A 144,179-nucleotide genomic window follows, 5' to 3' on the forward strand; every position below is an offset into this window, starting at 1 on the left:
GCAGTTCATAAACTGTTTCACTGTCAGTTCCTGCCCTCATCTTCAATGTTATAACAGAGCTCTGCCACCTCCTTGTTCTGATAATATAGCTAATTTTATATCTATGGGCTTCATCTGGAGATGTCCACTCAGGGCTTTTTTTCTCATAGAACGCTCAGAACGGAGTTCCGGCACCTTTTTTGGATGGAACCTTGTAGGGTAGGCAAGGCGGATTGTATGACATGTGTGAGTTCCGGCACCTTTTTCTTTTACAAAAAAAGCACTGTGTCCACTTATATAGGCATTGTTTTGGTTGTTTGAAGGCAGTGTCAGTAGTGAAGGAACCATTGGATTGGCAGCGATTCTTCTGCTACATTTCTCTTTCCCAGGCCAAACACTCCAGCTTTGTTTTCCTTTTTTACTATTTCCAAATTTGCCTTTCTAATCCAAGCTCAAGCGGCACCTCTTGCTTTCATGTTTTGTTGATTTTAGATTAAACTTGACCATGAAATTCACCAGCCTCCTCTTCTTTACCATCCTATTAAAGACTTGTTTACAAAGTTGAATTGATATTATTCACTCACTGACTGCATTGTAATCAAGTACTGCATCTGTTCTGAATGCTACATTCCTTCATCTTTCATGTCATGAGCAATAAACAATACCATATAAACCCCTGATTAAAAGTGTCCAATTCTAATCCATTTCAATTTGCTAATGTCTAAGATGTCACTGTAGAGGAGATTCACTTTATCTTCCACTGCGTTGAGTTTCCTCATGTTCATGCTTCTTATGTTCCATGCTGTCACTGCAATTATATCTTTGCAATTTCCCATTTAATTTTCCCGAAACATCAGCAACTAGATCTCCTAAAGGCTTTCATTTAGCCACATAATAAACAGTACTTTGAAATATCCTTAACTCTTCCTCATTAGCATACTGAGTAGCATCAGACCTGAAGGGCCCAGTAACTTTATAATGTCTATCGGTGTACAGTATGCCACTCCTTCAGCTTCAGCATTTGCCTTTGCCACTGATTCAACTTCAGCATCTTCCTGTATTATTGCTGCCCAATAAATGTTCCTGCTGGAGCAATGTAAAAGAATTTAGAGCTGACCTTGGGGAAATAATGAGCAAGCTGTTAAGGAGGGACCTGGAGAAGAGATTAGGCAATCTAGAGGCAGAAAGAAATTCAAACACACCTTGATTTTGTTTAGTATAAGTTGAAACAAACTTGGAGAAGCTCTCAAGATTCAATTAATACATACTACAGCAACAAGGCAGCTTTTTTATGGAATAGATGTAGTACCCCCAGGGGGAGAGCCTTCTCTGTGGGAGCGCCAGCCCTGTGGAACCAGCTCCCCCCTGAGCTTCGGATGGCCCAAGATCTCCAGTCCTTTCGCCGCGGCCTCAAAACACTCCTTTTCCACCTGGCTGACCTGGACTGACAGGCATTTTAATTAAGTTTACAATTTTTAATTTATTTTTAATTTTTAATTTTAATTTATTGCACAGAGGACTTTAATTTTAATTTTATCTTAATTTCTGTATTTACTGTAAGTTATTGTTGTTAGCCGCCCTGAGTCCTTCTGGAGATAGGGCGGGATATAAGTCCCATAAATAAATAAATAAATAAATCTTATTATATATTTGTTACTTTCTGAAGAAAATCAGGAGCCATTCTTTTTCTATTTCTTTCTTCTTGCTTTTTAGCTTTCTCCCCTTTGATCCTCTCTGGGGAGGGAGCTCATGGGCTATAGCAGATCTTCAAGCTATAAGCTGCCAATAGCTAGAGCATATACAGCCAATGTAATTCTAAGACTTCTTTGGTTATTTTTTTTTAATTGCCAGATGTATTCCTGTTTTAAAGGTAGGGATTGAACACTGCGATATGCTCAAGTATCTGATAGTAGGGTAGTACAATGAATATCAAGCAGTAACTTTAACTAGATGGAAAGTACTGTAAGAGGCATTCAAGATTGGTATGGTATTAGTAATCACCCTAACTCTTTGGTCTTGTTTTTTTGCACAAAATATTCCTTAATTGAAATAAGCGTGGCATTCTCGGAATATTGGATTCACCTTGGGACAGTGATTTTTCCATTTTAAAAGAGAATTAGTTGAAGGAGGCAAATGTATAGCTAATTACTTGCAAGTGTATGTATCCATATGTAAACAGATTTTTTTGATTTTATTTAATAGTATTTACAGTGTTATAACATAATATTTTGCTGTTATAAAGATATCATTAAATAATTGCAGTTAAGCTATTTTATTGATGCAGTATTAATTGGGGAAAAAATATACTTTTCAGTTGACAATTACAAAACTTAAATTATCCATGGCAAATATCAGTAACTGTGAGATTTCAAGTAGAATATTGTCACAGTGGAATAATGAGGAAAGTAGAATTTAAAACTTGTAGTGGTTGGAAACAATTATTTATCAATAAAATCCTATATTATGCAACTTAGATTAAGCAAGGGTAGCCTCATTTCCTATCAACAGGTCCTTGTGGTACTTGGAAGCTGTTTTGTTAAACTAGTGAGACAGAACAATATGGTCCAGCCCAAAAAATGTTCAGGACCTTCAAATCATTATAGTTCCTAGTGTCTGGGAGAGAGGTTGAGGAAAAACAAATGAGCAATTAATGAGGAGGAGGAGGAGGAGGAGGAGGAGGAGGAGGAGGAGGAGGAGGAGGAGGAGGAGGAGAAGGAGAAGGAGAACAACAACAACAACAACAACAACAACCAGGGTTGATAAAACATGGGAGGGTGTGAATAAACAATTTAAGTTAAAACTGGAAACAATTAACAGAGGACAATGAGATCCAATTATTAGATGACCTTCATGTCTTAAAATCTCTCTCTCTGGCAATACAGCCTTGTACTTGGAAGCAATTAGGCTTCTGTCATTGATTGGCAGAACAGCTGCATGTTATTAGCTAGGATGGCTACTATTCCTCTTTTTTTTGTCAAACTAAGTACTGCCTACAATAAATGGATCCTAAACTGAATGACAACTCTCAGAAAATTATTGAAAATGGAGGAAAATATTTAGCTAGAAAACCATACAGAACAATAACAGCAACATAAAGCTAAATAAACTAATCATCTAACACAGTCCAAACTTGGCGACTTTAAGATCTGTGGATTTCAACTCCCAGAAGACTTCTGGGTGTTGAAGTCCACAAGTCTTAAAGTTGACCAGGTTGGACATCCCTGATCTAACACAATCCAAAACAATCCAAACCAGTAGTTGTTCTTAGCCAAAAAGAAACATGCAACTTGCCATGCTGCTTTGGTTCATTAGGTCATTCCATTATTCCTTGATAGACAAGTCTAGATATAAACAACAGGGGGGGAAACCCTTAAGTGGTAGTTAAATGTCATTGTTTTTTAATAACTGCAAGTATAAAAATCCCCCAAAATGCTGAAGTTGATTCCCCATTGCAATTAAACCATGAATAATGTAACAAGAACCCATAATGATTCATATTTTGCTCCTGACCAAATCAACCAATCCTTTGCTTCCTACTGAATAAAGCACATCACTTTTTTCCAGGTGACCCCATGTAATTATCGAGGGTTACAGTTTTGCTTCATTTTTTTAAGGAGACTCCTTTCTAAAGAACTGCCTTCAATATCCGTTCCTCTCTTGTTCTCAACCTCTTCTGAGGCTCCTTTGTAGAACTTATTCAGGTTTTAAGGAAATCACATTTGGGGGAATACCGATGAATACGACAGTTCTTCTCTCATGCTTCTTTGACAATGCATAGAAGGCAAGAAATCTTAGCAGAGAACTTCCTCCAGCTATAGAAGCTCTCAGTACAATTGGGCATTTGATTTTTTTATTGTACTGAGTTCTATGAAGAATTTCCATAAATAAGAGAGGCCTTCCCTTCTAGTGATAATGGGCTCTTTGCAAGGCAAGAAATAGGACTAGTGAACTCGTTTCCTCTTTCCATGTAAGCTGTCACCAGATTTTCCTAATGCCTGAATATAACTTCTCTGACCTTTGATTTAAAGCAGCTGAAAAGGGCTGTGTTCTATGCTGTACAGGGTGATAGCACTGGGCTATAACAATTTTTTCCTTGTCAAATTCTATCAAAGATGAATTTTCTAAATATGTGTTAATGGAATTTAATGAAAAAAACAGAACTCTACTTATCACATCACATCCACTGACCTAGCACAAAGATTGTTGAATTTTCCCTTCCAAAACATTTGTTGACAAATAGCAATGCATACGGAGGTGATAGTTTACCTTAATCCTGCACATTTTGTTCCATACCCTATTGAGAATAGCTTACCTTTTTCTTATCTTTAGACGTATTACTATTCCAAGGCCAATATTGACCTTGACATACAGCTGTAATCATATAGTGTGTTTTCAATGTTGGAGAACAGAGAAGATTCTCTTCTCCTCATGTTTCTTCCTCTTTTAACAAAGTAATTAACTATGCTCTCTTATGGTGGTAAAAACATATGCAGTCATTTTCCCCTCAAAGCCACCAATGCAGGTATCCTATGCTAGTGCATCTTGCTACTTCCCATCAAGACCATTTTAGAAGAACCACCACTAGACTGGAGCAGAAATCTTCACTGAAAATAGAGAATAAATAAATTTGTTAAATAAGTGGAATGGGATAGAAGAAGCTTAGAAACATGTATGGGAATAAAGTATATGTTAGATTACTTACTAATTAGCCCATAGCAAAAAAAACACACCCAAAAACAACAAAGGTGCTTACTGCTTGATTGGACTTTGAAGTAACAGGACAGAAAATAGGATAAATTGTAGAGAAAGAAGACTGATACTTTTGAACTTTGATATTGGAGAATACTGTTGACAGCAAAAAAAAACAACACCAAACAAATGAATTATCAATGCAGAGTTCTCACTTTTGAGGCAGATGACCAGGCGCAAATTATCCTGTTTCAGATATATTATGTGGAGTCCTAATTCTCTGAAGAAGACTCTAGTCCTGGGAAAGGTGGAAGAAAAGGAGAAGAGGATGAACAGCAGGAAGATAGATGGACTCAGTTACAGTGGCAATGAGTGTACCATTGTGACCAGGTGAGGAACAGATCACCATAGTTAAAGTGTGTGTGTGTGTGTGTGTGTATACATATATACATATGTATGTATGTATGTATGTATGTATGTATATGTATGTATACATATGTGTGTGTGTGTGTAAATTACTAACAAAGAATTTAGGGAGGCTGATATGCATTTCGGACTCATTAGTCTTCATCAGTCAGTCATACCCTTCTGAGATTCGAACCTGGGCTGCTTGCACGTTAGGCAGTGTTTTTACTTCTTGAGCCACAGGTTCTCTCTCGCTTTGTTAGCTTTTTGCAAGGGGAGAAATATGTGTCATATGTTAACTCTTAGATTACCTTGCTAGGCCCCAAACATGGGGCAAATCTTTATTTCCTGCTTTCAGGAAATCTAGTAAGGTAATCTAAGAGTTAACATATGACACATATATATGTGTGTGTGTGTGTGTGTGTGTGTGTGTGTGTGTGTGTGAGATCAAGGTCAACAAAAACTTGATGGCACGTATTCAATCAAACACTAATATAATATTTTTATCCATACTGCTACAGATCATGATACCTCCTACCTAAAAACAAATATTCTCAAATCTCTAATACTGGCTCCCTAGTAGAAAATTCTTTAGCTTTCCCAGAAAATGAAAAAAATATAGCACCTTGAAAATTATTAATATAAGTGACATTACAAACTCTTATCAAAGATCTATAGAACTATAGGAAGTCCTTATTTATTTATTTATTTATTTATTTTATTGCATTTATATACCGCCCTTTCCCTGAGGACTCAGGGCGGTTTACAGGGAGTTAAAAATCAACCATACAAAAGTTAAAAAACCAATTTAAAAAAGATTAAACCAACCCTGTACAATTAAAAACCCCAATTAAAATAAATTTCTCCTCAGCCTGGGCCCGAGAGCTCAAAGACTTTCAACAGTTTGTTTAGCGACCGTTTGAAATTACAACAGCACTGAAGAAAGTGACATATGACTGTTTTTCACATTTATGACCATTACAGCATCCCCATGGTCATGTGATGCTTGGCAACTGGCTCATATTTATGACAGTTGCAGTCTCCTGGGGTCATGTGATCATCTCTTGTGACTTTTTGACAAGCCAAGTAAATGGAGAAACCAGTTTCATTTAACAACTGTGTTACCAACTCCAATGATTCACTTAACAACTGTGGCTATAAAGGTCATAAAATGGGCAAAATTCACTTAACAAAATTCACTTAACAAAATTCACTTGCTTAGAAACAGAAATTAAAATCTGGTCTTCTTATCTGGGACCTTAGATTAAAACGGGGGTGTCAGGCCCCTTGGAGAAATTTTATTTAAAAGAATTTCTACTTTGCTCCTCCTGGATACATGTTATATGATTTTTCTGGGGATTTTTTCCTATCTCTAATCTGATTTTATTGGTGTATGACATCCAAAGTGAGATGGTTTTACAAACTTGATAACTGAATAAACTTATGATGAAGATGTAGATAATGGGTGTTGTATAGAATGTGCTTTTCTGACATGATGAAATCTGTAAGGAATCATGTGATCTGAGCACTCCATGTTACCGGCCCTGGATATATTATCCCTATTGAGCTAGTTTCAGACATGAAGCATTTCAGTCTGGTGATTTAGGATTCATCAGAGACCAAATGTTGAAAATCCATATTCACCCAATTCTCTAAAACAGCATCTATGATCCTGATGCCATTTTAAAGATCCAGTGATAAAGGTTCAAAATATGAAATCGCTGAGAATCATGCCTCAGATTATTGCCTGATCCCGACTAAACTGGAGCTATTTGCAGCAAGGCAGCACAGCATGGCAACGAAAGGTTTGTATAGATGAGTGCTTAATGCATGAAAGCTAGCTCATTTTATAAAGCAATATTCTTGATTTATAATCCATCAAGTTATTATTAGGCATGAGATGAAACATAAAGCTGCAGCTAATCAAAAATGTGAACCAGCCCTCTGCCATTGATTACAGTAACAGCAAACAGCTTTCCAAAGAGGATAAGACTTAACAGAGTAATTCCCTTCTCTTCCAGCCATACTGTTAACTGATTTTGCACACTCCAGCCTCTCATTAGGGCTTGCCCATATGTTTAAGATGAGTATGCCGGGGACTTTGTGTGAGCATAAGTACAATTGGGATGTAGTGAATAGGTCACTCTATAATGGAGTACAGATTAGACTGTAGGAAGCCTCCCATTATAAATGTCATATACTTAGAAATCAGGATTCAAGGTGAAATGTTTGTCTGAATAAATTGAAATATGATCATTCACCATTCCATTCTCCAAAATTTTTGTATTTCAAAATTGAAAGGAAATAGAGCTTCACCAATTTTTTTGACATGTTTAGGGTATTAAGAAGAGAACATTGCTGTATCTATATTCACACAAGTCTGCTGTTAGCCAGGAATGAACAGCCATTGCAACTCAGCCTTCCTGATCATGGATGAGCATGAAGATAGCTAATCAATGCTCATCTGCCATCTGGCAAGGTGATCTCCATCCCATCTACTCAATTTTGCACTGAAAATAAAACAAAACCTTCATTGTCTAATGCTTGTCATTCTAGGAAAATGCTACTGCTTCTGCAGTGATATTTTTACTTACAAATAGGAATTCTCCATTATATATATATATCTATAACATTGCAAAAGAAGGAAGCCAGGACTAGCATGTTTGATTACTAGAATGGTGGGAGCTGTCAGATTGTTCCATCACTAGATTTGCATCCTTGTCTGGCAAAAAGGTCCAAGGTTGATCTGGAAGTATTTAAATCCCAGTCAAGAATTACCATAATGGACTGAAAGAGAGGTCAAGCAATGCTCTCCCTTCAGGATTTTACAACAGTGGGACTATCAAAACTAAAAGTGAGTCTCATTTGCAAGACTACAGAATGATGTTGCCTGTTTTTCCTATTTCTCTGGCTCATCTCATCCTACTTTTCTCTATACCTCTGGACTATTCTAATTATGAACACTGAATCATGTGAAACTATGCTCCCAGTGGGATATAAAATACCGGTCAAGTCTAAAATGTTCCTTAATCAGTGCTGTAATTCAGTTTCCTAGGTATTCCTTATTTCATTGAATGGTTCCCCATTAACATTAGATTACTTCATTAACATTGACTTATTTAATAAAGAGCTGCTAATTGAAATAAAGATCAGAACTGATGAGCATAGCTGAACTACAAATTAAAAAAAAACACAATTGGGAGTTTGTAATACTTGTTTCAATGACAGCACAACTAGAAGTATTGGTCATCACCTTAATCTTATTTTTCAAGGAAAAATAATGGCCTGACATCAAAGAAAATGATCTGTGATCATTCATGATAGCAGAATCAGATTAAATGATACCTACAATTATCAGATGGAAGCAGGTAATATTTTTATTAAAAATCATTTTTGGATTAAAAATAGATTCCTAGGGGAAAGCAAAGTAAAAGTAGTTATATTTCATTCTGCTTGAAGTGTAGTCAAAAGTGCTTTTATAAAAATGTTTAAGCACATTAATGGTATGTTATAAATAATAATGTTCAGTTTATTTGCTAAAGATCAGTGAGCAAAAAAAAACCATTTGGAAATTAGAAACTAGAAAAAATATCACACAACAGCAAAAAAATGTGGCACCATAATGTAAATATTGTTTTGGCATAACCTTTTCTGAACTGAATGTCTATATCAACATATGCTGTTGAAACATATTTGCAAGGAGTACTTTTAGAATGAGGATGGGCAAATGGAGGATAGGAGTGCAAGATAATGGGTCCTTAGTTCTCTCTGCGCTTGGTTGTTTTCTTGCAGCGTACTGATGTTGTTACCTAGTTTGGGTAATGAAACATCTGCAAGAAAACAACCAAGCTCAGAGAGCACCAAGGACTCATCATTTCAATCCTGAGCTATAAACATTCTCCTTTATCGGTGTACAAAATGACATATAAAATAGAATGCCAATTGCATTCTTGAAAATGATCATTCATAAAATAAATTACTGTGAAAACAGTGAATTTTAATTGAGGATGTGGTGTCTGTTTTTCTGAACCATTAGGTAAATCAGATAGTATATCATCTGCTCTGATATCATTACACAAATGGTGCAAAGTACACTATTTGCATCCATTTACATCACCGGTGTCAAACTCACCATGTCATGTGTCGTGTTGCGACATATCGTAACTTCTTTTGCATTGCCGGAGCTGGGGTGGGCACAGCCTCCATATGATGCAACTGACATGCAGGCCGGCGGTTTGACACCCCTGATTTATATCCTCTTCATAATGACATTAGTAGACAAATCATGTAAAGTACGTCATTAATGTCATTTTATGCCATTGTCCTGATGGTGTAATTTCACAAATGATGCCAGTTGATTCAAATATTGCAAAATGACATAAATAGAATTAGAATTTCTTCTACTGCACCCAAAGTCTATTGCGGTGAAGGATTGTAAATCAAAATTTCAGCGTGTTTGATGCAATACAAGAATAATTATAGTGCATGTCTTTTTTGATGATTACTTATCTGTTTGTTTAATCAGTGATGACATCAAAGTAAACAAATCCCACGTCAATATCCTAACTGGAAGTGATGTGCATAACTCCCCCTTCCCCCAGATATGATGTCCATAACTCTCCTTCCCCACATGATCCTGGACTCATAACGTCATCACCCAAACCAGATATAAAGTGTTGAACCTAACCCCATTAAGAAAAGGGTGGCAGTCAGCCCTGGGGTACATGATTTGCTTGCTTAACCCTAATCTTATTGCTAAGTAAAATGAATAATTAATAGAAGCCTGGGCTTCACTGACTTTGGCAAACTAACCTTATGTTGTGCATTGTGAGATAAATAATAGCCTAATGATATTTTTAATTTGGGGGGATTTTTAAAAACCAGCTCCTTGAATGCTGAGAAAGGGGTCCCTAAAATGTAGTTACTTGCTTGCATTGCCTCCACTCCTTCCTAAGGGGACTCTAGTTCCTACAGTCTTTGCAGTCTGCTTGCTGTAGGACTGGAAGGAACAGACATATATTCTGAAATATCTTTTTTTTCCCCAGTTATGTCTGTTCTAAGAAATGTATTTGCTTCCAGCTCTTCCCTGGCAGTTGCTGGCAATTTCCCAGCTCTCAGTAATCCTGTTCCTGCTTACTATTGAAATACTCATAACAAGCTATGTGTAGATGACTAGGTACAAACAGAGGAAGGGGTCAAATGCATCATCAGTTTCGAGTCTCTTCACACCCACAAGAGATCTAAATCCAGCCCCGCTTGAATTCCATGACCCTTGTCTACCACCAATTTGCTTTGACAGTTAGTAGTTCAGATTCTTGTAGAATGTGTTAGCATACAATAAACTTATATCCACTTGAACTGCTTGGACTCCTGATTTCTTGCACTTGACACTTTGTTTATTTTTGTTTATTTCTTAAATTTATATGCCAGTCATTTCACAATCAAGTGACTCTAATTTTCCTGGCAGCATGATCTACTTGCAGTCCCCTACCTATAAGCTCTTCTTCCTAAATCTGCTCCATGGTTTTGAAAGGGGAAACTGGGTTGTTCTCTAATTGCTTCTGTCTCATGTGTCCTTGTGCCTTGCAGTTTGTTGCTGCAGACTTAATTAGTATGGTGCAGTTTCATTTGTTCTCTGAATTAAGCAGACAAATTACTCCACAACCTGATACGATAAAATCTCTTTTAATTTCCTCCTTACACCCCTATGAATCAATTTCTCCAAAACTTGGCCAACCAAAAGTTCTGTTTTCAGGGGCAATGTACTATAAGTAAACTCAGATACTGATGGCAGTATATATTATGAAAATGAAACGGGCCTTTGGAACAGCTTAAAGCCCTTGGGAACTAAAGCAGAGGCCTCCAACATTTTTGGCTTGGTGGACTGGCAGAGGCAGCAGCGGTGGTGGCGGGGTGGAGTAGGAGAGGGGATGGTTGTGCACGTGTGTCAGTTTCACAAATACAGCTTTCCATGTGTGTGCACATGCACCTATTACTTCCGCGGCCCAGTTCTGAACAGGCTGCAGCCCGGAACTGGGTCACATCCTGGGATAGGCTGGGACAGGCAACCAGCTGCCAAAGATGTGCAACTGAGAGAGATGTAGAAAGTAAGGAAGATGTGTTACCAACAAAACAAGATGTTAAAACATGGCTTATTCTTTTTGTCCAAATAAGAAGTTATGTTCACACAGTTCGAGCAGACACCTCCCTATTTCGTATGAGTATAAGATGGCTGTGTGTGTTGTCAATAATAGTCAATATTAATGAAAGAAGTTTGGGTTTTTTCTGGAGTTGATTTCTTGGTTTGGTCTTAATGAGACTGACACCTCAGGTAAGATAACCTGCTCAGATTGGTTTCCTCAATCAGGTAAACATTGCAAACTATACTGCCTAAAGGTATCTAAAACGTCATATAAAGGGGTATATATGCATCCCTAGTGGATGTTTATTTCAAAGTCAAAACAGAACTTAGTAAACTCTAACCATAGCTTCAAAGTTTCTTATAATGAAGAAGTTCCTTTGTGTATATAATTGCACAAGACCAGGCCGTCTCTTTTAAAAAATATTTTTCAAGAGTTTATTCATGAAAATGCACATGGATTTTTACTTTAAAAAACAATTAAAAGGCAATGTGGAAACTACATTGGGTGTAATAGAATATTTATAACAACATGACAAAAAACAAGCCACATTTAATCCTCTTAGGTGCAAAGAAAGCTTTTGATATTTTGAGCTGGCCTTTTTTGTTTAAGGTTCTGGACTTTGGCATGAATTTTACTCAATAAATTAAATCTCTACATCTTAGAAGGCTCTAATTAATGATCTAGCTAAACCACATGACAAAGACAAAGCTATCCTTTGTCCCTCTTGTTGCTTATTTTGGTTCCTTAAGTGTCGAATAGAGACATCAGACAAAATGATAAGATAATAGAACCAACAATTAAAAAAAAGACTTACGAGCTGAGATGATTTGACTTTGATTTTATAACACATAGGGACAGAGTTTTTGATGAAAAAATTGAAGGACTTTGGCACACTAGCAGGTTTTAAGATTAATAAACAAAAAACAAAGTTGTTGGTAAAAACATAAATACAGAAGATCATGAAAATCTGATGAAAACTAGCTGATGAAAAAGACCAAGATGAAGACTTTTCTGATTCAGAAAAGAGTTAAACATTTGTGTGTTATCTTGACTAATAGAAATTGTATGTTGTTTAATAATAGCCATGGAATGAAGTTAATAAAAATTCAATTGCCTTTATTAGGAAGTCTGTAATCAAGACAAAATTTTACCTAGAATGCTATTTCTATTTCAAATATCCCAAATTGCTTAATACACCATTTAAGCAATGGCAAAAAGATATCTTCAAAGCAGGTAAAAAAAACCCAAGAATTAAATATAAATTGCTGCAGGATGCCAAAGAGAGAAAGGTTAGGATTACCAGATTTGAAATTGCATTTTGCAGCTGGTTGCTTAGTATGGATGAAAAGAGTGGATGACTTTGAGAAACAGGAGGTTATTAGAACTAGAAGAACATGATTTAAGATAAGGGTAGTGTGGGTAAAGTTAAAGTTAATGCAGATTTTAAAAATCATTTTATTAGATGTACCATATTGAGGATTTGGGAAAAGCTATCTCATAAAATCCCTTTATGTTGTTACTCCAAGAAAGTTTTTTGGTTTTTTTAGAAGAGGAAAGATAAACAAAAATGGCTAAATTATTATAACATACTGGTTTTTTCCCCCTCAAGGAGAACTTCAGTTTAAAACAAGAGAAGATTTGGAATTGGAAGGACACACCAACAATTGGCTTCCCTATGTTCGGCTAATGGGAAGATTTAAATTTAAATCTGACAAGAATAATGAAATGATACAAATTTAATGAGGAATTGTGTATAAATGATGATCATATTATTGTTGAGATGTATGAACCTTTACTGAAAATGAGGATGAACAAGCTAAAGTCTTGAGAGAAAGTGAGCAAAAATTAGATATAATATACAGTTGGATCAATGGGAGAATATGTGGAACAAAGGGTTGAATTTTACACTGCATTAAAACCTTAAAGAGAATATTTATAAAATGATGTACTGCTGACATTTAACACTGGATAAACTGTCAAATATGTGTACAGGATTTTATAAAAATATTTGCTGGAAATGTAATCTGAGGGTACAATTTTTGTAACCTGTGGTGGTTATGTAAAAAAGCTAAAACATATAGGGATCAAATATATATTTTGATTCAGTAGAATTTAAAAGAAAATTTACAATTGAAGTCAGATATGTTCCTTTTGGGGTTAAAAATATTGAAATATTTTATGGAACTTTATATATGATAACAGTGGTGATACTTTTATTTGCACAAAGGTGAAAGGGTTTACAGACACCTACAATGGAAGGTGAATTGACTGAATTTGCAGATGGCAAAATTAACAGCTTTGATTTTTTTTTAAAAAAATGACCAATTTTATTCCACTATAATTAAACAAGTCAATCTGTTCTTTCTCCAACACAAGGAAATGTGCCTATATATCAGTGCTGTTGTTGATCACAGCACACAATATGACATATTTTCATGAGATGGTTATAGGAATGAGCATTTGCCACACCACTAAGGCGGTATTATTGGATTACACAATATTGTGTGTGATGGAAGAATAATCTGATCTGGCACCAAGTAAATTTGTTATTTACTTTTTGTTTCACAAACCAGGAAGTCACATTGCAATGTGCCATGAATTTCAGGAGTAATTTAGCATGTTTCATTTCTTATCTGAACAACAGTCACCAGAGTCTGGCAACCATCTGCTGAGGCATTTCACTTCACCATCTATAACCTCAGAAATGTCTTTTTGGAAAGTGCAAAAAGGGAGTCTTTGAGCCTCTGATTAGTAATTTCAAGGAACAGATCCAGGAGATCACCTCAGCAAATAAATTGTGCGGACCTTAAAAAAAAAAAACAGGTTTGTGAAACCACACGTGCTTCCTGTCACCTAAGTAGGAGGGTAAAATAAGCTCAGTACTGATTTGTAGGTCTGTTATGATTTAGCCTGCCTATGGTATTTGTGAAAATAAGATGACAAAATGTACATTACATGGACCGTTTTCTGTGCATCCCTACATTTCATTCAGTAGGTGAATTTTCTCCCCTCTTGTCTTCTCACTCTCTTGCCTCCTCCTCCTCTTTCAATTTGTTGAGATGCTGAAATCTGCTTTGTGTGATTTATGAAGGAACTTGAAGCGATTAGTTTCACAGTGCATGAAAATTCCTAGGTTCAGAGGGATGTCCAATCTGTTACACTATGAGCTGTTGACTAGATGAGAACTTGAGCAGCACAGAGCCATAAGGAGATTGTGTTGGGTTATTAAACACTTGCGGTAAAGCTGCTTATTCTTAATTCCCCAGTGTCCTGCCAAAGTGGTTGGATAAGATCAGATCAGATTAGATCAAAAAGCCTGGGAACTGGTCTTTTGAACAGATTCATTTAAGAGAGAGAGAGAGAGAGAGAGGGAGAGAGAGAGAGAGAGAGGGAGAGAACACCACAGTGGTACCAGGATCACAAGAGATTATGAAAAAATAAGAAGAAAGAGCAGGGTTTTTTTTCTCTTCTGTTCTTAAAAAAAAGAATTCTTAATACCAAGGAATGGAGTTATTTTTCTCTCTTTCTTTTCCTTTTTCTCCTTCCATTTCTATAAATGTATCAGCATAACAGTGGTATCTTTAAAGCTTCATTATTGGGCAGACAAATGTTAATGCCAAACATTTCCTAATACAGTAATACTTAATAAGTCAATAGGTTGTGAAAGTACCATAAAGGCAATTGATGCTCTAAAATACCTACTGTGAAAAATGTATCAAGGAGCAGTTTTTGTTTTAACTATTCCACAATGATTATCATGATGATGAGGATCATGAAGATGGTTTGGGGCTAGGTTAATAAGAATTCATAAAAAATATGATTTTTTTTTTACATTGCAGGAGGACAAAGATGAGGAAATTAAATAGCTAACTTGTTTTCCTTATGCTTATTCAGAACCTGATGCCATAGAGCTTTAGAAATAGAAATGTATGTACTCTGGAGTACATTTCAAGATACATAAATTAATCAAAACTACATATACAATTTATTAATAAATCATATTTCTGTTTCCCATTGGATTATGAATCATACAGCATGTAGTTAAACAAAAATGGTAACGTATGGCACCTCTACATGCTCATCATATATTACAGCAATTTTACAAGCAGTTTTAAAACCAATAAATGCAACAGTTATATTAATAAAACTGGAAAATATTGAGAAATTCCAGAAGTAACTATTCTTCCTGGCAATGGTAGGCAAATTCTCTTTGATGCACGGTGAAATTGGACTCCAAATGAATTAGCAGTACAGGTGCCTCGAGAAAAATGATCGGTCTTAATAGTATAATAAAAATTAAGCCTGCTTTAACAGAATACGATTTACATTCAGAATTAAATACGGATATGTATTTATAAATCCATTCTATAAAACTTAATTTTCCATCCAGATATGCTGATTATTTCAGGCCTTCCATACCTTCACCAATAGTTAATTACTTTGGAACGCTTTAACTCTATTTTCTAAATCAGCATGCATGCATAAAATGACTGCAATCTAATTTGACGTATTATTAGTGATGATTATTGTCATAGATAAATTAGATTGAACAGAAAATAACCTTCATCCTTAGCATGTTTTAGCTCTCAGAATTAATGTGATTTGGTGAATACACATAAATAAAAGTCTGATGAGTCCCTGCTGACTATGGAGCCTGCTGGTGCTGAAGTGTATCAATTTCATGCAGATGATGAATTCCTTAAGCATTCAGTGATAATCATGCTTGATTTGACAAGCCTTTCTCATGCTATTTTAGGGCCTTAATTTTCTGTGAAGTTCTGTCAAGTGCTCATCAAGCACTCACTTATCTCCCTATCTTAACCTGGCAGCCAATCACAAGGTTGCCTAACACTGCCGCTACCAAGTGCCGAGCTATTAATATGCTGGTCATGTGACTGTCCAAGGAGAGAAGCCAATCAATGACTGATTAACATTCAGGTCATGTGACTCCCAAGGAGAATAAATGAGTTACACAGTAAGACATCAAACAAATTTTCATCTTGAAAGAGTGATTGCTTTTCTGCTGCTGTGATGTTTGTCAAATTCACTCTAGCCTTGTCCAATTAAGCTCCATGAGATGAATTAATAATGAAGAGGTGTAAGCACTCTGCCAGCATGGTATCTACAAGTAGAACCACAGAATGGAAGCTGGTGGAAAGGGAAACTGGTTGGAAAATGCCTAATTGAGGTGCTGAGGAAAAAAAATGCTTCCCAAAAATTGCAGTTGTTTTGTCATATTTTGTTTGCACCGGCATCCAATTTAAAGGAAATATTTGGGGAACCTTCAGACAGTTGCTTCCTTGTTTATAAAATTTATTGGTCACCCTTCTTACTATAAGGTTACTCTGGGTGGCTTACAATTATATATACAGTTAAAACATAAAAAGACGTTAAAACCAAGGAGGGCTGGGTGGAGGGAGGGCACTGGGGCCCCAAGCCGACTGACACAGCCATGTCTTTAGGCCCTTATGAAAAGATAGGGTTGGTCCAACTTCCCTTTGGGGTGGGCAAATTGTTCCAGAGGGCAGGAGCAACAGCAAAGAAGGCCTTCCTCCCGGACCCTGCCAGCTGGAATTGTTGTGATTCAGTGTCAGCCTGTGGGTTCAGTGGAGCAGTGGGCAGTGGGCTAATGCCTCCTTAAGTAACACCAGCTGCCTGCAATTAGTGCAGGTTCGCATCCCACCAGGCTCAAGGTTGACTCAGCCTTCCATCCTTCCGGGGTAGGTAAAATGAGGACCCAGATTGTTGGGGGCAATAAGCTGACTTTGTAATAATGCCGCTTGGGGTGTGTGTGAAAGCCCTAACAAGCAGGCATATACATAGAATGAAGGCTACTGCTAAGCTTGTAAGCCGCCCTGAGTCTTCAGAGAAGGGTGGGATATAAATGTAATAAAAAATAAAAAAAAATAAAATCGGACAATTCGGAGGAGGAGGAGCGGATTGGAGAGCCTGCAGAGGAAAGTTCTGAGGCATCGCAGAGCTCTCAGCCAGGCCCATCTTGTTCCTCCTCAGACCCAGCTGTGTGAGCCTGAAAGCTTGGACGAAGATGATTCACAGCTGGCTTTGTTCAAGGATGCTCGAAGCAGGAGGCAGACAAGCAGGAGTGAACAAAGGAGGGCAATGAGGCACCTTGGGAGGAGGCAAAGAGAAGCCACGCCTTGAAACTGTGTTTAAAAGGGTAATGTGTGGGAGGTGCTGGTTGCTGAAGGCAACCGTTTGAACAGCTTCTGATTTAGTCGTGGTTAGTATTTGTTTTGCTCTGTTTTGGATCTGTTTCATTTCATTTGTGTAAATAAATTTGGTTGGCTTACTTTCAGCCTATTGACTTTTGAAAAGGGGTTGTCCCTGACATTTCTGCAGGGCCGGTAGTAGGCTGGAACAGAACAGGAATAATCGGGGTAATGGGACTTGCAGCATGCCTCTTCTGCTGGCACAAGTGGGAATGGCCAATCCCAGCTGAGTGGGATGGTCTCTCAAGTAATCTAAACCTGTTGCTTTTGCCAAGCATGTTGGTGTTACTTTTGCAGTCACCAAATGGTAGGAATTCAATGGGGCTAGGAAAAGGAAAAATAATGGCACTAGCACCAAAACACTTGAGTCTCCATATATATATATATATATATTAGGATATATATATATATATCCTAAAATAAACCTTTGTCACTCTGTGATACTTTATTGCTCACCCAAACTTGTTTTGTCATTGTGAAGCTCATGAAAGTAGGTTATGTGAGCTTACACTACAGATAACCCTCAATTAATGACCACAATTGGTTCCTCAATTTGATTTCCCTCATAAGTCAGTGTGATCATAAAGTGAGTCATCACTGACTGGACTTGATTTTATGGCCATTTTTACCAAGGTCATTAAGCAAATCACCATCCTCATTAATGAAATCATGTTGTTAAGAAATCATATGATTGTTAAGCAAATCCAGCTTCCCCCACTGACTTTCTTTGTTGGAAACCAGCTCTAAAGGTTGCAAATCATGATCATATGAATTACCATAGTATCATACAAATTTATGTGGTCACAAATGTGAGCTGGTTGCAAGTGCCCAAATTTTGATCCTATGGTGTGATGGTTCTAAGTGCAAGGACAGATCATAAATCACTGTTTTCAAGGCCATCATAACTTTAAAGTGTCATTAAATTAATATCATAAGTCAAGGACTACTTGCAGAGATTCTTTAATTCAACAGAAAGAAATCTGTTCTTCACAGAGGTTGGTTCTCAAAGAGTAATCACCATTTGATAATGTCATCAGGTGAATGATGAAGATTCATCACTATCAATGAATATGAAGAAGTTACAAAACTATATTTTTCATTGGGTGATATCATTGTATTTTGTCACTTGATCATTTCACACTTTTGTCACACACTGGTTCTGTGTGCATATTTGCAGCAATGGTAATGCTGTTCCTGAAATAGATTTTTTCCCCCATTATTATATAAAGAGAACAAATCTATATTATAGACTAAGCATCTTCTTGCACAAACACAGAACAAGCTTACATTAAATCTCCCACAAAGCTATCCACAAAATAGGTGCTCTTGGGGGCAATTTCAAAGACTATCTCTTGCTTCTTCAGCTGAAACCTGATAACTAAAAGGAAGTCTCAATCAACTTTAGAGGATACTAGACAGCATATTATCCACTGGGTTATTGTTTCAGAGATATTTCCTTACCAGATTCATCAATTCCTTCAACAAAGGCAGAGCTTCTAGTGTACTAGAAATGTTATTTTAAAATGCAGAGAGATATTAAGAGATGTATCTGCCTTGAAAGTAGCCTATGTTGAACTGTATAGTCTAGTCAAACTGAAGAAGTTGACCAGTGGAAATCTTTATGAAATTTTGTGTTATGTCATAAAATGCTTTATGATCATTTTTATGTTATAAAATGTTTTATAAAGTGCCACATTTCAGTTCCATGGGAGTCATGGGTCTCTGATTTTGGACATATTCTGTAAGTTAGCCCAATTGAAGTACCTTGGTTGGAAAAAAAAATGTCCTATGATACACCGTTTCACCCATTTAAAGATTACAGACATAAGAGCTTCAGTAGTATATACGTGATGGTCACAGTAAAACAAAGCCTAAGACATTTAAAGATTTTTAAACCAACCATAGCATTAAAGATTTATATCAAGAGCTACTTTAGCCAAACGTTGTTGTTGTTGTTGTTGTTGTTGTTGTTGTTGTTGTTAGCTGCGAATTCGTGTCCGACCCATCGCAACCCTATGGACAATGTTCCTCCAGGCCTTCCTGTCCTCTACCATCTTCTGGAGTCCATTTAAGCTCACGCCTACTGCTTCAGTGACTCCATCCAGCCACCTCATTCTCTGTTGTCCCCTTCTTCTATTGCCCTCAATCTTTCCCAGCATTAGGCTCTTCTCCAGTGAGTCCTTCCTTCTCATTAGGTGGCCAAAGTATTTGAGTTTTAGCTTCAGCATCTGACCTTCTAAAGAGCAGTCAGGGCTGATCTCCTCTAGGACTGACTGGTTTGATTGCCTTGCAGTCCAAGGGACTCACAGGAGTCTTCTCCAGCACCATAGTTCAAAGGCCTCAATTCTTTGGTGCTCAGCCTTTTTTATGGTCCAGCTTTCACTGCCATACATTGCAACTGGGAAGACCATAGCTTTGACTATACATTGACTGATAGCAATAGCACTTAGACCAGAAGTCCTCAAACTTGGCCACTTTAAGCCTTGTGGACTTCAACTGCCAGAATTCCCCAGCCAGCTGGGGAATTCTGGGAGTTGAAGTTCACAAGTCTTAAAGTGGCCAAGTTTGAGGACCCCTGACTTAGACTTTTATACCACTTCACAGTGCTTTAAAGCCCTCTTTATGCAATTTATAGAGTCAGCATATTGCCCCCAACAATCTGGCTCCTCATTTTCCCAACCTTGGAAGGATGGAAGGCTGAGTCAACCCTTAGCCGATCAGGATTGAACTCCTGGCTGAGGGCAAAGTTAGCCCTGCAATACTGTATTCTAACCACTGTGCCACCATGACTAAATATTTTTCTTAAAAGAAAAACTTGGATGCAAGGTTTCTTAAAATGGGATGCTAAAATCTATAATGCCGTTACTCAGTCAGTTACTCCATATACAATTATACAAAGAATATTGCACACATATACTTTCGTTTAATTAGGAAAGCTATAATAATAAACTTAATTTGTAACTATGTGCTATGTTCATTTTAAAAAGAGAGAAATTGCTTAAAATGGTCTATGAATCAACTGTAGAGTCACATAAGAAAAATGCCAAAGTGAGTCAGCAGTAACAATTTATTAATTGTACTTGTTGCATTTATTCTAATTAGCCCACTTCTTTTGGCTTGTCATTAAATGCCATTCATAGACAGAACCAGAAGTGTACAATTAAATACAATTAAAAGCCCATTTAGCACGGGTACGCTTAAAATGGATTTCCAACCTCTGAAAACATTCCTGCAATTTTTCTTCAGCTAGAAAATAAATTGTATTTCACTGCCGATCCTATGTAAAATTCTGATGACATGCTTAGCATAGAGACCCTATGACTAATAAAGCTTTCATCCGCTCACTGAAAAGAGTTAGTCAACTAATGGATTTCTAGTGATATGAGGGGGGAAAAATTGTTGGATCTTACTTATTAAGTTCTAGCATGAAATTAGATAAATTCCCAAGGCATCCCCAAGCAATATATTCTGGTCGGTTTAACAAGGGTGTTAGAGCATGCCAATTAGCTAGCAATCTGAAATAAACAGTAGTTACACACAGAGAGAGCTTATAACTGCAAAGTTAATAACATTCTTAATGGAACTTCTTGGTATGGTAGTTCAAGATGCTGTGAGGAAGCAAGATGTGGAACATACTATATTCAGAAGATCGTAAGTCAATTCCCAAAAGTAAAAGATTAAAACATTTTCAAATAGAGAAACAGAAGTTATTTTTCCTGGATGCTGATAGGCAAGAAGAAGGAGAGGGAGACAGCAGCGAATTAAGTCTTCTGGCATGGGGGAGAGAAGAGAGGAATTAAGGATATGTTTAAATATCAAGCAAGCCATAAAGAAATTCTCTTGTTGCAATCGTCTATCAACACAGCTTTAAACAGAGGCCCTGCTGTGACCTATAATGTGGAGCACTTAGAATATGCAGGCCAATGGTACTTAAGACTACTTTTTTTGCAGTATGACTCTGCAGAAGCAGAAACTGGTCTAAAATTAGTAGGCCTTTTCAGCTAAAGGTAATCAAGATTAACATGACCCAATGATTTCAATAGCTTCCAATAATAAGGAAACTTAGACCAACTTGGATTGTCCATTTAGCTCAGAATTCACTGGAGCTAGCAACAGGTCCTTCAAAGAAGACCTTCATATCATCAGTTCCTTGTTCTTAAACAAAAGATAATGAAAGTATAAAGAAATCCATTGAGCTATGCTCCATCCTAATGCACAATGTCAGTGGCAAGGATGTAAACGTAGGAGGTTTCTTAGCATATATTAGATGGGGGAAAAACTTGTTTATACTTGCCAAAGTTTGTATGCTGGGGCAGGATGCAGTGCAGAGCTTTCCTTACAAACTTTTGCAGGTGATATTAGCATTTCTCCACACTCTAATCTAGCTGTTCTCAGATTCCATGACTTTCCACCTTCTCTTTGGATGTATTTTATGTTTGCCAAATACTTAGAAGATCTGTTTTTTTCACAGCTGAGTAACTTGTAGAAATAATCACTGTGTTCCATTTATAGAATTTGGATTCCCCACTTGAGAAGAATTTAAATTGTTTGGGGCAACATTTTAAATCTCCGAGAAATGGGCTTTGCACTGCAAACATTTTATAGACAGGATCACAAATGAGGTTCATTTAGAGTTAAGCATACAAATGTTAATATTGTGTGTTAAATTTCCAAGATCATAATTCACTTTAACTTCTTATAACATACTTCAGATTTTAGCATTTTCTCCAAGTGAAAAACCACTTATTAAGCTGTGGTTTTACCTACTAGTAGTGTGACTGTGCCAAGCAGAACACGAGTGCTTAAAATGCTTAGCTGATTAAACATTAAGAAAACCAAACAGAAACACTCAATATTATTACAAGCATCACCAGGTAATGCAACTTTTAAATCCATAGCTGAAAACTGGTCTGCCTTGTGTTTGAAGCACTTAGGAAAAGAAAACGAGTTCTACCTTTTTAGGAGAGGGAATCCCCGACTTACAAAAGTTCATTTAGTAACTGTTCAAAGTTACAAAGGCACTGAAAAAAGTGACATGACCATTTTTCACAGTTACAACCAATATAGCATCCCCATGGTCACGTAATCAAAATTCAGACACTAGGCAATTGACTCATATTTATGACGCTTGCAGTGTCATGGGGTCATCTGATCACCTTTTGTGAACTTCGGACAAGCAAAGTCAAAGGAAAGCCAGACTCACTTAACAACCATGTCACTAACTTAACAACTGTCATGATTTACCTAATAACTGTGTCAAATTGTTTTTGTAAAATTGGGCAAAATTCACTTAACAAATGCATCACTTAGCAACAGAAATGTTAGGCCCAATTGTGGTCATAAATCCAGGACTACTTGTAGAAGTTTACATAATTAATATTTACTTTTTCTTTCCTATGCTATCTATTGTTCACAATACTTTCATTTTTTTTCCTTTTTTTATATCAACAGCCATTTCATGAATTGTGAAGTTCTTTGTACCTAAATCTTTGAGCTATGTTATTGAGAAGAAGAATGCTCTGCAGCAGCTAGCTGGAGAGGAAATGGGTCCCTGCCAAGCTGGGAAACAATCGTAAAGCTACTGGAGAAATAAGGCCTACTGTGGTAGTGGCTGTGTAGCTAATCCATCCGTCTTTTATAAGGAGCCCGCTCTGCACCCTGATGCCTAAATTGACCCAACAACCAATCAATGTCTTTATTTGCTGGATGTCTGTCCCTGAGAGGTTTTACTGCCGGATCCAACCAGTAATCAAAGCTTCCATCAGTATTAGGCTGCTGATGACTGAAATGGCCAAACTTTCAATGAGGTTGGCTTGATTCCAATCATACCATTTTGAAGATACAAAGAGACTGTGTTGTGCTGTGGAATTCATTTTCTTGTTTACTTCCTACCGAAACAAGAGCATAATCAGCACTCAGTGCATCGGATCAGACTGCTGAGTTGTTGACAGAAGCTTGGAGAGGCTTGCCAGCTTTCCACATGAAACACAGGCTTTCTTCTGATACACCCCCTATGGTCTGTCTGGCTGCCAATTGTAGCACATCAGAGCTGGCCATTGAGATAATGACCGTGAAGTCTCATGATACACTTTGATGAAGTGTAACATTTTTTTGAGGGATCTTTGTCTGTGCCAAAGTGATAGAGACAGCTGACTCAAAATCACCTCATCAAATTTGAGGCTGATGAAGACCAGGCACCTACACGTGCTTCTACAGAAAGGAAGGGGAACACCTGGCCATGAAAGATTTCCCGGCTGTGACTATTGTATCACCATTTTTTAAAAAATATTTTATATATACATACACACATCTTTTTATTTAATATATAAATATATAAAATATATTAATATTTAATATATAAAATATTAAATAAAAATAAAAAATAAAAATAGGGGATTAAGGGTGGGAAAAGGAAAGGGGAAGAGAAGGTATGAGGTACAAGGGAAAAGAAAAAAAAAGGTGTCGACTTCCGACTCCTTTTAGCACAGTACAAAGTAAAAACACTCAAACCTCAACTTTTTGTTTTTACACATTATTATATAACTAGCCATTTCTATAACAGCAAATCTATCTAATTGACAAAACAAAATTCAAAAATACATTTTTTTTTCATCACAAGCAAAAAATCCAGAAATGGTATCCAAATGAAAAACATACTTAAGTATATTCTCCTCTTTAAATGGGATGATTAATTTAACCGTTTCTACTTTACCTTGCTATGGAAATAGTATATGCTTCTATTTGCCCCCACTAATCTTTGTAAACTATCACCATTTCTATTAACAAAATTAACTGTATACTTTTTCAAATTCTTTGACCTCTTTTAACATTTTCTTAAGGAAAAAATATTTGCAGATTGAAAGGTATGCCTCATACTTGGTGATTCAGATTATACAATAAGGACCTCGTTCCTCATTAAAAATATTTCTTGGTGGACTATCTGCTCTTTAATGCACTAATTTATGTTTTGTTTTTAAATTTAGGATAGATACGCTTACAATTCATTGAATCCTGATGTTAGTCTATTTCAAATGGCATTTAGTAGGTAGAGGGTACAAAATAGAGATGGGCAAATCTGTCTTTATTTCATATTTCTTTTTTTTCCCATTGTTATTTTATTTATCCTGTTTCTATACTAACTTGAATTGTTTTTAATACCTAATATATGCATATTTCTAATGTACCCTTTTCAATATAATTAATATTTTGTTTATGTATTTATTAATAAAATTTATATAGCCACCATCCTTCTCATGAAAATATACAAGTTTTATATGCAGTTTTCCCATGCAAGTTTGTATACTATGTTTTATAATATATACATTTTTGTATAGAGTTTTCCCAGTATTCTTTTTAAAATTGCATTGTAAAATGTGGAGAAATGCAAATGAAGAAGGATGAAAACTGTTCAGTTTGCATACTGGAAAATAGGGCCACTCCCCAGCAAATTGAACAAATTTCTTCCCCCATCCAATGTGAAGAAAGAGACTACAATATGATCCAGTCTTCCTGTTCTAGAGTTGTGAATGTTAATCAAAGTCTTAAAGATACACCTGAGAGAGATGGAGGGTTGCACATAAATGCTTTATTTACATATTTAGCTGAATGCTGAATGGCTAGATGCAGAATATCCTTACTCTGGATAATCTGAAAGCCCATCTACTTATTTAGCTAGTGTTATCTGTTCACATAACATCTCATTAAATAAAAGGACAAAACTCTAAATCAGTCAATGAAAATGGGTTTAGAATCTAAGACCAAACACAATAAAAAATCAGCGTGCCATACAATAATATCAAAAGAAATTTTGAAATAGTGAGAAAATCCTAAAACAGCAGCTAAGACTTAATAGCGTGAGGAAAGATCCACATGGTTTCTAATAGCTATAGCAGCGTTCCATGCGCCTTTGGCGTCTAGTCATGCCAGCCACATAACCACAGAGACGTCCTCGGACAAGCGCTGGCTCTTAGCTTTGAAACGGAGATGAGCACCAGCCCCTACAGTCGGAAACGACTAGCACACATGTGCGGGGGAACCTTTACCTTTACCTTTTTTAAAGGATGCTTTGGAGGCCTTTACTAAGAGCTCTCTTGTTTGAAAAGATCAGCAGGTAGAAGCTTGAAGATTAAGAACTAAACATTTAAAGGATTTTACCTGTTTAATGAATTAGCTGCTAATTACCTATATAATTGGGTCCTTAAAACATTTCCTAGAGAATGCCAGTACTTTTGTTTTGGAGTAGTTTAGTTTAAGATGCTCTCTAGAACACTAAAGTGGTAGAGCTTTAAGGCACCTTTGGACTCATACTTGCATTATGTACATCATGGTTGAATCATTAGCATGAAGGAAAATGAAGATGAGGCAACTTTAACTTTACAAGTTCTTATGCTATTGCTGAAGGGAAAATGCTATAATGGGCATGCAATGCGTAACATTCTTATTATGAATACATTGGCAATTTTGTATAGTCACGATTTTAAACTACATAGTGGCATACTCTGTAGCCCAATAGAGAGATTACAAACAGAAGCAGAATTGTTCAATCTTTTCAAAACCCCATAAGCCAGCGTTTCACATTTAAGTTATTGAGAGTCATCTGGTAATAGCATAAACCATGGCTGCAAATATTTATTTATTTAAACAAAAAGCAATAGCAATGTTTGCTGGCAACTCTACTGTGAATTTTTCAGGATGGATTACAAGATCAAATTCAGTAACAGTTACAATTGTTGTTGTTGTTGGTTGTGAAGAGGTGTCCAACCCATCACGACCCCATGGACAACATTCCTCCAGACCTTCCTGTCCTCTACCATCTTCTGGAGTCCATTTAAGCTCATGCCTACTGCTTCAGTGACTCCATCCAGCCACTTCATTCTCAGTCATCCCCTTCTTCTATTGCCCTCAATCTTTCCCAGCATTAGGCAATAGTAGTAACAGTCAAAAGATTGTTAAAAAAAATATCTTCTCTATTCAAGTCGAACTTGCCAGAAGATTGTATTTGACAGAGACCATCATTAAGAAGAGGGCAGTGTTAGTGGTGGGATTCAGCTGGTTTGCACCTGTTCGGCAGAACTGGTAGCTAAATTTTGCTGAGTTCGGAGAACCAGCTGAATGTACCCTGCTTCCAGAAGTCTGTTTTAGGCCTCGGAGGCCTGGAGGAGGCCTCCCAGGCCTAGAACAGCCTGCCAGAAATGCATGGTTGCCACTTCCAGAAGTCCATTCTAGGCCTTGGAGGCCCAGGCCTGCATCTAATAAGAGAACCAATTGTTCAGGTATTTGAATCCCACCACTGGGCAGTGTCCTTTACTGTCACTGTTATACTTGTCTGGGCAAATACACTTGGAGAAGAACTTCTGAAAATCCTAACATCTGGAATGATCTTTGCAATGGTTTTATTTCAAGATTCCATAAAATCTTGAACTCAATCTATAAACAGACCCAGAGCCACCTCTCTTGGTATAACACAATCTCAAAGCAGTGTTCTCTTATCTTTGAATCCCCAATTAGCAGGTTAATAGCAAATTCTGCACTGACCAAAGTTACTTTTGGCAAAAGTTATTCTCAGCAAATAACCTGCAGGAGAAAAAAAACAAGCTTAATTGACTACTGTTAAGACCAGTGTTGATGTATTTCTTAGAGGCATTTGCATACACCAAATTCCAGAACTCTTAACTATTGTAAAATACTAATAAAAAGAAACAGCTGCACTTGCTAACACCACAAAGCACTTTTAATAACCCAGATGCCAAACTTGTCAACATTTTTGTAATAAAGAAAAGCCTTTGTCTAATGTATGTGTCTGACAACTACATGGACAACAAAGGTACTTACCTTTAAAGCGCTACATGGCTTAGGCCCGGCATATTTGCAGGACCGTCTGCTACCGGGGACGACTTCCCATCGCCCAGTGTGCTCACACAGAGAGGGCCTCCTCAGGGTGCCGTCGGCCAGACAATGTCGGCTGGCAACCCCCAGGGGAGGGCCTTCTCTGTGGGAGCACCAGCCCTTTGGAACTAACTTCCCCTTGAGCTTCGGATGGCCCCAGACCTCCGGTCCTTTCGCCGTGACCTCAAAACTTTTTTTCTTCCATCAGGCTGACCTGGATTGATGATGGGTTTTTAAATATGTTTTAATTCTTAACTGTGTAGTTAATTTATTTTGGGGCTGTTATTTAATTCTTTTTTAATTTTTGTATTGTTGTTTTTTATTGTTGTTAGCCGCCCTGAGTCCTTCGGGAGATAGGGCGGCATATAAGTCCCAAAAATAAATAAATAAATAAATAAATAAATAAATAAATAAATAAATAAATAAATAAATAAATAAATAAATAAATAAATAAATAAATAAAGGTGAAAGTCCTTTCTAACAAATTATTATGATGTCTTCTTCTACATTTTAGCCATCCTTAATAAATAAAGTGTTAAGGCATCTGGAGCCAGTTTGGTCTAGTGGTTAAGGCACCAGGATAGAAAGCAGGAAATCATGAGACCAAGGTCCACTTTAGCCATGAAAGCCAGTTGGATAATTTTGGAACAGTCACTCTCTCTCTCTCTCTCACCTCAACCCACCTCACAGGGTTGTTGTTGTGGGAAAAATAGGAGGAGGAAGAGGAAGATGTGTTGGATATGTTCATCACTTTGGTTTGTTTGTAAAAATAATAAAGGCGGGAAATAGATAAATAAATGAAACTATCTACGTGTTAAGTGGAGAAATTATGCATTTTTCCTCACCAATTCTTATCCAGTTTTATGGAAGTAAATTTACTTTTGAAAAGCTTTCAAATGAGGTATTCATATCCTTACAGCAGGGGTGTCAAACTGCCGGCCCGCGTGCTGAACACGTCACATGGAAGCCGCACCCACCCCATTGCCGGCAATGGCAAAACAGTCACGATACATTGTGCCATGTCACGTGACTTCATGTGTTTGACATGTCTGCCTTAGAGTAATTCTGCACTGCAATGTAGCTGCTTGGAGCTAGAGCTACTTTCAGAATACAATAAATTTCTAGAGCCAGGGGTCCCCACCCCCTGGGCTTCAGAACCAGCCCATGCAAACAGTGAGTGAGCGTGCAAAGCTTCATTTGCGCATGTGCAGGATTAGGGTGCACATGAGAAACCATTCCCTCCCCCCCCAACACCACCACCACTGCTGCTGGTGGTTCATGGAGCCAAAAGGGTTGGGGACCACTGTCCATTCTGAAGGACTTAGTAGAGCTCCAATTGGGGAGCCCAAGTTTTAAATCAAAACTGAGAAACTCTGGCAAGGAGGCATTTGTAAATAAGCTTCAATTGAGGAGGAGGAGGAGGAGGAGGAGGAGGAGGAGGAGGAGGAGGAAGAGGAGGAGGAGGAGGAGATGGAGGAGGAGAATGTTGTCCATTCCTCTACACAGGAAACAGGAAAAGACCTATGCTGGTGGTAGGCCAAATACAAAGTCTTTATCGTCCCTTAGTTATGAGATAGACAAGGTGTGTGTGTGAATATCCTGTCTTTCCACTCACTGGATATTGCAGACTTCAACATTCCTGGCTTCCCATTCCTGGGGAAGCTACTGTCACTAATAAAGGAGAAGCTTGTTCTTGAAAACTGTGCTTGAATATACGACATCCATAAGGAATGTAACAGTTGTATTTGTATCTGGAGCAGAGCACTTCTTATGTGCCATCTTAAGCTGTGAAGTTATTTTGAACAACAAAGAAGCCATAATGTTTTCTGAGAAGAGTATCAGATACCACTAATTCATTTGTGTTAATTATGTTAGTTATGTTCATAAATTAAACTGTGTGCTGCTTAGAAGTAATTGGGGCACAGCTATAAAAAAATCCTCAGATAGCTGAACACAGTGAAAACTGGCTAAAATGATCAAAATTTAAAAGTAACTAAAATGCTAAAGAAAACTGTGGGAAGAAAACACAATGCAGTGCAGTGTGTGTATATGCATACTTCAGCTTTCCTGTTGCTCATATTGTATTACTATTGCTTAAAACAAGCTGTCTATTATTGAATAAGTGTAAGCATCTTGTAATTTCCTTTCTACATTTATCCATTTGTAGCTTGAACTTGGATTTATGTACTAGAGAATACAAAATAAGCAATGTTTAAACACAGCTGAGGCCAAATAATTCAATATTTCCCTAGCTTAGTGGTTAATGAGGTAATAATTTCCAAATATTCAAGTTGATTTTAGTTAAGTAACTCCTTTAATTTCACTCAGGAACATGAAGCTATAAATTATTACCAGCAGAAATGCACATTTTAAAATGTCCCTAAGTTAGCAATGGGTGAAATAACTTTAAATCCCATGGTAGTCTTGCATATTTTTAATTTAATTTCCCTACTTAGGGAATTTCATGCACATGGAAAATAAATACAATAGAAAGTTGACTCAATCATTAATGTAATTATTGATTATTGCAATATTCTCTAAATGGGTCTGTCTATAATAAACACTTGAATTTAATTGGTAAATGGCTTGTTTTCTTGATGTTCAGTTCTTTCTTTTCAACCATCAGGTGCATATTTGTTGGGGCCCAATTTAAAATATTAACCAGTAATGCTATAAAAGATCTGGGACAGCCTTCCCCAAGTTTGTGGTACCCAGAGGTGTTTGTCTTTAACTCCAACTAGGAATTTTGGGAGCTCTAATCTAATCTACTGGGAGGCCTTCAGGTTGGGAAAAGTTACTCTCATTTATGATTACTTAAAATTAATCACCCCAATATAGATATGCCCAAGATAGAAAAGTCCTGCGCACTTTATTTTCATTTCAGACAATAAGCAAGCATGGCAATAAATAAGCACTTCTAAAGCAGTGGTCCTAGAAGACATATAGAGGTGCCCCAAGACCCTCTCAGTAGTCCAAAAAATCAAAAGTATTTGCCAGCTGATGTTGAAAAATAATACAATTTTAAAATCCCAGCAAACAATTGTGAGAAGTAGTAATGACAACTATTGTATTAATTTTAATTTTTAATATGGTAAATACCAATAACCCACACAAACAAAGTTCTTTTTGGGTCCTCCATAATTTTTAAAACTGAGAAATGTTCTTGAAAAACTAGTTTAAGAAACTGTGGGGTCCTTGGTGCTTCTGAGCTTGGTTACTTTCTTGCATCAATGCAGTGATGATGTTACCTAGTTTGGTAATGAAATGTCTGCAAGAAAACAACCAAGCTTAGAGAGCATCAAGGACCTCACAGTTCAACCCTGAGTTACAAATATTCTCTTCTAGAGGTTATTTACCTCTGATGTAGACTATAGGATGAAATACAGAAAATAGACTGCACAACAATAAAGGCTGCTTTATATATAACAGACCAGGAAGAAAGATTGGGAAATCTTCCTAAATCTGTGGAAAGCCCCTGCCAGTCACCACAGCTTCCTATATTTGTTTTTCCAGCACAGTTGCTTCTTACCAAGTTCTGCTCAGCCCTGACCCTGTGGATATATTTATAGGCAACATACAGCTATGGTGTTCTGATAACTATCTGCCACTGCCAAAATGATTCATTCAGTTCCATGAGGCAGGGGCTATCACCAGAACATTTATTATGGATGGTCTATGATCCATCAAGGCTAAACTGACACCCACAATTATGCCATCTCCCCTCCCTTCCTTCTCCTCTGGCAGCTGAGAAGAAAGAACATGATGTCATGATCTAGCAATAAGATTATGGTTAATACACATTATAAAGCTTATGAAATATTACTGTGAAGGAAATGTTAACTCCCTGGTGTTTGTAGCAATGATCTTTAAATGAAGTAGTAAAGATATACTTGTTTATTTCTTTCTCAGACAGTAAGTGCTTTAGGCATTGTCTGCTTTTTTATAATCAAGCAATATGTTTAAAAAAAATATCACCAGCTGCTGAAATATTCAGTTACTAACCATGATTTGTGTTTGAAATACATTAAAACATTAATGTAAAGTTTAAGATTTTTTTTTCATTCTAAAACTTTAAGTTAAAGAATACCATATTAGATAACAGAGGGATGGATGAATATGTTCTGTCAAATCCAAGCCTGATATTTCTTTTAGCTGTTACTTCTTCAACTACTCTAGAAATATTAGAAAGAGATATCCTAGTCTCAGGCCATTTTCATTTCAGAGAATTGAGTTAGGCCCAGATATTTTTTTATTATTATTTTGGCAGTGAAACAAATAAAATTTCTTTATTCGTTTCTTGATGTAGTTTAAATTTTCAAATTTTTAGACTTTGTAATTTTTATTTTCACATGTAAAAAATTCTTGTTTCTTTTGTTAAGCATCTAAAATGTTTTATTTTCTATTGGAAATTCTTCATTGTGGTACTTAAACAATTGTTTAACTATTGTTCTGCTTAAGTAAGATATTGTTGTGATTCAGGGTCAGCCTGTGGGTTCAGCAGTTGGGTCGGACGACTCAGAGGAGGAGGGGGGTGTTGAAGAGCTTGCTGATGAGAGCCCTCAGCCAGGCCCCTCCCACCTGGTCACGATGGAGACCCAGCTGTGTGAGCCTGACAGCGTGGATGAAGATGACCCACAGCTGGCCCTGTTCAAGGACGCCCGACGCAGGAGGCAGTCAATCAGGAGTAAACAGAGGAAGGCAATGGGGCACCTCAGAAGGAGGCAGAGAGAAGCCACGCCCTGAACTGTATAAAAGGGGAATGCGTGGGAGGGCTGGTTTGCTGAAGGCAACTGCTTGAATAGTTCCTGTTTCATAGCTCCTGTTCCATGGTTGGTGTCTTGTTTTGCTCTGTTTTATGTTAATAAATTTGGCAGGCTTAATTCCAGCCTCTTGCCATTTGTAAAGGGGTTGTCCCTGCCTTTTCTGCAGGGCCGGTAGCAGGCTGGTACAGAACAGATATGTGCTCAGCAGAGACATCTTAAAGGTAAATTGAGACCCTATAAATGATATCCCAAGATGTCTTCCTGTCTGAATCAGTGGATCTACTGTCCTACCCTTCAGTGGGTCGCTGCACAGAAGAAAACAATGTAGCCAAGATATTCCTCAAGAACATGACCAGGCCAGTAAAGCTCTTCCTTATAGTATTTCAGTGTCCTACTCTGAGCAAGTCATCAGCATAGGAGAGCCACCTCCCTGAAAGTTCCAAGAGTCAGAATATGTCTTTGGGACATCCGTCCACATTTTAATATTTGATAAGCATTTTAAAAAGCTACAAGGGACCCTTTCCTTTCTCCAATATTATTTCTTTGTGGGGGCGGGGAGCAATGGACCTGGCTGCAGTGGTGAGTGGATGCCAGACCTCTCTTCCAGTAATAAATGGAAATGACAAGTGTTCCAATCCTTCTCAACAATCATCTGAGGCAACAGTATTATTCTAAACATAGAAAGGTCACTCCTTTTTCATCCTCATCTGAGCAGGTAACGAGCATAATGTGCACCCTGAAGGAAAAACAGTTTTAGTATCTACTCCCTATTTCGGTTTTTGCCATTGCACTTTGGAAATAGCTATATAATGTAATAATAAATTATGGTTGTGAGTCATCAATTTGAGCATTCATTTGCTTCTAGACTGAGCTATCTCATTCAAATGATGAAAAGACAGAGATGGCTGCCAAACCAAAAATCCCTAGATACTTCTCTTTAATTCCCACTCAAGCATGTAGTCATACTTTTGCTATTTCTTCGGAAGGCCACTAAATACATGTGAGGTAAAATCAGCCCAACAGGATGGCTTGATTTTAATTTGTTAAAAGTTGTTATAAAAAAAAACCAGAATCTTTTATTTGGCCTACCCAGGAATGACTCAAGTTTGTTTTCATATTGGGAAGGGATTTCTCTTCACATTGAGAAAGCAGAGAAAAATGCCAGAAGTACCCATATTTTTTTATCCTGTGGATTGGAATACAGAAATACTAAGACTGCAGTCTTATATTTATTACTGGAAGTAAATTCCACTGAACACAGTGGGCTTTCTAATCAGTAGAGGACTGCACTGTTGTTGTTTTTTGACGTTTGCCAAAGATTTCCATTTTTTTTGCATTTGAAGAGCATCATTGCTTGTTTTCAATTTGTATTACCTTGTTGCTTTGAAATATGTCATTCGGGCTCTGACCAAACATTCAGATTTCACTTCTCTTCAAATATTGCCTCAAGAGGCACACAATTCATTCAAGGGAGGTTCTGAGCATTGGAAGAATTTTGTGGGAGATTTATTGGAAAAGATTAGGTGGCAGCCTGCATCTGTGAATAATGATTTAGCACACAGCAGTTCCTTATATACCACCAGGCTTTAAGTATTCCTGCTGCCATTTTAAATTTAGTGCATCAGTGGGAGATGCTTGAAGCAACTCTGCAAATGGAGTGGCTGTATTTTATCGCAAGGGATCTCATTCCAAATAATTCTTATGTGCTGTAAATGAAATTGTTATTCTGAGAATTCAATTAGACTTGACATAAGCCTGAAAAACTCAATACCTCTCAGCAAGTTTTCTTAAAGTCCAACTCCTTGAGAAAAAGTACAGGGTTCGTGTAAAACTCACACATGGCTTCAGAAAAGGAGTAAAGTTATTCAAAACCCAAAGCAAACCATTTATGTCAAGATTGAATTAATCACAGGCACTTTCAGATGTATTTTTGTTATTTTATTTGCTGCCACATCAGACTGTTCACAACAAACAAGCATTGCGTAAGAACCAACAAAACAAACTTTCTCTGATAAAAGTACTCATTGTTGAGATATACCACACTTAAACTTTTAAAAAGAAAAGTACACCGCAAGGAGGAAGAATTACAGAATGAAAACATTTAAAGCAGAAAACTCTAGATAGAATGACTGAACTTTGAAATAAATTTCTATTCTAAGTCAGAGATCTCCTAAATTAGAATATCTAACTCTTTTCTAAATCTAAAATCCCTTACCTTGAACTAGATTTTGATTGGATGTCAGAAGTGCATCAGCAGAGAATTGTCATTCTGTGGATAATTGGAACTAAACATCCATTGTACTCAGCCAACACAACTGTTGTAACATTGAAGTATTGGCATAAAACTATATGTTAGGAATGGACATGGGTGATATGTGGAATAAATACTATGACCAAGACAGCTTATTTGAAGTCACTGAGCTGCACCCATTAAATTAGAAAAGAGGTGACATGAAGCTATTTCATCATTATTAGAAGATATGAAAGTGTCTTTTGCAGCTGTTCCCTGAGCAGCCTGTTACAAGAAATTATGGGATTAGAAAAATGAGGAATGAAAATGGCTATTATATGTGAACTTGAGCCATATCTTTATCTCCCACAAAGCATCCACAATCTAGCTTTAAAGACACACAGTATAAGAGTCAGAAAGAAAAGAAGCAAACAAGGATTGCCTTAAAAAGGCAAGTAAATTTCCATTCTCTCTACATTTCATTTATTTCTATTTAGGCATAGAAAATTCTGGAGAAGATCTGGAGATAGCAAGGGCAAAAAAGCTGAAATTTAATCAAAAGAGCAGAACTAGAGGCAAGGAAATCTATCACATTTGTACTAGTAACCAAGAAAACGTGTTATCAGCTAAAGCCACTAGATTAGCTGTGACCTTACCTACAGAGGACGTGACCTTATTTGAGTGTGCTCTATTAGTGACATTCAAGTTGGATTACAATAATGTGCTAGACATGGTGGGGCGGCTTTTAAAATTGGTTCCAAGATTTTTATCAATAGAAAATATGGCCACCCCTCTAGAAAGAATTATTGATTGTTGTGACTGATTCTGGGCTCTTTATTTTAATGGATTTCTGGCAGCCCCCATTAAACAGGCCTTAATAACAGCTGTTTGCCTTGGTCTATAACTGAGTGAGCAGGGCCCTTGTGCATATATTTTTTGGGTTATCGTATTGATGCATACTCTTTGTGTTTTCATTGTTTATTTTATTGTTCTATTTTACTTCTGTTTTGTTTATACTCTTTTCGTTTCCTTCTTTTTTATTGTCGTAAGCTCTTAGAGTAACCTTGTAATGAGATAAGCAGCAAATAAATTGAACGAACAAAGGGCACAATATGGCTTTGACTATTCATTTTTATATTTTTTTTGTAATAATGGTTTTTATCACCTAATGTTTAACAGGCTCATGTAGGGCATTATGTACTGTAACTAAAAACAATTACATAGACAATAGGAAAAAAAACAAGTGAAAGGATTGCCATCCCCAAATAATGCCTATGTTAACACTGCTTCAAATTTGTACTTTAAATCTATGGGTGCAAAACCTCTGTTCTAAATGAGTGCCATATATAATACACATTACACAGCAAGGCAAACACAAACACGGAGAGTGTTTTAAAATTTATAGCAGCAAATACTGCAAATCAATTGGATGAAAAAAAGCTTTATTATGGGACACATATATTCGCCTTCATTTGTTTACCATTTCTTTTATCTTTTCTATGTTTAGCATTCATAAATAATAACAAAGTGGAGATTTTGCTATTTTCAAAAGTTCACATTTCTTTTATTTATTTCTTTTTTAAAAAATTTTACGGCAACTCAATGTACTCCATTTTGTATCCTTTATTACTGTGCTACTGAGCATTAATTGCACGACCTCAGTAATTATCTCTCCATCTATAGAAATTAGCATTTTCAGAAACATATTGCTGTTTTTAATAAAATAAAATTACAGGTAGTCTTTGACTTATGATCAGTTGCTTAGCAAACATTTGAAATTATAGTGGATCTAACTTGGGGTTGCTTATGACCCAGATTTGAAGTTTCAATGGTTGTTCCCCCTCCTCCTCCCAGTCACATGACCAAAATTCAGTCACTCAGCAACCAGGCTGCATTTACAGCCATTTGTAGCATCCCACTGTCATGTGATGGCATTTTATGACCTTTTTTTAAAAAAACACAGGTATTTTCTTCAGCAAATCCACACCTATAGCAAGCTATTGATTCACTTTACAACCCTGGCATTTGCTTAATGGCTTATTGCATTCTTGGACTTCAGTAAGGCATTTGGAAAAAGGAGATCACAACCTACTACTTGACAAGATAGAAAAATGTGGGTAAGACAGCATCACCACCACATGGATTCATAGCTGCCTGACCAGCCGTACTCAGTATATGGTCCTTAATGGAACTGCATCTACATGGAAGGAAGTGTGTAGTGGGGTGCCCCAGGGCTCTGTTCTGGGCCCAGTGCTCTTCAATATCTTCATCAATGATTTGGACGAGGGGATAGATGGGGAACTCAACAAATTTGCAGACGACACCAAGCTGGCAGGAATAGCCAACACTCCAGAAGAGAGGCTTAAGATATAGGAGGATCTTGGCAGACTTGAACATTGGGCGCTATCTAACAAAATGAAATTTAATGGTGAAAAAAGTGAGGTTCTACATTTAGGCATGAAAAACCAAATGCACAGGTATAGTATAGGTGGTTCCTTGCTCAATAGTAGTAACTGTGAGAGGGATCTCTGAGTCCTAGTGGACAATCACTTAAATATGAGCCAGCAGTGTGCTGCAGCTGCCAAAAAAGCCAACACAGTGCTAGGCTGCATTAACAGAGGGATAGAATCAAGATCACGTGAAGTCTTAATACCACTTTACAATGCCTTGGTAAGGCCACACTTGGAATACTGCATCCAGTTTTGGTCACCATGACGTAAAAAAGATGTTGAGACTCTAGAAAGAGTACAGAGAAGAGCAACAAAGATGATATGGGGACTGGAAGCTAAAACATATAAGGAAAGGTTGCTGGAATTGGGAATAGCTTTGTTCTCTAAAGCACCTGAAGGCAGGACAAGAAGCAGTGGATGGAAAATAACCAAATAGAGAAGCAACCTAGAACTAAGGAGAAATTTCCTGACAGTTAGAACAATTAATCAATGGAACAACCTGCCTGAATGCTCCAACACTGGAAGTTTTTAAAAAGCAACTGGACAGCCATTTGTATGAAATGGTATAGGGTTTCCTGCTTGAGCAGGGGGTTGAACTAGATGACCTCCAAGGTCCCTTCTAACATTATTTATTATTATTATTATTATTATTATTATTATTATTATTATTGTTGTTGTTGTTGTTGTTGTTGTTATTGTTATTGTTATTGTTATTGTTGTTATTATTTATTGCTGTGTTCACTTAACGACTGCCACAAAAAATTTGCAAAATCATGTTGGTCACAAGACTGATCCATTTTACCACTATCATGATTCCATTATGGTTGTAAGTCAAGGACTACTATAAAAGATGACTCCTGCCTTCCTGCAACAGCTATACAGTAATGTTTTAAATGTATTTAAATCTAGACGCAAATTCATTTTGCTAGACTATGCCACTGTTTTATAGGTGTCTGTTGTACTTCAAAGCTATGAAGTCATTTAGTTTCTTATAGGAGAAAAGAAATGCTCATTTCCTGACATTTTCACTTCCCTTCATTATTCTATTTTGCTGGATAAATTTCTTGCTCAACTTTATGAGATCATATTTCATCAAAGACATGCTGTTCTGTATGCCAGTATCAATAGCAACATATGAGGAGAAAGGAAGAATTAAACAAGTGAGAGGGCCCAAAGGAGTAATTTCTACCTAATTTATTTCTGCCCAGCACAATTATTTGGGAAGTAAATTTCTAATTTTTGCAGGAATCAGTTTGTTCCTTGGGCCACTAAAAATCAAGCTTTTTTTCTTTTACTAAACTCTCAGTATGGATAATGCGGACATATTTATAAAAGTTTGCATTTTGAACATTAAAGGATCAAATTGCCCTCAAAGAAGTTTAATAATTCCACAATGCACTGGGCAGAAATAAACTGGGTAACAATAAATCTTTGGGAGAATTGTTTTTTCTTGTTTGTTCTCACATATACTAAATCCAAGTACATACCGAGATAGTTGTAATGATAATTATAACATTGGAATGTAAGTCTACTCCTGAAATATCTATTATTCCATAATTCTGAAAACGTTTCTTATTTGCATCTTTTTCTCTCCTTCTCTTTCCCTTACTGCACATAGCTTTAAAATCTAAATACCACTTAAATATTTCAATATTATGAAGTTAGATTTCTGCTGGTCATTTGTGTAATAGGCATTAGCTCAGGGAAGTCATTATATCCCTGAGCAAAGCATATTTAAATGAAGAGAATTGCTCCATCTACAGTTCCATCCTGGACACAAAAGCCTACTTAATATACTTAATCGATTATACCAGATTTCGATCTTTCTTTAATGTGGTCTATGTATTAGCTTTGCTAATACATAGACCACAGGGATCAAAATACATAGAAATACAGGGATCAAAAAGAATGGAGAGTTTTCTGTTTTAATATTTATATGAATTAGAATCAGTAATAAAGACTGGGAAATAAATAAATACACACACATATATACATATACATATACATATACATACACACACACACACACACACACACACACATATATATATATATATATATATATATATATATATATGTGTTTTCTGAGGTTTTCGCGGGTGCTTGTATGTAGATCTTTGGTCATTCGGGTTTTTTCCCACGTAAAAATATATATATAAAGGTAAAGTTTCCCCCGCAGATGTGTGCTAGTCGTTTCCAACTTGAACTGTTAGGTGGGCAGAAGCTGGGACGAGTAACAGGCACTCACTCTGCTATGCGGCACTCGGGATTTGACCCGCCAAACTGCCGATCTTCTGATCGACAAGCTCAGCGTCCTAACCCACTGAGCCACCGCGTCCCTTATATATATAAGCCTGTTACTCATCCCAGCTTCTGCCAACCTAGCAGTTCAAAAGCACATAAAAATGCAAGTAGAAAATAGGGACCACTATGGTGGGAAGGTAACAGAGTTCCGTGTGCCTTTGGCATCTAGTCATGCTGGCCACATGACCACAGAGACATCCTCGGACAAGCGCTGGCTCTTCGGCTTTGAAACGGAGATAAGCACCGGCCCCTAGAGTCGGAAACGACTAGCACGCATGTGCAGGGGAACCTTTACCTTTACCCAGTGCTTTTTTTGTAAAAGAAAAAGGTGCCGGAACTCACACATGTCATACAAACCACCTTGCCTACCCTACAAGGTTCCATCCAAAAAAGGTGCCAGAACTCTGTTCTGAGCGTTCTATGATAAAAAAGCCCTGCCTTTACCTATACCAGGGGTCAGCAACCTGAAACAGTGAAAGAGCCACTCGGAACCGGTTCCCTCACAAAAGGAAAAACTGAGAGCCACAAAAATGTGTGCACATGCACGTACATGCGCGCAGGCACAGAACAGGGTTTGACTGAAGAGTGGAGCCAAGGCGAGATATGCACTTAGCCTGCATATTTGAATTGATTGTTTGAACTTTTTTTAGTCCCACTTTTTTTTTTCTTGGACTGCACATGGCAGAGGACTGGGAGCTGCAGGAGACGGCTGAAAGAGCCGCATGCGGCTCCGGAGCCGCGGGTTGCAGACCTGTGACCTATACATATACATATATGTTAAGTGAATCTGGCTTCCCCACTGACTTTGCTTGTCAGAAGGTCGTAAAAGGTGATCACATGACCCCGGGGCACTGCAACTGTCATAAATATGAGTCTGCTACGAAGCATCTGCATTTTGATCATGTGACCATGGGGATGCTGTAATGGTCGTAAGTGTGAAAATTGGTCATAAGTCACTTTTTCAGCATCATTGTAACAGTCACTAAATGAAGTGCTGTAAGTCAAGGACTACCTATAGTCTTAAATTACCCCCCGTAGATAGGGCTCGCAACTTGGGAGTCCTCCTAGATTCACGGCTCACCTTGGAAGATCACATAGTGGCTGTGACTAGGGGGGCTTTTGCCCAGGTTTGCCTGGTGCACCAGTTGCGGCCCTATCTAGGCCGGGATGATTTATGCACTGTCACTCACATGCTCGTGACCTCCCGTCTGGACTACTGCAACGCTCTCTACATGGGGCTGCCCTTGAGGACCACCCGGAGGCTCCAACTGGTACAGAATGCAGCCGTGAGAGTTGTGTTGGGAGTCTCCCGATACTCCCATGTTACACCTCTGCTCCGTTAGCTGCATTGGTTACCAGTTGTCTTCCGGGTGAGGTTCAAGGTACTAGTAATGGTGTTTAAAGCCCTACATGGCAGGGGTCCAGAGTACCTTAGGGAACACCTGCTGCCGGCATCAACATCCCTTTGCCCTGTGCATTCCCACAGAGAGGGCCTCCTCAGGGTGCCACCGATCAGAGAATGTCGATTGGTGGCCCCCAGGGGGAGGTCCTTCTCTGTGGGCGCCCCGGAGCTATGAAATCAGTTACCGGTTGAGCCCCGGATGGCGCCCGATCTTCGCTCCTTTCACCACGATCTAAAAACATACTTGTTCGAACAAGCCGGCCTGGCCTGATGGGGGATTGGTGGGGTTTTTTACTGTTGTTTTATTGGGGTTTTAATATTGTATTGATTGTTTTTAGTGGGCATGTATTTAATCCTTTTTTTAATTTTTATAATTCTGTATTTTTATTCTTGCCCTGTTCACCGCCCTGAGTCCTTCGGGAGAAGGGCGGTATAGAAATATTATTAAATAAATAAATAAATAGATCTTAGCCTGGCTTTACTATCCCATTGGATAATTCAAAAGCTTGAAGTTAAAAAAAGATTTTTAGAATGCATATTTGCATTGATTCCATTAACCTGCTAGCCCTGTATGTTTTTGATGGAATAAAATAGTACTTATAAGGGAGATGTTCCTTCTTAAAACTTTTGTTTAGCAGCAAATCCTTTTAGATATCTTGCAAAAACAGCTTATTTATATTTTGATAGAACACTAAGACAAGTCTCACAAAAGAGGGCATAAAATAGGTATAACCATGTAGAGTTGCATTTTTCATACTACAGTAATAAATAAAACATTTACAAAAATTACTTCGGCACTAAGAACCAAAGCATTTTCAGTTAAAATATTAGCATTGTCATCAGATATTTTGACTGTATCTTTTCTGAACCATTAATTAAAATTTTTAGAAACTGTTAGCCCTTGGCAAATTGTGATTCAATTGTGGGTCTTTACATACAAACACACACAGAGAGACACACACAATTTCTGATGTAGGAATGCCATTCCAGTACTCTATTATGAATAGAATTTCATATTAGTGATCATTAACTCACTATCTACACACCTCTTTTCTCATTTTACAGTGCAGTACACATCCCTTAAATGTTATATATACATATAGATGCTATATATAAAGTGTGTGTGTGTGTGTCTGTGTGTAAAACAGCTGGATAGTGTAATGGTTAGGGCAATGCCATTACTGGGGATCGAATCCCACCTGTGCCTACCTTTCCACTAGGGGGTCCTTGGACAAAGCCTCCCCCCCACCAATGCTTCACTTTCTTACCTTGGATATGAGAATGACTTGAACTAAGAGGCATGACCCAGATCAACAACATTCTCACCAAACATTGGGGAACCATCATATTAAAGCTGCGCTCACCAACTAGACCATACACATTACATCCCAGACTCAAGAAGGCCTGAAAAATATTCTATTATTTTTATTCCCTTTTTAAATGTTAAAATTACCATAGGTGGATTTAATCAAAGTGTATACCCACCTGCTTTGCATCTATGGTTTATTTTCCAGAATTTATTTATTTATTTATTTATTTATTTATTTATTAATTTAATTATTTAATTATTTATTTAATTAATTCAATTTATATACCGCCCTTTTCCTGAAGGACTTAGGGCGGTTTACAGGGCAAAATTAAAATAATACAATATAAAAATTAAAATAAAATTAAATCAATAGCCCCAAAATTTAAAATTAGAATTTAAAAACCTTAAAACCCCTCAGGCCAGGCCAGCTAACTCAAAAAGCCAGGTTTTTAGGTCCCGGCGAAGCGAACGAAGGTCGGGGGCGATCTGGAGTTCCACCGGCAATTGATTCCATAGGGCAGGCGCGCCCTGGGGATCACCCGCCGGCATTCCCTGACTGGTGGGACCATGAGGAGGCCCTCCATGTGGGAGTGCACAGGACAATGGGTTGATGCTGGCAGCAGGTGCTCCCTGAGATAATCTGGACCCATGCCATTTAGGGCTTTATAGGTCATCACCAGCACCTTGAATCTCATACGGAGGGCAACTGGAAGCCAATGCAGCTCGCGAAGAAGAGGTGTTACATGGGAGTATTGGGAGACTCCCATCACAACTCGCGCGGCTGCATTCTGCACCAGCTCAAGCCTCCGTGTGGTCCTCAAGGGCAGCCCCATTTAGAAAGTGTTGCAGTAGTCTATCCGGGAGGTCACGAGCACATGAGTGACTGTGCATAGGGCATCTCAGTCCAGATAGGGCCGCAACTGGTGCACCAGGTGAACCTGGGCAAAAGCCCCCCTGGCCACGGCTCCTATATGATCTTCCAAACTGAGCTGTGAGTCCAGGAGGACACCCAAGTTGCGTGCCCTATCAACGGGGGGTAACACCTCACCCCCCATAGTTAGCGATGGGAAAGACTGGTTAATCCGAGATGCTGGTATGCACAGCCACTCAGTCTTCGCGGGATTGAGTCAAAGCCTGTTTCTCCCCATCCAAACCCAGACCGCCTCCAGGCAACGGGACATCACGTCGAGGGCATCACTGGGTTGGTTTGGAGTGGAAAGAAAAAGCTGATGATACCCCACCCCGAAACCACAAATGAGCTTACCCAGTGGCTTTATATAGATGTTGAACAAGAGGGGAGAGAGGACCAACCCCTGAGGAACTCCACAAATGAGAGGCCTCAGGGCGGACCTCTGTGCTCACATCAACACCGACAGCGAGCGGCCCAGGATGTAGGAGGAGAACCACTGTAAAACAGTGCCACCCACTCCCAACCCCCTGAGATGTTGCAGTAGGATACCATGGTCGATGGTATCAAAAGGTCTAATAGGACTAGGACAGAGGAACGACCCCTGTCCTGAGCCCACCAGAGATCATTCACCAGCGCAACCAATGCCATCTCCATGCTGTACCCGGGCCTAAAGCCCGATTGGTACGGGTCAAGATAATCAGTTTCCTCCAGGAACAGAGGAAGCTGATGCGCCACCACGCTCTCAACAACCTTAGCAAGAAAGCGAAGTTTGGAGACCAGACGATAGTTGTTCAAAATAGCCGGGTCCAGGGCAGGCTTCTTGAGGGGGGCCCCTCACCACCACCTCCTTCAAGGTGGCAGGGAAGGTCTCCTCATGATCCTGTCCTCCTCATCCAGGTTCACAGGATCGAATTTACTCCAGATAACATTCTCAAGACCGCTCGATTCCCCCCTGTCAGTCTCTGTCCAGTCAGAATCCAAACCGGCCCGAATCTGAGTGATTTTGTCCGTCAGATGATGGCTATACTCCTCGGCCTGCCCCTGCAAGGGCTCCTCCCTCATCTCCTGATTAAGGAGGGAGTGAGTCACCCTAAACAGGGCAGCCGGGCGATGATCTGCAGACGTGATGAGGGCAGCAAAGTAGTTAGACTTTGCTGTCATCATCGCCGCGAGATAAGACCTTGTAGAGGTTCTTAACCGCAATCGGTCAGATTCAGACCAGCTGGATCTCCAACAGCTCTCTAGACCCTGCATCCTACACTTCATCTCTCAGAGCTCCACGGAAAACCATGGAGCCCACCAGGATCTGCACCGGGTCAGGGGTCACAAGGGTACAACATGGTCAAGTGCCTCGGTGGCAGCCCTTTCCCAGGCATCCACCAAGGCATCGGCTGGGCTGTGAGTGAAGGAGATAGGTATAGACCCAAGCGCTGTCTGGAACCATTCTGGATCCATTAGGCGCCTGGGGTGGAACCACCTAGTCGGTTCCGCAGCCCAGCGGTGAGGGGTGGCATAGCGGAAGACCAACCACAGGAGATAATGATCGGACCATGACAGGGGCACAATAGTTGGCGAGCCTCCTCCCAGATCATGCAACCACTGTCCAGATAAAAAAAACTAGGTTGAGAGTGTGACCCCCTCCATGAGTCAGACCCTGAATTACTTGGGTCAGGTCCATGGCCATCATGGAGGCCATGAACTCCCGAGCTAACTCTGATGACCCTCCCAGGGAAGGCAGGTTAAAGTCACCCAGAACTATAAGAATTAAGATCAATCAAAAATATACCAATACAAGTTTATGTTGCTACCCATTATGTTGCTACCCAAAAGCAACTCCTGGAGGTATGAAGCATATCAAACATAACAAACAAGCACAATCCTTGCTGTTGTTTTTTCTGCCTGGGGATGATAGGTGTGGAAGTCCAGCATGTCTAGGCAGCATCAAGTTGCCCAATCATTTTTCTATTCTAGAGCCATTCATACAGGCAGTCCTCGACTTACGATTGAGCCCATTTCTGTTTTAAGTGAGACATTTGTTAAGTGAATTTGCCCCACTTTACAACTTTTCTTGCCACAGTTGTTAGGTAAATCACTGCAGTTGATAAGTATTCTGTACCAGCCTGCTACCGGCCCTGCAGCAAAAGCAGGGACGACCCCTTTACAAACGGCAAGAGGCTGGAATAAAGCCTGCCAAATTTATTCACATAAAACAAGAGCAAGACAAGACACCAACCATAAAACACGAGCTAAGAAGCAGGAACAATCCAAGCGGTTGCCTTCAGCAAACCAGCCCTCCCACACATTCCCCTTAAATACAGTTCAGGGTGTGGCCTCTCTGTGCCTCCTTCCGAGGTGCCCCATTGCCTCCCTCTGTTTACTCCTGACTGACTGCCTCCTGCGTCGGGTGTCCTTGAACAGGGTCAGCTGTGGGTCATCTTCATCCACGCTGTCACGCTCACACAGCTGGGTCTGCATCGTGACCAGATGAGAGGGGCCTTGCTGGGGGCTCTCATCAAGCTGTCCAATCCCCTCAGCAAGCTCTTCAACACCCCCCCTCCTCCTCCTCTGAGTCGTCCGACCCAACTCCCGAACCCACAGGCTGACCCTGAATCACAACAATAAGTTAGTAACTTGGGTTGTTAAATGACTCTGGCTTCCCCATTGACTTTGCTTCTCAGAAGGTTACAAAATGGGATCACATGATCTTGGGACACATAAATATGAACCTGTTTCCAAGCATCTGAATTTTGAGCACGTGATCATGAAGATGCTATAAAGGTTGTAACTGTGTAAAATGGTCGTCAGTCACTTTTTTCAGTGCTGTTGTAACTTTGAATGGTCACTAAATGAACTGTTGTATATTTTGTAGACTAGAGTAAATCCCAATTAGCTATGAAATAGTCTATCACTTGGACGTTTTGCTAATGATGATTCTCCAGCCTATACTAATTAAAATATTTCTTTTCATAAGGACAACACTGGGTATCTAAATATGCAGTTTTGAGCTCCTGCGGAAAGGATAGGTTGAACCAATATTTCCAAACCACAATAGAGGTGACGATGGTTTATCCAAAGGTAGTTCTATAAAACAAACTTTCCCTTTTGGGATTTGCACCTTGTTTAGAAAACTAATGGAGCCTTCTTCAGGACCGGATTGCTGTACTTTTCCTTGTATGTTGTACTGCGATGCCAGTGACAATATGTACACCAATAAGTACAACACAGTGGTCTGCAGTAACTAACGCTGTCGCATAGAGCAGGGGACCCCAATCTTTTTGATTCTGCAGACTGGCAGCAGAGGTGGTGGCTCCGGCAATTTCAGCAGCAGAGGGGGGGTGGGGTTGGTTTCACACATGCAACCCACGCATGCGCAAGTGAAGCTTCATATGCTTGCCCACTGCTTTGGTGGCACGGTTCACAATTGGCCATGGCCCGGTAGCGGTAGCTATGGCCCAGGGGTTGGGGACTCCTGGCATAGAGGGCTATATGCCTGAAAGGGTTTGTGGAAGTTTAAACCCTTATAGGGCAGAGCAGAATTCAAAATCATGCAGAAACATGAAAACACTTCATGGATATGGACCGGTGCCTTGGAGTTGTGGACCATTGATGGTTCATTGACATCATAGTGCAGCTTAAAAAAGAAAGGGGCTGCTCATCCCAGCTCTGGGGATGAGTTTATTGCACTTGTTTCTATTGCCTGAATGAGTCTATGAGAGACATAGACATATTCAAATGTACTCCTTGTTGCCTTGGAAGGGAGCATATGCATGCAATAATTGGATCTACACATCTGCTCTATTCACATTGCAGCAGGCTGGTACTTGTTCAGCTGGTGTCATTTGGATATCAGGCCTCTAGTACATAAGAAACTAGTTCACACTGGGAACAAAAGCTATGGCTTCTTCTAAGGAATCAGTAATGGTTTTGTAACACTTTGCAAGTACTAATTGTACTTCCTTTGTCTGTGATTAATTTTCCCTCCCTTGTTTCTCCTGAAAATTGTTCAGTACTTATTGATGAAAGAGAGAATGAAGAGTTGCTAGGGGGAAAAAAGGTAAGGATTTCAGAACAGGAAACAATTTACTATCAGATTCTGTTTCAATAAACTTTTTTTTAAAAAAAAATCAGTAGCACCTCCTTGACGGTGTGATTCCTTGCTTTGTTTTCCATTAAAAATTGTTTATTAAGTTATCAATAAAATTTGCAGTGATTTCATTTAATTTATTCCAGATGTTGGCTATGCTTACAGTGAAATTATTATGTTTTTGGATCTTTAGTGTTCTTGTATTAATTTTTTTAAAGAGTCCAATCATACTTGGTTTATAGAACCGGAAGGCTTTACAAAAGCCTTAGGTAAACATTTTTTCTTACTAGTATTTGCAACAGTTATGGTGTTCTTTGGAATAATTGGCCAACTTATTGACATTCTCATCATCAAATTATTTATCACCTGGGAATTTGCAGCCAAACATCTTGATTTCTACCTGAGAAGCCAGTAGTCAAGAAAAATGCTTCCTCTTCTGTGAAAAGTAGTGACATCACTCCCATGAGTAATCAAGGAGGAGTTGTATGTGCACTATCAGCAGTGACATTATCTGAAAGAAAGAGAAAAGGAGAGTAGTGAAGAATATAGTGATTGCTCAGTCTTACAGCCATTGGGCCTTAGGAGTTATTTTTATAACCTTGGCACAGGCATCAAAAGCTTCTGTGCAAGTCAACGGTGTGTAAAATTCTAGACTTAAATAAATGTCATACTTTCCACTGACAATAAATCACTCTACACATATATTTTCAGTAATGCATTTCAGCAGGGAGTCAAAAGTATACATAAAGCCCTTCCATATTTTATTAGTCATATGTCATATATTTAGTAGACACTTGTGAGTTTGAAGTTTTGCCATAATCAGCTCATATGAAATACTTGCGCTCAGGAGAATGAATCCCAAAGTAAATGGGTCATATACTAATACAGTATGTTTAGTCTGACTAGACTAGAGATTCCCAAATGGGGTGTTGGAGCCTACTGCTATGCTGGGGGTGAGCTGCACTGAAAAAAATTAACCTACCCTAGCAATCTGCCTTTGTTAGAACAGAGAGGACCTTTTTCAAATTGGCAGATTTTCTATGAAAATGGCATCAACAAGGGAGAAAGTAACTTTGGAACAGAAGTCTTTGATGAAGTTTAAAAAGTGTCTATAGATGCTCAGAATTATCATTCTTTCCTTGATTCTTGGCTGGTTAGCAAAAGAGCCAAGAGGTTGGTGGATGTCAGAATGCCATATGTGGAACTCACTAAGAATAAAACATAAGCTTTCTAGACCAGAAATGAAGTTTCAGATTTTATGGAACACCAGGCTCTTGAGAATTCATGGACTATAAACAAATAATAAAATATTGCTGTATTGAAATTAGAAGGAAACAAGCTTAAAGACTTCTCCAGACATGAAAAGGTAAAATAAATTCCTCTTTGTTAGTTGTAAGGCAATTCCTTTTGGGGGGAAGACAAATGCAGCAGCAATTCAAGATTATCGGTAGCTGCCATTTTAAACACCCTGACGTTTCCCAACATGGTGCCCCTCCAAAAGAAAAGGATTAGTGGCTTGCAGTTCCAACTATCTTTTTAAAGAGGATTGGGGTAGGGGGATAACAGTGGGTCACTGGAAGCTGCCATAGAATGTTAGGTCTTGACATCACTTCTGAATGGTCATTGGGGTTGATGTATAATTCAGTCTGCAGCTTTTGCTTGTTTATTTCTTTATCTTTCATTTGTTTGAATCACCCATCTCCCTCCGTTTATTTTTATGTTATTGACCCCATTTTGCATCACTTTGTATCTAGAAGGCTGCTAAAATTGTTGTCCCTGTGAAGGTTATCTACCAAGCATTAAAAGCATAATCAAGAATCCCTGGATTTCCATGACTTGACAACTGCAAAAGCCATTATAAAATGAGGAGGGGGAGAAGTGAAGGGGAAAAAAAGGAAAGAAAAACCTATTATTCGTGTTGACTCTATGATCCTTATCCAAAGTTGCAAGAGAATCCCAGTGTGCATACTAATGTACCAAAAAAAAATAAATGGAGAAAAAAACCACATTGTTATGGATGGAATTGAGTATATAGTGCTGGATAAATATTGATTTTAGAAAATCTCCCAATGGTTTTTTTTGTCCTTGTAATCTCATCTGCAACATATTTTAGGAAGCAGACAGCTACTAATTCAGATATGCAGAATGCTATTGTCAATAAATTGTCAAATATCCGTCTATCCATTGATCATTATTGCTTTAAATATTCATTAAAGTTACCTGTGAAGAAACTGATGGGTCAATTCTGATTAATAGCTTGAGAGTAAGGGGGCCAGTCCATCTCAGTTAACAGCAGAATACCTAGCATAGTTAGATAGCAAATACTTAACTTTATGAGGGGGGTCCTTGGTGCTCTCTGAGCTTGCTTGTTTTCTTGCAGACGTTTCATTATCCTAACTCGATAACATCATCAGTGCTAGTAAGTGCTGTTTGCTGTCAGTTTATATTCTGGTGTCTTGCTTGTCTGTGTGGGTGGAGATGGTCTTAGGGATTTTTTGGTTGGGCTATTTACTAATGACTCTTGATTGGGGGTATTGCTTACTTGATTGTTGGTCTGAAGGTAGTCTTAACTTTATTTCATATTTATATATTAGCAATCATAATCAATATTTTTTTTAATTTTAAAAATAAATTATTGTTTTAATTTTTAAAAAAATTAAAAAAAAATTAAAAAATCAATACTGTAGCGGGGAAGAGAAGAGATGACTTTGCTATTCAATTTGCAAAGCAAAGCACATGTTTAAAATTCTACACAATATTTAGCACTGAAGATAATCCCCCAAAAAAGATAAAGAGAGAGAGAGAGAGAGAGAGAGAGAGAGAGAGAGGGGGGGGGGGGGAGGGAGAGGGAGAGGGAGGGAGAGTTCTCTTATTACGCTTCTGAGTAACCTTTCCCTATTCCCTTATGCTGAGTGTTCATGTCAAAAGATTACAGTATGTTTTGTAGAACGCGAATGAAGAAAGTGAATACGAATACACAGCAAGTCATTTGTTTTATATAATATGTCACTCGTATAAGGTGTCCTTGGCCTTTCTGTGCTAGACTGTGTGGAAAATATTTAGTAAACTTTGTATAACTTGTTTCCTGTTTAACTTGTCTTGGCCCTGAAATATGACAGCTTTCAATTTCCTACAGGTTTCTTTTTACATGACATCTTAATAAAGTAAGTAAAATTGCAAGTTAGATTTCCTTTCTGAAATAGATTTACAGAAGAATTTTTTTTCAGCACTGCCAATTGAAAGGATACATTTTGCCTTCTTTTTTCTCTCTCTCCATTGCCCTCCTCTTCATAATGTCTTTGTTGGATTGGGCTTACTCCAACTCTTATTTGATGACTTGAAAACAGTGTTTAGACGGGATAAATGATTCAATGGAAATTAAATCTTATTTCAGTTCCATGCTCTGCAAGAAAAGCCCTGATGTGAACAGCAGTAGCAATGCTGGAAATTTTTTTTTTTTTGCAGCGAAACACTCTTCAGCCGTGCTAAATATCATTACTCGTGATGTTTCAAATAACATAGGCGGCTGTTAAGATTCAAGATTTTCATCAAGTTTATAGTGGATAGTTGTTGTTTTTAAAACAAAACTTAATCACAGTGCAAAGTACAGTTAAACACAGAAACCTGGATCTGGATTTCCAGGATTTACCCTCATTAGCAGTTACAGACAAGAGTTATTATTAGACTACTGACAACTTAGGGCAACTGAAATTTAGGGTTCTTGGTTTTAATGTTTACTTTATGTAATGTCTAATGACTTTCAGAATGTGAAAAGCATACAAAATATGTAGCTTCTCTCCTTTCTAAGAATGGAGAGATTAAAAATTAGGCACTATGGAACAAGGTGTACTGAGATCCAATCTACATAGTAAGATCCATCTCAAGAAAGCAAAACTGAGAACATAATTGCCACTTGATCATATAGCACTTGTAGACACTCATGTTGTTCAACATCTGTATGAAGCCACTCATTGGGGTTCCTCAGGTTTTTGGAAAGATACCCTTATGAGATCCCAATTTATTTCTATTATTTATCCACTCAGAGTTACTGTGTACCACGAGATATGCAGCAAATAAATTTAATAATAATAATTTAAGTAAAGTTCTGAGGATGCTTAGGCATCATAAGAGGTGGACGATGGTCAATAAAGCCTGTTAGGAAGAAGGCAGATGGATCCATCCAGATTTCTTCCTCTAAGTCAGGATATGTAACTATGGTCCCTATATGATCCATGGACTTCAATCCCCAGGGTTCCTGAGCCAGTAATTCCTGCTAGGTGTATGGAGCCAACTAGATGGTACCGCCCCAGGCGCTTAATGGATCCTGATAGGTTCCAGGCAGCGCTGGGGTCCCCACCTGCCTCCTTCGCTCACAACTCGGCGGATGCCTTAGTGGAAGCCTGGGAAAGGGCAGCCATGAAGGCACTTGACCGAGTTGTACCCTTGCGGCCCCTGACCCGGTGCAGATCCCAGCGAGCTCCATGGTTCTCCATGGAGCTTCGGGAGATGAAGCATTGGAGACAGGGCCTAGAGAGCTGTTGGAGGTCCAGCTGATCTGAATCCGACCGATTGCGACTAAGAACCTATATTAGGTCTTATCTCGCAGCGATAAGGGCGGCGAGGTCTAATTACTTCTCCGCCCTTATCGAGTCTGCAGATAACCGCCTGGCCGCCCTGTTTAGGGTGACCCGCTCCCTCCTGAATCAGGAGGTGAGGGAGGAACCGTTGCAGGGTCGTGCCAAGGAGTTTAGTCAACATCTGTCGGACAAAATCGCTCGGATTCGGACTGGTCTGGACTCCAACTGGGCAGAGTCTGACGATCAGGACATGGGCGGTCTTGTCGATGTTATCTGGGAGGAGTTTGATTCTGTGACCCCGGAGGAAGTGGACAGGATTATGGAGAGGTTGAGCTCCACCACATGTTTATTGGACCCGTGCCCTTCCTGGCTGGTTTATGCAGCCCGGGAGGGGACACGAGGCTGGTTCCAGGCGGTTATATCTGCCTCTTTGAGTGAGGGTAGTTTCCCCGCTGTCTTGAAGGAGGTGGTGGTGAGACCTCTCCTCAAGAAGCTTGCCTTGGACCCAGCTGTGTTAAATAACTTTCGTCCGGTCTCCAACCTTCACTTCCTTGGGAAGGTTGTTGAGAGTGTGGTGGCGCATCAGCTCCCTCTGGTCCTGGATGAAGCGGATTATCTAGACCCGTGCCAATCGGGTTTCAGGCCCGGGTACAGCACGGAGACAGCATTGGTCGCTCTGGTGAATGATCTCTGGAGGGCCTGGGACAGGGGATATTCCTCTGTCCTAGTCCTAGACCTCTCAGCGGCTTTTTATACCATCGACCATGGTATCCTGCTGCTGCATGTCAGGGGATTGGGAGTGGGAGGCACAGTTCTTCAGTGGTTCTCCTATCTCCTGGGACGTTCGCAGTCAGTGTTGGCAGGGGGGCAGAGGTCGACCTCGAGGTCTCTCGTTTGTGGAGTTCCTCAGGGGTTGGTCCTCTCGCCTCTCCTGTTCAACATCTACATGAAACCGCTGGGTGAGATCATTCGTGGTTTTGGAGTTGGGTATCATCAGTATGCTGATGATACCCAGCTTTTCATTTCAACCCCAAACCACCCCAGTGATGCCCTCAACGTGATGTCCCGTTGCCTGGAAGCGGTTCGGGTCTGGATGGGGAGGAACAGACTTCAACTCAACCCCGACAAGACTGAGTGGCTGTGCATACCGGCATACTGGGATATTCAGAATATTCCACCTCTTTCCATGGGGGGGTGAGCTTTTACCCCCCGTAGATAGGGCTCGCAACTTGGGAGTCCTCCTAGATTCGCGGCTTACTTTGGAAGACCATATAGTGGCTGTGACTAGGGGGCCTTCACCCAGGTTCGCCTGGTGCGCCAGTTGCGGCCCTATCTAGACTGGGATGCCATGTGTACGGTCACTCATGCGCTCGTGACCTCTCGTCTGGACTACTGCAATGCTCTCTACATGGGGCTTCCCTTCAAGACCACTCGGAGGCTCCAACTGGTACAGAATGCAGCCGCGAGAGTTGTCTTGGGAGTTTCCCGATACTCCCATGTTACACCTCTGCTCTGCAAGCTACATTGGCTACCGGTTGTCTTCCGAGTGAGATTCAAGGTTTTGGTAATGGTTTTCAAGGCCCTACATGGCATGGGTCCAGAGTACCTCGGGGATCACCTGCTGCCGGCATCAACTTCCCTCAGCCCTGTGCGCTCCCACAGAGAGGGCCTCCTCAGGGTGCCACCGGTCAGAGAATGTCGGCTGGTGGCCCCCAGGGGGAGGGCCTTCTCGGTGGGCACCCCAGACTTATGGAATCAGTTGCCGGTTGAGCTCCAGACGGCGCCTGACCTTCGCTCCTTCCAACGTGATCTGAAGACCTATTTATTTGAACAAGCTGGCCTGGCCTGATGGGGGATGTGTTGGGGTTTTTATTGCAGGTTTTTTTTATACCATTATTTATTGTTTTAGCTCGGGCTCCTATTTAATTCTCTTTTAACTTTTGTATTTTGCATTTTATATGTGCCCTGTTCACTGCCCTGAGTCCTTCGGGAGAAGGGCGGTATACAAATATAATAAACTTAACTTAACTTAACTTAATTCTGGGAGTTGAAGTCCATAGGTTGTAAAGAAGCCATAGTTGCCCACTCCTGCTCTAAGCTTAGAGAGAAGAAACTATCCAAAGAGACATTATCTCTAAGATCATACATTTGCAATGTAAAGATGATGAATAAGTTTAACCAATTAGTATTAATATTTTCAAAGAAGGGTAGACATTTTTTTTAAAAAAAAATGGAAGAAGCTATGACAAAAATGCAAAAGGATTAAAATTACAATAGAATGGTAGTCAGCTGGACTCCCTGTGCAATTCCATGAATGAAGAGGAATCTAGAAGTATCTCATCTCAATCTATAATCAGAGCATTAACAAGTATCAAGAAACAAGCTTTTCAGCTTCTTTTCTTTAAGAACAATGCCTATGTTTTTCCTGTGCTTTCAGAGAAAGTAATAGATGACAAATTCTTTCCTCAGCAGCGCTTGCCAGATATATTTTAAGACAAAGAGTTGATGATTCCACAGTAATTGGAAATAAAAGATTAAAAGCACTGTAAGTACTTGCTTTTAATTTGCCCATTTTAATCTTAATGGTTCTTAATCAATTCACCATCAGAAGAGATTGAGGTGATAAAGGTTTTTTTGTCAGCCTTTATCCTATCTAGATACCAGCCTTCAGATCTCGTCTGTGACACAGTTATATTACATGTAGTCCTTGACTTATAACCACAATTGAACCTGAATTTTCTGTTGCTAAATGAGATAGTTAGGTTTTGCCCCATTTTATGACCTTTCTTGCCACAGTTGTTAAGAGAATCACTGTAGGTGTTAATACCATGATTGTAAAGAGAATCTGGCTTCCCCATTGACTTGGCCCTTCAGATGGTCAAAAAGGTGATCATATCACTCCCAGGACATTGCAATCATCATAAATATGAGCCAGTTGCCAAGCATCCAAATTTTGATCACATGACCGTGGGGATGCTGCAGTAGTCCTAGATCAGGGGTGTCAAACTCAATTTCATTGAGGGCCTCATCAGCATTGCAGTTGCCCTCAAGGGGCCGTGTGGGTATGGCTAGGGTAGGCGTGGCCTACTGGGTGGGCGTGGCTAGATTGCGTATCGCCTACTGGGTGGGCGTGGCCAGCTCTACATCGTTCGCATCAAGGCTGCCTATGGGGGCCTGGGCAGGAGTGGGACAGATCTGAGGGTCTCTGGCAGAAGGAGGGTCTCTGGGCCAGGGCCAAGGCAGTGGGGGCCGTTCCCTCACTGTTTCCAGGATGGCTTCGCGGGCCACATGAAACCACTTCGCGGGCCACATCCGGCCCCCGGGCCTTGTGTTTGACATGTCTGTCCTAGATGAACAAAATGTTTATAAGTGACTTTTTCAGTGCTGCTGTAACTTTGAATGGTCACTAAACAAAAGTTTTTAAGTCAAGGACTACCTGTACAGCAAAAGAGAAGGTCATATAATATCTTGGTCTGTTAATTTAAGCAGCCATGATGAACAAAACCACAATATGCCTCAATTCGGAAAGTCCCTGCCCAGTCAGAACAGAACAGAACAGTATGACAGAGTTGGAAGGGACCTTGGAGATCTTGTAATCCAACCCCCTGCTCAGACAGGAAGCCCTGTACCATTTCAGACAAATGGTTGTCCAAGCTATTCTTAAAAATTTCCAGTGTTGGAACATTCACTACTTCTGGAGGCAGGTTGTTCCACTGATTAATTGTTCTGTCAGGAAATTTCTCCTTAGTTCTAGGTTGCTTCTCTCCTTGATTAGTTTCCACCCGTTGTTTCTTGCCCTGCCTTCAGAGGCTTTGGAGAATAGCTTGACTCCAGTGATGGGATTCAAATATGTGAACAACCAGTTCTCTGTGTGGATGCCACTTCCGGAAGTCCATTCTGGGCCTGGGCAACAAAAAATTAGCTACTGGTTCTGCTGAACTGGTGCGAACTGGCTGAATCCCACTACTGCTTGACTCCCTCTTCTTTGTGGCAACCCCTTCTTCCCCAAAAGTCTTCTCACCCAAAAGTGGTTTTGTAGAAGGAAAGGTTCTAGCAAATGCCCTAGCCCTTTCCCTGGCATTTAATTACATCCCCTTTAATAACATCTCACTCAAACCTTTCTGTGCTGACAGTGCAGTTTTGAAGAACTGCTGTAGCCATGCATTTACACTAAAACACAATATTGGAAACCTGACTGAGCATGGGAGGAAAAGCTGGCACATTGACAATAATCAGAAAACCCTTAAGGATGTGCCGGAGTTTGCACATGTACATAAAGGTTTCCTCTTTTGAAAAAAGGGATTAAATTCTTCTGTTTCAACCTTGTTTTTTCAGTTAGGTTGACTTTTGGATAGAGAAGACTCAAGACCGTCATTAAAGGTCCTCTGTATAATTGTGTGGCCCTTTTGATTGAACCTGTTGGCTTCATAATATTCTGTCTATTTGAAACTGTGGTCTGGCGTCTCAGCTTTTGGCTTTGACTGCATCTTTGATGAAGGAGGATTGTAGTACTTTTCTTGCATAAGGAGGATGGAAAAGACATGGGAATTTGGTCCACTTTTGTGTCGACTGCCAGCAAATTCTGTGGATTGATTCCCACTAAGCCTAATTGTTGGGCTGTCTCAAACTCATCTAGTCCCATTCACACAAAGTACAATGCAAGAGCTGGTGCCAAAAGCTTTTCAAATTTGGGTAATTCCCCAAAATATGTATTGTGGTGCCTTGGAAAGCAAAGTATATCCAACATTAATCCCCTTCAGCTATTTTGGCTTATTTTGTTTGACTTGGCAATGGGAAAGTATAAATCATGAATCTGTAGAAAACGTGCCAATCTGTATTTAGAGGAGACCGTAGTGGTAGGCAGTAAAGCTTGTTGTTTGTCATAGCTCGTTCATTGCAAATGAATTTGTTCCTATGGTAACTGGCATTCCCATGTCCAAAAAGATTAAGGTGCTGATGTAACATGACACTTGAGGCTTTAAACAATGTTAAGAGCATAAAATCAAGCATGGTTTTTACTGGATTGGGACATCAAGAAGATACTATTGCAATAATAGTATCTTTATACACTTATGATTGTGTATCATCTGACCCATCCACTGCGATAATCAAGTTTGCAGATGATACAACTGTGGTGGGTCTTATTATAGGTGGGGATGAAACAGCATATAGGGCGGAGGTACAAAAACTATCCATATGGTATAGTAACAACAACTTGCACCTAAACATTGGCAAGATGAAAGAGATGGTTTTAGACTTCCGGAGAAAAAAGGAGGAACCTGCCCCATTTTACATCGGGGAGGACTGTGTAGAGAGAGTTTCCTCCTTTAAATTTCTGGGAGTCTACCTCTGTGAAGATCTGACCTGGAAAGTTAACACAACCCAGGTGGCTAGAAAGGCCCAACAGAGGCTTCACTATAATAATAATAATAATAATAATAATAATAATAATAATAATAATAATAATAATAATAATAATAATAATAATAATAATAATAATAATAATAATAATAATTTAATTTCTATACCGCCCTTCTCCCAAAGGACTCAGGGCGGTGTACAGGGCAATAAATACAATAGAAATACAATGTACAAAAGTTAAAAAAGAATTAAACATTGTAGCCCAATTACAATAAAAATAATAAAATTAATATTAAAACACCCCAAAACCCATCAGACCAGGCCGGCTTGTTCAAATAAGTAAGTTTTTAGGTCACGGCGGAAGGAGCGAAGGTAAGAGCCATCTGGAGCTCAACCAGTAAACGGTTACAAAGGTCTGGCGCGCCCACAGAGAACGCCCTCCCCCTGGGGGCCACCAGTTGACACTCTCTGACCGACAGCACCCTGAGGAGGCCCTCTCTTTGGGAGTGCACTGGACGAAGGGAAGTTGATGCCGGCAGCAGGTGCTCCTGTAAGTAATCTGGACCCATGCCATTTAGGGCTTTATAGGCCATCACCAGCACCTTGAATCTCACCTGGAGGGCAACCGGAAGCCAATGCAGCTCGCGGAGTAGAGGTGTTACATGGGAGTATCGGGAAACCACCACCACCACTTGCGCAGCCGCATTCTGCACCAGCTGAAGCCTCCGAGTAGTCCTCAAGGGCAGCCCCATGTAGAGAGCATTGCAGTAGTCTAAACTGCAGTAGTCTAAATGAGCGCATGAGTGACTGTATGCAAGGCATCCAGATAGGGCCGCAACTGGCACACCAGGGGAACCTGGGCAAAGGCACCCCTAGTCACAGCTCCTATATGATCTTCCAAGGAGAGTTGCGAATCTAGGAGGACATCCAAGTTGCGAGCCCTATCTACAGGGGGTAATAACTCTTGCGGAAGAACAGGGTAGAACAACAGCTAATGACCCTCTTTTACTGGTCTACTATAGAGAGCGTCCTCTCGTATGGTATTGTGGTTTGGTATGCTGGTCTGACAGCCACGGACAGAAAAGTATTACAGAGGGTAGTGAGCACAGCACAAGACATTGTGGGCTGTTCCCTGACACTACTGGATGACATCGCCAGGGCTCATTGCCTTGGAAGAGTGAGGAAGATTCTCAGGGATGACTCACACCCTGGACGGTATCTCTTTACTCTCCTACCATCCAGTAGGAGATATAGGAATATAGCCAGCCGTACCAACAGGCTGAAAAATAGCTTTTATCCGTGGGCTGTTAGGCTTTTAAATGGGACATAATCTTATGCAGAATTGACTTGGGAGGCCGGTGTGTGGTGTAGTTGGTTCACATGGTGTGGTAGAATGGAGGGTTTGTTGTCACTGTGTGTTGGGGGGAGAGAGCACGGGGGGAGGCTCAGCTAATCTCAATGTACACATGTTGTACTTTGACAATAAAGGTTTATTATTTATTTAATAGGAATAATAAAAATGACTCAATTTTTGTAGAGTACAGCACAAAATGGCACACCCAATATTTGTCTTCCCAAGAGGATGCAGTTTTCCTGGCTTCTCTGCATGCAAACTCTTTTTATTTTAAAAGCATGGCTACTGACTGGCCAGCAGCATCCTGTAATGAAAATCAAATCTTCTAGAGTAGTGTTTCCCAACCTTGGCAATTTTAAGATGGATGGACTTCAGCTCCCAGAATTCCCCAGCCGAGAACAACAAAGATTTTTAGGGGACTGAAAGAAGGGTTGCAGTAAGTGGGAATGTCTAGTCTGGTGAAAAGAAGGACTAGGAGTGACATGATAGCAGTATTCCAATATCTAAGGGGCTTCCACAAAGATGCAAGGTTCAAGCTATTCTCCAAGGCAGGACAAGAAGCAATGGATGGAAGCTAATCAAGGAGAGAACCAACCTGGAACTAAGGAGAAATTTCCTAACAGTGAAAACAATTAACCAATGGAATGGCTTGCCTCCAGAAGTTGTGGGTGACTGGACACCATTTGTCTGAAATGGTATATAGTCTCATGCTTGAGCATGGGGTTGGATTAGAAGACCTCAAAAATCCTTTCCAACTCTGTTATTCTATAATTCTGGTGTACAGAATCTTCTTTAACTTTTTGGTGCATTTATTTGCAGCTCCATATAACATGAGTACTGTTGTTTATGATATGCAGTTGGCATCTCAGTCCTTTTCATGTGCTTTATGCATATCAGGAACTAATAATTTCATGGTCTAAGACTTTAGGTCTGTCTCTTTTTTATTTGAGTCAACACTATATAGGACATTCAAGCAAGTTATTACTGACTTACATAAAGTTATTTAAAGCTATTAGGGGGGAAACAACACCCTAGTACTGAAATGCTCACATGTCTACTTATATTTTTAGAACCAGCAGGCAACAAATACTTCCCTTTCTCACATGTAGTGCCATCATATATAGCAGGCTCTACCAGCCATGCTGGCTCAGGAATTCTAGGACTTGAAGTCCATAAGTCTTAAAATTGCCAAGGTTGGAAACCCCTGATATTTCCATACAGTACTAACCTTGTGAACTCTAAAGCTTCCTCTTTCCACTATGTATTCAAGATAGACAGTGGTTAACATTTATATGTTATTTGTATGTAAGGATGTAGGTATATACGTATGTTGTAAATAGCATGTTTAAATGTGTGCTATATATTGTACACCTTTGAGAGCAAGCAACATTTCATTTTTAATGAAATTAATTTTTTAACCCTAATCCTAACCCTGTCTGTCTGTCTGTCTGTCTGTCTGTCTATCTATCTATCTATCTATCTATCTATCTATCTATCTATCTATCTATCTATCTATCTATCTATCTATCTATCTATAAGAAAAACATCTGAGGTAGTATGCCATAAAGATTAATCCTTTCTCCTCACATGTAGAGAAAAGCATCACTTCCTTTTCAGTATATGAAATGAAAGGTTCATTTTTTTAATGATTCATACCCAACTCAATTCAGATATATTTTATATTCAGTTATATTTTCTACCTGGGTATCTTGTAGCGTGCAAAGCTGCCCACAGTCTCTAGCATCTGGAAAACTCATTAAAACTCTTGTTTATGTTTCTCCCCAACTAAAAGGAAAATGTTGAATAGTGCCAGGGTTTAGTTGTTATAAATTTCAGCAGATTTCTCTCCCCCCCTCCTTTTGATTACTTCTGCGTTTCTGTAATGGGAAAAAAAATTGAAGCCACAGTATAAATTTGAGAAGCTTTTCCTCTGCTACACTGAAATTTTATCACCAGCCATGTACCAGCCTATCATCATTCCTGTATATGGAAATAGTTGAAAAAGATACAGAATGTTGTGCATTCTGCCAACTCTCAGCTCTTGTCTTTGTTTGTCCCAAACTTCTCTATGCCAGCTTCACAATCGCCTCCTGCCAGATTTGAGCTTTGAAAATTAACATATTTTGTGTATGACATATGTTTGAAATTAGCAGGAAATGCAGCCAAGGACTAGAAATTAACCGGGAAAAGTTTTTATCAAACATTTGGGAGGCAAAAAAGACTTCTGTTGGCTTCAAATGTTAGGATAAGCTATTGTCTCTTAAATTAATTCAATATGAATCACTTAGAAATTGACAGCATAATACTGCCTGTCGGTCTGTATACATCTGCTCTTCCATTTCAGATAAATTGCACATTAGTGTGCAAGACAGCTCTCCATGTCCATGCTGTGGGCACACATTGTTCCTGGTGTATCTTATTTTTACCCTAAATATTTTATTATAGTTGCTTCTAGCACATCTTGAGGACTATTCTTTCTTATTTGAGTCTGCTGACCAACTGAGGTTCTCAGTTTAATATAGCAATTTGTTTACTGAAAGTATTTTTAGTTCCCCAATGACTTGTACATGATCAGTAAAAAAAAATAAGTGAACTTCCTTGGAGGTGCATAAACTTCAAGGCATGGCAAAGAAAGAAACAAGAGACAGACGTAAGACCAATCTAGAAGAGAGCGCTGAGACAGTTTCAGCAGGTGTTCCCATCTTTTAAATTCCATGCTTACAATAATTAGCTCAAAAATGCAACAAAAGATATTGGTGAGATTGAGTGAGTCCAAAGAGTGGCAAAAATAATAATAATAATAATAATGGTGGAAGGTCTGAGGGACAAAACGTATCAAGAGAAATTGGAGGATCTGAATATAGAGCTTGGAGGATAGAAGGGAAAGGGGAGACATAATTGAAACCTTTAAATATATTAAGGATGGGAATATATTGAGCCTTGGTGGAGCAGTGGGCTAATGCCTCCTTAAGTAACACCAGCTGCCTGCAATTAGTGCAGGTTCGAGTCCCACCAGGCTCAAGGCTGACTCAGCCTTCCATCCTTCCGAGGTAGGTAAAATGAGGACCCAGATTGTTGGGGGCAATTAAGCTGACTTTGTAATAATGCCACTGGGGTGTGTGTGAAAGCCCTAATAAGCAGGCATATACATAGAATGAAGGCTACTGCTAAGCTTGTAAGCCGCCCTGAGTCTTCGGAGAAGGGCGGGATATAAATGGAATTAAAATAAAAAATAAATAAAAAAAATAAGATTCTAGAAAGTAATCTTCCGAGGTCAGTAAAATGAGGACCCAGATTGTAAACCACTTAGAGGGCTGTAAAGCACTATGAGATGATATATAAGTCTAAGTGCTATTGCTATTTTTAATATTAAGCAAAAATCAAGAACACAGGAGCATAACCTCAAGCTGATAGGAGGGAAGTTCAAAAGCAATGTTAGAAAGAGTAATGGAAGCTTGGAACTAACTTCCAATGGTGGTAATGGGTCAATCCTCAGTAACTGAGTTTAAACATGCTTGGGATATCATGTTTGCTTTTTCTACTTGTAGGGGAGATGAAATTTAATAAATAGGAATGTATAAACACATGTCTATCATCTGACAAAATTAAATAGGAATTAAAATAATAATAAATTAAAATAATAAATACGTTGATAAGAAAACACAAAAACAAACAAGCAAAAAACTCAAAGGGCAATTTCAATGGACCCCTGGATCTATTTCTTCCATTAGTTTTCTCTGTTTCTAACTATTCGAATGGAAGATTTAAAAGCTTATAGTTTCTATTCTTTTGTTAACACCCAACCACATTTCTTCTTCTTCTATAGACACCATTTTTAACTACCAGGATAGTACTCTGGTACACCAATGACAACACCTTGGTCAGTAAATGTTGGATGTCACATCCTTTTTAGTATGTATTTGTAAAATATATGCCAAATAGATCACAATCCCTTTCTGGACATCCTTCAATTTTGTAGGTAAATGCCGCAATAGATATATAGCTCCCATCACACTGAAGATAACCAAAAATGTGATTCATTGAATTCATTGTGAATCCTTCCTTAGTAAGTGTGTTTAAGCCAGCCTAGAAAACTACTGGCTGTTCAGGTAGCTTCTCTGATTATTATCCAAACTATTTAGGACAGATGTGTCTGTAGAGTGACATCAAAAATTTCAAAGTAGTAACCATGACTATGCAATCAAAGGACCACCTTTTTTATGTGTATCACATAAAAACCAGGATGACTGCCATCTTGAATTTTCTAACCACGTTCTACATACAACTGTGATGCAAGAGTTTTAATTCAGCAACTTTGAAAAAATCACACTGACTCATACTGGCATCAGTTATTTTCTTTACATTGACTGGGGCAGGGAAGAGAAGAGAGTTGACATTTAGTCTATCTATAGATAGGCCAAAATCAATATGCTGGCTTAGTGGGAAAATGGCAGACTTTAAGCAGTTCAGAGAACAGGCAACAATCATTAGCATCATTAAAGAAAAAAGAAAAAGAAAACTGTCACTTGAGCCAAATCAACATCTGGAAATCTTATGCCTCCCAATCATATCCAACCTAGCTGTCTGGGTACCATTAAGTATCATGCAGTGTTTGCAAATTTTGGGGGAGATATTTAATAATTTTGACAACATTCTGCTGTGCAGTCCAATCCAGGCTGGAAATTGTTATCATTCAACCAAATATTAAAGCCCTTCAAAACTTCTTGTTATAGTGTTTTTCTTCAGGCTGCACTACCTAGTTCATTTTAATACCATCACTTAATATCATTTTAATATAATATAATATAATAATCTAGCATTTTTATATGCTGAAAAGTTGTTTTGGATTACAGTAGTCCTTAACTAAAGATCACAGTTAGGACAAAATTTCTATTGCTACGCAAGGCAGTTGTTAAGCGGGTTGCACCCAGTTTCATGACCTTTTTGCTGTAGACATTAAGTGAATCACACAGTTGTTAAATTAAACCAGATTCCCCTATTGACTTTGTATGCCAGCTGGGAAGATTTGCAAATGGTGATCATATAACCTCAAAAGCCGCAGCCTTTATAAATACACACCAGTTGTCAAGTGCACAAATTTTGATCACCTTTTGACTGTGGGGATGCTGTGACAGTCACAAGTGGGAGGATGCATCATCAGGCACTTTTTTCAGTGTGGTTGTAACTTTGAACGTTTGTGAAATGAATGGTTGTAAGTCAAGGACTACCCATTATCATTAAGTCTGATGAGGGGAAAATGTTCCTTTTTTCCAAAGGAAGAAAAAAACAACCCTGAGGCATATTTTATAAAAGAAAATGGTTTGGCATGCTTGGCATTGTTCAGTTTTGACATAGATGGTCTCTTTGACCCCTCTTTCAAACCAGCAGTCCTCTCTATCCATTGAGCTTTACTCTTTCAACAAAGTCCACATTTTGGACAGAGAGGACCACTGGTTTGAAAGAGGGGTCAAAGAGGCCATCTATGTCAAAACTGAACAGCCCTCTCTCAACAGAGGGGGGAGGGATATGACATCATCTATCTCCAGTCTACAACACAGTCCTTTCAACAGTTCCAAGAAGGGTCCACACCCATTTGCACTATCTGATGACACAGTTAAATCTCCAGGTGGCCTCAATGACTCTCTTAAAGAATGCAAATGACCAGCTCTCTGCAAGGAGTATAAATCCTTCCATTCCCCATCATCCAGTCAGAGCTGAAGAAGCTTCTTGGGTGAGAAGTGAAACGTCTTCAAAGAAAAACAAGAAAGTCCAGTTGTCCGGTGAAAAAAGAACTTTTGGGATAAGAAATTTGGAAGTAGTCAAATAGTCCAATGCACAGACTGAAACATCTTTTGCAGGGCCTGCAATTTCTCAAGCAGCCGAAAGATTGATAAACAGCTTTGCTGCAGGTCTCCTGTACAGTTTGTCATTTTTCTCAAACCGTTTTAAATATGTAATCATCAACAGAATTTCTTCACTGTCTCCAAAGGCTCCCAGGCAAAATGAAAATTTAAAACACAGTCTTTTTTTAATTTCATAAAACAAAACAAAACAAAAAGAACTGTAACACTTTCAAAATCAATACTGCTAATCCATTAGAATAATGTAAAGCAGAGGAGCGCATACAATTCAAAACTCCACTTCGTGATTCTTATATAAAGATCTACTGCCTCCTGTGCGGAGCTGACAGACCATTTTAGGATGACTCAATATTTTAAGGCAAGCGTAATAAAGGTAACAAGCAAGAGCTTCCCCCTTTAAAAGATTCTGACAGCTTTATCATTTTGACATTAATTCCTGACAGTTAACCAGAATTTTTATTGGATGTACTATATTGGAAAAACATAAAGTATTGGCTTTGTAGATGGGATAAAGAAGTCAAGAAGGAACTTAACTGCTACCTTTTCAAGTGTGTGTGTGCATCTCTGGCAAGGCCATTTATTGGCACAATTTAAAAAAACAAATGTTGGACCCACTAAACTAAAAAGGAATCTTCTTATACCCAATCAGAATAATTCATATTATTTGATTACTTAGTTGTCCCAGTTCTATGGAAGACCTCAGCAACCTCTGATTTTTTTATTTTTTTAAAAAAATATTTCACAAACTGATTTATAATGTAGTCTTTGAGGTTTTCCAAACATTCTGATTAATTTTGGCAGCAAAAATAGCCAGAACAGGGACATTTGAAGCAGGGAACCTATAAACATTGCATTTACAGCACATATCTAAAATAGACTAACCATATTTTAAAAATATGTAGGAGTTGGGCAGCTACATAAATTTGTTTAATAAAATAATAATATAAATAGATAAAAAATAAATAAGTAAAAATAATATAAAACTAATGCAAAAAACGTATGACAGTTTTTCACACTTACAATGGTTGCAGCATCCCCGTGGTCATGTGGTCAAAATTCAGATGCTTGACAATTGACTCATACTTACAACGGTTGCAGTGTTCTGAGGTCACTGGGGAAGACAGACTCACTTCATTACGGTATAACTAACTTCACAACTGCAGTGATTCACTTAACAACCGTTGGCAAGAAAGGTCATAAAATGGGGCAAAATTAACTTAACAAATGTCTCACTTAGCAACAGAAATTCTGGGCTCCATTGTGGTCATACGTTGAGGACTACTGTATAGGTGACATGATGAAGACCCGTGAAAGAGTTTCAGGTTCTAGAAACTGGAAACGGCACCATATATATATATATTTTTCTTAAAAAAGGGTCACAGCTTATTACTTATCTTTGCCACCATTTTAAAAGCTTGCTGAAGCTTATTATGTAAACTTTTCATTTTGTGGGGTTTGTGTACCGACAGCCCCAGGCTTCAATTTATAATTTAATGTTCAGAAGCATGCTGCTGTATATTTGCAGAATTACTCTTGTTGGAAGAGGAAAGTCAATTATCCACTTTTTGAAAAAAAAGCAAAAGAAAATAAATATAACTCCAACGCCTTTTTAATAATATGGGGGGAGAAGTTCAGAATCTTCCCAAAGTTAGGAAACGAAGAAAGAGCAAAATAGATTATGTACAGTTGGCAAAGGAACTTTTTTCACATTTCTAATTTAATCAGTATGTTTAATTACAGATACCCCCCCTCCCTTTCTCTCCCTCTGTTTTTCAGAAACACATTGACACTCTCCGTGCGTTTTTGCTAAGAATCCCAGTGATTGTTAATACATTATGCAAGCATGCAGTTTATTACATTTCCTGAGATGGTAAGTTGATGGTTGGTTTCTGTTCATTCCAGGCCTCCCACATTGTGGTGGCACACAGGCCTATCTTACATGAGTCATTTATCACCTCCTTTAAGCGGTTATAATGTTAACCTTACATCATGCTTGTTGTTCAGACATTATCTCCAACGCCTGTCCTACTTTCTGGTTCTTCCTGTTTTTACTTGCTACTAGCTTCTGAAAACACATAGAATTGTACATACCTGTTTTGATGGTCTGATTCCTGTTTGACTTGCCATGCTGGTTTTGTGTATGTATTACAGTGAATTCAGGAAAAGATCTTAGGCAAGACATGAAAACCAAAATACCATTATGGGAAATGATCCGCCAAATTGATAAACAAAAATATTATCTACTCATGTCGCAATGTACTCCACGTTGAATTTATTTAAATGGGTGGTTCAGATTTTTTTATACAGTTGGCCACAGAGAAATTGTGAATGCTCTTTCATTACTAGACAAGCTCTGAAAATACTTGCTTCCAATGAAGTCCAACAAAACCTATGGAGCAAGAAGGTCTACAGATAGTTTCAAGGAAGGAAGGGAACTCAATTTCCATTAGAACTGTGAGCTGAACTGGAGGGTGGGAGTCGTAGTTTGATTCAGATAAAATTTTAAGGCAATGTCTTCCCACATTTCCTCTTCTTATGTTTGTAAGGAGGATAGTTAAATAGTCTCTGCTGTGGTTCTCTACATTTTAGGAAAATATGACAGTGTTGTAACCATGTTTTGAGATTGGCTGATGTTTTGTTAAGCACTGCTTCTTTGGGTACAGGCATCATGTACTTCAAGAAAAATTTACAAGCAAATATATCATCTCCTTATGTTGCTGTCATAATGTAGTGTTATGTCCAAAACGAAGCAATGTGATTTCCATGGTCTTAAGTGGATTTTGATGGCTACATCTCATGGGGTCCATTAGTGAGACTCATTTGTTGCAATAAAGGTGGACAGATATTAGCAGAGATGTTCAGCAAATGTCACTGTAAAGTCTCACCCTTGAGTATAATTAAAGTTAAATTGCAAAGCGCTGTGTGCTTTAAGATAACTCAACCATGACGACGCAAATAGCTATCATATTAACAATATGATAGAAGAAATAGTGATCTTATATAGTACTAAATATGAGATAAATAAAGTTAAAAGGATTTATCTCTTTCTGTAACTTAAAAATATAATTTTAATAAATTAAAACATGTCTCTTTATCATGCTCCAAATCAAAAGCTGAGGTGGCATCCCAAACTGGCTAATTATGAAACCAATCATAGTTTCTCAAGCAAAATCTATAGTCTTAGTCAAATAAAGGTCAAATCCTGATAATTTCATGGATATGTTTATTGTCTTGGCAGCAATATAGAAATGTTTCACCACTGTCTTTTTCTGGATGCTTGCACTTAGATACTCATAAGTTGCAACTCTCAGCATCTCTGTAAACATGGACAGTGATGAACAATAAAGTTCAGCACATCTGGGGTATGATAGGTTACCTACCTTTGATATAAGTATCCAAATCATACCTGTATCTTTTATCCAGTGCCAGAACTCTGAGTGAAAAGGAAATTCAGATTGCAATTTAAGCATAGGGAAAGCTGATGTCCCTTCTTCTCTCATGCTGTGTCCACCTTATGAACCACAACCTTATATATGATTTTTTTTAACAGAGCAGGGGACCACTTATGCTCATTCAGCATTTACCTCTAGTTTAATCCTTCATGGCCCCAATTATCACATTTCGTCTTAAAGTTTGAAGTAGCAGAAAAGCAATTTTTGTTACCATTCACTCTTAGAAAACATAGGGATGGGATTTAGACCATAAAATGGAACAAGAAGCATCTTTCGCCCACTTATCACTGCCAACAGAAAAATAGCACTCCTTGGAGAGCCTTGATTATGGATTTTCCACCTTATAGAGTGTCCATTTGGGACCTTCTCCTAAGAATGGCATTACTCAGGCTGAGCAGTAGCTTGTCCTAGAATGTTTTGGCTGAGGGACAAATGCTAATTAGAAAGTTTTTATGCTATAGAGATGGTGCAAGCTTATATAAGAGAACTATATAGGTGAGTGCCTAGAACTAAATGCATTGTGGTCAAGGCCAATTGACAAGCATAGGAATAAAAGGAAGGTAGGATGAAGCAGCTTAGCTGAAGACGTCAAAGGGATGATGAATCTAAGCACTTTTGGAACAGGAGTGCCCTTTTACCAGGAAAAGTATTTGGAATAGATATGCTCTCTAACAGCAATAGGTTCTCACTAGAAGTAATTTTCCTCCAATAAGGACAGTTCTTGGAATAATTTCAAAATGTGATGGATCAACACACAGGCAGATGTAATAAGGCTTGCTAGCATTTAATGGTTCCAGAGATTTGTTTTAGTGCCATCACTTTGCTGGTCAGAAAATCCTTTAGCCTGAGTGGGTCCTAATAAAATTAAGTTACAGAAAGCTTGCATGCAGAGGTCTCTTTTCTTTTATACACCACTGACATTACTGCCCTCTCGTCTGGCATTTCTCCCAGTTCAAAAGCTGCTAATAGCACATTATTTCTTTTGCAATTTCATTTTCTCCATATTATCCACCACACTGGCAAGTGGGAGAAAACATTGTTCTAATAAAAATGTCCTGATCCTATTTATTTAATAAGTTAAAACTTGGGGTCACTGTGAGAATGCCATGTTTAATAGAGGTGTTAAAGCATGGAACTAAATAAATATCTTTCAACTTGAAAACCCTATGCCCTAAATTTTTAATTGCTGGAACAAGCTGCTTCTAAATGGATATAGTAGAGACAGAATTATTGTTAGGATTATAATTTAGAACAAATGCTAAAGTTCAACATGAAGATCCTATGCCATGTGTAATCAATAACACAACTGCCCTTAATATCTTAATTACCACTGACACATTTAAGATTTTGGAAATAAATAAAAGGTGTACATTTTGTCAAAATCAGACAAAAGGCATCATTTACTATCAAAGTATTTGTTCAGCTGCTTTAATGGTCTTTGAAAATCCAATAATTTTAACAGCACTGGATAAAGTGTCTCTCCCAACCCCCACCCCCGGCTAAATCAACAATTCAAAGCTATAATTAAAAATATATTGGAAACTCTACAAGAAATATGGGAAAGAAAATTTGAGTAGCCTAGGTTTTAAGAAACTTTTTTTTAATCTTGTGGTTTAAAATCTAGGTTAACCTAGCACAAAATTCTTGTTTAAGGATTGTTGGATTCACAACAGATATTTTGAAAGGTTGGTTATATTTCTTCCTGTGTTGGAAATGTAATAAATCTGAAAAGGCATTAATTCATGTGGCTTGGTAGGTCCTTTTGTTTAGATATTATTATTACCACAGTGAGGTAGGAACTTGGGAGGAAATTAAGGTTGAAATATGTGTTTAAATAATATCCCTCAAAATCCGAATATGAGTATATATGAAAAGCTTTAGACATATCATACTACAAGTGGATACAGTTGGGGGAAAGGGTCATTATGTACTCATGAAATGATTAATTGAATTCTAAAGAGTAATTTTTTGAAATTTGGTACTTCTCATTCCTCAAATTGGCTTTATATTGACAGAATGTACAGGTAATATGATTTCATCTTATCCAGGTTTAATCTGTTTAAAAATACAAGTTAATTTTATTGCATCACAGAAAAGTAAGAAAAAAAAATAACAATTATGTCTTTTTTCTACACTTGATTATTTTTTTAATCTTATTTTCTTACATCTGTGTTGCTTAGTTAGTTTGATATGTTTAGTTTGTTATATATGGTTTGCTATTAAAATAGTTTAAATCGTACTCATTAATTTTGAACTTTGGTTATTCTTATGTTTAGTTCTCAAGAGAATCAGTAAAATAATGCAGCTTGCCACTCTGAGTAATATCAGGTGCCACATAGTTTTAATTGAGTCTCAAAGATCTGGGCTGCAAAAATCTGGGCAACTATCAAAAGACAGCAAAAAAAAAAAGATTTTTTAAAAAAATTCTTTTTCACAGTAATGGCATCTGTTCACCCTCTCTCTTTGTAAGTATGTGAGTTTGAGACCAATTTCCTAAAAAAAATGACATAGTTGTACTATTAGATCTTTTATATCTGGACTGCAAAGATACAAGCAACTTGATACAGAAATGTCTGTGCTACCATCTACTGGTCATTAGGATTTCTGCAGGCCAAATATGGGAGACCTATCAGTGTGTGGCATTAGCATTAACCACCATACAGGTTAATTCCCCAGCAGGTTGTCTAGAATAGATGATAATGTACTGTTGTTAGTACAGTGTCCATTCTTAGTATTGTCCATAATACAATACAGTACTAATACAATAAATTATATAAGTTCTGATATTTTCTAGAAAGCAATAATCACCTATGGCAACATGGTTAATGAATCTATGGTTGCTTCCATTCACTATTCCAATTTCTTTCTTTCTGTGGACCTGCAATGGCAATTACAAGGCAGAATAACCTACTCAGTAGTATGTGGGACAAGAAATATCAGGTGATTATTTTTCCCCACCAGTTATTGTCTCATAGACATTTGAACAAAATGTAATATCTGTTCTTCCCAGTTGCAGAGACTTCATGAGAACTGGTGATATGAATAATGGGCCTGGAAGAGCTGCCCTCCATGACCTTTTCATGGATGTAAATATTTGATTTAAACAAAGTATGGAATCACTGGAATCACATTTGGGACTTTTGCTTACTTAACAAACACACTTAGAAATAGGTCCAGTTTCCTGTGAGGATGCATAAACATATAGGTAGTTCTCAACTCACAATCTTTTGTTTAGTTACCATTCAAAATTAGAACGGCACTGAAAAAACTGACTTATGATGATTTATCACACGTATGACCATTGCAGCATCCCATGATCTCATGATCAAAATTTGGACGCTTGGCAACTGACTTGTATTTGTGACACTTGCAGTGTTCCAGGGTCAAGTGACCGCCTTTTGCGGCCTTCTGGCAAGCAAATTCAACAGGGAATCCCGATTCACTTTACAACCTTTACAACTTAACAACTGCAGTGATTTGCCTAACAACTGGGGCAAGAAAGGTCATAAAATGGGGCAAAATTCACTTAACAACTTAGCCAAAGAAATTTTGGGCTCAATTGTTGTCATAAGTCGAGGACAACATGTATTTGCTTTGTGAATGAATCTACACTAAACAATTTACTAAAAATATAATCTGTATAATAATTATTATTTATTAAAATCAAACCAACCTTAATAGTTCATCTAAATCACGGGTGTCAAACTTGCCATGTCATGTGACATGTCACGCATCGTGACTTTTTTCACATTGGGGTGGGCGTGGCCTCCACGTGATGCAACCAGCCCAAGGGCCGGCAGTTTGACACCTCTGATCTAAACCATATTGAAATAAAAAAAAAATCAAGAGCTGTTTGCCAACAAAATGGAAACAAGTACATATATCTTGTGTGTCAGTTCTATAATTAGTGGGTCACCTCCAAGGTCCTACCTTACAACACACTTAGGTTTGATGAGGATATTAAGGTCAAGGAAAGTTTTGTGTCAGAGACAGAAATATCTCAGAATCCTGTTTTCATTACTGAAATAGGATTTATGATGTCATGAAACAATTGTAGGCCTTTACATATATGCATACAGCATTGCAACACATGTAAAAGTTTGTGTCATGATGGCATGATGCTTGTTTTTTCAAGGGCTGGATGCCCCTAGCCAACAGCTTGCCTTTCCTAAGCTGGCACCCAACAGACAGGATAATTTCAGTGCTTTCAAATTCCACAAACGTTAGAAATTTAGTATCAGCATACAGTATCTAGAAGAGACCAAGTGTCATCCTTAAATAATGTAGCCTGAAGCGGTATATGGTTGTATTCCATGTTGTTTGATGTTTGTTCATTGCAGAGGAGACTATATAATTCTAATTATTCTGTATCTTCTCAGTATCAGGACAGTTCCTTGTAACCTCTGAATTCTCACCATGTATATCATGCAAAAGCTGCTTTGTGAACCAGAAAGATAAATTCTTCTAATTAGAGTTATAGGATGTTTCACCAACAGTTTTACTAAACTAGTTTCTAGATTTTATTCATGCATGCCAGTCTCCTATAAATATAGCAGAAAAAGAATATAAAAGTAAGTTAACACTCAAAGCCAAACCTGCTATAATTAGTTAACCAAATTACATTAAACCCTCCATCTGTTTGTTACATTATCCTGACAATGACAGCGGTAAAGCAAATTTGCTGACTGGTTTATTGAGTGTGCTGCTTGTTCAAAAGAGAAAATTAAAATAAAGTCCTCCCCTGCAGTACATATTATTTCTATTTTAATTTTAAATTTACACAGATTGTGAGGTTTGTGGGAGGTATGGCGGGGGGTGGGGTGCAGGAGAGAATGGCTGCATATTTATTCTTTATTTTTTCTTCTGACTTCTATAGCATATCTTTCTCCATAGTAACGAAGCAATTATCATTTTAATCATAATCATTAATGCTGTCCATGGTGAGCAGCCTTACCACACAGTTTTCCTTCTGGTTTCCTAAGGCTGTTGCAATTGCTGCTGAGGAATTTTGTTTCCCAGTTTGCATAGACCATTATGTAGCAGAGACATCCGTGGGCTCTCAAAATCTGTAAAGTGGTGCATGCAGTATCCCAAAGTTCTTCCCCCTTTGTACATGCATGAACATATAAAAGTGCCACATCTGGAATAGACTAGGGTCACTAAGATGTGGAGTGGCAGCAGCAACAAGCAATATGAGTTAGCTGTTCAACGATGGTGAGGAGCACTTGTGTTGAGTTGGAGATGCCACTAATTAGTTGGTGGGGTTTAGCTAGGTGTAGACTTCAGCTGAGGTGTTGGACATCTTCAATTTGTCAACAGTAGAAAATCTGGCCACTCCCAATCATTCAGGGACTGTGTTTCTGCTCAGTGGCAATAGCAGTGACCCAGGGGAGCCCAGCTTTAGTGTTTTCGATGGCCTGAGCACCTGGATGCTAGCACTGAGAGCAGAAGGATCAGTGCGATACCTGAGTTCTATGGCTGTTGTGGAGATTGTAGCTCTAGGTAGTAATTATCATTGCATCTTTTGGGAATAGCACTGAATGAAAGGATCCTATGCTATCTATGCTACCTCTTTGCGATGCGTGTCTGAAGATTCTTTTTTGCAGTTTCCAATTGGAAGGGAAAGAACTTTCAATATGTATTTTTAGTGGATAGTATTGGATGATGCAGATGGGCCCAAGATGACAAAGAAAGCAAACACTAATGTTCTACTTTGATAAGAAATAAATAAGGGATAATAGCAACTTTCCAGATCATTCCAGTTAGAATGGAGGGTTGTGGGATGGCAGCCAATTTGGTCTTGTGGTTAAGGCACAAGGCAAGAAACCAGGAGATCATGAGTTCTAGTCTTGTCTTAGGCATGAAAAATCAGCTGGGTGACTTTGGGCTAGACTCTCCCTCTCAGCTCACCTCACCTCACAGGGATTGCTGTTGTAGGGAAAATAGGAGGAGGAACAAATATTAAGTTTGTTCATCACATTGAGCTATTTATTTAAAAAAGAATAATATCAGTGGGATATTAAACAAACAAATAGGATCAAGTTTAACTTTAGCAAAACTGAGTAGCTGTCATGTTGGGACCATTTGGATCTGGGTATTTGCCAGCTTAGTGTCTGAATGGGGTAGCATTTGCCCCAACAGAGCAGGTGCACAGTGTAAGATTGTCCCTAGACTCTTGGCTTCTGTTTGAAGATAGGTAGCAACTACATCTGGGGGGGGGACTGTATAGAAATCCATCTTGTACCTATTTCTAAACCAGGAGGTCCTTCTTATAGTCACACGTGCTTTGATCACTTTCTGCCTGCATTATTGCAATGTGTGTTACATGGTGGGTTTTTTTTAAGTTCACTTGGATGCTGCAACTGGTCCAGAAAGGAGGAGTTATGGGTACACCTCTATATGTCCATGTAATGCTTTAATTTTATGAGTTGTGCAGGCTTCCAGTGGATGTCTGGATTAATTCAAGATGCTGATTATCACCTAAAGACCTTCATGACACAAGGCTGGCTTATTTATGAAACAGCCTGTGTCCAATTATTTCTGTCCATCCTTTCAGATTGCTCCAGATCCCTTCTATCCTATCCTATCCTATCCTATCCTATCCTATTTTATTCTATTCTATTCTATTCTATTCTATTCTATTCTATTCTATTCTATTCTATTCTATTCTATTCTATTCTATTCTATTCTATTCTATTCTATTCTATTCTGGAAAGCATTTCTTTTCTATCATAGTGTCTGTCCTATGAAACAGCAGATCCCCTGCAATTCAGATGACCCTGACCTTCTGAATCAGGATGCTGCTGGCCTTTTACAAAGCTTTGAAGATTTTGTGCTCTCCCAGGCAGTTGGGCTGGCTATTGGGCAAGCCTGTGATATTATTGTTTGTCTTGTACTTATTTGTTTATTTTTATTTATCACATTTCTACACTGCCCATTTCACCTAAGTGTCTCTGAGCAGTTTTTAATGAAAACATAAAAAGTAACATAAAAGACAAATAAAAACAAAGATAAAGCAATGTTAAGAACAAGGTTAATATTAAAAGAGCCTTGGTGGAGCAGTGGGTTAATGCCTCCTTAAGTAACACCAGCTGCCTGCAATTAGTGCAGGTTCGAGTCCCACAGGCTCAAGGTTGACTCAGCCTTCCATCCTTCCGAGGTAGGTAAAATGAGGACCCAGATTGTTGGGGGCAATTAAGCTGACTTTGTAAAAATGCCGCTGGGGGGGGGGGCAAAAGCCCTAATAAGCAGGCATATACATAGAATGAAGGCTATTGCTAAGCACATTGATTTGTGCTTCTTAGATTGTAAGCCACCCTGAGTCTTCGGAGAACGGCGGGATATAAATGGGATTTTAAAAAAAAATGTTGCAGGCAGAAGGAGTGCTGTCATATCACAGACTACCCCCTTATGGCACATGTCACTCTTTGACCCCAATGCCAATTGGCAGAGCAGGGTCTTAACATTCTTTTGAAATGCCAGAAGGCCAGAAATCTTACCTCTTGGGGGTAAGACATTACAAAGAGTGGGGTTAACAGCACAGAGGGGTCTCTTCCTGGATCCTGCCAGTCAGAATTCTTTAACCAACAGGTTCTGCAACATATTTTCCCTGCCTGACAAAATGGATGATGTAATTGGGATGAGACAGTTGGTTGCAAAACTTGGTCCCATGCCATGAAGGATTTTAAAAGTGATAAACAACACCTTGAATTAAACCTGGAAACAAAATGGTATCCAATGCAGCTTGCAAAACAGAGGTGTTCTGTGCGCAACTCAAGAGGTGCCCCAAAACTGCTCTCGTTGCCAGATTCTCCTCCGAATACTCTTCAAGATTAGTCTCATGTACAGCACATTGCAGTAATCCATATGGGAGATGACCAGGGTATACTGTAAGTGACTGAAAGGAGGGCTTTGAGGGTTTTTTGTTTCTGCTTTTTAATGGATTGTTAGCTATCCAGAGTCTCATGAAAGGTGGACAGCCATATAAATGAGGGAAGGGAAGGGAAGGGAAGGGAAGGGAAGGGAAGGGAAGGGAAGGGAAGGGAAGGGAAGGAAAGGGAAGACTCTACACTGCAAAAAACAAACAAACCTTGTGTATATAATTAATTAAAAAATAACTATTTGGATTTTTTGCAGGCCAGATACAATTGCCCTATCATATGTGACAATAACAGGAGCCACATGCTCATTGCTGCATTCAGGGGGAGACTGAAGTTAGCATTTCCATGAGTTGACAATGATCTTGCTGACAAACAGTTATTTGCATAAGATCACATAGGTGTGGAAATGTTTTGGAGTATTGCAAGGAGCCCCAGGTGTCGATGCAAAAGAATATTTCTGATGTTTTCCAGTGATGGAAAACTCTTTCCATGAACCCAGGCTGATGCCAAGACTGGGTTTGTTTTGGTGCCAAATAAAGTTTTGTCTATTCCAACATTTTAAGAGTTGGTACCCACAGCTTGAGGGTTTTTTTAAAAAACAAATATTTTAAATAATGATGTATGATACCTTTAACATAGTACCCGTCGGGTGTCAGGTGTTAGCATTCCTGAATGTTTGTACTATTTGCACTGAATAAATCCCATTCTAAGGTCTACTGATACCAAACAGGTTCCAAATAATTTATTGGACTTTTATTAAATATTGATTTAATAGCAAATTTCATAATTAATACATACTGGCCATGATTCCTGACAGCTCCACATTCACCAATGTGAATGGGTTAGGATTGTGAATCCACCCACTCCTTTAACAGATTATATTTATATTCTGCTTTTACATCCAATAGGAAATCAAAGCAAACCATGAAGGCATTTCCTGGTGTCATCTTTAGATTGCTCTAGGTTAAACAGTGAAGTCTATGTTTGCAAGTTGAATCTTAGTCTCCCCAGTCACAATCCAACATTTTAATCACTATCTTACATTAACGTATGTATGCTGAACATATTGTTGACCAAGAAAAGAGTCACAACTTTGTAATCCATCTTTATGCTAAGTAGTCTGTTTACTGAATCAAAATTTATCCATGCTGTCAGTACAATATATTTCCCAGGGAATAATTTCTAGATAGCTAATTTCCCCTCTTTATTTCATTAACTGAATTATCATTGTAAATGATCTTCTATAATTTAGATGCCAAACATTTATGCCTGCGGGTGCATTGTTTATTGTTTCTTTATTAACACAGAAATATAGATATCCTGTTCCATTCTCCTAGGTTTAAAGTAGGGGTGTCAAACCCGATTGCATTGCAGGCCTATGTGATATATCGGGATTTGTTTTGCCCTTGTAGTGCCAGGATGGGTGTGGCTGTGTGGTCCGGATGTGGGCCGCAAGCCGTGTGTTTGACATGCCTGGTTTAAAGGATGATGAACCAAGCAGATGAAGTTAATATACTGTATAGCAATGTATACCAACTGCACTCCAAGAATCTTAATGAAAAGCATAGCTTTGGAGAAGAAAGGGATTCTGATATAACAATACAGTATATAATGATCTAGAACAGGGGTGTCCAATCTTGGCACTGTTAAGACTTGTGGACTTCAACTCCCAGAATTTCCTGCCCTGTCAAATAAGATCTCTATTTACTGTCACAACTTTGCTCTTCTCCCTTTCCACTCTAACAGGTTGAAGTACAGTATTGTAAGGATTCCACAAAGGTATCAGATTACTTTCCTTCATTACTACTTCTAAGCTGTTAACAATAAAATGCAGTCACTAAGAGTTGAGCTCAGTTTGAAGGACAGTAAATAGCTATATTTGCCATTTTACTAATAAAGCAACTTAAAGAAATAAATAATGTACAGGAGATGGTGGACTATGTATTGTATTAGCTGCCACCATCCTATAATGTTCCATGGTATTATATTATAATATAAATTATAATACATTATCATATAGTACTGTACATTAAACATACTTTACACACACACACTTTAATACATTACCTACCCACTGGGTGATTTTGGACCAGTCACTAATTCAGCTCATGAGGTCAAATTCAGGAAATAAGCTGGTCAGTGGTCAGTCAATTTCTATCACAACCAATGGATCACTACTCAGTTGAGCCAATAAAAAATGCCCAGAACTTGCACTTGTGGGAAAATGCTAGTAAGACAATATCTGTATATCTTTTAGTTTCTGTTAGTTATGTAACAAAAGTACTGCATTTTTTATTACTCTATAATTGTACCATATACTATTGTAATCCAAATTGTTGCATTTCACTGGCTGCAGGTGTATGTTACCTTCAGCCACCACAACTTAGATCATAAAGTAAGGTAAAGGTTTCCCCCGCCCAGTATCCAACTCTAGGAGGCATTGCTCATCTCTGTCTCTTAGACAAATGTGCCAGTGTTGTCTGAAGAGGCTTCTGTGGTCATGTGGCCAGCATGACCACATGACATGAGACACTGTTACCTTCTCACCAAAGTGATATCCATTTAGCTACCTGAATTTGCACGCATTCATCCTAGGTTGGCAGGATCTGGGGCAAGAATGGGAGCTCACCCCGTCACACAGTACTTGGGTCTCAAATTGCTGATCTTCCAGTCAACAAGCCCAGCATCTTAACCACTAGATAAGATAAATGTCCCAAGTAGGAATAACTGAGAAATTCCATGATTGGGATTATTTTAAAGAGGAAAGGAGGTCAAAAACAAAGGTGCAATGTAGTTGCACTTTCCCTTATGCAGGTAATTTTCCTCTCAAGTAGTCTTTCTTCCAAAGCTACCATTTGTCCTTACTGATAGACCCCATGGAGCTATGTCATAGTAAATATTGGAACAGCTAGCAAAAGTCACCTAACCTATAGTAAAGGTACCATAGTTTATTATTTGACATAAAATAAAGAATAAATTAGAATTGCAATTAGGTCATAGGTTCACACAAAAAATAATAAAAATACACAGTTTTCATTTTCCTCCTGGGTGTCAGAAAGCATATGCATGCTGGTTTTTAGAAATCTACTCCCATTGTTTCTGTTGGCCAAAGTTTGACCCTTTCCAGGGTTTGACCCAATCACAAGACAAATTCAGCATAACCCAGTTGGGTTAGGTTTCTCAAAAATCATAAATACCATATGCACTCAAGTGTTCTTGAAGTTATAAAAATTAAAATGTTAACCTATAAAATAATACATGGGAAACTGCTTTAAAAGAAGAAATATACCGTCAGTCTACCCTATTTCATTTCATTTATTTCATTTATTTGATTTCTATACCGCCCTTCTCCCTAGGGACTCAGGGCGGTTCACAGGGCATATATAAATAGCTATACAAAAATTAAAAGAGAATTAAACCATGCCCAATTAAAATACAGCAATAATAGAATAATAAAAACCAATTAAAAACCCATATTCCCCATCAGGCCAGACCAGCTAACTCAAACAAGTGGGTCTTCAACCCGCGACGGAAGGATCGGAGGTCCGATGCCATCCGGAGCTCAACCGGCAGTTGGTTCCATAATGCCGGAGCACCCACAGAGAAGGCCCTCCCCCTGGGGGCCACCAGTCGACATTCCCTGACCGGACGCACCCTGAGGAGGCTCTCTCTGTGGGCACGCACAGGGCGGAGGGGAGTTGACGCCGGCAGCAGGTGGTCCTCGAGGTATCCCGGACCCATGCCATGTAAGGACTTAAAGATCATAACCAAGACCTTGAACCTCACCCGGAAGACAACTGGTAACCAATGCAGCTCGTGGAGCAAAGGTGTAACATGGGAGTACCGGGAAACTCCCAAGACAACTCTCGCGGCCGCATTCTGTACCAGTTGGAGCCTCTGAGTGGTCTTCAAGGGAAGCCCCTTTCATAAGGCTTTTCATAATCTTATCATTAGTTGGACTTTAAGATGCATTCACGAATGCTTAAATTCAAAAATATCAATGCACTTGGCAAGTCAAACTCTCATTTGGGCTTGGAAGTATTAAATGTATTTAAACAGCCAAAAGACTTCCATCTCCCCAAGACTACTGAAAGCCTTGGTTTTTCAAAAGTCTGCACAAACAAGCTCTACCTATTAACGACGGTTGAGCAAAAGAGAAAATAAAATGTGTTGGCCTCACTCTGTTTTCCATTTCAACTGCTAATTCACTTGCACGGGAATGCAAAACTGGCTCATTTCTTCCCTAATTGCCTTCCTTCCTTCCTTATTGCTGTTCATTTGGAATTATTAATTTCAGTTAAATGTATTGCTGTGTAATTGTGCACAAGGAGTATAACTTTGCTTCTCTCCGTCAGAGTCAGGTTTTTTATGAGTTAGTTTGCAGCAAAGCATATAGAATCGGCATCACAGCATCGGTACAGCAAGCATTAACTCATTCAGTTTTCTCTTCACAGTCCAGGCTCTGTTTGTTGCCATTTCCTTTCTAACACAACTGAAGCTAATCTTTGGCCAGGAAGTCAACATCAATGTGATGGTTTAACTTACTAAGATACTGAAGGTAGTTTTTTTTTTAAAAAAAGGAAAAAAGTTGGTGGAAGATTCATTGTCCACAAAAAATAAGAACAAACTGAGATAAAAGTGCTATTGTTAAAAGTTTTCATTTTGCGTTATAAAACTTATTCTCAAGAAAAAGTGATCGGGAGAGAGAGGGTACAAAACATCAAAAGGACAACTATTGCCATGTCATCAAAGGCAGCATTTCAACTTTTATGACCTTGCTGCAGATGTCCCAAAAGTGGTAATTCTGAAAGAGAAGGAGAAAAGTCTAGAGGGAGAAAAGTTCATAATATTTTTAATACCGTAATGATTAAGCCATAATCATTTTCCCTGTTCCATTGGCCATTTTTCACCCAGGAGACTAAGACTGTGTGAAAAAAATTGTTCTGTGTTATTGCATATCAAATTTTCACATGTACTTCTTCAATATCTGAAGCTGTCAAACCTTCCACCAAATTGGGATACTTACCATGAATCTGTTTCACATTGAGTTCTATTATTTATTAATTTAAACTTACTGGCCATCCAGTTAAAAGGTTTTTTTTTTTTGGTTTTCATTTTTTGTTTTAAAAAAATCCCCTATAAACCATTACAGATCACCCCTTAGCTAAATTAATTTGCTAACAGATAATACCTTTTTGCGAGCAGGACCCATAAACAGTATCAGATTTTTCTCCTATAAAAGAAGAAAATATAAGACTATAGCCTAATTGTTTGATATGTTATAATAAAACTCAATTTGTCCTTCCAATATCAGTGTTAAATTATATGGCCATATTATAAAACATTTCAGCATGGAAGGGAAGATTCCCAGAGCCAGTCTGTTGCTTCATCATTTTAACAGTTATTCCAGACAATATAGTTGCAGTGAACTGATTGATAGAAAATATATATCATGACTTTTTTTCCCCTGAGTAATTATAAGGCAATCAGACCATGATAAGTTCCCTTGTGATTATCTCTTTATAGCTCATTCATTTAAAATTAATAGGTCAAAGTTATGTCTTTCTAAATTAGAAATGCTGGCTGACAAATTCCTACAAATCAGCCTTCTATTTAAGCCACATAGTAATTCTTTGCTCAGATTTGACCTACTCTCTTACTTAAAATGATCAGAACTACAAATGGTTGAGGATTAAAAATATCATCCATATCTGCATTTATTCTGCAGGCATTGGATTTTCCTTTCTGCTGTAATCATGCCCTAGACATCTCATTCCATAAGTCAAACAGACACTGTGAAAACATACCTCTTTCCTTTTGTTAATTGAAGATTACGACTGTACAATGTTTTGAATTCAAGAGATAACAAGGCTGCAGAGGGTGCAAGGGGCACATTCGGTCCCTGGCAGTGACTCACTAAATCCAACATTTTTCCCCCAGATTATTACTCCAGCTGCAGAGGAAAGCCATAGAATCCTGGGGAAAAGATGCAGATGTTTTAAGGAGTTGCAGAGATGTGTTATTGTGAGTATTCTCCTACTGATATCTTACGATTTATCAATTGTTGTTTGTAGCCTATGATTAATAATTGTAATTATAATTTATGATCTATGACCTATTACCTGCTGTTTATATGTACACTGTGAACTTATGCACCAGAGACAAAATCCTTGTGTGTCTAATCACACTTGGACAATAAATAAATCTGTCCTGTCCTGTTCTGTTCCATTTTGTTTCTGTTCTGTTCTGTTCTGTTCTACTCTACTCTACTCTACTCTTCTCTACTCTACTCTATCTTCTTGCTCCTTCACTGGGTGCTGGGTGCTCCATCACTGGAGGTTTTTAAGAAGAGATTGGACAAACATTTATCTAAAATGTTACAGGGTTTCCTGCTTGAGCAGGGGGTTGAACTATGATTCCTTCTAACTCTGTTAGTCTGTTATTTAATTGCCTCTTTCTATTTCAGCATAAGGGACACGGTGGCTCAGTGGGTTAGGATGCTGAGCTTGTCGATCAGAAGGTCGGCAGTTTGGCAGGTCGAATCCCGAGTGCCGTGTAGCAGAGTGAGCGCCTGTTACTCGTCCCAGCCTCTGCCCACCTAACAGTTCGAAAGCACGTAAAAATGCAAGTAGAAAAATAGGGACCACTACGGTGGGAAGGTAACAGCATTCCGTGTGCCTTTGGCATCTAGTCATGCTGGCCACATGACCACGGAGACGTCCTTGGACAAACGCTGGCTCTTCAGCTTTGAAACAGAGATGAGCACTGGCCCCTAGAGTCGGAAACGACTAGCACGCATGTGCGAGGGAACCTTTGCCTTTACCTTTATTTCAGCATATCTTAGAATGCAAAGGGAAAGTTACACTGTAGTGTATGATTTGTCTCACCAACATTATTTATTGCCTAATGGTGGGACTGGTCCTGTTTGTCCCTATTTTATTTTTGTTTGGATGGCTGAATCTATGTATGTCTATTTGTATATATGAATGCATGTCACAAAGAGACGAACACACACCCTTCCATTCAAGACCAAATGAAGGAGTTAAAAGAAAGCACACAATCAATAGTTAACAACAATCTCAATCTGCATGATTCTGCCATTTCTAATATCTTATTTGGGTTCTGAATCACTACAGCTATTCTCTTCGACTAAAACCAGGTTATTTTATTTATCTGAATAGAATAAAAGATCGGATAGAACTTTGTTCTGCAGCTAACCTGATTACTAGATCGCACCTGCTTTCAGATACAAATATTCTCAATATGACCATTGGTTTTGATCCTCAAATTTATCATCCAGTCTCATTAAGACCAATTATAATGGTTTTTATATATGTCATTTGTGGTTTGGTTTTGTTTGTTGTGGTTATATTTAATTCATAAGGGAACCAGTGGAAGATAGAAATAACACTATAATCCTCTTTTGCCAGCTCCATTTATAAAGAAACAGAGCAATGAAAGAAAATTGCTATCAGGACAGGGTAGAGCAATTCAGGTTACCACCTCTTCACCAGCAGGCATCTAGAAGGATTTTATGCCACACAAAAGAACAAACAAACTGGCTCTCTGCCTTGCACAGTGGAAAATCACAGTGGTCACTCTAAGGAAAGATGGAGGGCTCTGACCTTCTAGCAAACTGATCTCTTGCCTACCTTAACTTGCATGTTATAAACCAGTGGTCCCCAACCTTTCCAGCTCAATGGACTGGCAGTGGTGGGGTGGGGAGGGGACGGTTTCACATGATCAAATGGAGTTCATGCATTTGCCTGCCGCTTGGATGGCCCTGTTCCCAATGGGCTGTGAACCGGGGATTTGAGACTCCTATTATTAACAAAACTAAGTGTTAGCAGCCTCAGCCTGTATTGAGAGCAAACCACTTCCAATGGTTAAAGAGCTTCTAATGGGATTTGCACAGCAGGTTGAAGCCACTGTACAAAAATGTGTAAAGCCAGGATCTCATTTTTCAAAGTATTTCAGTGTTCTCATGAGATGAAATAGTCTTTTACCCCATTTGTACCTTAAGGAACCCCAAGATAAAAGTAAAAGAAACCAGGTGTTATGCTCAGCCAATCTCAATGTATACATGGTTGTACTTTGACAATAAAGGCTCATTCATTCATTCATTCATTCATTCATTCATTCATTCATTCTACCCTTCTTATTGGAGCTATAAACAAGTGTTAGTTGGCATGCTTTTCACAATCTTAACCTATGGCAGGGGTGTCAAATTTGCAACATCACATGACATGTCAGGACATGTCATGACTTTTTTTCCATTGCCAGCAATGGGGTGGGCATGGTTTCAGCATGACGCATCCGGCATGATGTGGGCTGGTAGTTTGACACCCCTGACCTATGGGATTTTCATGTTTTTCTTAGAAGAATCCTCAAAAAGAGAAGGTGGAGCTACTAATTGATCATGAAGAAGAAGAACCAACAATTTCACAAGTACAGATAAGACCAGGATAATATCCTCCACCGCCAAAAGATGAAGATTTCACTTTCCTAAGCAGTGTCAGGAAACAAAATCATAATCTAATTTGACAACAACTTCAAATGTATACCAATTAAATGGAAATTCATGATACAGCTAATGATATTCCTTATAACTGAATAAGTAACTAAATGAATTGTAAATCAGTCATAAGTATCAACATTTGGCCGGGGCAATTAAATAAGAGAATTAATCAGAATTCAAATTTATAATGAGTAAACAATCTGAAATTTTGACATCAAAATATGGAAAACAGAAATCATACAGTAGTTGATGATACTACATCTGCAAGATATACTTCAAAATGTATTATAATTAGAAGGAGAATTGATTAAATTATGAATCACATGTATGAATAAATCAGTCAAACTTGTACTCTAAGTAATTTGAGGCAGGTAATTGATGGCACCATTTATCATGGACAGGACCCAAATAATATATGCTAAAATTGTTTTTCAAAAAATGTTTTTTTTAACTTTCTTCTCTGAATGCGAGACCATCTTGATGTATTGTATACAATTCCTAATAGTAATCTAGTTTCTAGAGTAGCTTGTCAATAATTTACAGATTCTCTTTATGAAATATAAGTATTTATTTATGCATTTATTTATATTCCTTTATTATTTTCTCAAATAACAAGGCGGCATTCTCTGTGGGTGCACCGGATTTATGGAACCATCTTCCGGTAGAGCTCCGGATGGCGCCCGATCTCCGCTCCTTCCGGCGCGACCTTAAAACCCATCTCTTTAACGAAGCGGGCCTGGCCTGATGGGACAGGGTGGGATTGTTACTATGATTTTAATTTTTAATTTTTAATTTGTATTATTATGGGCACTGTTTAATCATGTTTTAATAATTTTAATTTTTTGTATCTGTTTTTATGTATTGCCCTGTTAACCGCCCTGAGTCTCTTGAGAGAAGGGCGGTATATAAATTAAATTAATAATAATAATAATAATAATAATATCCAACACCTTCCTCCTATTTTCCCCAGAAGAATAATCCTGCAGTTGGGCTTTGGATTCTGGCTGTACATGTCACACCCCAACAATGCAATTTGTTTTGACTAGTTTGGATCAACTTCAACCCAGACACGGAAATGCTTAGCATGAGGTTCCTGTTTTTTCCCCTTATTGATTTAATTCCCTTCATCTGTATCTCATTCCAAATCCTCAACAGCAAAGATAACAAGAGTTGCTGTGAAAGGACATGTGCAAATAAGTCCCCTCCCCATTCTAATGGACTTGACTCATCCACCAGATAGGCAGAAGTGTTTATAATTCTTCTGATTCCAGTGGGAGAATACTAAAGAAAGTGAAGAACAACTATGGAGTTTCCCACAAAGGTGGATGTAAAGTGGCATTGTAACAGCTAATGAAATTTCTTCCATTCCCGAACGTTTTGATTTTTGTGAGGGTATAGAGTTGCACCACTTTTTATATGATCAGTAGGTTGAGCAATCAGCATGAAAGCAACAGCAAGGTGATGTACCAAACATTGATGTTGGCGCAGAATTTACATTTTTATGATAATAACAGATATAATTACTTAATTCACCAATCTAAGAAAGAAGAATGGGATATGTCTGTCTCCAATACATTGTGGAAGAAGGATACATCCATTTCTCAAGAGTATAAGACAAGACTCCATAAGTAAAAGCATCAGACAAGACATTACAGTGTTGGCCATACTCCAGACTCCATCTCTATGCACAGTCTGAAGAATGGATTGTAAACTTATGTATCACATTCAATTAGATAAGGAGCCTTGGGCGTTTTACAGTCTTAAAATGGAAATGTGGTTTATACTCTTCTTTTTGGGTGAGAGCCAGGTGCAGATTCTGTCTCGATTATATTTTCTGCCAATAACAAACATACAAGCCATAAATGACTTACCTAAGCAGTTTGATAGTCCCAATAATATGAAACTTAATCTACATTTTTTACTATATATATATATATATATATATATATATATATATATATATATATATGTGTGTGTGTGTGTGTGTGTGTGTGTGTGTGTGTGTGTGTGTGTGTGTGTGTCTGTGTGTGTGTCTGTGTGTGTGTCTGTGTGTGTCTGTGTGTGTCTGTGTCTGTGTGTGTGTCTGTGTGTGTCTGTGTGTCTGTGTGTCTGTGTGTCTGTGTGTCTGTGTGTCTGTCTGTGTGTGTCTGTGTGTCTGTGTGTGTCTGTGTGTCTGTGTGTCATATGTTAACTCTTAGATTACCTTGCTAGGCCCCAAATATGGGGCAAATCTTTATCTCAAAGGCCATCGAACAGGCTGTAGTCACACCGGACAGTTCATATATTTGTGTAAATTACTAACATTACTAAAATTACTAAATTACTCCCTAAATTCTTTGTTAGTAATTTACACACACACACACACACACACACACACACACACACACACACACACACACATATATATATATATATATATATATATATATATATATATATATCCCCAGCAGATGTTTGAGGAAAAACAGCATGCTCAAGAGTAAAGAAAATTAACCCCCCAAATTGTATATATAATTTCCAATCGAACAAAGAAAATACATGATTAAGGGTTAATATCTGCTAGTAGGTTAGCAGTAGGATTTAAAGGGAAACTTTAGATAATTTGCCTTAATCAGTTTATAAAATGGGGCTCTGAAGTACAACCTGACCTAAGTAGTACATGCTGCAAAGGAAGTTGGTTTATATTCTCAAACAGTGGATATTTTTTTAAAAAATAAATAAATCCTGAATCATTGAATTCCATAGCTTAAATTCCCTATATTAGATTCAGAAATACAGATATGAAAATGCTGTCTGCTGCCTTTTTACTATATCCAGTCAGCCTCCAACTAAGGAATTAAATTGATCTTGCTTTGCGTCTTTTTAATTCTGGGGAAATATATTCCCTCACATACATTTGTACATATAGTCATATACACAATGGTAGATACATCATAATTTGTATGGAAGACACACACACACACATAGACACACACAACGAGTGTCAATGAGTTTAGAATAGAAATTATAACAGTGGCCTTTAAACCTACTTTTTTATGGGGTAAAACTGATACCTCAGAGGAATCACAATCCAGCTTGAATAAATCAATACATTGGCTTTCTCTTGGCAACTCTCTTTGAGGGCATATTTCTTTTTTTAGATTTCCAAGTGGCAACTTGTGGATCTGAAGAGCTAGTTCCTGCCTACCTAGTGGACAAAGCAGATTTCTATTGTGTTGTAATTTCCCTTTGCACAGTTCCATGCGAATTTCAGACAGAGTCCTCTGATAACAAAGTGTGAGTTTAGGTCGCTGTATAGTACTGAACTGCTGCTGTTTTAACTGTTTTAATTGTGAAGAGACTATAGTTCCAAGAACTTACAGCTAGCATGATTCCAACATCTTTGAACGGTACTCAGTTGTAGAGAATTGATATAGTGCTAAAGCAGACTCCTTTTGAAGCAGCCCTGTCTGAAAAGAGGGAGACCTAGCTGCCTTCAAGCACAAGGCAAGTGGTTCTCCTATTCCTTTCTCCCTCTGATGGGTCCTGGCTACAGATGTGAGAGCATCCTTTTCTGATTCAGACCATGGTCCCTTATATACTTGTCTATTTGCACTGTTTAAAAACAACCTTTTGTTTTACAGGAGTATATTGGCTACAATAAACTTCAGGGCTCCAGTAAAATATTTGTAGCCCAAATCTCCCCATTGATTGTTGTTGCATTTGGAACCGTCACAATGTGCTGAAAGATAGGTATGTGAATATACTTCATCACTTGCCATGGCAGCTGCTGGTGTGGTAGCACTCTGCAGCAAATTAGATGGCAGTTACAGTGAGATTTTCCACAATCAAGAACAAAACAGGACCGGTTAGTATGAGGACAGCTTGTTCTTGCTGCTAATGTGCTTAAAACTTGCTGTGCATAATTTGAAACAGCTTCTGTGCAAGGATGCTGCTTTTGGTTTCTGCGGTCGAGGGCTAAATCGAAACCAAATGGAAGGGGCTGAAGATGATGATGACAAATTAGATACTGACATCTTTTGCTTTGCTACAGAGAGATCCTTCTTCTTTCATTCCTAGTATTAGTATTGATTTAAAAGTTAATTTCCCACAATATTAAAGTACTTAATGGAAGACAGATGACTGAAAGCTTGAATTTCCAGATAGCTATTTGCTGAAGGAAAATTCACACACACACACACACACACAAATACAAACTGTCTTACTCATCCAATGCAAATTATTTAAAGGTGTAGAAAGCTGAAACAGAAAAAGTTGTCGAGTGCCTCCTTTAATGGTTGGCTGTGCTAAATCACAAGCAAAGCATCTCTCTCCCTTTCCTTCTCTTGGACAAAATAATATTGAATCCTTTGATAGAAAAACAAGATGGATAGAGTAACCAGTATGGATACCTTTGGTGAGTGTGTGACTCTTTTTTGCTTAAGATACAATGTGTTGCTTGAGATAAAATATAATCTAGACCAGCGGCCCCCAACGTTTTGGGCACCAGGGACTGGTTCCGTGGAGAAAGATTTTTTTGCAAACTGGAGGGGTGGGGTGGTTTTGCATACTGCCTGCATCCTATGAATGGGGTTTCACTTGTTTGCGAAGCCTGGTTGCTGGCATGCCACAGCCCAATGTTGGTCTATGGCCTGGGGGTCGGGGACCCCTGATCTAGAGGAAGTGTGTGCTGAGTACAGGAAAAGGGAGGGAAAAATTTTAGAAGATTATTTAATCCTGTTTTTATTATTTTTATAAATAACTCAAGGCAGTGGACAAACCTAATGCTCTTTCCTCCTATTTTCCCCGCACAACCATTCTGTCAGGTGAACTGGGCTGAGAGAGAGTGACAGGCCCATAGTTACCCAGCCAGTTTTCATGCCTAAGGCAGAATTAGAACACAACTTCCTGGTTTCTAAGTGGTGCTTTAACCAATTTTCATCTACCGTACTTCTGAGACAAATGAAATAGATTTCTTTTAAAAGTTAGATTGCTGGTAGATCACAGTCCATCAGGCCTGCCATCTTTTAATCCACCCTTCTCAACAGAGATCCTCCTATGCAGGGCTTTTTTTGTCATAGAACGCCAGAACTGAGTTACGGCACCTTTTTTGGATGGAACCTTGTAGGGTAGGCAAGGCGGGTAATAATAATAATAATAATAATAATAATAATAATAATAATAATAATAATAATAATAATAATAATAATAATGATGATGATGATGATGATGAAGAAGAAGAAGAAGAAGAAGAAGAAGAAGAAGAAGAAGAAGAAGAAGAAGAAGAAGAAGAAGAAGAAGAAGAAGAAGAAGAAGAAGAAGAAGAAGTTGGAAGGGACCTTGGAGGTCATCTAGTCCAATCCCCTGCTCAGGCAGGAAACCTTATACCATATCAGGCAAATGGCTGTCCAGTCTCCTCTTAAAAATTTCCAGTGTTGGAGCATTCACCACGTCTAGAGGCAGGTTGTTCCACTGGTTAATTGTTCTCACTGTCAGGAAGTTTCTCCTTAGTTCTAGGTTGCTTCCCTCCTTGACTAGTTTCCATCCGTTGCTTCTTGTCCTGCTTTCAGGTGCTTTGGAGAATAGCTTGACTCCCTCTTCTTTGTGGCAGCCCCTGAGATATTGGAACACTGCTGTCATGTCCCCCGTCGTCCTTCTCTTCGTTAAACTACACATACCCAATTCCAGCAACTGTTCCCTATATGTTTTAGCCTCCAGTCCCCCAATCATCTTTGTTGCCATTCTCTGTACCCTTTCTAGAGTCTCAACATCTTTTTTACAACATGGTGGCCAAAACTGGATGCAGTATTCCAGGTGTGGCCTTACCAAGGCAGCACCTTTTTTTTTGTTTTACAAAAAAAGCACTGCTCCTATGATTACTGACATGCGCATCAGACCTTGACCAAAATTGTTTCCTAGAATCCCTGTTAGATTTCCCATTAAATTTTCTTGTACCTCCTCCATTAGCCTTTTATTTATTTATTTATTTATTTATTCAATTTATATACTGCCCTTTTCCCGAAGGACTCAAGGCGGTTTACAGGGCAAAATTAAAACAATACAATATAAAAATTAAAATAAAATTAAATCAATAGCCCCAAAATTTAAAATTAGAATTTAAAAACCTTAAAACCCCTCAGTCCAGGCCAGCTAACTCAAAAAGCCAGGTTTTTAGGTCCCGGCAAAACGAACGAAGGTTGGGGGCAATCCGGAGTTCCACCGGCAATTGATTCCATAGGGCAGGTGCGCCCACAGAGAACGCCCTCCCCCTGGGGATCGCCCGCCAGCATTCCCTGACCGGCGGGACCCTGAGGAGGCCCTCCCTGTGGGAGCACACAGGATGATGGGAAGTTGATGTTTCCCCAGGTTTATTAACATTTCTCCTATGCTTCTTAACTGTAATAATCTCTAAGCCAGTGGTGGGATTCAAATATGTGAACAACAGGTTCTCTGTGTGGATGCCGCTTCTGGCCTGGGCAACAAAAAATTAGCTACCAGTTCTGCCGAAGTGGTGCGAACTGGCTGAATCCCACCACTGCTTTTAGCTCTGTTTTGTTGGCAGACATGGAATCTTAGCGTTATCTCCTTCTGTAACTTGCTTCTTCCTGTGCATTGTTGTTTATGCATTTTGTTTCCTTTTGGATCTCTTCCCATAAATTAATAATATACAGTTTAGTTTGCTGCCTTGTTGGAGATGGCAGGAGACGGCTCCGCTGGTGGTAGTGAAGTTTGCTGTTACGCATCATTCCACTATTTTGAAGCTTCTCTAGCTGGCTGCAGGACTCAATCTGAAAAAAGTCCCTTGAGAGGATTTGCCCCCATCACATAATCCAACAAAAGGGACGCCTTCCATTCCCCACATGAAAACTTCACTGAAGCCCTCTTCTTTGAAAGGCATTTCAAAAGCAAATTCCCTTCCGTCAGATGGACTGAGAGCTGGTAGGAAAAAAATAATAACACAGGACTAATGTTCCACAGGCATTGAATCAAAAGGATTCTTTCACAGTCTTGGTCCAGATCCTGAAAACTGTTCTAGTGCTATGAAGGGGGCATTGATTTTTAGAGTTCTCAAAAAAGGCAATCTCCGTGTTACAAAAGATGTCATTATAATTCAATAAAGCCAAGCAATCTATCAAAAATGTCTGTTCTTCGAAGAACTGTAAGCTATTCTCATTGGAGGCAGAGAGAAGACTTTGGGTGTGTCTGAACCAACTTTTTATATCCTGATATTTATGATCGGTATAGCTAGACGTTCTTACAAAATGGTAACAATTAAAGGGGGGGGGAAACCCTTAAAACCAAGGCACTGTGGAAAAGGCTGCTTTATAAATGGAACACAAAGCATAATTTATATCGCTCTTCAGTAGTTGAGCACAAGTTATTAGTGCTGTATTCCAACTAAGAGTGAAGGCAATGCACTCCAGCCACTAGAACTTTCTACAAAAGAGGCTTTTCATCTGCGATTCATTGGGAAAAAATTGTTGACGTTCATCTCTTTGCTTTTCAAGTAAAGATGTAAGAAAATAAGATTAATTGGAGTGATGAATCCGGTAATGAAAAATCCAAAGTTGTGCCATTAACAGCTCTTTTCCCGGCCTGTCTGGCCTTTTCTCTGTTTAATCCATGCTGCTTTTGATTTGTGGCTGCAAATTACATGAATCAAAAGACTGTGGTGGTGAACTGGTTTCACCCAGTGACTGTTTATTGCACCTTTCAAGCAGAGAATGTAGGCACTTTGGTTGTTCCCATTTGCTGAGATAAATAACCGTACCCTAAGACAGAAGCCAAATATTGCAGAAAACCTGCCAAGAAGGAAGAAACTGTTGAACTTTCAAGCAGATCTAAAGGGCACCCCAGCACCTTTTACTTTGCCAGACAGACCTTTCAATCACCCCACTTGGATCGGACCTTCAATTCATGGTTCTACTTACAGGAGGCACAATATAACTAAGTGGCACTGAATGGTTCAACTGTAAATAACTTGTCTGAAATCAAGAGCCAAAGACAGGATGAGATTCATTCCACTGCATATTGTTACTCAGTAAATTAAGCTTGTGAGCTCCAGAGTTTGTCTTTGTACTTGTGTGCCTACCATATGCAAAATCAGATGCTTCCAATTTGTACCCTTTTCTCTAACAGATGATAATCCTAAGAACTAAACTCTCACAGATGAAATGAAAGTTTTTTTAAAAATCCTTCCTTTCTTTTGGGTGTATGTGTGTGTATTTTTAAATTTTAAAAAAAATCCTATCATCAAACTATTTCCTGAGGTACAATCATATTTTTGACAGGATTTTGTTTTGTTTTGTTTTGTTTTTTGTGGGAATGAAAGCATTCTGAAAAGCACAATGTCTGCTTGTCTTTTCCTTAAGTCAAAGAATTATTGCCTCTCTCTGCTACAAAGCAGAGCCATATAATTAATGTGGATGCTCCTTTAAATGCAATGTTTCAAGTGCAACTGATGTGGTTTTCATTAAAGGGATATGCAAAACACAAAAGATGAAGGACTTGCAAAAAAGTTGGGAACAAGATGGAACTATGTCATCCAGCTAATGAATATCTGGATTTTCTTTAAAAGAATAATTCATTTGTGATTTACTACAGTTTAATAACTTACTGTCATAATTAAATCACTTTGATATCCCACTTATTACCTTAATTCCCATTTAACCTGAGCACTGCAATTTCGTTTACTCTTTTGACAATTAGCATGTTGTATCACAGTTCTTTTTAAGGGTTGGAAGGAGCAATGGCCCTGAGCTAGCAGTGACCTCAAGTAAATCAACCGCATAGGCCTCACATCAGATCAAAGGAAACTGCTCACAGAGCATATTTATTCAGAACTGGAAAATAACTTAGATCTTTAATCCTAAATGAAACAGTCCTTACCATTCTGGTTCAAGGAATTCCATTTTGCTGGCATTCTTTCCTGATAAAATCATTCTCTGAGTAAAACAGTGCTAAAAGCCACTAAGGGATGTGATCCAATGAAGTGGTCTACAAAGGATTAAGAAAGTAAAGGCATCTGTATTTATTTATTTCTTTGCTTATCTATATCCCACCTTTATTATTTTTACAAATAACTCAAGGTAGCAATCAATCAATTAGAATAGATCTGGAAAGACCTTGGAGGTTTTCTAATCCAACCCCCTACTCAAGCAAGAGACCCTATACCATTTCAGACAAGTGGCTCTCCAGTCTCTTCTTAAAAACCTCCAGTGATGAAGCACCCACAATTTCTGAAGGCAAGCTGTTCCACTGGTTAATTGTTCTCACTGTTAGGGAGTTTCTCCTTAATTCCATGTTGCTTCTCTCCTTGATTAGTTTCCATCCGTTATTCCTTGTCTTCCTGGTGCTTTGGAAAATAAGTTGATCCCTTCTTCTTTGTGGCAGCCCCTCAAATACTGGAATACTTCTATCATATCTCCTCTATTTCTTATTTTCTTTAGACTAGCCAGACCCAAGTCCTCCAGCCGTTCTTTGTATGTTTTAGTGTCCAAGCCTTTGATCATCTTAGTTGCTCTTCTCTGCACTTTTTCCAAAGTCTCAGCATCTTTTTTGTAATATGGTGACCAAAACTGGATGTAGTATTCCAGGTGTGGTCTTACTAAGGATGTATAAAGCTGTACTAATACTTCATGTGATTTTGATTCTATGCCTCTGTTTATACAACCAAGGATTGTGTTAGCTTTTTTTTGCTGCTGCCATTCACTGTTGGCTCATGTTTAGGTGACTGTCCAACTAGGATTCCAAGGTCCCTCTCACAGTTACTTTTTTAAAGCCAGGTTTTACCTAATCTTGTACCTTTGGTTTTTCCTGCCTAAGTGTAAAACAAAATTTCATTTTGTTCAATAGGGCACATTGTTCAAGTCTGTCAAGATCTCTTTGGATCCTGAGCTCATCTTCTGGGATATTGCCTATTCCTTCCAGTTTAGTGTAAACTACAAATTCAACGAGTTCCCCTTCTATTCTCTCATCTAAGTCAATATCTAATACATCTTCCTCTCCTATTTTCCCCACAGCAACTGTGTGAGGTAGGTTGGGCTGAGAAAGAATGACTTGCCCAGTTCACCCTGCTGGCTTTATGGCTAAGGCAGAATTAGAATTCACAGTCTCCTGCTTTTTAACCTAGTGCTTTAATCATTAGGCTTTTATTTTATTTTCTGTAGATCTCTCTTGCCCAAATAATGTAGTCTGAAAAAACAGAGTGTAACCTAATAAAGTAAGATTTATCACAGTTGGTGTTCCAGTTGATGTGATGGATTAATTCATGATTCTTTTTCCCAGGAATGCTACCGTCTGAAGACACTGGACATTAATAATAAATAAACAAATAAATGAGAATTAAATTTCTCCCTCTTGTCCTTAATATATGTAAAATATTCTCATATTTTGAATATCTTATGATGGTTACCAAAGGTAAGACTAATAAAACTGTTTTACTAATGAAATTCACATGGACAGAGAGATTATATCAAGAATTAATTTTCTTTTCACATAGCCCTCAATGGTTCTGTCATTGCTGAATATTTAAAACTCTGGGTGAGATTTTAATAATGTGACACACAAAAGAAATACAAATGTAATACAGGGTAGGCAATCTTCAGAGCCCAGTCAGTGCATTCAAAATATTGAGAGCAAGTCATGGGTCTTTCCTAGTCACAAAATGGCTGCCATAAGTGGTTATTAGCAATGCAAAATTAGCCCATTTCCCCAAAGGTAACTGCAGGGCATTGTACAAAAAAAAATCGAGATTGCAGCCAGAAGGATGCAGTGAAAGTCCAGCCTGCTTTTTATGACCCTAACACTAACTCCATGGAAAACAAGCAGGGTTGGTTTCCAGAAACTCTCATTATCTCCCCCGAGGAAGTTGTCTACATCTCAGCTTACCTTTGTGTCTTTTCCTGAGTAGGTGGTCAAGCTTCCAAGTAAAGCATCCTTCAGTAGCCATCTCCTGGTTTAATTTTCTAATAATTCCAGTGAATTCTATGTGTGGCCCAGAGAACTAAAGATGACTTAGAGATTGTACTTCTCAGGTTACCACCATATTATTAATTTGGGATTCAGTTAAATCTTTCAGAATTAAAATCAGGTTAAAAAAAGAAGCCTGACCACCTATCTCTGACAGATGCTATGATCAATGAACATTATTTGTTAGATTTTTATCCCTCCTTTATTACTTGATAAATAACCATTAGAAACACAACTTCAAGTGATTTAAGGGGAAACCCGCCCCAATGCATTTCATAATTCAAGATTCTGGTGGCCCATACTAAAAGAACACAGATAATGAGCCACATGGCACTGCCTAAGTTAACTCAGCATTTTCAAGTGATGATAGTACTAGCATTATGCTATTAATGCAGCTCACTCCTACTGGTAGCAGGGCCACCAGTTTATTTTAAACCAAGTGCTTTTTGCAAGTAGTCTTCAAAGTCAGGCCCATGTAGAGTGCACCACTGTAGTCTAATTAAATGATGATAAGGGCATGAACTGCTGTCATAATAATTCTTGCTCCAGAAAGGTTGCAGTTGTTGAACCAGCTGAAGCTGGACAAAGGTTTCTATAGCCATAGATTCTTTCTACTGTGTGTAGTGTAGTGTAGTGTAGTGTAGTGTAGTGTAGTGTAGTGTAGTGTAGTGTAGTGTAGTAGAATAGAATAGAATAGAATAGAATAGAATAGAATAGAATAGAATAGAATAGAATAGAATAGAATAGAATAGAATAGAATAGAATAGAATAGAATAGAATAGAATAGAATAGAATAGAATAGAATAGAATAATTTGGCAAGTGTGATTAGACACACAAGGAACTTGTCTGTTTCATAATCTGTCAATGTACATACAAAACAACAAAGTAATATTAATCATAATAACAAAGTAATAATAATCATAATAATAATACCAATAAGAGAAGGTAGTGGAACAGATGAGAACAATAATAGTAAAGCTTCCAAGTTATGTGCCTGTTACTTCATAAGGAGTGCTAACTTAAGAGCCTGGATGGAGCCAGACTGTTCAACCAGAAACAGCATCATTAACTTACTGGGAAACAAGTTAAGCTTAATTTATCCCATCTGGTTTCTCATACCATCAGATACTGGCTAGTACCTACATGTTACTTCTTGACTGGCTAGGCTAATAATGCATAGCTGAGGATTAACATACTGATGATATTTTAATTGAAACTAACAGATCTCCCCCAGCATTAACTAACATGGGTAACAATCCCAGCCACTAGGAATAGCAATAGCACTTAGACTTATATACCGCTTCACAGTGCTTTACAACCCTCTCTAAGAGGTTTACAGAGTCAGCATATTTTCCCCAACAATCTGGGTCCTCATTGTACAAACCTCGGAAGGATGGAAGGCCAAGTCAACCTTAAGCTGTTGAGAATCGAACTGCTGGCAGTCAGCAGAATTAGCCTGCAGTACTGCATTCTAACTATTGCACCACCACAGCTCTAGGTACTTTATAATGGAGCAATCACAGGAAACCATTTCTCTCAGACCATTAACTGGAACCAGAAGGGGAAGAAACACTATGGAAGGATACCACCAACTCTCAGCCCTTGCAGGCAGTTCCCAACAGTTCCCAACAGTATCATGATCTACTTCCCTAGCTTTTACTGTATGAATTCCCAATTGGTTTGCTAGACATCCTAAATGCAGGTTTACCCAAATGTAAGGATCAAACTCCCAATCAACCTTACCATCTTTGGCTACAACCTATATACCCTATACTGACAGAATTAGTGGGAGTGGGCATCACAGGGAGCCAGCAACTCCAATGATAAAGCAAAGGCCTGGGGATCTGTACTTGGAAGCACTGGACTCCTGACATGGAAGCAGGGAGGAAAATCCTTTGCAGTGATGGCAAAGCCACTTCAGATGATAGCATGGATGTGATGGAGATGCCTCCATGACCAGTGGTTGTCCTAAGTAGGACTGTGTAAGATACTCAACAATATACCTTCCCTTTCCAATTATCTCATGGTCTTTTCATATTTCATCTGCAGTCACCAGTATAATGTAAGCTCCTCTGAATGTTTCAGTAGCTCAGAAACATGGAAATTCTTACTGGGATGTCCAAGCACAGGAAATCAGGAATTCACCTGAAGTTTCATTGCTGACCTTTACTCCCTCACACCCAAAAGAGGTAAGACCTAAGAAACCTAATGTGACAAGAAGCGATAAGGTATTTGAACCTTTTTCCCTCATCATTCCAACTGCTCCAGGACTAAACTTTCTCATCTGTAGAGTGTTCTTTATTGAATTTGGCCTAACATTACAGAGGTGTTAAGAATAGAGTACAATTTGGTTTGTAAAAACCATGGTGGCCAGGAGTTCTTTGAACACCCTGCTGTGTACTCGAGTGCAGGGCAAGCACAACCACAAAACCACACTATAGTCGCAGCAACTGCTGTGATAATCTTTTGAGAGGTAGAATGAATGTGGTGCTATTTTGTGATCCACTCTAAGGCCTCTTTCAATGTTAATAGGCTGATTTTGCTTAGTTTGGCCAGTATGGTTCCTGAGACTCATGCTGGCAAAGTCAATTTTAGTCGGTGAGATATTCAATCCCAAAGCTTCCTCTCTCCCTAGGTCTTGGATACACAGCCATCATTCAGTATTCATTCAAAGGCTTTTTTTTCAAATTTGGGGGAAGGAAGGTTCACTTTTAAATAATTTATAGTGCTATTGCACAATTAATGTTTTATGCCCCAGCCCTGTAGTAATAATGTGATGAAAGCACTTTCAACAAGCCTTTAGCCCCAGAATGAGAAAGAATTCAAAGAGTGAAAAGTTAAGTTGTATCAAATATGCTTAACACTAGACTTCATTGAGATTCAGTCAAATATTCGATGTCCTTTTAAATGCCAGATAATTGCGCCAAAATATTTATGAAGCATGAAGAACAGTATTACAGTGTCATGCTTCTTAAATAGCTGTTATGTTTTCTAAGTACAGGATTAATAAAAATGTTCTTATGTGTATGGGTATTTTCAAAATATACTTCATACCTCTTTCTTCCCTTTTTTGAGCACGACTTTTAAAAAAATGTGCCACTGATGTCAATCAGTTTAGACAAATAACAGGCAAGCTGACTTTTGTAAAAAAAAAAAAGTAATACAGATGCAACGCACTGTAGATAGAGTCTATCAACGTTATTGCATAGATGAAGGATATGATTCATAGTCATTAATTTTTTGTCTTCCCATCCAGGGCTTCTAGTTCAACCTGAGTCCAGTCCACTATTCCAGATGTGTATCTAATGACTGGAATGCCCAAGTGTTGATTGCCTTAATGGTATTTCCTCCACTGAGTCCCTCAATTCAAAATGAAAATGGTTCAGTGGAGATGCTAACATCTTACTACCAATTCCGTCCCTCCACACCCCACCCCTGGATTCTCTTTACTGCCTGAGCTACTTCTGGCAAGGGTTGATTTTTTTTGCCCTGGGTAGACCTTTGCACTTCTTCCAATGCTACTTCTGTAAATGTTTTCTTTTACATTAGAAATCAACGTTGATGTGCTAGCCTATTACTTCTGATTTTGGATGTTGCTTTTCCCTCAACTGGTCCTTTTCTCATTGGATTTGATTACCAACTCAATATTTCTTTTTTTTTTTAATCTTTCCAGTTTCCAGTCTTTGTACAGTTGCAATGGGTAAGCAACCTTTCTTCCAGTAGTTTTGGCTGCTGAGCCAAAAATCATGAATCCTGTACGCCACTTGTCCCCAGATATCCAGGAACTTCAACACCTAGCATGTATTTGATGATCAATTTGGTGAAGGTTTCTGTATGTTACATCTCCCCACATTGTTTATGGGAAAGACACTCTTCATCTAGCTCCTCTAATGAGGCCTGTCCAGTGTGGTTGAACCTTTGGCATAGCTCTCACCTTCCTTAGAGCCACAAGCCCTATAACCATGTTATCCCATGTTTTTTTTTCCCTCCACTATTCTGAGCAAATCAGTATGGAATTCCTCCTACCTCTCCAGCTGCGAATTATGTTAACATAGCATCTCAAAGGTTTAAGGGTATTTATTGTTGTAGACTATACTTCGAGATTGAAGTAATACCTTCTATTAACTTTGGCTAATAAACCATTTGTAGCCCTATCAGATACTCTGGCCAAGTTAAAGATCACCCGGCCATGCCCTGTGCTATTCCCATTAAGACCACGATGTATTTTATGTAAACTAAATTTCAAAAATGGTTCAGAAAATACAGAAAGGTTAAAATGGTGCATTCCCCATTAGTGGCATTGGAGAAGGCAGTCTGACTCAGGTCAGCCTTTCTCACAAGTTTCTTGGTGAAAGTTGAGAGCTCCTTGCAAGCTACCTTGGGTCCCTAAAAAAAAACAACACCTACAGATCTAGTGTATGAATAAATAAACACATTTTAAATACCTTATATAAACATTGCAAAACCATTTATTTATTTCTGTAACATAACCCCAACCTCAACCTATTCCGTTTTACTGTAAGTGTCCCATAGTTAAAAGCAATAATCTTCTGCTAGTTATTTTCAGTAACCAAAACCACATAGTTATGGAACAAGACTCCAGGAACTTTGACAATCATTTTTTATCCCACTTTGTTTTTTTAACCTGCCATATTTTGTGTGTATAACAAAGCTATCCAATCACCAGTTGCAATGGATAGCAATTTTGCTTGAGCAGTGGATGGGTCAGATGTTCAGTCATGCTAATCAGATCAGGGATGTAGAAATATTTTTTTTAAAAAAAGAGGAAAAGAAAGGGCTGCTTTTTTAAAACAACTTTTTCAGAAAAAGGTGGGTTTTATGAAGGCCACAGTAGGAGAAGGGAAAGGGATTAAATTCTCTTCCCTGTGGGCTATTACCCTAATCCTGACTGAGATTTACTTCCATTATTTGTTCAGAAACAGAATATGGCTATTAGACATGGATACATATTTAACCTTATACATATTTTTACATAAGTGCAATGTTAGGTAAACAGCAATTTATTTAAAAAAAACTTTTATTCATAATAAGGTTCTGGGTAACAAAGTTAAATCATTGTCTCCTAGCGCTATAATTCTAACCATCTAACCATCTAATTTTGATCAATTCCACCTGCCTTTGAAACTGACCACGCTCTACAGGCCTTCAGAATCAATTTGCTATACAGGTAGTCCTTGATTTACAACCACAATTGACCACAAAATGTTCTTTACTAAGTAAAACATTTTTAAGTGAACTTTGCCTCATTTTATGACCTTTCTTGCCACAGTTGTTAAGTGAATCACTACAGGTGTTAAATTAATAACATGTTGTTAAGTGAATCTCATTTCCCCATTGTCTTTGCTTAATGATCACATGACCCCAAGGCACTGCAAATGTCATAAATATGTGTCAGTTTCCAAGCATCTGAATTTTGATCATGTGGCCATGGGGATGCTGCAACGTCATAAGTGTGAAAAATAGTCATAAGTCATTTTTTCAGGCCTGTTGTAACTTCAAATGATCATTAAATGAACTGTTGTAAGTTGGGGACTATCTGTATAGCCCAGGAATCTGCTACTAGGATCAAAAAGATTCCAAAGGGAAGTATGTAAAATGATCCTTGGATCTTGGATCTTCTGTCTTAGTTATATTCGTGGTCTTTGATTGTAATAAAAGTTTGGTTTGATTAATTCAGTTGTGGAAAAAAATATCAGTATCATAAAATACTGAAAGCAAAGATAGTGATCAATCATTTAATCAATCAACTATCTCTTTGAAAGTCTTGATAATTTCTAATAATGGAATCCCATGCATCCCTTACTTGTAAGGAATATTTAAAAGAAAAAACAACCGGGAACATGAATCAATCTATTATCAGAGGACATCTTGGTTCATACTATTTCTGCCAGGAAGACTAACTGAATATTAAGCACTGATACGATTAAAAAATCAACAAATGTTGAAGAATTCTTGAGCTGCCAACTGATCCTAAATCAGAAAGTATTGCTAGAGGATGTATAAAAATCTTGCAATTAAATCAAATCTTTGAAGGCACTTGCCTTTTATTAGTCCAACACTTAAGCTTTTCTTTCAGGAATTAATCCCCTTTTCCTCCCACCAACTCCCCTCAGTTGTAGAGGAGCCAAATTAATTATTTTACTGCTTATCTTCAATCTACACCTCAAGGTCAGTGTGTGTCTGTCAGCTTTCAGCTGGGTAAATGATCCTTTATTCACTAGACGGCAACCCTGCTAAAGTCTTTTCTTAGGATGCCTAGTCTATTAATCCAGTTGCTAATTGACTCTTTAATGGTGCAGTGAGAAAACAAAGAAAATGTGAAGTTCTGAAAGAGCATTGAGAAAATCCATGGCAGCTGGGCCAGCCCCCTTTGCACAATGATGAAATGGATTTCTATAAGCACAAAATCAAAATGCAAAAAAAAAAAAAAACTGGAGGGAAGGAAAGTGCCCCAATGGTGTTTATCCCTGTCAGGAGACTCAGTCCCAGTTTCCACATTAAGGTTTTGGAAAAAGCTACTGTGCTGACAGGATTAAATGCAATATGCTCAAGAGACCCAGGCATTTTGGAATCCAAAATTCCAACATAGCCTCTGTGTTAACTAAGTGATTTGCAGCTGCACATTATCAGTTCCTTTAAAATACAGATACAGCAATTTGTGCAAAGTCAAGAACAGCATCTGCCCGAAAATCATTCCATGTGATTAACCCACATCCCACATCTTGGGTGCAGAAGCAACAGCTAATAAGATTGCCATTTTTGTTTTAAAAAAAAAAACACTGGAAACCCACATATTACAATATGAAACGCATAAACACGGTAGATAGGAGGCCCTCACAATCCACAGTGCTATTATCTGTGGCTTCTTGTATCCGAGGTTGTTTTATAAAAAACAGTCATTTTGAAACTTTTCTAGCTAACTTTAGAATGTTTGCAAATCCCCTTTTTATCTATTTTTTCTTCTTGTTGTTGTTTTCTTTATTTTCCCTTTGATTGAACTTTTGAAAGTAATGTAGTAGATCGCCAAAAAGGAAAAGAAACCAGATTTTGGTGTGCCTTGACAAAATTTTAGTCTGCTTACCGTTTAAACCTCATGCTTTGTTATTTTGTGCATTTTGCAAAATTGCTGATGTGCTTTTCTTCATGTATACATATTTTAAGACCTCATGGGCTACAATTTTGTTAACAGCAAGAAGGAGGCAAGAACAGAGTCTATGCAAGTAATGAGGACTACCTTACAAGTCATTTTTTTAAAAAAAAATGCTACCAATTTAAACCTACATTTACTGATAATCAAGAAAAAGATGCTGAATTTAAATTATATAGATACAATTTAATACTTCTAACATGAAAGAGATTTTATATTTTAAAATCCAAAAAAAAAGTTAGTTTGATTTTGAAAACCCAGAAAGAAGGAACTTTAACAACCACAGTGGTACTGATGATGAAACTGATAATGCAATTTGGGAATTGGAATATGAAGCATTTTTTAAAAAAAATATTTTTTTTCATGATTTCACCCACAGGTCTCACACTCGAGATGCAAAGGCAATCTCAAATATTCTATGTAAATTATTTTTTTAAAAGGCCTTTTAATGTGACTTAGTTAAATCTGGGTGTTGCTTCTTATGTGACAAAGCACTTTCTTTGTATAGACAAGCATTCATTTCCTAAAAGCTACACGCACTATTGGGGCTGTGTTCAACACGACGCAGAATAATCTATGGAAGGATTTCGAAAAAGTTCCTTCCATACCACCCACAGTTTCCACCAGTCATTGTTGCCTAGAAGAAAGAGAAAGAAAACCAACAGAAGCCAATTATGTGCTTCAGGCAGATCAAACTAGCACTTCTTTTGAAATTGTCTCTCTAGCTTCTGCTGCCCACTCTGAGATGCTCGGTCTGTCTCTGTAGCGCCATTCTGTTAAAATCTGGCCACACTTCCCCCGCCCACACCCTCATTGATTGACAATTGCTTCTGTTTTAAAAGCCACACAGTTGCATCCCTCCTTTTTGCCAGACACAACGAAGCACTTACCCAGTTAAACCACTCACAAACACACCACAAATATTTGGCTCTTGGAAAGTAAAATGTGGAGAGAGCACAGCAGAACTGAAATCTGACTCATTAACGGGAGAGCTGAAAGTGCCGTGGTTACAGTCTGGCAAAGACCCCATATAGTACAAGTGTTTGGGAAGTCATCAGCCGGGCCTTTTTTAGATCAAAAACACATGATATAACCACACAGAGCACTTTATGACATTTGAAACTGTAGGATGAAAAGTGGCTTAATTTAATCCATGTGGTTCTGGACGTTTGATGTTAATAGACCTATTTCTTGCTGTGCGGGGATGCAATATGGTCTTTAATAAAACATGGCAGGGCTTGTAAAATCATTTGCCCTTGGAAATTAATTTTGTTCATATTTATGCTCAATAATGCACACATGCGGGTAAGAGGTTTTGCCTGTGTGCCCTATTTATCCTTTATGAAGGGATAATGAATTTCACTCTTCAAACACTTCTCTGCCTTTGAGTAAAATGACAAAGTTGAGTGCCCATTTTGTGGGCAGAGGGTCAAAAAGTATTAAGCATTAAAGTATTAAGCCCCATAAAGCCACTTTACGTTTCCCTCCATATCAACAAGCTTTGTTTCTTTACAAGTGGTCAGGTAAACTGCCTGGAATGTAGTGTTGAATGTAGCATTTCCAAACTACTTTAATTTGGGTGAGTTATATTCTTTGTTTTCTTCAATGCTTGAAAAATCTTATTGTCCACAAGAATTTTGTTACCAATTTAGGTATTTTGGGAAGATCCACTAACACAGGGGTCTGCAACCTTGACAACTTTAAGACTTCAGCTCCCAAAATTCCTCAGCCAACATAGCCGGCTTAAAGTTGTCAAGGTTGCAGATCCCTGCACTAACCTGTTAATTAGAACTTTTTTTAACTGTCCAGTTTAGATAGTTAACTTCTGCACAGTTTCTCTCCTCTATCTTGAATTATACTTTTTAAGCCTGACTTAGACACCATGTGATTCATCGAGCCAAACTTTGTGGTTTTCAATCTTGTAGGCCAAGAAGGGAAAAGAGTTAATCTGTCATAGACTGTTTCTGTCAGCTTCTCTCTTTTTTCCCCCAGACACAATAGCAGTAGAGTAGGAAAGAAAACATGCCTACTCATACAAAAGTCTGTGCAAAACTTATACTTAGTTATTGTGGCATGTTTTCCAAGTGTATCCATTATGATATGTGTTTTGCTTAATATCTACATTTTTGCAGTGGTTTTGCTATCATATAATGTGTCGTTGTGCAGTAGTGTCACTGTAATTTCATTGTTGCACCTACTTCCCTAATAGACAGATTAGTTGTGTGTGAAAATTGCATCCCAAAAATCAAGGGGAATGTAACTAGTGAAAGATAGTTATACAGGTAGTTCTCGACTTATGACCACAATTGAGCCCAAATTTTTGGTGCTAAGTGAGACGGTTGTTAAGTGAATTTTGCCCCATTTTATGACCTTTCTTGCCCCAGTTCTTAAGTTAGTAACACACTGCAGTTCTTAAGTTAGTAACAGAGTTAAGTGAATCTGGTTTCCCCATTGATTTTGATTGTCAGAAAGTCACAAAAAGGGATCGTGTGATCCCAGGACACAGCAAGTGTCATAAATATGAATCAGTTCAAAAGCATCTGAATTTTGATCACATGACCATGGGGATGCCGTAATGGTCATAACAGTGAAAAACCTTTTTCAGTGATGTAACATTGAATGGTCACTAAATGAACTGTTGTAAATCGAGATTGCCTGTATTACTGCTATCATATTCAGGCATGAACTTGGTAGGGTTTGTCTCAAATCATTTAATAACAAGTTGCACATTATTTCTTTTTTTTCTGACCATGATAGCTACACACTGCTATCAAAAGAAACAAGAGAAAATTTTAAAACTGAACAGCAAAATAGAACTTCACAGAACTAATCAACTAAACTCAAAGTGCCAAAATAAATGCCTTGGGCAACCTCTTTCTGGTTCAGATGGCTTCTACACTTGCAAAATTTTAATATCTGTTTTATAAAGAAATGTACAGGTTTCACATATAAATGCCCAACATGACAGATTGATGTCTTATTAAGGGTGGAATAAAAGTATATACTGAAATATATTTATTTATTTATTTATTTATTAATGGGATTTATATCCCGCCCTATCTCCCGAAGGACTCAGGGCGGCTAACAACAAAACATATAATAAGTACAGAAATTAAGATAAAAATAAATTAAAATCATCTGTGCAATAAATTAAAATTAAAAATTAAAAATAAATTAAAAATTGTAAATATAATTAAAATGCCTGTCAGTCCGGGTCAGCCAGGTGGAAAAGGAGTTTTGAGGCCGCGGCGAAAGGACTGGAGATTTTGGGCCATCCGAAGCTCAGGGGGGAGCTGATTCCATAGGACTGGCACTCCCACAGAGAAGGCCCTCCCCCTGGGGGTCGCCAGCTGACATTGCCTAGCTGACGGTACCCTGAGGAGGCCTTCTCTGTGTGAACGTACTGGGCGATGGGAATTCGTTCCCGGCAGCAGATGGTCCTGCAAGTATCCCGGGCCTAAGCCATGTAGGGCTTTAAAGGTAAGTACCAGCACCTTAAATCTCACCCGGAGGGCAACCGGTAGCCAATGCAGCTCACGCAGGAGGGGTGTAATATGGGAGTATTGGGGTGCTCCCATCACTACCCGTGCAGCTGCACTCTGCACCAGCTGAAGCCTCCGGGTGGTCTTCAAGGGCAGCCCCATGTAGAGAGCATTACAGTAGTCTATACGGGAGGTAACAAGTGCGTGGGTGACTGTATATGCTCATTTATACTGTAAACAGAAAAACCTATGTCTTTGCTAATTATTCATGAATACCATTTGTTTTAGGTTATTATATACTTTGGACCAACAATAATGTAAATGAAAATGATTCCATAAGAAATCATTTATGATTAGCAAATCAATCCAGCGAAGGGGTGTGATAACTCTGGTTCTAGAATGTTCTGATACAATTTTTGCTCTGCCATCTGCAAATCAGGTGGTTGGAAAGAATGAAGAGAAGTTTGAATATTTCCGTTCTTTTCAAGGTTCCCTTTGCCCATGTCTGGCAAATTACAAAAGGCCTTAATGTCTAAGATTCCTCTTCAAACTTTCTAAACTACAGATTTCCTAATTATGATTCTCCCAATAGTCCTGAAGAATGATGGGGAAACTAGAAGGGAGATATTATATTGAGCCATCTCTTCCCAAAGTCAGAGGTTTAAACCTGACCTTAAGAATAACAGAATAACAGAGCAGGAAGGGACTTTGGAAGTCCAACTAGTAGGAATAGGAGACACTATACCACCCATGGCAAACCTTTCAGAGACCCACTGCACAAACTGCGACATAAAACCCACTTCTGTATCATTGGGTGCCAGGTGGGCATGGCCCACTGGAGGAATATTCCACTTAGGGTTAGGTCACCATGAACTCATAAAGGAAAATGGACATCACCAACAAACCTGGAGGGCTTGGGTATGGTTAGGAGTGCACTTACCTTTCTAGGCTGTCCTATCTATGTTTCCTGGTAAAATACATGGGAAAATCCCATTGGAGGAAAATTCCACTTAGGGTTAGGGTTAGGTCACCATGAACTCATAAAGGAAAATGGACATCACCAACAAACCTGGAGGGCTTGGGTATGGTTAGGACCACACTTACCTTTCTAGGCTGTCCTATCTATGTTTCCTGGTAAAATACATGGGAAAATCCCATTGGAGGAAAATTCCACTTAGGTTTAGGGTTAGGTCACCATGAACTCATACAGGAAAATAGAAATCTCCAACAAACCCAGATGGCTTGGGTATGGTTAGGAGGACACATACTTTTCTAAACTGCCCTATCAATGTTTCCTGGTAAAAGACATGGGAAAATCCCATTGCAGGAAAATTCCACTTAGGGTTAGGGTTAGGTCACCATGAACTTATACAGTAAAATTGACATCACCAACAAACTTGGAGGGCTTGGGTATGGTTAGGAGCGCACTTACTTTTCTAGTCTGTCCTATCTATGTTTCCTGGTAAAATACATGTGAAAATCCCATTGGAGGAAAAATCCACTTAGGATTAGGGTTAGGTCACCATGAACTCATACAGGAAAATGGACATCGCCAACAAACCCGGAGTGCTTGGGTATCGTTAGGAAGGCACTTACCTTTCTAGGCTGTCCTGTCTATGTTTCCTGGTAAAATATATGAGAAAATCCCATTGAAGGAAAATTCCACTTAGGGTTGGGGTTAGGTCACCATGAACTCATACAGAATAATGGACATCGCCAACAAACCCGGAGTGCTTGGGTATCGTTAGGAAGGCACTTAACTTTCTAGGCTGCCCTATCAATGCTTCCTGGTAAAATGTTTCCTGATAAAATACATTGGAAAATCCCATTGGAGGAAAATTAGACTTAGGGTTAGGGTTAGGTCACCATGAACTCAAACAGGAAAATTCCACTTAGGGTTAGGGTTAGGTCACCATAAACTCATACCACAGAATAGACACTTCTGTGAACAGATTTAGATAAGAAGATCTGCAAATGTTAAAATAGGAAGTCTGAACATCTCCATGGTAAGCAAATGAAAGAGCCTTCATTTGATATTACATGGACTAAATGTGAGTCTGTTGTTAACGTGAGAAGGAAAATGCTTATTGATATTATTATTGGTTAATCTCACTTCATCGCCAAGCCCCATGACTTTCTGGATAAATGTCCAGTGAAAAGAAATGATTTTTTAAAAAATATCTTAAAAGAACATTTATATGAATTCATATTGTAATGTCCCTTTTTATTGTTGTTGTCTATGATTGGTTTGAAAAATATTGAATTCAGTCATTCAGAAGAAAATTTTTATGACTCGTGGACTCTTTTATGACTCTTTTATGACTCGTGGACTTCAACTCCCAGAATTCCTGAGCCAGCCAGCTCAGGAATTCTGGGAGTTGAAGTCCACGAGTCATAAAAGAGCCAAGTTTGCCTACCCCTGCCCTAGAGTTTTATATAAATGAAAACATTATTTTTTAAAAACTAAAGCTGCCATGACACCATGTTTTATAGTCCTGGTGAAATAGAGTGCACTGGATTGGACCCGAGAATCAAAACAGTGTAGCTTCCCACTGTCCATTCTGCTGGAGAGTAATTAAAATCTCTTTAATTAACCACCTTCTTCCACCTCAGGCTATGAGATTTGCCTAAATTCAATACATAAACTTAGCTGGGAAATAAACAATTAATTGTTTATTTCTTCTTCCCAGCAAGTGTTCAGAAAATTCTTGGTGCATTTCAGTAGTTGATAGGATCTAATTAGTACGTAAATCTTTGGACTTCTTCAGCACTCCTCCTAAAATTGAAATCCAATGGACCAGCTGCAGCTGTATTTTTTCCTTTCTACTCCTCTCCGCTTCATTCCCTTCAGTCCCAATTTTAGCTATTTTATCTAACAAAGAGTTAGCAGAAAATCCTGAAATATATTTGGCTATTTTGCAAATCTTCACTCGCCTATTGCCTTAAAATGGATTTTAGTTTAGTTTAGTTTTTTCCTTACACACAACTCAGTTTTTATTTGTGGAAAATGACTTTAGATCAAATAAAGTTCATTCAAATCTTCTTTTCCGTATTCTTCTCCAAAATTGCCCATAGGATTTCCATTCGTTAATAGAAATTTATTATAAAGAGACCATTTTTCTCTCTCTTAGAAATCTTTTCATGAAACTCATAAAAATGTAACAACATTAATATGTTGCTAGTAAGGGCGAAGCCTGGAACCCCCACAGAGCACGTCCCCGGATTGGGGGCCCCTACCCATTATGGCTTTTATGCTGTAATGGTGGGTTGGAGGGAATCAAATACCTCCCATGGACCAACAGGACTGGTGAGTGGCAGCTGGCTCCCCAGTATCAACTAAAGGCGGAGAACATATTGGTTGGAACGGCTTCAGAAGAACAGCACATGGTATGGTGGCAACCATTTGAACAGTGTGTACACAGCGGTGTAGAAAGCAAAGGGAAGACTACTACACTATATATTTCTTAGGAAAATCATGTTAATGGCGGCAAAACCTAACAATGGCCCAGAGTACGGGCACCACCTAAATGGGGCAGGGGTGCTAAGAATCTTCCGGTCCACTAGAAGCATAATAAACCCAAAACTACAAATTAGTACATGGAATCTGAGAAGCCTATATGAAGCTGGGAAAACACACAACACTATCCAAGCGTCTTTTAATTTCTTGGCTGCCGTCCCCATCTGCGGTGATCTTGGAGCCCAGGAAAATAAAATTTGTCACTACCTCCATTTCTTCTAGTGCTTTTCCCTACTTTCTTTAGTTTAAGCCTAAATTTTGCAACAAGAAGATTGTGGTCTGAGCCACAGTCAGGTCCTAGACTTGTTTTTACTGACTGTATAGAGCTTCTCCATCTTTGGCTGCAGAGCACATAGTCAATCTGATTTCTGTGTTGACCGTCTGGTGACCATCTCTTGGGCTGTTGGAAAAGAGTGTTTGCTATCACCATCGTATTCTCTTGACAAAATTCTATCAGCCTGTGCCCTGCTTCATTTTGTACTCCAAGGCCAAACTTGCCTGTTATTCCAGTTATCTTTTGGTTTCCTACTTTAGCATTCCAATCCCCCATGATGATAGAGACATCATTTTTTGGTGTTAGTTCTATAAGGTGCTGTAGGGCTTCATAGAACCAGTCAATTTCATCCTCTTCAGCACTGGTGTTTGGGGCATAGACTTGGGCTACTGTGATATTGAATGGTTTGCCTTGGATTCGAACTGAGATCATTCTGTCATTTTGGGGACTGTATCCCAGTATTGCTTTTCCTACTCTTTTGTTGACTATGAAGGCTACTCCATTTCTTCTGAGGGATTCTTGCCCGCAATAGTATACCCAGGGCTTTTTTTCTCATAGAACACTCAGAACAATGTTCTGGCACCTTTTTTTGCAAAAAAAAAAAAAGCTTTTGCACAAGCTGTGCTGCTATTGGCTTAAGCCTATTGCAGGCTTTGCTCTTTTATGACTCATGGACTTCAACTCCCAGAATTCCTGAGTCAGCTATGCTATTGGCGTTTGGAAGCCAATAGGAATTGCTGCTCAGCTTTCCAAAAGACCCGGCAGGCAAATGTTGCACAGGCAACTTGCAGCGAAGGCAGACAGAAAATAGATAGCTGCTCACCAACTACACCATCTCAACTAGGTAAGTAAGATATTATTTGCCAATAGGATATCCAAGTATGACTCAAGGAAATTTTCCCTGCATGGAGGGAGTAGTGGTTTGTTTCACTTTGTTTTACTTTTCAAATTGCTGTAGGGAAGAAATGATGATTAGAAAAAGGCAGGAAGTTATTCTTATTAGGAAGAATTCATTTATCCCATGCTAGATCTTTGGGAGCTTGTCGATCAGAAGGTCGGCAGTTTGACGGGTCGACTCCCGAGTGCCGCGTAACAGAGTGAGCGCCTGTTACTTGTCCCAGCTTCTGCCAACCTAGCAGTTCGAAAGCACGTAAAAATGCAAGTAGAAAAATAGGGACTACTACGGTGGGAAGGTAACAGCGTTCCGTGCGCCTTTGGCGTCTAGTCATGCCGGCCACATGACCACGGAGACGTCCTCGGACAAGCGCTGGCTCTTCGGCTATGAAACGGAGATGAGCACCGGCCCCTAGAGTTGGAAACGACTAGCACGCATGTGCGGGGGAACCTTTACCTTTTTTAGATCTTTGGGAGCTTAGTACCACCAGCACAGAACTTTTGCTTTTCTGAAACTTCATTCAAATTCAATTCCTGATAGGGGCATTTGAAAAAAAAAGTTATTTGTTAAATTTATATGCTGACTATCTCACCAGGAAGACTCTGAAGTCAAGGAGAGGGCTTGCAACTTCTGTTTGTAGTTATCCACGTTTCTGCACACTGAGATAATCGGCCATTGTACAAATACAGAGCCTATCATGCTTTTATATTTATATGGAACAGATACATTACCTAAAATTTTTGGAATGTGTAAAAAAATTGAACCAGTCCAGAAACTTATTTCCCAATTGTTTGTGTATATAGAAAGTAAACCCTGAAATAGATTTGGAAAGAGCAAAGACTTTGACTAAATGGAAATGTTGCTAAGCATAGAACTGTTGAGTTAATTTGCAGCTGTTTCTGCTGTTTTCTTTTTATGTGCTTATGATTTTACATCACATTTTAAAATCAGCCAAATTGAATAGGAATAAGATTGTGACTGAAAGAATACTAATTCTGTAATATAGTAAATATCTTTAACAAGTAACGTTAAATTTAGCTTTAGTGTAATTTGCTTGTTTACTGTAGCTAAAACTGGAAATTATATTTCTAAAGCATTAGTTTGGATAATTGGAAAGAAAAAAGATTTAATATTTATGATTCAAAAATATAAATATGTGAGAAACATATTTTTAAAGACCTTTGCAGCTTGTTCTCATATATACCCTGCCACAAAGGAATAACTAAAATTATGAAATTTAGAATCTACCAAGCTTCCCTCCCATGGACAGAAGACAATCATGGGAAATGTGAATCCGTAATCCATAGCTTTAGCAGCAATAATAAATCTAATTATGCTATGCATATTTAAGTTAGCCAAACCCTGGAGCAGTGGTAGCAATCTTCTATCACAATGGCAAGCCCTTTAAGATTATATATTGTTAATCATATAAGTGAAGAAATGAGGAAAACTGTGGTTAAAGAAATTGTTTGATCCAATAATAAAATTTCATTGATAATTGATGAATCAACAATAAGCAAAAAAACTACCTTTATAGTATTTGTTCGATGCTGTATCGAAGGTATGGGAATGAATTCACCAGTAAATTTGTTTTTGGACTTGGTAGAACTTGAAAAAGTAACAGCAAAAGGAATATTTGATTCCTTACTCCAATGTCTCTACTCTTATGGGATGACAGAAGATTATTTGAAAAAATATTTGATTTCTCTGGCACACGATGGTGCCGCTGTGATGATGGGATGTAAAAGTGGAGTGAAAAATTGCTGTCAGAACATTTTCCTTCTATTATAGTTTGGCATTGTGCTAATCACAGACTAGAATTATCAGTAGGTGATGCTGCCAAGGAAACTTCAGGAATAAATAGATTCCAATCATTTATTGATAAACTGTATGTCATATATCATGCTTCACCAAAGAATAGCAGAGAGTTGCATTCATGTGCAGAATTACTGGGGACTGAGCTGCTGAAAATTGGAAGAATTTTAAGTACCCGATGGGTGTCATCTAGTTTGCGTACAGTTTTGGATGTATGGAATAATTTTGAATCCCTTGTGTATCATTTTGAACAAGCAATGCATGATCCTACAAGAGATAAAAATGATAAATGCACTTATGATGGCTTGAAAAGAAAAATAACATCTACAGAATTTTTATTGGACCTAGGATTGATGTGTGATGCTCTCCAAGAATTGTCAGATTTAAGTTTGGCTCTACAGGACCGCAACATCGACTTGTATAAGGGAAATAAGAAAATAAAAATACTGGTACAAGTTTTTGAAGAAAGAAGACAGAACTTTGGGCCCTATTATAAATGTGCTGTTGCTGCTGTAAGTGATCTTCGCTTTCGTGGAGTTTTACTTCACAAAAGAGATTCAAAAAAGGATCCACCCATTGACCCAAGTATATTTTATACAAAATTGAAAGAGTCAATTGAAAAAAGATTATTTGATAGCAAAGACGGTGAGTTGGCATATTGGTCTCACATACTTGATCAAAAAGATTGGCCTGAAGATGTTTATACTCAACTGACATTTGGAGAAGTGGAAATTAGAAACTTATCAATCAGACTGCAACTAAATGAAAGAGAAATAATTCGTGGATTCCGTGAACACATTCTCGAAATGACATATCCAGAAAAACTGTTGCATTTGATACATTCTCGACAAGACATATCCAGAAAAACTGTTGCATCTGAATACCATTCCTATTTCTTCAAGTGAATGTGAACGTGGGTTTTCACAGATGAATCTAATTGCCACCCCAACAAGAGCTTCGTTAAAGACTAAGACAATTTCAGCACTTTTGTTCATAAAACTTGTTGGACCACCTCTGAGACTTTTCAATCCTTCAAAGTATGTTGATCTGTGGTTACTCAGAGGACAACATTTGGCCATAGATACTAAGAGCAAGGAAAGGAGTCAAGAAGATTTGCCAGATGAGAATTGGACAAAAGTTTGGAATTTTCTATGAACATTTGCCTTAAATACAATAAATTAAATGTATGTTAAGAATTGAATATATAATTGTTTATTATATAAATAAATATATAAATAAAATTATATAAATAAAAGATTAACAAGATGAGAGTTCCGGCACCTTTTTTTTTAAGAAAAAAAGCCCTGAGTATACCTGATGGTCGTCTGAATTAAATTCACCCATTCCTATCCATTTTAGTTCGCTGATTCCTAAGATGTCGATATTCAGTTTTGTCACCTCTTGTTTGACCACGTCCAGCTTTCCTTGATTCATGGATCTTACATTCCAGGTTCCTATGGAGAATAAATCTTTACAGCAATGGACTTTCCTTTCACCACCAGACACATCCACAGCTGAGCGTCCTTTCGGCTTTGTCCCAGTCGCTTCATTCTTTCTGGCGCTACTAGTACTAGCCCTCTGCTCCTCCCCAGTAGCATATTGGATGCCTTCTGACCTGAGGGGCTCATCTTCCAGCATCATATCGTTTTGCCTTTTGGTACTGTCCATAGGGTTTTCATGGCAAAGATACTGGAGTGGGTTGCCATTTCCTTCTCCAGTGGATCATGTTTCGTCAGAACTCTCTGCTTTGACCTGTCTGTCTTGGGTGGCCCTGCATGGCATAGCTCATAGCTTCATTGAATTACGCAAGCCCCTTCGCCACGACAAGGCAGTAATCCATGAAAGGGATAAATATTCTTAGTACTCCCCAAATGTGCATATTTTAAAAAAACCTTTTCATTTGGGCAATGAGCTGCCCACATATTCCACAAATGAAATGTTGTAATATGGTTTTCTGAGCCAAACTGCAATTCAAAAATGATTTTAACTTTCAAGAGTTTCCCATTTCTTACTTGCATCATTTTATATCTTTATGTAATGCTTGCTCACATAAGACAATTTTACTGTCATACTGTATGTATTTCTTTATTGGTGCAACTATATATATCAGAATTAACACACGGGTGTGGCCCCTAAAGCAAAGAATTTCTCAGCCAGCATAATCCAAGAACAAACTGATCAAAGTGTGAGAAACCCTGTGCAAACACCAGAATTTGATAGTGGGTGGCACTAGACCAACTTGCTGTAATTTCAACATAATTATACATGAACTTCAGGATAATGTCTGGGAAATTATTCATGCATAAGATTGTATTAATATCTCGGATCAAAATATGACTGATCATATTTACAGACAATATTTCTATACATTGCACAATACCAATGCTTTTGTGTATTTATTCAGACTATTTTTAAAACAAGAGAGATTTCGTCTCCATGTAAATTTCCATTTGACTACTTTTATACAGAATTGCTAAAATCTGAATAAGCCAAGTTAACTGTTGCTTCTTTGCATTTTGATAAATCTATATTGTATATTTAATTTATGAATTTTTAAAAGACTGTCTGAGGGAAATGTCCAATCAGGTAATGCAAAGGATGTATTTGTTGACAAACCCACTTCTACAAGCACTGCCCAGTTGCTTCTTCTACATTTGATTGGCCATTAGGAGTGATGGATGTAGTTAGGTTAATGTGGGGATTTCTTCTCTTGAATTCCTTTACAACCATAATAAAGTCAGATATTGCAGCAATGGCCACAATATTATGCAGAAAAGTTAAAGTGCTTGCAAAGGAAACTCAGACATCAATTGAAAGCATAGGAAGGAGTTTCATTTTGCAACTGAAATAACCTGCAGTCAATAATTCCCTACTAGTAATTTACATGATTGCAAGCCGGGCCAAGTACAGAGAAGACTAAAAGCCTACCAGTGGTCATTTTAGGGAGCTTTAGTTGGATTAGAAACAACCAGTACTTGCTGCCTCCTTTGATGACCAGGCTATACTAGCTGCTGATGGATTTTGAAACTGGGAAACCAAAGCCAACACAGATAGGACAGCAACGTGAATTGTATTCTGCTTTCCCAATCACAGAAGGCAAAGCACATTAATGTATACATAATATACAACTATATAAGATGTGCATCACAAGGGACTTATCAAACTGAGGACCACTTCATATACAAAAGAAATGATGGTAGGTAACACCACCAAGCTATTTCCTCAGTATCAGTTCCAGCAACTCAGGAGAAGTGATAGAAGCTATAAATCCAGGCATAAGCAAACAAGAAGTGGAGTCCTTGGTGCTGAGCCTGATTGTTTGCTTGCAGATGTTTCATTACTTAACTAGGTAATGTACTGATATTGCTTAGTGGGGCAATGAAACATTTTCAGGAAAACAACCAAGCTCAGAGAGTACCAAGAACTCCACAATTCAACCCTCAACTACGTATAATATCTTCTATTGCAGGGGTGTCAAACTCACAACGTCACGTGACGTGTCACGACATATCGCGACTTTGTTTACATTGCCGGCAATAGGGGTGGGTATGGTTTTGCCATGACACAGGCTGGCAGTTTGACACCCCTGTTCTATTGGAATCAAAATAGAAGCGTTTAAAGATCTATTTCTGCTTGCATCATTCATTGCATTCTCTTATCCTATTGATTCAAAGTTTGTAGTCAAAGATTGGGTAGTGACTCCTGTCTTAGGGTTTCTTTACATTCTCTCTTTGACATTGCTTAGCATGCCTCTAATTGATTAGGTTTATAAATTCTGGGGTATTCTGGTCTTGCTTCTTGTTCTTACAAACTTTTTTTCATTTGGTAATGGAGAAGATACCATATGGCCCAGATACATGTGGTACAGCAAATCACATGGCATAAAGCTTTATTATTTTATTTAGAATGCAACTAGAACAGATATTTTTGAGTTCTATCTAAATGTAATTTCTTAATAAATATTTTTAACCTAAATACTCTCTCCAGAAATATTACTGTAAATTGCTTTATTTTCTCTCTCTCTCTCTCTCTCTCCCTCTCTCTCTCTCTCTCTCTCTCTCTCTCTTTCTCTCTCTCTCTCTCTCTTTCTCTCTCTCTTCCCCCCCCATGCATATTCTACTGCAAAAGCAACTCTCGTCATCATCTAACCTATTTACTTAACTATTATAGTTTCAAAGAGCTACACTCTTTATAAATCCCTTAATGAGTATTGGTAATGAGATGCCAAAATACATTTAGCCAGAATGAAGAGAGTCAGGATTTCAATACTTCAGTACAAAACCACATCGAAAATAGTCCCTTGTGGTCCTCCACATCCTTTGTTGTTCTGTGCTTGATTTTCAATCATGGGACAAGATCAGAAGGACATTTAGTATCAGCAAATGCAAGCAAGCTGTACACAACAGCACTAAGAAGAGGAAGTTCAGAACAATTCAATTAATAACATTAGCATTTTCTGATATTAATAAGGGGAGAAATATATTTAAGTACTAATTTCAAAGTGCAAGCAAAAATATGCATAAAACATTTATAGATTCAGAAACTTGAATTTGCAGTTTAAAAGTTTTATTAAGCTGGTGCCCATGTTTTAACATTTAAATGATAATAATTTTTAATATTTACAGAGGCATTATTCTATCTATTCTGAGGACTGGAGAATGAAATCAGAATGGCAAAAGGACAGATCCAGCAACATATCCTTTTTTCCATTAAAGTTACATCTAAGTCTGCTCATTTATATAAAGCATTCAAATGGACCCAGTAAATATTGGCTTCAGGGTAAACATGACTGTAAGATGAACACATCAGTGTTCATCTGAGTGCTATCAGTTAACATTATACGCTGTCTGGGGAATTCTGGGAGTTGAAGTACCCAAGTCTTAATGTTGCCAAGTTTTGAGAATTCTGGTTTAGATCCATAGTACAGTAGTGGCCAAAAATTGTGGAAACCTTTGGGAAAAGTGTATTTTTGAGGTTTGATGGCTAACAACACTTTGTTTTTTTGGAGTAGTACCATAAAATTATATATCAGTGGAAAGATAATTTAATCAAGAATGTAATGCTTTCTTAAGGGAGCCACATTCTTGAACCAAGGGTAGCTTCTATAAATAAAATCAACACAATGAAAGCTTCTCTAAATGATTAACTTCATAATATATATTAAAATCAGGCCAGACTACTGCTAACATAATCAATGTTAAGAAAGCTAATTTGGTGTACTGTTTAAAGGTGCCATGCTAGAAATCAGGAGATTATGAATTTTAGTCCTGCTTCAAGCATTAAGCCAGCTGGATGACTCTGACTCAATTACTTTTCTCAGCCCTAGGAGAGGTAATGGCAAACCATTTTAAATAATGCTGCCAAGAAAACTGCAGGAAATTATCCATCGAGTTGCCAGAAATCAAGATTGACTGGAAGGCACAAATAGTGAAAAGAATATTAAAACTATTTCTTTATTTTTAGATCTATTTAGAAGTTCAGATAATATAATCCTGGAGATGTCCATATTTTTATAACTCTAGAGATTACAAAGAAATATCAGCCAATCTCTCTCTCTCTCTCTCATCACACACACAGACACACAGACACACAAACATAAATATGTCTTAGAAACTCCTGTATCGGAAAAATCATGGTAAACAAAGGCTACCATTTGCCCCAGTTCCATTGCCATGATGCTGTAACAGTAAACCCAGATGGAAAATGCTTTCTAAAAGACTATAATCATGATAGTGTTTCTAAATTAGAGGAAGGAGAATAAAGGATGACATTATAAACAAAATGCAAGCATTAGAACATTTGAAGCTGAATGAAGCTGCTGCATGTTTCTTATATCAGCCAGAATGAAATAACCAATTATAAGGCACCATTACATTTTTCATTTCTATAACCCAATGAAGCTGAAATTACCGTTCATTCACCACATACACACATCATAAATCAAGATCAATCATGCAAAGAATCTACCAAAATCCAAGCCAAGAATATTCCATTTAGCACGTGCATTATTCCTGTGTGCAAACACAAACTGTGTCAATACTTTTAACAGTGCTGTCTATATGTTGACATGGCATATGGATATTTTACACATAACTAATCCAGCAAGCTCAGTTTGCTAAGACTGACACTGATTTTTTTAAAAAAACTAGACCTTGTTAATGCTGTTTCTGTATGATCAGATTACTCTGCAGTTCACAAACTTTAATACACTTCAGTGTGCGCCCTCTCAAGTTAATCAGAACTTTATTGTGTTTTACAGTAATAATGAGCAGTTGCTACAGAAGTATGTGCATGCTATAAGACATCAAATTACTTTTATAGGTTGAATCTGTCTAACCTGTCCTCCTAGCAGCTTCCCTTCTCAAATGACAATACCAAGGCGTCTCTTCTCCTTTATCATAGTTCTTTAATCACTTTTAGTCTGAATAGGCTTTCAAACAGAGGAAATTGTTTTCTGAAGAAGGACACATGGACACCTTAAAAGCAACAACCACTCTGTCTAGGACAAAAGAAGAGAAATTGCCTAAGGCCATTTCGGGGGGGGGGGGAACCTGGTAATCTTCTTTTTGGTTATTGTATGCTTCTCAACCCACAAATCCATCCACTATGTTAAGGTTTACAACCTGCGGTTCATAGGTAGCACCTGAAAGCAGGACAAGAAGCAACGAATGGAAACTAGTCAAGGAGAGAAGCAACCTAGAACTAAGGAGAAACTTCCTGACAGCTAGAACAATTAACCAGTGGAACAACCTGCCTCTAGAAGCAGTGAATGCTCCAACACTGGAAGTTTTTAAGAAGAGACTGGACAGCCATTTGCCTGAAATGGTATAGGGTTTCCTGCCTGAGCAGGGGTTTGGACTACAGTAGATGACCTCCAAGGTCCCTTCCAATTTATTATTATAAAGATTGTTATAAAGAACTGCTTCAAAAATTCTTGGGTGCTTCTAGGTTCATGATAATGCTCACCCACACACCACTAGATGCACCCAAGAACCTTTGAAACAGTTCCATTGGGATGTTTTTGATCACCCCCCTACAGCCCAGATTTGGCACCGAGCAACTACTACTAAGGAATTTCAAACCTGGTAAGACATTATGACAGGTGCCTCAATTTGAATGGCAATTATGTCAAACAGTATTGTATTGTTGTAGTTTTCTAATGTGTATAATAAAGGTAGCATTAGGCTTCAAAGATATCTATGAAAGCTTGTTAAGTTTTCTAGGTTTTCTTCCACTGCCTCTTTATTTTGCCATAGTGAAGATGTTTCCTTTGCTTCAGATAATCTCACACTAGTTCAAAAGCTATACTGGTGGGTGCAACCTCTGAGTGGGCAGAATCTTTTCCTCATTGTAGCTCCTTCAATGGTTCATATTTGAAGACAGCTGGGCACAGTGTATCTTTGCCTCTTCTCATTCACTGCTAAAATGCCTTCAGAAGACATCCATCTGTTTTAAGAACGTTATAATAAAGATCTAATTCCAACTCCATTTCTGAATATCGCCATCCTTGCTTTTGTGAGAAAGCAGGGGAAGGCACTATTTAAATTTGCACATCGTTGCTAAAATTACTTTCAATGTTTTATGAGCAGGCAAGTTATCTATATGCTGGCTTTAACAATCACTTCTATATTTGAATATTTCCTTTTTCCCCCTTTTTTCATTTCAATCCAATTTCCATGACTCAAAACCTTGTGTTCAACTAGAATATGGTAATGGAGGCAATTATGTCATTGAGCATGTGGCTCAGCTCTCAGGTTAAGGCTTCACACCTGGGCATCATTATTCTCTTCCATATCAATTCATTATTTAAGGACTTATTATTTGAAAGGTCTCTCAGTGCTCCAGCAATTAGAGCCACAGAAATTCTGTCTGCCTCAAATATATTTATTTTGCTTTCCTAGCTTTTTAATGCCAAAATAATTAAAGCCCTTCTAATGCAGCACTCCTTGGTAATTTACAAGTTGTCAGAAATGTCCATTGTCTGTAAAAATGGCCATTTCTTGGAAACTGGAATGTATGAGATTAAATATACCGTATATGTGTCTGTTTCTGCATCCATGCGTGTTTACAAATGTACAAGGAATGAATCCACCTAAAATGCTAAACAGGAACATAAGATAAGAAAATCCTGCTAAAGGGTTTTGTTATTGATATACAGTCCAGAAATCTTATTATTTTCTCACAATATTTTCTCACATATAGCAAAACATGGGCTTTTGTTATTAGTGGAATAAATTTTCTTCAGCCTTGATATGACAGAAGAAATGAACAAAATTATTCAATCAAGATATCTATGATTTCCAATCAAACCACCGATAGGGGTTTGTTTGTTTTTTTGGCATATCTTATGTATTAGATGGTTGAGGGTCTTCCATTATATTATTTAATCTTAAAGTTCCACCTATGGTCATCGGAAGAGGAGGCTGTTTGTCAAGAAATGTCTCTTTCTTCGAGCACTTCCCAGAATAACCAAGGGAATACTTATTATCATAGTCACTAAGTGATTCCAAGAAGCATTTAAGATTATTGTTAATGCATCTTCCATTCCTATACATTATGCAGGGTATTTGTACCTCTATCTTCATTGCAAATATTTGTTCTATAGGAGTACCCGAGCTACTGAGAACATCTGAGTAGCATCTTCATATATGGCTTAAATGAGAGAATTGAAAGGGACTTGTCAAATTTGCAGATGACACCAAACTGGCAGGAGTAGCCAACAACCCAGAAGACAAACTCAGGATCCAAAAAGATCTTGACAAGCTTGAACAATGGGCCCTGTCCAACAAAATGAGTTTCAATGTGAAGAAAAGCAAAGTTTTACATTTAAGCAGGAAAAAATCAAAGGTACAAGTACAGACTGGGCAAGACCTGGCTTAGAAACAGTAACTGTGAGAGGGACCTTGGAGTCCTAGTGGACAATCACTTGACTATGAGCCAGCAGCAGTCAAAAAAGCTAATACTATCCTGTAAACAAAGGCATAGAATCAAGGTCACGTGAAGTAATAGTACCACTTTATAAAACCATAGTAAGACCACATCTGGAATACTGCAGGCAATTTTGGTTACCATATCACAAAAAAGATGTTGAGAGTTTGGGAAAAATTCAGAGAAGAGCAACTAAGATGATCAAAGGCTTGGAGACTAAAACATACAAAGAACGGTTGCAGGACTTGGGTTTGGCTAGTCTAAAGAAAATAAGAAATAGAGGAGACATGATAGAAGTATTTAAGTATTTGAGGGGCTGTCACAAAGAAGAGGGGGTCATGTTATTCTCCAAAGCACTAGAGGGCAGGACAAGAGACAATGGTTGGAAACTGAACAAATAGAGAAGCAACCTAGAATTAAGAAGAAACTTCCCGACAGGACAATTAACCAGTGGAACAGCTTGCCTCCATCACTGGAGATTTTTAAAAAGAGACTAGACAGTCACTTGTCTGAGATGGTATAGGTTCTCCTGCTTAAGTGAGGGGCTGGACTAGAAGACCTCCAAGGTCCCTTCCAGATTCTGTTCTATTCTGTTCTGTTCTGTTCTGTTCTATCTTAGTTCTGTAGCAGAAATATAGCTCCATCCTGCAAATGGACATCATGGAGCCAAGTTGATAGTGGAAGCTCACACTGCTTAGGATGAGAGACAGGAATGACAGTATACTGGAAGAGTCAGTTTGGGATAATTTATCATGGAATGGAAAAAGCTACATTCTAGCCTTTGAATAATAGACAGAAATCATTTATTAGAATTGTATTGCAACTGCTAAGAAGAAAGAGAAGTGCATGTGAGATACTTTGCCTCTTGTGCCAAAATACTTGGTCCACTTTAAACTTATGCATTTTGACTTACGTGAAGACATTTGCTGCTCTGTTACAGAGAGCAAAATATATTGAATTGGGCCAAGAACAGGCATGTCAAACTTGTGATGTCACATGATGTCGCATGACGTATTGTGACTTTTTCCCCATTGCCAGCAACGGGGTGGGTGCAGTTTCAGCGTGAAACTGCCAACCGTGGGCTGGCAGTTTGACATGCCTGGCCTAGAAAGTAGTTACCGGAGAAAGCTAAGCAAACTACTTAGATGTTGAGATGAAATTCTATCCACTTACTGCTTCCTTTTAGCACACCAAAATCATGAAATTAGATGTTCTTTGTCCTTACTCCAAGTTTGTAGAATTTACCTCTGAGAAAGCTTATGAAAATCTTTCATTGCAAAATTATTGTAGCTGAAGTTTTAAAAGAGCCTAACCATTTTACATTTCCATTTATATTCTCTCAGTATCTCAGCAAGTCACTAAGAATCTATACAAATATCTTGATCAATTGGATAATCCAGCCTTCTAATCTATCATTTCTCATCCCCTGCAATTATAACAAGATCCAAAGCAAAGCCAAAGATTTGTCAAACAATTTTTTAAAATTTATATCCTTTAAACTTTAAACGCTCATCACATATCTTTTCATAGAAATCTTTGTTTGCAGTGTTGCTAACTGGTACAGAGAACAAGACATAAATCATTATATGAATACAAATAATTTCTACCTTTCTCATCTAGTACCAAGTAAGAAATGAGATAAAGTATACAAATGATCTGAAATCAATAAGGCTTTACTAGTGATTGGGTGGGTAGGGGGCTATTTGAAAGGGATGAAATTTAAGTTGATTTGACCACAATCATTTAAAGCAATTTAAATTAAATTGACCTGGAATACATGTTACAGTAAAGATGAAATGAAAGAAGAGACAGGTTATGTGCTCAGGACAGGAAAAGTACGTGTTGCAAAGTATAATAAAAATATTGGAAAACATCTATAAATAATTGACAGTTGTCATCTAGCTACTTCTTAGTTATTCATTGGCTGAATACTGTTCTTTTGTATTGGTGTTATGTAATCTTGTTACATCCATTGCCCTTTTCAACTCAAACATTAATATGTCTGCTTCTGACGTGCGACATAGCTTCTCAGAAGCATCAAACACAGTGAGGCATCACACTAGTGCTGAACTGCACTAATCAAGAGCAATCCAATTGTCACTGGCAGACAGAAATATTCTAGCCAGATAGAACAGTGTAAATAATGAAAATGCGAATCTTCAATACAGCACAAGGAAATCGCCATAATTATCAAAATCTTTTCAGTTGTACCCAACGTATGTCATTGAATTAGAATAGCAACACATTAAATGGAAAGATTCAGTTCATCACGCCAACACCTGCATAGCTTTGATTACACATTACACAGCTCCAGAGCAGGTGTGTGAATCACAGAGGGAAAAAATGGTATATTACATGTAAGCGTTTTAGGTTTCTACCTTTAATGCTAGTTTTAAGCACCTGTACAGGTGGGTGGCACAGCAATTTAGCTGAGAATATAATACTGTCATATATAGAAAGACTAAGCACTTCTAATTGCCATATCTTAATGATGTACAGACAATCTCAGGGCACAATTAACCAGCAGGATACATTCATAAAAAGGAAAACCGAAAAAGAGGTGAGGAATTTTGAATGCATAAACTTGAAACCTACAATGGAGTTGTGATATATAAAAAAAAGTGATTGTGCCTCTACTGACAACAGAAGATAATGCTAAAAAAAAACCTTAATAGTAGAGAAATTAAAGCTTCAAATGTTGAATATGTGGTACTTTCAAAGCACACAAAAGCAAAAGGATTTTAATTCAGGACCTTTTCTTAGTAGCTTTTGGAAGGATAACTGTTTTTCTAGATCCAGGTTCCTACCTCAAACAGCTAATTGACAGCAAATTTTCTGTATGGTCTACAAACTGGCAAGAAGCACAAAAAGGTACAAATGGAATGGGCTTTTGTTTTGTTTTTTTAAGACTGGTAAACAATCTAAGAGAAGTGAAGAAAGAAGAATGAGGACTGTTATTTGCTTGGGCAGTTCACATTCTTGCTTTTTGGTTTGGTATGGTTTTAACTCCTGAGAAAATGCAACCATTTTAAAAGATTACTTCAAGGAATTATAGTTTCATTTTCAATTCTAGGATGGAAAATTCCTTGCTTATATACTCAGCTGCTGAATGCTTCTCTTATGACAATGCTTTAGGGTCTTTTCATGTTTGAACTTAACCTTGGCTCAAACATGACCTAGCAACAACTTATTTTCCATTGTTTCCTATGACATTGCTATCATCTCATCCCCAGCCCTTTAGCGAGACAGTCTTAAGTAGCCCTTAGCTTTGTCAGCATTAAAATAGTGCAAATTTTAACTGAAAATTTTTCACAGAAATTTAAGGTAAACTTGAAATCATCTAGAGTAAAAAAAAAAGAAAAAGAAAAATGTGAAGATGAATATAGAAAGATAAAGAAGCTAATTCCAATTTTCTTCAAACAGTTACAATTTTATTCCTCCTACATTAAAATTACAGTGGTGCCTAAGTATTCATCGTTAATTGGTTCTGGGAGGTGTGATGAATACCAAACACTTTTTTTCCTATAAGAATGAACCTTTATTGTCAAAGTACAACCATGTATACATTGAGATTGGCTGAGCCTCCCTTTGTGCCCCCACCCCCAACTTACAGTGACACAAACCCTCCATCTTATTACACCGTGTGAGCTAATTGCACAATGCACTGGCCTCGAAAGTCAATTATGCATAAAGTTTATAATATTATTTCCCATTCAAAAGCCTAACAGCCCATGGATAAAAGCTGTTCTTCAGCCTGTTGGTACGGCTGGCTATACTCCTATATCTCCTACCGGATGGTAGGAGAGTAAAGAGATACCGTCCAGGGGGTGAGTCGTCCGTGAGAATTTTCCTCACTCTTCCAAGGCAGCAAGCCCTGGCGATGTCATCCAGTGGTGTCAGGGGACAGCCCACAATGTCTTGTGCTGTGCTCACCACCCTCTGTAATACTTTCCTATCCACGGCTGTCAGACCAGCATACCAAACCACAATACCATACAAGAGGATGCTCTCTATAGTAGACCGGTAAAAGAGGAATAATGTATAGGAATAATGTATAGCTGTCATCAAGATGTTCTAACTTGTGCATTGAGTACGAAACAAATGACGAGTACCGGGACAAATTTTTCGCATCAAAATGTGTTGGATACCAAATTTGATGAGTTTCAAAGTGGTTGAGTATCAACTGTACCTCTGAATTCTGTTCTGCCCATATTTAGCACTTTTCAGTCAGCAAATCCATCAATAACCAGTTCATTTTTTCCCCATTTTCAGCAAAAAGTTGCTAAGAGATTTCCAGTCTCTGGTAAAAGTACTTGTCTTATTCCTGATGAATCAGGTTAATTTTGCCATTTCTGCCAATTCCATAATCTTTATAATTGACTTTATAATCTATGTTTCTATGCATGTTTGTCTTTGTTCGGAAACCCTTTTTGTTAATAGAAATTGATGCAACTTATTCTCACTTTAACAAACTTCTTCCTTGTCTCGCTCCCTTGCTTCAGGGCAAATCCATACAGACTGTAGGGCTTCTTTTTTTTCTTTAGAAGCACTTAGAATACAATTCAGAATCCATGACCACTGAACAGGCTTTCTTATTCAGTGATCATTCTCCAGTGTATTTAATAGGAAGAGACCTACTACGTAATCAGATGCTAAAATTTAATGTATCCCTGATGTACCCCGATGAAGTCCGTTTGGATATGCTAGAAAATCTTTTACCAGAAATTTTGTTAGTCCTTGCTATGGACTATGGATGGGGAAATAAGAGGCCACCCAACTGGAAGGTCTCTCCAATCTAGACTCCTCTTTCTGGATGACCTCTTCTCAAGGAATTACCTGAGCAAAAATTAGGTCCCTTCCTTAGGAGAAAAAAAATCTTCTGATCTGCAATGTCAAATATTTCTTGTGGCAAAAGAGGACATAATACTTTTGATACCTCAGTAAGGAGATACTAAATCAAAAGGTCCATCATAAAGATAAGTATTGTTCAGTCACTAATTGCTCTCTACATGGGGCTGCCCCTGAGGACCACGCGGAGGCTTCAACTGGTGCAGAATGCAGCTGCGCGAGTTGTTATGGGAGTTTCCCGATACTCCCGTGTAACACCTCTTCTCCGTGAGCTGCATTGGCTTCTGGTTGCCCTCCTGGTGAGATTCAAGGTGCTGGTAATGACCTATAAAGCTCTAAATGGCTTGGGTCTGGATTACCTAAGGGAACACCTGCTGCTGGCATCAACTTCCTATCGTCCTATGCGCTCCCACAGGGAGGGCCTCCTCAGGTTGCTGTTGGTTAAGGAGTGCTGGTGGGTGATCCCCAAGGGGAGGGCATTCTCTGTGGGCGCGCCTGCCCTTTGGAATGATTTACCGGTGGAACTTCGGACCGCCCCCGATCTGCATTCATTTCGCCAGGACCTGAAAACCTGGTTTTTTGATCTATCAGGCCTGGACTGAAGGGGTTTTAGCTTTTAATATTGTTTTAATTATTGGGCTTAATTAATTTAATCTACTTTAATTTTATACTATTTTTATATTGTATTTTATGCTGCCCTGTAAACCGCCCTGAGTCCTTTGGGAATAGGGCAGTATAAACATTTAATTAAATAAATAAATAATAAATAAATAAATGGTGTCCCATTCTTTGTAGTCCCACAGACCAGGCTCCCCTGTTTTTCCCTGTCTCCTGGAGTTTGCCCAAATTCATGTTCATTGCATGATGACACTATCTAACCATCTCATCCTCTACCATCCCTCTCCCTTTTTGCCTTTAAACTTTTCCAGCATCCGGGTCTTTTCCAATGAGTCCTCTCTTCTCATTATGTGGCCAAAGTATACTTTTATTTATTCTATCTCACATTATATATTTTGATATCACTATGAATGAACTCCATCAGTAGGTTCAAACCTTACCAATCATACTGACTGCTATGGCCTATTGCATAATTAATGGGTTTCTGTCATTGTAATGTAACCAATTAAATAAGAGTATCATTTGCATAAGCCAGTATAATTTGCACAAGTCTGTAAAGAGAACTTGAAACCCCGCTCCTCTTTAAGGATTCCACTTTCATGCCTCAGGTACCATACTTGTCAATAAACCAATTTATGCTTCAGTATAATTGTATCCTGCTTTCTGGTTCAACATCTCCCTTGAGAAAATTTTCCTTCAATAAGATCCATTTGCAGAACCATTTCACTCTACTTAATGTGAACAGTATATAAATATTTTATCTGTGATTTGTCAGGAACCAAAGAACCCACCAAGCTAGCCCAGCCAGAAAGAAACAAAGAAGGAGCAGGTACTTTCTCCACAAATAAATGTGAGGGACATATGACTTGGTTAAGCATATATACAACAGCCGTACTTGTACTTTAGCTGCATTAAATTAGTTTTCCCGGCATTTCTAATACAAAGTAAGAGACGACAGTAAGAGTGCTGCCATGGAAAATGTCGGATGTTTATAGTCTTTCTTTAGTTCAGTTTGTTCCTTATTCATAATTCATGTTGCATCCTGTTGTATTTTATTCAGTATTGATTGATTACAGGAGCAGGTTCCAATCCTTGCTGTTGTACACACACACACACACCCCGAAAAAAAAGTCTTTTTCTACAATCTCATTTAAGAATACTTGGATTTTGGCAATCAAAGCCGACTAGGTTGCTCCCCACAGTATATCAGCTGGTAAGGAAGTTTCTCTTTGCAAAATGGGTACACGGTAGAGATTTTTTTTCCTGTAGTAACTTCAGGGAACTGTTTCCTCTCAAAAGTGATTTATTATTGCTGTTATTATTATTTCATCCCACAGTCAGCCAGATGTTCAGACTGGATTTAGATAGATTTCATCTATCTATCAGAGTCTTAAAGGTATCATGGCAGGGTATAAGCTGTTTCAAACAAAGCTGCCTTTTGCAACTGACTGATAGTAAATGTTTAAGTGTTTAAGTGGTGTTCCAGTTGTTTTGGTATTGTCCCCAAGGCATTGTTTAGTATTGGTCTCTTTGCTTACTTTTGCAACACTCGGTCTACTTCTATTTGCAGGTCTTTGTATTTTGTGATTTGTTCCAGTTCTTTCTCTTCTGCTATCTACAGGTACTGCAATGATCACTATCCAGAGGGTTTTGTTTTTTCTTTCTCATTGACAATTGTTAAGTCTGGGGAGTTACAGGGCAGGTGCTTGTCTGTTTGAATCCTAAAGTCCCAGAGCAATTTAGCTTCTTCATTTTCTATTTGTCTATTTTGTGGTTCCTGACAGTTCTTGCTTGCAGATAAATGGTATTTCTTTGTCATGCAATTGTTTATAGTCAGTCTGTAAGATCTTATTTGCAGCAGCTAACCAGGTGGTCCAGCTTCTTTGCAGAGGGTTAGGGTTAGGGTTAGGGTGAAGAGCCTGATTCATTGTCATAATTTTTCTGGTCTTCCTACCCAGGGCTTTTAGTTCTTCTTGAGTCCACTCCACTATTCCAGCTGTATATCTAATGACTGGAATTGTCCAACTGTTTATTGACTTGATGGTATGCTGGCCTGACAGCCACAGATAGGAAGATATTACAGAGGGTGGTGAGAACAGCACAAAACAACATGGGCTGTCCCCTGACACCACTGGATGACATCCCCAGGGCTCGCTGCCTTGGTATCTCTTTACTCCGCTACTTTGGGTAGGAGATATAGAAGTATAGCCAGCCATACCAACAGGCTGAATAACAGCTTCTATCCATGGGCTGTCAGGCTCCTGAACGGAAAATAACTCTATGTATGATTGACTTGCGAGGCCGGTGTGTTGTGCAATTAGCTCACATGGTGTAACAAGATTGTGGGTTTGTTGTCACTGTGAGTTGTGGGGGGGCACAAAGGTAGGCTGAGCCAATCTCACTGTACACATGTTGTACTTTGATAATAAAGGTTCATTCACTTCCTCCCCTGAACCTATAACATCTTCTTCACTCTCATGATGTATCACTTCTAGCCTGCTCCTCAATTTCAGTGAGATTGATGTAGTCAGCTTTAAGGATACACAGAAATTTGTAATGATTGTCATCATACAGAATCTTGATCTTAATTCCATTGTGCATCTTGAATCCTTCAGTTTTCATTATTATTTTTCTTGTTGATGGCAAGGTGGCACATTTGTCAATTCCAAACTCCAAATTCCAAATATTGTCCTTGTGATATTTTGGCTGTATATACGAGAGTGTTGAGCAGCAATTCTATTTCAGATGGCTTTTTTTACATACAGCTTCAGATTATCCATGTAAAGGAATGGAATAGTCTGGCAGATTTTTTTTAGATTTGTTAGCTCTGGCCTGACTTGTTTAGTATTGATGACAGAGGAATCAGTGTGGTAACAAACAGTAGTTGTGATAGTGAGTCTCCTTGAAATATCCTCTCTTGATATTAACCTCTCCCAGTCTATCAGCATTGACTATCAACTGTGTCTTCCATTGTGTCATTTATCTTTGCACAAAGCTTCTGATGTTTCTACTGACTCCTGTTATATTGGTATTATCTATCCCACTGTCCATATACAGAGTAAAACATTTTAATTTTTACAATTACGTGATCAAATAAGATTGAGCTGAGAGAATATAATTGGTCCAAAATTATTCATGGATCCCCCAACTAGACTATTGGGAGTATAAGTAGACTCCTTAATATTTCATTCATCTCATGGTACTAGATATTGTTGATAGCTTAATTAGTATTAAAGAGCTACATGGATTTTCTTATATCTTTCCAAGATATTTTCATCCAGTTCTTCTGTGGCTACTGACTACACCAAGCCCCAAAATGGTGAATGGAGGCCTTTTTATTTTAAAACATGCTTTAACAAAATGAATCTCACCTTTCAGAAGGTGGCAGGATAGAAAATATTAGATTACTGCCAAATTTCCTCCTCTAATAGTAGCTCCCCGCAAACAATTTTATGGTTTTCAAGAAGGATTCTTGACTTTTCAGAAGAAGATAATTACAGAAAGCCATCCTTCAATCACACAATCCTGTACATGCTTGCCTGTGAGGAAGTCTGACCTACCTACAGATAAATCAACATGGAATAAATTCCATATCTACTTATCTTAAAATTACACAACTTCCTGTGTGACATGCCAGATTATTTCATAATATATCATTTCCAAGTCTACCTCCAATTCTTCATGAAACAGTCATTTGTTTATCAATCAGTAAATCTAATTTCTGCATTATTCTGAATAAGAATAATGGTAAATTTTCTTGCCATCCTGCATTTAATCTTCATTTGATATAAAACCTAGCAAAATTCTTAATGAGTAAATAGTCTTTGGTAAAATCTAATGGGCGGTGCATTTTTTATGCTATTAAATCTTCTTTCAGAAAGATATTATATTGCAGTCACCAGTCAAGATATTTTTTTTTATTTTTTCATACCCTTAAGCTTATAATATGCAATATTTTGTGCAAATCCTGCATCTCATGGCTTATGCAAAATAGTTTTTAACACAATTTTACAAATAATCTGTAGCAGCCATGAAACTGACACTCCATACAATCTCAACATAGGCCTTTCCACTTCATTTCCCAGAGCTGATTTTGCTCTCCTGTAAATATATCATAATAAACGCTATGCAGAGCAGCTATACGTTTCATCATTTAGGGATGCCTTATGGTTTTGAAAAATCCATTCTTGTATATTATGGCCAGTCAGAGTCAGCCTACCCATTTGATGGATGGAATGTTTGCCCTAATATTGATAAGGTTATCCGGAAGGCTGCTGCTGCTGGCACTTCAGCTATGGCACCCAGAGCCATTTTGTCAGGCCTGAAGAAGTTCAGGTAGAACTAGCAAAGAACTTGAGCCTTTGGTGCAGTGTTCAAAATACCTACAATTTATATCATTGATTCTTTCAAGTGGGTAAAATATTTGCCAATAAAATAAATTCACATACTATAAAATAATTTACAGTATGACCAAAGGGCCACATGTGTGCAGAACATTTATTTATTATTAGATTTATATGCTGCCATCTCATTCTACAAAGTGATTTGGGAGCTCTTACAACATTAACTTTATCTACTTGTTTTAACTTTAATTATAGAAATAGCACTTAAACTTATATACCACTTCATATTGCTTTATAGGTCTATCTAAGCAGTTTACAGAATCAGCATATTGCCCCCCCCCGATAATTATAGATAAATACATAAGAAACACTATAACAATTTAAACTATCCTAATTTGCGATGAGATCGACACTTGCTAGCATCCTACAAGATTTGATTGGGACTACTAAAACTATAATCCAACCAATTAGAAGTGAGATAGCAATAGCATTTAGACTTATATACTGTTCCACAGTGCTTTACAGCTGTCTGTAAGCTATTAATAGAGTCAGTATATTTCCCCCCTATAATCTGGGTCCTCATTTTACCAACCTCAGAAAGATGGAAGGCTGAGTCAACATTGAGCTGGTGAGGATCGAACTGCTGGCAGTCGGCAGAATTAGCCTGCAATACTGCATTCTAATCACTGCTCCACCACGGCTCTGATGTGGATAACAACAAACTAAAACACTGAGTGATGTATGCATTTGTCAGGTGCAAGAAATCAGGAAACAAAGCGGTTTCAAATGAATACAGGTTTATTGCTTGTGAACACTCTGTACCAGAATCTGAACTACTAACAGTCAAAGCAAATTAGTGGTAGATAAGAGTCAATGGAATTAAAGGTGAGCTGGATTTAGATCTCTTTTGGGCATATGAGGACTCAAGACTGATGGTGCACTTGACCCCTCCCTGGGCTCAGACTGGTCATCTCCTACAATTTGGGGGGGAGGGTGAAGGACAGGAAGGATGATGTGTTCTCCTGAGTTAAAGTAACCTACATGGGGCTTAATATCACTTCATTAAGAGGAATCATTTACGTTCAACCACAGCTTGGATAAAGAACCAGGCTACTCCACCTGAACTCCTTGCCTCTTGGTCAACTAACAAGAGGTTAAAATGATCAGCCTCTATCCTGTCTGAGCATAGTGGCATGGTGGAAAATACACATAACTTGAGATTTCTAATTTTTTTTTTAAAAAAGTGCAACAACCCATGACTCAAAGTTTCAATTTTCTTCTCATCCCAAGGGCAAAATCATTGTTCTTGGGTATATTACAGACTCTTCCCTCCAAAAGGGCGTAAGAGAGGACATTGCAAAAGGCAAATATAAAAGTTCTTGCAATGTTTCGAGGAGCGATATTGTGCAACACTTTTTCTTGAGTTCATTGGAATAATAGATCATAGCACCTTGTTTTGAAGGGTCATATCTCTGGCACACTGTAGTATGCTTTGACCTGATCAAATTCCATTGACAACAACACAACAGAAGAAAATTGGCAATACTTTAGGGGAGCACCAAGTAGATTCTCCAGAGAAGTCTGGAATTTGATTTTTTTGAAGAGTCAAAAAAAAAGCAGACAGCTTGGGTTAAAAATTAGTTTCAGTCAGTAGCTATTGTTATTGGGCACAACATATTCTTGCCACAAAAATTTAAAATAATATATAATTCTCTTCTCAAAGTTGCAACCTATTCATCAGGGATATCCATAGAGAGGGGTCAAAAAAGTCAGGATGGAGGCTAAAAATCACACAAAGCACATAAAAACCGCATTGGACTTTGATTGCATGGTCAACATTTGAATCTATTTGACATCACCACTCCTATTTTCTAAACTTCTCACTTGTAAAGGATTGACACTATTGAGGATATGTTTGTATAAATTAGTTATTCTGTACAACTGAAGTCTATATATCTAAGCAATATGCACAAGCCCAACCAATATTTATTCACTGAAATGGATTTCAAGGACAATGCATTTTTTATAATGCATGTTTTTGTAAAGTTCATGGCTTCCAAAGGTACTGGACTCCAATTTCCATAAATTCAAATAATGTAGTTTAATAAATAGGGAAGTTAATCCCTCCATTCCTTGAGGGCACCAAGTCATAGAGATACTAGAAAAGCTAATCTAAACAATCACTCTTCTTTTTCTTTTTACATCACATGGCAAGCTAGCATGGGTAAATTTCAAATGTAGTGTCCAATTCAATGGCTGGTTTCTAGGGGTACTAAATTCTGTCTTTTAAAAATCAGTCCCATGATGGGTCAACAAACTTACTGAAATCGCTAAGGAAATTCTCTGGGTTGTGGACCAAAGCAATACCTTGCCTTGTGTCAGATGATTCACAAGATTTTAATGTGAAGTTTCTCAATACTTTTATTCTTATACAACTAGAACATTACAGCTTTTTTTTTAAGAAAAAAACTATTTAGAGAAAAAGAACAGCTTGCTCAAAAGCTGCACTGATGACATGCAAATAATATTTTGGGATGCTGGATCTGACAGCCCAATTTGAAAAAAATAAGGCTTGTCACAGCCTCTACATATTCAACAAGAGGGCATAAATGCATCATCCTTAGAGCTCTTTCTTGAAGATTTGATTATACCACATTACCAATTATCACAGTCATTACCATGGTGAGCACTGCTTCTCACATTTTGAGAGAGATAATGGTTTAAAACATATAATTCTATCTTGGAGAAAAGAAGCACTATTTTCAAAAACCATAGTTTTGATTTCAGCTGACATCTCCAGGAACACATGTGGTCACAATTCAGCAAACATGGGGATCAACAGATATATACAAAGAAACATCTTTGTTTTGAAACAAACGTCTTCCCTCGTATAAAATCCACTTCTACTCTCACAATGATGCTGGCCTGAATATTCAAAATAATTGCCCTGGGTCAAGAGATAAAGACCAAGAATGAATGAATAACATTTGTCCAGGATGGTATAGGGCAGGGGTAGGCAACCTTGGTTCTTTTATGACTCGTGGACTTCAAGTCTCAGGAATTCTGGGAGTTGAAGTCCACGAGTCATAAAAGAGCCAAGGTTGTCTACCCGTGGTAGGGTCTCCTGCTGGAGCAGGTGTTTGGACTAAAAAACCTCCAGGGTCCCTTCCAACTCTGTTATTCTGTATTCTGATATTAATTGGAAGCATCTATCCAGCTAAAATATTATGATTAATTGGAAACTACAGAAAACCTGTAGGCAGAACATGTGCATTATTGCTAAGCTGCAGCCTCTCTGTTGCAGCACTTACCAGTGGTGGAGAAACATCAGGGACTACATCAAGAAGTTATGAACTCAATACCTACTACAGACAAAGTTGTTCATAGAACTATCCAGCAATTCTGTTACTCAGAAAAGGCAAACATTCTGTTAAAGGGAACTCCAGCCATATTAACACACAGGTGGCCACAGTTTAGGACAACCTTAGTTGCAAATTCAGATTACTTGTCTGCCCTAGTCAGCCTTTATTATCATCTCCAGAGTTCCCTGTTTCCACATTACAGGCTCCCAGCTATAGGAGACATTTTGTAAAGACATCCCAGTAAATAGCCATATAGCATATCTTAATGTCCCTGAATGAGCTTAACGTCCCTGATAATCACAATGAGGTGGTCACTGACCTCGAGCCAGACATCCTAGAATGTGAAGTGAAGCTTAGAAAAGCTGAGCAAAAACAAAGCTAGCAGAGGTGACAGTATTCCAGCTGAGCTATTCAAAATCTTAAAAGACGATGCAGTAAAAGTGCTACACTCAATTTGCCAGCAAATTTGGAAAACTCAACAGTGGCCACAGGATTGGAAAAGATCAGTTTACATTCCAATTCCAAAGAAAGGCAGTGCCAAAGAATGTTCAAACTATCGCACCATTGCACTCATTTCTCATACTAGTAAAGTTATGCTTAAAATCCTACAAGCTAGACTCCAGCAGTACGTGGATCAAGAACTACCAGAAGTACAGGCAAGATTTCGAAGAGGCAGAGGAACTAGAGATCAAATTGCCAACGTACGCTGGATCATGGAGAAAGCTAGAGAGTTCCAGAAAAACATCTACTTCTGCTTCATTGACTATGCTAAAGCCTTTGATTGTGTGGATCATAACAAACTGTGGCAAGTTCTTAAAGAGATGGGCGTACCAGACCATCTTATTTGTCTCTTGAGAAACCTATATGTGGGCCAAGAAGCAACAGTGAGAACTGGACACGGAACCACTTATTGGTTCAAAATTGGGAAAGGAGTCCGGCAAGGCTGTATACTGTTGCCCTGCCTATTTAACTTATATGCAGAGCACATCATGAGAAAGGCAGGGCTAGATGAATCAAAAGTTGGAATTAAGATTGCCGGAAGAAATATCAACAACCTAAGATATGCAGATGATACCACTCTAATGGCAGAAAGTGAAGAAGAACTAAATAGCCTCTTGTTGCGGGTGAAGAAGGAGAGTGCAAAAGTTGGGTTGAAACTTAACATGAAGAAAACCAAGATCATGGCATCCAGCCCTCTCAACTCCTGGCAAATAGATGGGGAAGAAATGGAGGTAGTGACAGATTTTATTTTCCTGGGCTCCAAGATCACTGCAGATGGGGACTGTAGCCAAGAAATTAAAGACGTTTGCTCCTGGGGAGGAAAGCCATGGCAAATTTAGACAGAACACTAAAAAGCAGAGACATCACCCTGCCAACAAAAGTGCATATAGTCAAGGCTATGGTCTTCCCAGTTGCAATGTATGGCAGTGAAAGTTGGACCATAAAAAGGCTGAGTGCCAAAGAATTGAGGCCTTTGAACTCTGGTGCTGGAGAAGACTCCTGCGAGTCCCTTGGACTGCAAGGCGATCAAGCCGGTCAGTCCTAGAGGAGATCAACCCTGACTGCTCTTTAGAAGGCCAGTTCCTGAAGCTAAAACTCAAATACTTTGGTCACCTAATGAGAAGGAAGGACTCACTGGAGAAGAGCCTAATGCTGGGAAAGATTGAGGGCAATAGAAGAAGGGGACGACAGAGAATGAGGTGGCTGGATGGAGTCACTGAAGCAGTAGGCGTGAGCTTAAATGGACTCCAGAAGATGGTAGAGGACAGGAAGGCCTGGAGGAACGTTGTCCATAGGGTCGTGATGGGTCAGACACAACTTCGCAGCTAACGACAACATATCTTTCCACACTTTAATATTAAGATAATACCACCAAAGGATCTGTGGCAGACAAAGAAAGACCTATGTATCCTCCATTCTGCTATAATGTGATCCAGTCAAATCAGTGGGTCCTGGGAAATGTAAAAATAAAAAAATTCTCATCACAGTTATATGAAAGTCTTATACTAAACATAATAGGATCTTTTAAAAACCTTTTTTTAAAAAAATTCTGAGAAATTAATTGGAGAGGTGAATTTCACTGGAACTCCTTGTGACGTGGAATCCCTTTTAAATTTCTTTTAGCAAATTTAGGAATTGACAGTAATTCATAGAATAGCCTTGTATTATGCTAAAATCACTGTATATACCTTGTAAACTTGTTGCTGGCAAAGCTCTATATAGTTTGCTATATATTATCTGTTTTGTGGCACTCAGCTGATCCACAGGCTGAGAACTTTTGAAAAAATCAGTCATCTATTTTTTATGCCAAATCTTGTTGGCTTCTTCTATTTCCTAAGCCATATAAAATTAATGCAACATAAGAAATTGCTTAAATTCCTGTTAGCTACAAAGGCTCTCATGATTGCAAAACAGTGAAAAATTATAATAGATCTTTTACTGGATCAGGGTTAATTAAAAGTATGGGAAATTCTTCTGACTGAAACATTGAGGCAACAAGAAAGAGCTTCACAAGGTCCTATAACAGAGGTGGGAAACTATAGCCCCTTTATGGCTTGTGGACTTCAACTCCCAGAATTCCTGAGCCAGCATGGCTAGTTCAGGAATTCTGGAAGCTGAAGTCCACAAGTCACAAAAGGCCTAGCTCCCCACTCCTGTCCTATAATGAAGAATAACTTATACATAACTGATGGCTATTTATTAGCTATATTAACAATGTTTTTCTGATAAGTTGTCTTCATCTATTTGTACTTCCTGCTCAGACTTTGGTAATTCTAGAACCTTAATTAAAGGGCCATGTAGGTTAGAACAAGGAATAAGACAGTGCTGTTTTCAATTTGGTTAATCAAGCAGGTTGACTTAGTATGCACATGGAAATGCTCTTAAACTGGATCTATGCCTTGAATATTCTTGTGTCAGGGAAGGCTTGCAATTCATCCTTCATAAATGGCTAGGCATGGTAAGAACTAAAGAACTCTTTCAGGTATGTATTGTTTCTAAATTACTGTATTTTCACTTTTCCAAGACTTTCAAAACTACCCAATAATCCAGCAGTTTTATGCAACTTGTAAAAAAGCACTGAATCTTCTTAAAATTTTCTTTAAAATAATATCTGCAGTTTTAACAGCAAAGGGCACACAGCATTTTAGAATTAAATGAGAGAAGATTGCTTCTCATTTTATGTTGCGTCTCCCCTGCCTTGACCTCTCTCTTTTCTTCTAAAGATCACAGCTCTTGTTGCCTTTTATTGCTTGTGAAACCAATTCTTCCCAATCACTCTACAAAAACCCTATGTTGTGATTCAGGGTCAGCCTGTGTGTTCGGCATTTGGTTTGGATGATTCAGAGGAGGAGGAGGGGGGTGTTGGAGAGGTTGCTGAGGGGGTTGGAGAGCTTGCTGATGAGAGCCCTCAGCCAGGCCCCTCCCACCTGGTCACGACGCAGACCCAGCTGTGTGAGCCTGACAGCGTGGATGAAGATGACCCACAGCTGGCCCTGTTCAAGGACGCCCGACGCAGGAGGCAGTCAATCAGGAGTAAACAGAGGAAGGCAATGGGGCACCTCAGAAGTAGGCAGAGAGAAGCCACGCCCTGAACTGTATAAAAGGGGAATGCATGGGAGGGCTGGTTTGCTGAAGGCAACCGTTCAAATAGTTCCTGTTTCATGGTTCGTCTTTGCTCTCTTTGCTCTCTTTGCTCTGTTTATGTTTTTATGTTAATAAATTTGGCAGGCTTAGTTCCAGCCTCTTGCCTTCTTGTAAAAGGGGTTGTCCCTGCCTTATCTGAAGGGCCGGTAGCAGGCTGGTACAGAACACCCTAGAGGACAAGCAGATTTAAAGGCCGGCTTTCCAGCATCACAGTTTGCATGGTTTTTCACTTCCAGACTCAAGTGGGGGGAATATTTTCCTCTTTGGTAACCTTGCTTTTGACTTCTGAGATCAAAGAGAAGACAGTGGAAAGGTTTCCTTCGCCCATAATTCTGTTAGAGTTCAATAAGTAAGTTCATTTTGTGAAGCATAAAAAGAATCTCATGAGACAAGGAAGCAGTGGGAGGACTTTTTGTTTTTTTTCAAGTAACCAATATTTTTTGTATGTGCTGGCTTAAGAAAATACATTTCTTCTAAAGGTATACCAAGCTTTAAAATGCAGGTTAATCAGGTCAAATCAGCTTGTCACCCAAAACCTCGTTAAATGTCATCTTTGCCATTGGAAAAAACAAAACAAAAACAAATCCAAGCTCAGCTGGGAGACAGAAACAGGGAAGATGGCTCCAGTACAAGCCGGCAGACACAGCAACCTACTTTATGTGTTGACTTTCTGTTTGTGAGATATATAGTCAGCATTTCTAATGAATCTGCTGGAAGCGGCTGGAATATTATGATTTATAGCACCTTCCTACTCTCTATCATAGCATTTTATTAGATGGATGGGAAGCTGGTAGTAATGAGGTTAGGAATGAGAAAACATCCATCAAGCTCAGCTAGGACTCCTCTGGAAAGGCAACATGCTATCTCGTATGTCACAGGCAGTGATCTGGGTCACGATGATATAAAATGCATGATTAAAACCAAGCATTTGACACCAGATAATAGGCATCCCCTTAAAAAATAGCTCCAGTGTTCCTAACTTTAATTAAGTCCCACTCGTAAATATGCACTGTGGTAAATATACAGCAGAATGGGGCTTGTTTATATTCCCCAACATAACAATTACCTCTAGAATGGACCCTTTATTTCACTACATGATGTTATTAGTCAGGAGAGGGTCAAAATACAAACCTTAAGTCAGTGATATCAAACAGTCATGCCAAATAATACCTCACTCCCCCCCTTCTCTTATGTCTTGTCTTTGCAGTTATCAATCTGGAATAAAACATCCTTAATCATCCTCAACAATTCTTCAAGACAGTTATTATTGCATCTGCAATATTGAAGCCAACCACAGGCCTCTTAAAGATATAGCAGGAGAGCACTCTGTGTTTGTGTGTGTGGTGTTTTATTTTGTTTTCCTTTTCACATGGGACTGTGACTTTTAAGAAAATTCATGGTTAAATGTATGACGGAAAGAGGGAGATCTTAATTTACAACAGAATTGTATCCCAGCAAGCTCTCTTGGTTTCAATATGAGACGTTTTAAAACTATAATCAAACCCTCCTGTTACTTTCAACTGGTTGCAGACTGGTGGTTAAGAGTATCAGCTGGAAATTGGACAATCCCATGATTCCAATCTCACCAATTTATACTTAATGGGCAGCCTTAGGCAAGCTATTATTATGCATCATTATTTGTCCTTTTTTCCTTCAATTACATTTGATTTTTAATGGCTTTGAGGGAGTTGCCAAAAATACAGAAGGAGAGAAGTTACAATCTGTATAAAATTTCCATATTCTAAAGGCAAATTTAGATATGATTAATATAATTTAGAAAGAAATATGCTGTATCTCAGTTGGGAAGAACACAGTATAAAATCATCCAGGAAATCATATAGAACAACAATCAAGGATATGTAGACCTCTCTCGTCTTCAGTAAAGTCAGTTTTCATGACTCCATCATCGTGTTTCCAGCACTAGATAAAATTGTGATTCACAGAAAACTTTTGAAGATGAACCTATTACTCACTGAACTGATGCTAATCTCAAATTTATATATTAAAAAAAGGCTTTGCATGACCCCCAGACTCTGGACGAAATGTTTTTCAAACAAATGAATGTTGTTATACCTTGTAAAAGCCAAACACTTCATTTTACATTAAATACTTCATGCAAACCTGTCAAACCTGTAGGAGATAATATCATTGGGAATATTTGCTGCTCTAAGATCAGGATAGCTTACTTCATTGACAGAAGCATGAAGTCTGCTTTATATAAGAAAATTTTACAAAAGAATATCCATTTGTCTATCCATCAGCTGAAGTACAAATGGATCGTATAGTAATGATCCCAAACTTATAAGCAAGGTGTGTTCATAAATAATATGTCTAGTTCAAGGTTGACATCTTGTATTATTAAAATATCCAAAGAACTAACAAGACACACCTAGTAGATGGCCACAAACATTCCATCAGCTAACCTAAAACAATACCTTGAAAAAATAAATGCCTTAAATCAAGGGTCCCCAACCCCCAGGCCGTGGACCAATACCAGGCCATGGCATGCCAGCAACTGGTCTGCACAAACAAGCAAAGCTAAATCCATGGGATGCAGGCAGCACACAAAACCATGCACTCTCTGGTCTGTGGAAAAACCTTTATCCATGGAACTGGTCCCTGGTGCCCAAAAGGTTGGGGGCCTCTGCCTTAAATGAGAAATAACAAAAGATTAAATTATGACATAATTTGATGTCACTGCTGTGTTCACACTGATTTGTGTGAAACAAGGAAATCACTTAAGGGACAATCGCAATGCTGTCTCCACAAGTCAATCAAATTCAATGCCCCCAAAATAAAATATGTATAGAATGTTTAGAATATGTATAGAATTATTGACTGCAGCTCAATCCATACTTTTAATTTGTTGGTTAAAGTCAACAAAAAGATCAAAGGGATATCAATAAAATATTCCACTTCTGGATTCATAGTAGAAATAATAATCCAACAACTAAAAATTATAGTTCTTCCAAAATACAACCTCAAAATATAGATACGGTATGTAAATAACACTTTTGTCAATAATAATTAAATAATTAAAAAGGAACCTATAGAAAACATACTAATCAACCATATATTTGATGGAATCAGATTTGCAAAAGAAGAAAATAACAAACTTGATATCCTCAATGCCATATTACAAATCCAAGTTTACTGGAAAGTAAACCATACAACCCAAATCTTCAGGTATAACAGCAAGTACTCGACAGCACACACACACACAGACACCCCAAAGTACGTAAAAATCCTATTTAGACAACCCATAAAGCATTGCAGGACACTGTAACTACAAATAGCAGGAATACACTATCCTACAAGATAACCATCAACATAGTTGATACTCATGCAACTTCATCAAAAGTTAAGATAGGCAAGAAAATGGTAAGTGAACACCTGTCCAGTCTAGATGAGTTCAGATCACCAGGACCAGATGGATTACACCCCAAGGTTCTCAAGGAACTGGCAGATGTGATCTCAGAACCACTGAACTATATTTTTCAAAATCCTGGAGCACTGGGGAACTACCAGAGGACTGGAAAAGAGCTGATCTAGTTCCCATCTCCAAAAAAGAGGAAAAAAAATAAATCCAGAAAACTACAGACCTATCAGCCTGATCTCAATACCTGGGAAGATTCTGGAAAAGATAAACAACAAATCAGTGAACAGCTAGAGACAAACAAAGTTATTACTAAAAGCCAACATGGGTTTGTCAAAGACAGATCATGCCAGACAAATCTTATTGCATTCTATGATCAAATGACAAAATTAGTGGACCAGAGGAATGATGTGGATATAATTTACTTGAACTTCAGTAAGGCACTTCATAAATAGATCACAACCTACTACTTGATAAAATAGAAAAATGTGGGTTAGACAGCATCACCACCAGATGGATTCATAGCTAGCTGACCCACCGTACTCAGCATGTGGTCCTCAATGGAACTGCAGCTACATGGAGGGAAGTGTGTAGTGGGGTGCCCCAGAACCCAGTGCTCTTCAACATCTTCATCAATGATTTGGATGATGGGATAGATGGGGAACTCATCAAATTTGCAGATGACACCAAGCTGGAAGGAATAGCTAACATTCCAGAAGATAGGCTTAAGATACAGGAGGATCTGGACAGACTTGAACATTGGGCGCTATCTAACAAAAAGAAATTCAATGGTGAAAAATGTAAGGTTCTACATTTAGGCAAGAAAAACCAAATGCACAGGTACAGTATAGGTGGCACTTTGATCAATAGTAATAACTGTGAGAAGGATCTTGGAGTCCTAGTGGACAATCACTTAAATATGAGCCAGCAGTGTGCTGCAGCTGCCAAAAAAGCCAACACAGTGCTAGGCTGTATTAACAGAGGGATAGAATCAAGATCACGTGAAGTATTAATACCACTCTACAATGCCTTGATAAGTCCACACTTGGAATACTGCATCCAGTTTTGGTCACCACAATGTAAAAAAGATATCAAGACTCTAGAAAGAGTACAGAGAAGAGCAACAAAGATGATTAGGGGACTGGAGGCTAAAACATATAAGGAATGGTTGCTTGAATGAGGTATGTATAGTTTAATGAAAAGAAGACTAGGGGTGACATGATAGCAGTATTCCAATATCTCAGGGGTTGCCACAAAGAAGAGGGAGTCAAGCTATTTTCCAAAGCACCTGAACGCAGGAGAAGAAGCAATGGATGGAAACTAGTCAAGGAGAGAAGCAACCTAGAACTAAGGAGAAACTTCCTGACAGTTAGAACAGTTAACCAGTGAAACAACCTGCCTCCAGAAGTGGTGAATACTCCAACACTGGAAGTCTTTAAGAAGAGACTGGACAGCCATTTGTCTGAAATGATATAGGGTTTCCTGCCTGAGCACAGGATTGGACTAGATGACCTCCAAGGTCCCTTCCAACTTCATTATTGTTGTTGTTGATGATGATGATCTTCATCATCATCATCATCATCATCATCGCACAGTGAGCCAGATGTTCAGACTGGATTTTGCATTTTTGTGTACCTTTTGAGTCCAAGGACCTGGGATAGGCAGATGTGGATGTTTGATGGTATTACAGATATCATCACAGGATGGAAGCAGTTCTTAGTAAGGCCGCCTTTTGCAATTGACTAATGGCGAATTTGTCAATATCAATGTTGCTCAAGTGGTGCTCCAGTTGTTTTGAGATTGCACCCAAGGCACCTATTACTATTGGTACTACCCTTGCTTGCCTTTGCCACAGTCTTTCTATTTCTGTTTGTAGGTCTTTGTATTTTGTTATCTTCTCCAGTTGTTTCTCATCTATTCTGCTGTCTCCAGGCACTGTCACGTCCACTATCCAGACTTTTTTGTCTTTCTTATTGACAATTGTTAAGTCTGGGGCACTACCTTGACATGGTTGTGGGGCTTGTGTACTGTAAGGAAGATGAGAGCTATGCCAGAGGTTCAACCATACTGGACAGGTCTCATCAGAGGAGTCAGACAAAGAGTGTCTCTCCTATAAAAAATATAGTGAGAAGTAAATTTCAGAATGCCATACAGGCTCAGATGACACCCAGGTTAACAAGGTCCATTGCTAGATGTTGGAGTTCCTGGATATCTGGTGAAAAATGGGTTACAGGACTGAGGACTGTTAGCTGAGCAACCAGGGCCAGCAGCTGCAGAACTACTGGAAGAAAAGGTGTTTATCCATCACAAATACACAGTGATTGAAAACAAGATGATGATGATGATGATGATGATGATGATGATGATTTATTTATTTATTTATTTATTTATTTATTTATTTATTTATTTATTTATTTATTTTATTACATTTATATACCGCCCTTTCCCGAAGGACTCAGGGCGGTTTACAGGGTGATTAAAAACAAAAATACAAAAGTTAAAAACAAATGTTAAAAAATTATTATTATTATTATTATTATTATTATTATTATTATTATTATTATTATTATTATTATTATTATTATAAAACATGCATGCCAACTAAGCTGAATATAACAGAAACATTGCAAACTATTGAAGAAATAATCATCCCTCATATTAAAGGTTTTTCATATTCCACCTGATACTCTGATCATTTGGATTGACTGTAGGATGCAGGCTAACAAAGTCCATACAGAACATTCTATGCAAGGAAAAGAGGAGTTATATACTGGACAGATAGTGAACACAACTACGTAGGACAAACAGGCACAGAAGACTAATATAATGTATCTATTAGCCTTAAAGATCATTCAAAAGATCGAATGCTATTCACTGCTCTTTCTCCCCACAGATAACCTAAAAAATTACCTTCAAATGGGAAATGATAAAAATTTTAGAGCTAGATTGAGAGATGAAAGAGAATTCTTAGAAGCATGGCACTCCAACCAAGCCATGGTCCACAAACGTACATGTTTAAGTCCTATCAATGAACTTATCAAAAATAAATAACCGTATAAAAAAGTCTTTGTTGCCCAACAAACTCTCCACCTAAACATGTGCATAACTGAAGTTATACTGTATAGATTCTTTGTCAGTGAATCTCTATTCCACACATCTTCTGGACTAATG

Source organism: Vipera ursinii (genome assembly GCF_947247035.1).
Source record: "Vipera ursinii genome assembly, chromosome: 2".
NCBI classification, from domain to species: Eukaryota; Metazoa; Chordata; class Lepidosauria; order Squamata; family Viperidae; genus Vipera; species Vipera ursinii.